The 144,179-nt window shown below is 41.2% G+C and overlaps 1 protein-coding gene across 9 annotated transcripts; it reads left to right on the top strand.

Moving 5' to 3' along the window:
- The first annotated feature begins 31,183 nt into the window (after nucleotides 1-31,183).
- Nucleotides 31,184-62,127, top strand: LOC100347948 (uncharacterized). Of its 9 annotated transcripts, XM_089322505.1 has the most exons (8): nucleotides 31,256-31,474; nucleotides 32,325-32,503; nucleotides 36,757-36,937; nucleotides 52,054-52,096; nucleotides 53,853-53,916; nucleotides 54,397-54,523; nucleotides 54,763-54,855; nucleotides 55,797-62,127. In XM_089322505.1, the coding sequence occupies exons 3-8, from the start codon at nucleotides 36,895-36,897 to the stop codon at nucleotides 58,067-58,069; spliced, it is 2,643 nt and encodes an 880-aa protein (XP_089178631.1). In that variant the 5' UTR covers nucleotides 31,256-31,474; nucleotides 32,325-32,503; nucleotides 36,757-36,894; the 3' UTR covers nucleotides 58,070-62,127. The 9 variants fall into 9 exon arrangements, with proteins under 9 accessions (XP_089178629.1, XP_069921756.1, XP_069921758.1 ...); XM_089322503.1 differs by lacking the exon at nucleotides 36,757-36,937 and having other exon boundaries at nucleotides 31,184-31,474; nucleotides 53,853-53,919; XM_070065655.2 differs by lacking the exon at nucleotides 36,757-36,937 and having other exon boundaries at nucleotides 31,184-31,474.
- Nucleotides 62,128-144,179: the final 82,052 nt, after the last annotated feature.

The raw sequence follows: 144,179 nt of genomic DNA on the forward strand, positions 1-144,179 counted from the left end.
GGTGTCAGCCCCCTGCCTGGGAGCAGAAGCACTGGGAGAATCTGCTCTAGGGCGTGGTCACTTTCTCTTCTTGTGCAGGGGCCAGCAGGAGTGACTCTGCCCAAGGAGCAGTGAGCCATGCATGCAGCTCAACCAGACAAGGGCCATAGCCCTGCCACCCGAGGTCCCCTGCCTCTGTGGGCCCCAGTCTCTCTGATTTTATGAGATGCCATGCACAGGGACTCAGAGGCCATGTGGTGATGTGACAACATGGCTTTGGATGTGTAATAAACCAGGGCTTGAGTCTGTTTATCCAACTACGGTGAGGGAGATCCTCTGAGACTGTTTCCGCAACTGTTCACCAGGGCTGAAAAGTCTACAGGGAGGATGTGGTGGCTGAGCCACTGTGAAGACACAAGGTCCATGGGGTCTACAGCCCAGCCTGCTGGTATCTCCTCTTGTGTGATAAACTCTGCCCAGTTCCAGTGCCCTCTTCTGCTCAGGCCCCCTCTACCCCTCAGGCTGGCTGCCAACCCCTCCTCCACACACTGACAGAGGGCCCATTGCAGGAGGGGGGGGGCTCAGGTATCATGTGCTCTGCCTCCAATCCAAAAGTCACAGTCGTGTGGTCATAGGCAGAAGATTGATGGAATTAAATTCTTTGAACTGACAGCTGCTGATATGAAAATAAATTAAATTTCATGTAAGTGACTTTTTGGTTCTCTTAATGATCTAAGTTTTTCTGCATTGTTAAATTCTTTCCATTAACGTTATCGAGGCAGAGAAAACTCCAGGACAGCAGAAACAAGAATTACAAGAAGGCTGCTCTAATGTGACCCCAGAATTTGGGGAAATGCCCTGCCCCAGCCTTGACTCCTCAGAGCCATGAAGGCTGTGGAGCTACCAGATTCTTGGCTCTGCTATCTTTAGAGCTCAGGACCAGGATGTCAGACTGTCCTGGGTTCAAGTCCAGGCTTGACACCCTTTAACCACATGACCCTGGTCAGTCATTTCTTTCTTTCTTTTTTTTTCTTTTTTCTTTTTTTTTTTTTTTGACAGGCAGAGTGGATAGTGAGAGAGAGACAGAGAGAAAGGTCTTCCTTTTGCCGTTGGTTCACCCTCCAATGGCCACCACGGCTGGTGCGCTGCAGCCGGTGCACCGCGCTAATCTGAAGGCAGGAGCTGGGTGCTTCTCCTGGTCTCCCATGGGGTGCAGGGCCCAAGCACTTGGGCCATCCTCCACTGCTCTCCCAGGCCACAGCAGAGAGGTGGCCTGGAAGAGGGGCAAGTGGGACAGAATCCAGCGCCCCGACTGGGACTAGAACCCGGTGTGCCGGCGCCGCTAGGTGGAGGATTAACCTAGTGAGCCGAGGTGCTGGCCAGTCAGTCATTTCAATATCTGTGCCTCATCTTCCTGATCCACACCAGGGAGGTGACAGCTGTGCCTCTTCCCGAGCGTCGGCTGCCTGCCCTCACATGCTCAGCAGAGCTCAGCTTGTTCTTATGAGCTCCATGACCTTGAATGAATGGAGCATCTTCATGGATTCCAGACAGGGGTTCATGGAAAGACATCCTTGGCCCCAAACTCTTGAGACGCACTCTCCCTGCCTGTCCTCTCCCACCCACCACATCCCCTCCTCCTCTTCCACACACCTGTGCCTCTGGCCAGGTGCTGGGCATGGCTTTTTGCATTCATTGGAGAAGCAGGTGGCTTGCCCTGAGTGTGGAGCAGGTATGGAGTTGATATCTGTTAGCTGCCCAACCTTGAGGCCATTCTCATTTCTGGAAACTCCTCCTCCTGCCCCAAGGCTACACCTGCTCTTCGGCAGCCTGCTCCTGACCACAGTGCTGCAGGCGACAGATGAGCACCTAGCCATGGAGGCCAAGCAGAGTCCTGCCTTGGGATCTTTCTAACAAGGAGAAAGACACACACAGACACACACACACACACACACACCCACACACACAGAGAGAGAGAGAGAGAGAGAGAGAGAGAATGACTTATGTTTACTATTGGAAGGAAGAGTCAGAAGAGAGCCAGTGAGGCTAGCAGGGATCAGGGATGGGAAGATAGCCTGGGGCCCATCAGTTCCCATTCCTACTCCTTCTCAAATCCCCACCTCATCATTGCTCTTCCCGCCATCCAGACAATTCAGTGCCATCTGTGGGTCTCTTTTTGCCCAGTGGCTCTAGACAGGTGGCTGTCATGGTGACCAGACTGCTCCCTCCTTGGTGGAGGAGAGAAGACAAAAGGACAGCAGAGCAGGCCAGGGGTTCTTGCAGGGCAGAGCTGCATATTCAGATCAGTTGGCTCTCCAAAAAGTGAGAAATGATTCTAAAACGTTTCCTGGAAGATGTGGCCAGAATTGAGATAGGAGGGGCAGGCTGACTGAACACATGGAGAAAGGGAGAGGCCTCTGTGCAGGATGCATAGTGGAGGAGGGACAGCAAGGGGAGCCATCATGTGAGGGGCAGAAAAGTGGGGACAGTGGGAGGAGGGACAGGTCCTATCATGATTTCTTAGGCAAAGCCTTGGCTTGCTGTGTGACATCAATCCTGGCCTAGAGCTCCCAGATACAGAGCCACTAGAACCCAACTTCGTGGGGTTCTGTTACCCTGCCTTTTAGTCACCTTGATGGATGACTCAGCTCTGAATCTGATAGCAACTAAGGACTCAGCAGGAGCCCCATGCAGGATCACAGGAGTCCATGCAAGCATCTGCAGACATATTTGCACTTTTTTTAAATGGAGAGAGAGGGAGAGAAAGAGATGGGGGTCTTCCAACTGCTGGTTCACTCCCCAAATGGCAACAATGACCAGGGCTGGTCCAGGAGCTTTTTCCAGGTCTCCCACATGGGTTGCAGGGACACAAGCACTTTGGCCATCCTCTGCTGCTTTCCCAGGCACATTAGCAGGGAGTTGGGTTGGAGGTGGAGTAGCTGGGACTCAAACTGGCACCATATGGGATGCCAGCCCTTCAGGCTGTTGCTTATCCTATGCCATGATGAGTCCCGGACAGGTGCACTCTTTGTCCGACAAGAAGAAAATGTAGAGGAGGGATAATGGGGTAAAGGAGGAAAGAATGGGGGCTGTGGGCTCTGGTCTCAGCTCTGCTAGGTCTCCACAGGCCCCACGGCAGCAGGACACTGCACTGCCCTTCTCCTGACCTCTGCTCTATCAGTAAATAACACAAGTTGGCCCAGGTGAACTTTTTGGTCTGTGACAGCCTCAGCCTTTCCAATTACAGAAAAATGTAAAAAAGCAATGAGGAAGATGACAAGAGCATAGCAATGGCCACCCTAGACTGTCATTGTAGAAGGGGTTAGTTGAGCTATGCTGGTGTTTCTATTCCCATGAGTGAGGGAGACACTGTTCCCTTCTTTTTACAGGTGCTGAAGTTGAGGCCCAGAGAGGGGAAAAGCTGTGCTTACCAGGGATTTCTCCAAATTATGCTGCAATTTCACATGCAAATTGATGGTCTGATCCTACAGACAGTGCCATAGGCAGGCCCCATACTCCCTTCCTCACAGAGCTGGAGACTCAGGAGATAACAAGAAACCTGGAGTCTCAATGTGAGACCTGTAGCATCATGTGGTCCTGTTTGTCAAATACAGGTGGGGGACACCTTGAGAAGAAAAAGAATCTACATAGCACTCTACACACAGGATGGGAGAGGATTCTGTGGCTTGCAGCAGCCTCCTCACCAACCTGGGCAACCCTGTGCTATGCACAGGGCCTTTGGGCAAAATATCTATACAGAGAGGACCTGTGGGCAAGGCCGATAGTGCCTTTGGGAAAGATAAAGATACAACTCTGGGCAAGACAGATGGAAAGCAGGGCCTCGGGACAACACAGACAGGCAGAGAGAGAGCCTGTGGGCATGACATCCACAAAAAGGCTGGGTCTCCTGGCAACACAGACAAGAAAGGGCATCAGATTAAGACAAACAGAAAGGTAGGTACTGTGGGCAAGTTGGACAGACAAACAGAGCCTCTAAGAAAGAGAGAGGCAGGGCTCTGAGCAAAGCAGACAGATGGAAATACAGGACTTCTAGGCAAAACAGACAGCAAGACAGGGCCCCTAGGCAAGATGGACAGGGACTCTTGGCAAGATAGGCAGAATAAAGCCTCTGGGCAAGACGGACTCACAGGCTGACAGGGCATCTGGGGAAGACAGAGAGCCTGTGGGCAAGGCAGAAAGAGAGAGAAACAGGGTCACTGGGCAAGACAAACAGAGGGACAGGGCTCTGGAAAAGACAGAGAGACATACAGGGCACCTTGACAAGACAGACAGACAGGCAGGGCCTCCAGGTAAGACAGAGACACAGACAGGGCCTCAGACAACAGACAGACAGGGTCTCTGGGTAAGACTGAGATAGGACATTGGGCAAAAAGGCAGAACAGGGCCTTTGCACAAGACAAACAGGGCATCTGAGCCAGATGGACATGGAGACAGGAGTTCTGGGCAAGAAAGACAGGACAACTGGGCAACACATACACAGAGAGATGGGGATTCTGGGAAAGACAAAGGCATGGACAAAGACAGGGATTCTGGGCAAGATAGATAGGGCCTCCTGACAATACAGACAGGGCCTCTGGGCAACACAGAAAAACAGGGCGTATGATGAAGACTGACATACAGACCAGTGGCTCTCTGGGCAACTGGACAGACAGGGCCAGTGAAAGACACTCAGGGCCTCTGAGCAAGACAAAGAGAAAGACAAGGTCTCTGGCCTAGATGGAGAGACAGATAGACAGGGTCTGTTGGAGAGGCTCAAAGACAGACAGGTACTCTGCACGAGAGAAACAGAACCTCTGGACAGGAAAGACAGAGTCTCTGTGTTTGACAGTTGCACAGGTGAACAGGGTCCTGGAAAGAGATGCAGATCCTCTGGGCAAGACAGACAGGAAGGACCACTGTACAAGACACGCACACATACAAATCAAGGATTCTATCCCAGAATAACACACAGATACAGGGGCCGTGTGCAAGAACACAAACAGAGACTATGGGCAGGAGAGACGTACAGACAAAACAAGATCTCTGGGCAAGACGAAAACACAGGCAGACAGCGCCTATGGGTAAGGCAAACATACAGACAGGGCCTGTGGACATGAAAGATGGAAAGACAGAGTGACTGGGCATGACAAATGCACAGACAGAACATCTGGGCATGACAAAGTGTCTATAAAGATGGACACACATACACAACAAGGCCTCTGTGCAAGATGGACACATAGACACGGGGTTTCCGGGCAAGACAGAGAGTCATGTCCTGTGGGCAAGGCAGATTGACACACAGGGGCTCTTTACAAAACAGACAGAGCCTATGGACAAGACAGACAGACAGGGCCTCTGATTGAGACAGACAGACGGAAGGCAGAGCCTTTCAACACAAGGGACACAGAAGGGGTCTCTGGGCAAGACAGACAGACAAATAAGCCCTCTATACAAGACAGACACACATAAGAACAAGGCTTCCTTACAGGGGTTTTGAGCAAGACAGACAGACAGACAGACACACTAGGAAGGACAGACAGAACAAGGCCTATGAGCAAGACAAAGCTGCTGGAAGGCAGGACCTCTGGGCATTACCGACAGGGCCTCTGGACAGGACACAGAGCGAGCCAGCCAGCCAGCCAGGGCCTCTGGGGAAGACAGACAGACATGGCTTTGGATTAAGACAGGCAGACCAGTCATCCTCTAGGCCAAATGGACAGGCAGACAGGACCATTGAAAGGCAGACAATCATGGCCTCTGGGCAAGATGGAAAAACAGAGTCTCAGGGCAATACAGAGAGAGACAGACAGACAGGGACTCTGGGCAAGAAAGACAAATAAGTCCTCTACACAAAACAGATATATATATATATATATATATATATATATATATATATATAGGACAAGACCTCTGTGTAAGATGGGCACAGATAGAGGGGCTTTGGGCAACACACACAGACAGGGACTCAAGTCGGTCAGATAGAAGAAGGCCTGTAGGCAGGATGGACACATAGGAAAGCAGAGTGTCTGAGAAAGACAGACAGGGTCTTTGGGCATGACATATATACAGACAATGCCTTTGGACAAGACAGAAACAGGGTCTTTGGCAAGACAGACATTCAGGTCCTCTGGGCAAGGGGGACAGACAGATAGGGACTCTGGGTAAAATAGACAGGCAGACAGACTCTGGCAAGACAGTCAGGTCCTCTGGGCAAGAAGGGCACACACAGCGACAGGGCCTGTGGGTGAGACAGACAAGGCTTTGGACAAAACAGACAAAAAGATCCTGGGCATGACAAATACACAGACAGGGCCTCTGGGCAAGGCAGACAGGGACTCTGAGACATAAAGACAGAGAAAGCACTGGATAAGATGGACAGGCGGACAGGGCCACTGAAAGACAGACAGATGCTCACGGGCCCTGCAAGACATACAGAAAGACAGGGTCTCTGCACAACGTGGAGAGACAGACAAGGCCTCTGGATAAGACAGGCAGAACATCAGGGTCTCTAAGCAAGACAGACAGGGCCTCTGGCAAGACACACAGACTGGGTCTCTGAGAAAGATAGATGTATAGACAAGGCCTCTGGGCAAGATGGACAGAGCTGAGCACCAGGGACACACAGACCAACAGGGACTCTGGGTAAGTAAACAGACAGGGCCTCTGGGCAAGACAGACAGATATATAGGGACTCTGCCCAAGACAGAACCTTTGGACAGGAGAGACAGCAAGACAGGTGTTCTGCGAATGACAGATATATAAAGCCTCTGGGATAGGTGGACAGAGAGGGCTTCTGGGATAGACAGACAGAAAGTCAGGATCTCTGGACAAGACAGACGGCAGACAGGCCCTTGACTAAGACACACAGACAGGGCTTCTGGGAAAGACAGATAGACTGGGCCTCTGGGCAAGAGTAACAGACAGATGGGCCCATGGGCAAGAAAGAAAAGCAGGACCTCTGGGAAAGACAGATGGACAGCTAGAGACTCTACATAAGACAAAACAGACAAAGAGACAAGACAAGACAGACAAAGCCTCTAGAAAGGAGAGACAGACAGGGCCACTGGGATGACAGATACACTGACAGGGCTACTTGGAAAGATAAACAGAGCCAGAGGGCAAGATGGACAGACAAACAGGAACACAGAAAGACTGACCACTAGAGCCTATGGGCAAGACATGCAGACAGGTCGTTCCTCTGTACAAGATGGACACACTGCAAATCAAGGCATCTGTGCCAGATGGACACACAGAAACAGGGGCTTCTGGCCAGACAGACGTACTAGAGCTCTGGGTAAGACACACAGGACAAAGCCTTTGGGCAAGATGAACACAGAAGCAGATGTGGCCTCTGGGCAAGATAGACAGACAGACGGGGTCTTGGGCACAATGGAGTGATAGAAAACATGTCCTCTGGCTAAGACACACAGACAGACAGTGCCTCTGGGAAAGACAGACACACAGACAGACGGAGACTCTGGGCAAGACCAACGAGACTTTGGACAATCAGACAGCCAAAGACTCTAGGCAGGACTTGCAGACAACAAGACAGGTACAGCCTGTGGGCATGACAGACACACAGACCAGGACTCTGGGAAGCACAGACAGGCAGGGAGGGACTATGGACAAGTTGGACAGAAAGAGTCTATGGGCAAGACAGACTGAAAGACAGGGACTCTTCACAAGACAGACAGAACCTCTGGAAAGGAGAGACAGACAGGCAGGGTCTCTGGGAATGACATGCACAGACAGACTGGAACTGTGGGCAAGACAGACAGACACAGCCTCTGTGCAAGATGGGCAGACAGAGCCACAGAAAGACAGTCAAGGGCTCTAGGAAAGACAGACCTACAGAAAGGTACTGTGCACAAGACAGACAGAAAGACAGACAGGTACTCTGGGCCGGACAGATAAACAGACTGGATCTCTGGGAAACACAGACAAGCAGGAAATCAGATTAAAACAGGCAAGTGGTCCTCTGGTTAATGTGGACAGGTGGAGAGGCAGGGTCACTGAAAGACACTCAGGACCTCTAGGCAGGACAGACAGACAGGGCAACTGGGCATTACAGATACACAGACAGACAGGGCCTCCGGGCTAGACTGACAGGGAGGCAGCCAGAGCCTCTGGGAAGTCAGACAGAGCCTTTAAGAAAGATGGACAGAGGGGCTGGCATTGTGGTGTAGCGGGTTAAAGCCCTGGCCTGAAGTACTGGCATTCCATATGGGTGCCGGTTCAAGACCCGGCTGCTCCAGTTCTGTGCTATGGTCTGAGACAGCAGTAGAAGATGTCCCATGTCCTTGGGTCCTGCACCCACGTGTGAGACCTGGAAGAAGCTCCTGGCTACTGGCTTCTTATCTGCACAGTTCCGGCCATTGCAGCCAATTGAGGAGTGAACCATCGGATGGAAGACCTCCCTCTCTCTCCCTCTCTCTCTCTTTCTCTATCTCTGCCTCTCCTCTCTCTGTGTATCTCTGACTTTCAAGGAAAATAAATCTTTAAAAAAAACATGGACAGAAAGGCCGACAAGTACTCTAAGCAAGAAACACAGCTTCTGGCAAGACAAACACAGACAAGGTCTCTGGGCAAGAGAGACACACAGACAGCCATGGCCTCTGGGTTAAACAGACAGATGGATCAAGAGGGCCTCTGTGCAAGACAGAGCCAACATCTCCGTGCAAGTCAGAAGGAGCTCTAGACAAGAGAGTCAAGCAGGGCCTCTGGGCATGACAAATACACAGACAATGTCTCTGAGCTAGACAGACAGACAGACAGACAGCCTTGGGGAAGACAGACAGGGCCTTCAGACAAGATGAACAGAAAGACAGGCAGGTTCTCTGGTAAATACACAGGGATTCTGAATAAGACAAACACACAAATAGGACCCCTGGACAAGACAGACACACAGACAGACTGAGTCTCTGGGCAAGGCAGACAGGGCCTCGGAGGGTGAGAAACCGAGAGTCAGGGCCTCTGGGTGAGACAGACACACAGACTGAGCCTCTGGGGAAAAGGCAGACAGAGGACTCAGGGGAAGAGGGCCTCTGAGCAAGGCAGAAAGACAGGGCCTATGGAATAGACAGACTCTCTGGGAAAGACAGGAAGATAGGCCTATGAGAAAGGTGGACCAACGGAGTGTCTGTGCATGACTGAAAGACGGGTAGACAGGGCCTCTGGGAAGACAGACAGGACCTTTAGAAGAGATGGACTGAAAGACATGTACTATGGGTAAGACACACATGGATTCTGAACAAGACAAATGGGGCCTGAGACAGACACACAGATGGATCCTCTGGACAAGACAGACAGACAGACAAGGTCTCTGGGTCTCTAGGTCTCTGGTCCAGACAGATACAGGTTCTGAGAAAGAGAGACAGGTGGAGTCTCGGGCAAGAGAGACAGGCTGGGCCTTTGAGAAGTACAAGCAGGGCATCCATACAATATGGACACACCAATAAAGGTTCTCTGTGCAAGACAAACAGTGCATCTGGGCAAGATAGACACCAAGGGCAGCTGGACAATACAGGGACACAGACAGGGCTGCTGTCTAAGACAGAAGACAGGGCCTTTGAGACAGACACACAGGGACTCTGTGCAAGATAGGCAGAGCTCTGTACAGGAGAGACAGGCAGACAGGGCCTCTAGGCATGACAGATACACAGACAGGGCTTCTGTGCAAGACAGCATATTTGGGAAAGATAGACAGACAGGGACATGAGGCCTCAGGGCTAGTTGGACAGACAGACAGGAACTCCAGACAAGACAGACAAATAGACAAACAGGGCCTCTGGGCAAGAGATACAGACAGGGATTCTGGGAAGCAGACAGATGGACAGGGCTATGGAAAGGTGGACAGATGTACATGGCCTTTTGCATGAATGACAGACAGGTGGACAGGGCCACTGGGTAAGACAGATGACTAGACATGGCCTGTCTGAGCTAGCTAGACAGAGAGGGTCTCTGGGCAAGAGAGATGGAGCTCTGGACAGGAGAGACAGACCGGACCTCTGAGCAAGACAGAAAGACATACAGGACCTCAGGAAATAAGAGACAGTAAATGTGGACAAGACAAATACACAAAAACGGCCTCTGGGCAAAAGAGACAGACACACAGACTTGTCCTTTGGGAAAGTCAGATGGACAGGCATTTGGAAATTGCAGACAGAGAGACAGCCTCTGTGCATGACTGACAGATGGGTGGACAGGGCCTTTCGGAACAGAGACAGGGCCTTTAGGCAGGACAGACAGAGAGGTTCTCTGGGAAAGACACTCAAGGAACAGTGTTCCAGGCACAAGGGATGGAGACTCATGCAGCTGGCACATACTGTGCACACAAGGAAGACAGACTTTGAGAGCTGGCATGGGCTACAGAGAGAGGATTTAAAACTGAGAGCACTCAAGGGCACCCATGGATCGCAGTTGTATGCGATGTTGGTAACAGAAACACCACCGTGGTTTCAGGCACAGGAATGGAGCAGGAAGACTGGGGTGACTGCAGGGATGTGAAGGTGGAGATTCTGGGAGCCAGAGAGGATCTGCAGGTATAAGATTTGGAAAAGACAGGAGGGAAAACAGGAGATACCAGAAGCATCGGTACTTAGAGGAATTTAGAGCCTTTAGTGAACACATTAGAATAGAAGATTGACAACTATCTCAGATTCCTGCTCAAGAATTAAAAAGGAAATAAAACCTAGAAGACTATAAAATAAAGGCAAGAAAATGAGTAACAGCAGATACCAGTGAAAGGCTTGCAACAACAAACATACTACAGAAACAATTGTAAAGGGGTTTAAAAGTAATAGCAACATTAATAAACCATCAAGGAGAGTGATTAAGGAAATGAAAGGCAAAGCTGATAAAGGAGCATTTTGAATCAAAATTATTTTTAAGAGTTTCTAGTTTAACAAAATGCCAAGAGGATCTTATTTAATAGGAATAAACATTTCACTATAGAGACAAAACCCACTATATTAGAAAACTATTTTAGGGGCCAGCACGATGGCTCACTTGGTTAATCCTCTGCCTGTGGCACTGGCATCCCATATGGGCGCCGGGTTCTAGTCCTGGTTGCTCCTCTTCCAGTCCAGCTCTCTGCTGTGGCCCGGGAGTGCAGTGGAGAATGGGACAAGTGCTTGGGCTCCGGCACCCGCATGGGTGACCAGAAGGAAGCACCTGGCTTCTGGCTTCAGATCAGCGCAGCGCCAGCCGTAGTGGCCATTTGGGAGATGAACTAACAGAAGGAAGACCTTTCTCTCTGTCTCTCTCTCTCACTGTCTGACTCTACCTGTCAAATTAAAAAAATAGAAAACTTTTTTACTGAAACACAAATATAACATTAAAATAGGAAAATTACTATATCAGCTAAAAAAGTTCATCGATTCATGAAAAATCCAACCAACCAATCAATAAATAGAGTTCCATATGCAAACTTTCAGGGGCAGATTTTTGGAACATTCTAAATATTTAAGAAAGAAAAAAACATAAATCTCCTACATTTACAAACAGTGGAAATAAACTTGGGAAATACATTGAAGAACATTTTTTTTTTTTGACAGGCAGAGTGGACAGTGAGAGAGAGAGAGAGAGAGACAGAGAGAAAGGTCTTCCTTTTCCATTGGTTCACCCCCAATGGCCTCTGTGGCTGGCACACTGCGCTGATCCAAAGCCAGGAGCCAGGTGCTTCTCCTGGTCTCCCGTGTGGGTGCAGGGCCCAAGCACTTAGGCCATCCTCCACTGCACTCCCGGACCACAGCAGAGAGCTGGACTGGAAGAGGAGCAAACAGGACAGAATCCAGCACACAACCGGGACTAGAACCCAGGGTGCCGGTGGCACAAGCAGAGGATTAGCCTATTGAGCCACGGCGCTGGGCCATTGAAGAACATTTTAAAAATGTCTTTTGTGAAGCCAGATTATATCAATTTTGCAACTGAACCAGGGCATGAAATTAAAGATCATCTTTTATGTAACCAAAGTTAAAATGTAAGCAAAATATTATTATAGGAATCAAACTATATGGAAACATAATGTATCAATAACAAGTGAGATTAAATAAAATGTAAGAATGGCAACCTTTCCCAAAGAAACCATTTAAATCATTCATGTAGGTGAAAAAAAATCCATGTGATTACTTAGATTAAATGTTTAAAAGTATACAATAAATTCTAGCATCTAGCTGTAAAGAAACAACTAACAGAATAGTAAAATAAAGGAATATCCTTATCTGATCAAGATAGTCTAAAATGAACCTACAACGAAGAGCACAAGCAGTACAGAGCCACAGAAAGCTTTTTCCCTGGGAGTGGGCTCAGCCAACATTGCCTCTTCTCACTGTCTGTATCCAACATGGCACTGGAGGTGTGGTCATGGAAACACACTGGAAGCACAAGGTTCAAGGATCTACTTTTAAACCACAATATACATAAGTCACACTATGTACGCACAGATAGCTCAACATAATCCAGGCCCAGATACAACATTTACAAAATTACTGGGTCCAAGATTCAAATTACTGGATAAATAAAATTCAGAGTTACTATGTATCACCAAAAACCACACCAAATACAGAAAATGTTATGAAGGCAGACTAGGAAGCAAATAGCAGAAAAAACGAGCCAGTAGAGGACTAGTCTATGCAGTACCTGTAAACATACATCAATTAAAGGAGTATTTAAAAGAATACAAACGGTGTAACAGAAAAGTGAGTTGAGGACATGAAGAAAATAATCAGCAGATGGAGTCCAGAGGCAGAGCCGTGGATTGTACTCACCTGCAGCGGGCCACTGGAGCTTGAAACCGCAGCTTGCTCACAGGCACTGGACAGGTGAGGCAGGAGGGCCTCCAGGAGGTGGGCCCACAGGAGGGCGCCTGCCTGCAGCTTCAGGGAGGCGCTGGGCTTCAGACCTGAACTCAAACCTCCATCCCCATGGGCCCCACCGACACAGAGGATTCTGATTGGTTGCGTCTCCTGTTACGTCATGCTGACTCAGCGGCTGTGCCAACTGTGCCCTCAGCAGGCACCCTCCTAGCAACACCAGGAAATCTCGCGGGTTGCAGAAGTGTTCTGCTGACCGGCGGAGACAGGCGGTGAGCGGCTCAGATCTGCTCTCCGCGGTCTGTCTTCGCTTCAGGACCCGGCAAGGAGGGTGTCGGGACACGTTGGGAGCTGGGGGATGGTGAGTGTGGGCTGGGCGTCAGTGGGGACACGTGTGTCCCTGGCGGAATCCGCAGAACAGGACAGCAGTCAGCCCCAGGCCTCCCCGTGGTCAGCTCTAGACTTGCAGACCCGAGCGCCCTGCTGGGACGGCTCCTCCCTGGACCCTCCCCAGTCCAGTGTAGGGCCTGGGCAGCACCCAGGACCCGGGGCATCCCGACCCGTCCCGTCCCCGCAAGCAGCGACTCCAGCGTAGTCCGGGCCCTGCAGCCCGCGTCTCCCCCGTTGTGCGGTGAGTCTGAGAGCAATAAGAGAACCGGCACTGCACGTGCAGGGTTCCTGCCCGGAGAAGCTGTGGTCTGTGCGCCCCCACCATCTCCCTAGCGGTTCCCTGAGTCCCCGCAGTTTTCTGTCTGGGGTCCTTGTAGCATGGCTCTTCCTACGGACTGAGTCCGTTTCCTGTGCCTGATAACACAGTGCCGCAGACTGGGTAAACCGCAAAGAAAGCAGTTTTATTTTAGCTCCAAAGTGGAGAGGCAGTGAGTTCTCGCTGGCTGAGCCCTGAGGCTGTGCAGCACCGCACACGGCCTCAGGAGGAGCATGCAGGAGACCCCAAGCCCTGGAGAGAACACAGGCATGGGTGTCCTCAGCCATTCTTGAGGGAGAGACATAATGACCGTACAGGACCCGCTTTTCATTCTGAAAATGGGGATTACATTTTCACAAGCGATTCAGATGGGATGAAGAAGGTGTCTTCCCTGAGCTGGTGTCCTTTCATCTTTTGTAGAATCTGGCTGCCCTGTGATTCCTCTTAGCCCAGCAATGTAGGAATGCTCCATGCTTGTGAATAAGTGTCTCATTTTCTTGGATTAACCATGAGTTGATAGGATGATAATGTCTGGAAAAGAAAAGATCATTCTTGACATCTGGGTTTTCTATTAGATAGGAATAGAGGCACCCATGGACTGACCGCCCAGGTGTATGGAGGAGCCTCGGTCAGTTCCAATGTCTTCCTGATCTCATTCACCCCGGCTTCCAGGGGGGACCAATTCCTGTTTTTGGTTTTGTTCTTGTGGTGCACTTTGCACTTTACCACTTCTACTGAAGGGAAATGTTGCTTGGCTTTTCTTCTTTTTCGATTTTAAAACATTTGGTGTGAACTATTGATACTGTGCTGGAAAGACTTTTTTTTCCTTGTTTGCACACTTGCTGCTGTCTGAGGCTGGGCTTTGGCCAGTTCACTTGTGCGTCCCACTGCTTAGGAGACTTGGCTTCTTTCAAGCTTACTCTTTGAAGATGTGGACAATGTCATTCTTGTTCATGATAATGCATAGTAATTTTTGTTTACATAATGGAAAAAATTGGCATGTAGGTTGTGGATACATTTAAATTTAGGAGGAAGTGTTGACATATATGAATTAACTGACATTTTATGGAGGTATATTATTATTGTGATTTTCCAATACTTGGAGTGATCTAATTTATTTATGCTTTTCATCTAATATTAAGTAGCATCTCTGTATGATTATATATTGGTAAATATTCATGACCACTAGTTCTGTATTTATACTGTGCTATTTATGCTGATTATCAGTAGTGTGTTGGTACTATTCATTGCAACTCTAAGTTTTTGACTCATGTAATTTGATGTTCCGTACAGGTGCATACATATAGAAAATTTTTATGTCTTTCAGATAACTGCATCCTTTTTCATTATGTAACATAAATAATCATTCTAATTTTCTCTGATCTAAGGCGTGATTAGTATAAAATGAGTGTTGCTGATCTATTTCATTGAACTGGTGTTTCAGTGTCTTTCTACATGCCTTTACATTTGAACTCTTGGCTTCTTTTTTCTTTCATGATACTTAGCTGTATATCTCTAATTAGAAAAAGTGAATATATTTTTCAGTTAAAAATGTTATTTGGAAACTCATAGAATGTGCAAGTCAATTTCCTAATCAAGCTAATTTCTGTGTGTATTACCTCGTATGCTTATTTTTATCACAAGAATATTTACTATTTAATCTCTCAGTGATTTTTGCATAGTAGAGTAGTGTCACTAAATAGTGTCACCAAGTTGTACAAGAGTCACTTTAATTCATTCTTCTTATGTCCTCAACTGTATCTCCTCCATATGCCTTTATGTTTAAACTGTGTTTTTGGAGGCAACAGTATGTTAGGTCTTGCTTTTCATTTTCTGTGTCAGTCTGTCTTTTAATTGCGTATCTTTGTCTTATAGTGCTAATATTACTTTATATGTTTGATTACTGATATCAGTAAATGTGTTGCAAATACCTTCTAGTTTTAGACTTTCATCTTCCTTCTCTTTATAGTAACTTAGGAAGAACATGCAAACTTAATATTATTTTTGTATTTCTCCATTTTTCTCAAATTATGCTTTGTGTGTATTTTCTGGAAGTAAAGATATTTTCCTTTAATAATATGAACGTTTTTCTGTGCAAATATTAATTTTGTAATCTACCTGTAACTGTTTATTTGTATGGACTGTAGAGGGGGATTTTTATGAGGAAAAGTCAAAAGGAATATACAGATGGTAGGTTTTAAAAGGATTAGTAGAACAATGCCAACTGTCTAAGCCAGGAAAGGGTGTCTCAGGAAGGGGAGCAGCAGAAGGGGTGGTACCCCATTTCTAAGTGAAAAATATATATATTTTCCAGATCACAGATGTTTATTTTTGATCTCTTGGACTCACTGATTAGAGAGACCATCTAGGCAGGGTCAGAAATAAGATGTTGCAATGAACAGTGCCAAGTGGATAAAGACAGGAAGATAGGAGTAACGGAACAGGATCCACATTCAGCTCAGGGTCAAGGTAGATTAGGGAGTAGCACAGCGGAGCAAGAGCAGGAGAGGCAGTCAGTTTAGTTCCAGAAGACTCCATACTGCCCATTTGAGGCTGTTGAGGTCAAGATATGATGCTGTCTGTTCACACATGTTTAAAATGCTCCCCAGCATCTGACACATAAAGGCTGAGATGGATGTAAATTTTGCATATACAAAATTCTTTGTACACTTTATATGATTGCTTCATTTCTGTTAGTAATGTTTTATTGCAACTCAAATAATCATTATGTAAGGATAAATGATAAACAAAATAAGGAATGTTGAATCCAGTGATTTTTAGCTAATGACACAAAGTGTTGTGCTTTAGAACATAGATTGTCAGTATGAAGCATGGATAATTGAGACACAATCTGTCCATTTCCTCACACATTGCTTTTAGTTGATTTCACAGTAGAACAGTGGGCTTGCATGGTTTCAAAAGAGATGGTGTGCAATGCCATGCTTAAAATATTTTTTTTTACAGAGTGGACAGTGAGAGAGACAGAGAGAAAGGTCTTCCTTTTCCATTGGTTCACCCCACAATGGCCGCTGTGGCCTGCACGCTGCGGCCGGTGCACCGTGCTGATCCAAAGCCAGGAGCCAGGTGCTTCCCCTGGTCTCCCATGCGGGTTCAGGGCCCAAGCACTTGGGCCATCCTCCACTGCACTCCCAGGCCACAGTAGAGAGCTGGACTGGAAGAAGAGCAACCAGGACAGAATCCGGCACCCCGACAGGGACTAGAAACCGGCGTGTGGGTGCCGCAGGCGGAGGATTAGCCTATTGAGCTGCGGAGCCAGCCTAAAATATTTTCTATCTGCCCTTCCATAGAAAGTTGCCAGCTTGTGATTTAAAACCTAGGGTAAATGGAACAAATTGTATTCTGATTAACTGACATGAAAATAACCACGGTAAATTAACCCTATCTTATATGCCTAGCTCATCATAGGAGGTACTATCAGTCTCATAGTATTGAAAAGGAGGGCATGCCTCAGAAAAATTAATATTCTGAATATCATATAACAAGTTATCTGTTTCTACCCACTAATTTCTGTTCATTTTTTTACTTAGCTCCAGTTTATATTTCTGTAATCTCAAAAATGTGATATGAATTCATTTCTAAAGAGAAAATATCGCATGTAAAGCTTTATTATATCACACGTTTTAGACAAGAAGCATAACATGATGAAAGTCATGTTGCACATCAGAAAGCAGCTGTGGGACCAGACCATCATTGTGGAACAGTGTGCTAAGCCACTGCTTGCTGTGCTGACATCCTATTTCAGAGTGCCAGTTCAAGTCCTGTTGTTCTGTTTCTGATCTATCTGCCTACTAATGTACCTGGAAAGGCAGCAGGGGATGGCCCAAGTGCTTAGGACCCTAACTCTAACGTGGGATGCAGGATAGAGATCTTGACTCCTAATTTTAGCCTGGCTCAGCCCTGGGTGTTGTGATCATTTGGGGAGCAAATCAGTTGATTCTGTCATTCTGCCTTTCAAATAAATAAATCTTTTGAAAAAGCTCAGTGAAAGAGAGGTAACAATTAATGTAAATGAATTGAAAAGAGATGTTTAAAATTTAAATGTGAAGTAGGGCAATATAACTAAGCTAGAAATCAGACATTTTATTCTTTCATAATGAACAATGGTTACAAGCTACTGTTTGCAACATATAAGATTTTATTGAAATCAGTCCATTTTTGGTTACCTCTGCCATCTATGGTGGCCTTTTCCCACCACAGTGTGTCATGCAGAGGTATAATAAGTCTTGTTTTGTTTATTCTGTGATTCTGTGATTTTTATCATTAGATATTGAGCATTAGAAACTACTGAGATAAGAGCTATAGCACTTGCAATTAGTAGTAAGTGGGTTTGGAGAGGAGAACTGCCTCTCTAGCATAATTTAAAGTAGCATCTATAATTTGTGGCATTTTCTTCCAGTTGTAACTAATTATAGGAGAATCTAGTGTGTAGCAAGATGCCAAAATTTCCAAATGTGAAAACTCTAGAAAGACATAGTTCAATAATAAAATTGTTATTATTTTTACATGTTTTACTCAGAATTCCATTGAACAGTTTATTGTGTTTTCATTTGCCAAAAGTAAATGCTTAACACTTTTTAAATGTTTTATTATTATAAAGAGAACAGATTTCATGCATTTCATAGGTACAATTCTAAGAAGTAACCATATTTCCTTCCCTCCCCTTTACCCTACAATTCCCTTTTTTCCTTTGTTTTCTAAAATTTTTATAAGGACATTATTTCAATCCACTATAATCACAGCTTTAATGAAGCACTAACCATGATATTCAACAAGTAAAAAGTAGAAAGACCATAATTCCATTAAAGTATAAACAAGGGGTAAAAACAACAATGAAATCACAAGATGTTCATTTCATTTTTACATTTTTTTTTGTATTCTGTATTAACTACCACATATCAGAGAAAGCATATTTGTCATTTGGGAACTGGCTTATTTCACTAAGCATAGTGGTTTACAGTTGCATCATTTTGTTGCAAAAGACAAGATTTCATCCTTTTATTTTCCATTGCTGAATTGTACCCGATAGTGTATATATACCACATTTTTTTATCCAATCATCAGTTAACAGATATCTGGGTTGATCATAGCTTAGCTATTGTGAATTGAGCTGTAATAAACATAGGGGTACTGATAACACTTTCATATGCTGATTCAATTTCATTTGGGTAAATTACCAGGATTGGGATGGCTGGGTTATATGGCAGCTCTATTTTTAGATCTCTGAAAAATCTTCAGATGGTCTCTTATTATGCTTGTACTAATATTCATTCTCACCAATAATGTATTAATTTCCCTCCACATTCTCACGAACATTTATTATTTTTTTAAATTCTCCAGTAGTTTCAACTGGAGTGAGGTGAAACCTCACTGTTGTTTTTATTTGCATTTCCTTAGAGCAAATGTTCCTGAACATTTTTCTTGTGTCTGTTGGCAATTTTTATTTCATGCTTTGAAAAATGACTTTTCATGTCTTTTGCCCATATCTTTACTTGGTTGTTGTTTTGCTGTTGTTAAGTTTCTTGAGCCCTTTATAGATACTGGATGTTAATACTTATACAGTTGCATAGTTTGAAAATATTTTATCCCATTCTGTCAGTTGCCTCTTCATTTTTCTGAGTGTTTCCTCTGCAATGCAGAAGCTTCTTAGCTTTTTTTTTTAAGATTTACTTATTTATCTGAAAGTCAGAGTTACACAGAGAGAGGAGAGGCACAGAGGGAGAGAGGGAGTTCTTCCATCTGATGGTTTGCTCCCCAATTGGCAATAGACAGAGCTGCGCCAATCTGAAGCCGGGAGCCAGGAGCTTCCTCCTGGTCTTCTATGTGCGTGCAGGGGCCCAAGGACTTGGGCCATCTTCTACTGCTTTCCCAGGCCATACCACAGAGCTGTATTAGAAGTGGAGCTGCCAGGTCTCGAACTGGCGCCCATATGGGATGCCTGCGCTTCAGTCCAGGGTCTTAACGTGCTGCGCCACAGCACCAGCCCTGAAGCTTCTTAGCTTGATGTCATACCATCTGCCAGTTCTGGCTTTCTTTGCCTGTACTTCTGGAATCTTTTCCAAGTCTTGGTTTATGCCAATGTCTTGCAGAGTTTCTCTGTATTTTCCTCTAGTAAGTTGGTGGTATCAAGTACTGGATGTAGATCTTTTATCTATTGTGATTGATTTTTGTGTAAGGTGTAAATAGTGGTCTTGTTTCATATTTCTGCACGTGTATATCCATTTTTTGCCAATACCATTTGTTGAGGAGAAAGTCCTTTCTCCAGGAGTTGATTTTAGCTCATTTGTCAAATATTAAGTGACTATCACTGCATGGATTAATTCCTGGAGTTTCTATTCTGTGCCATTGATGTGCAGGTCTCTTTTTGTGCCAGTAACAAACTGTTCTAACTATAAATACCCTGTAATATGTCTTGACATCTGGAATTATGATGCCTCTAGATTTAGTTTTGTTAAGATTGCTTTAGCTATTTGGTGTCTGTTGTGTTTCCATATGAATTTTAACTTTTTTTCTACATCTGAGAAGAATGTATTGCTTTGAATATTATGGGAATTTTGATAATATTAATTCTTGCAATCAATGAAATTGATTTGATTTTTCCATTTTTGTGTCTTCTTTTATTTCTTTTAAAATATTTTCGATTTGCCATTGAAGAGATGTTTCACATCATTTGTTAAATTTATTTCAAGTTATTTAAAGTTTCTATAGATATTGCGAATGGTCTGATCCTACAAATTTGTTCTCAGCCATGGCCTTGTTTATGTATGCAAGCAAATTTGGTATATAAGGGAACATTTTTCAACACAATCAGGACAATATATGACAGACCCACAGCCATCATCCATCACATTGAAGCAGAGAAATTGAGAGCATTTCCACTAAGATCCAGAAACAGACAAGTATACCCACTTTTACCATTGCTATTCAATATAGTAATGAAAGTTTTAAGTGGAACCATAATTCATGAAAAAGAAATCAAAGGGATACAAATTGGAAAGGAGGAAGTCAAATTATCCCTGTTTGCAGATGACATGATTCTATACATAGGCGGACAAAAAGACTCAAGTAAGAGTCTATTCAAAGTTGTAAGAGAGTTTAGTAAAGTTGCAGGATACCTAAAACTGTAAGCCTGAGTTCTAGCCACTACATTAACATTTTTGTTAACAGGGAAACTATTTCATAGAAATTGACACAAGTAAACTACAGATGAACCATTATAAGCATAGAAATAGTTTCACTTGCGTTTTTATTGCTATAAAATAGACTATCCCCACAGCCATTCATGCACTAAAATATGTAAAACATAATAACAATATTCAGTACATGACATAGGCAAATTGTGCCACCAGCACTTTTACTCAGAATGTGAGAATTAATAGTTGGGAGGACACTATTATTGCCAGGGTCCTTGTTTTAGATATGGACTCCAAGAAGGCCTATTTTCATTTCTGTTTTAATGGACACTCTCCTATACATCGACAAAAACAGGACTTTATATTTTATTTCTTTTATACATTTATCTCTCAGGTATATCAAAGTTGAGTTTTTTTTTTTTTCTGTTGGAGAACTTTAAGAACAAAAGCTCAAAAATAATGTCACACTGCTGTATTTTCCAATGATTTTTTTCTCAGTTATAAGAAATTATCCCAGGCATTGATTTTATGTACAGCTCTTGTTATCTTATCTCTGAAAGTCTTCAGACATCAGAATCCAAATAAAACAAGACAGAAAATTAAATCTACTTTCGTGGAATCTACAACATCGATCACACAACTTTGCATTTTATTCCTATTCCCCTTCTCAATGACTTCTTGGCTTTACATATCTACCCTAAACTGTCTACTCAGTCAGTAGAGTGCACTCTTTTTTAGTTTTAATTGTTGAATAACATCAGGATTCACTGTGCATTTACTCTCCATGTTGAACCTCTGTCCTTAATGTTTTGTACTATGAGAATTAACTGTAAAACTAGTCTTCAAACAATACTTTATACTGTGTGTGTGTGTGTGTGTGTGTGGGTGGGTGGGTGCGAACTGTTGAAATCTTTACTTATTATAGAGTCGGTCTTCTGTATATAAAGTTAATTGAAAACGAATCCTAATGAAGAATGTGATGGGAGAGGGAGTAGGAGGTGGGACGGGAGTAGGAGTTGACAGGCAGATTTTGGGGTGGGGGGGAACCACTATATTTCTAAAGCTGTACCTAAGAAAATTATATTTATTAAATAAAATCTTAGAAAAAGGCTTTAGCTTCAGGAGCATGAATAGGAACCTCTTAAAGAGAAGATAACAAAGCTCCATAATTATGTGAGTTTACTCACTTCACTGAGTAAACTCACTTCTAGCCTTGAAACATTCATACATAAGCAGGTGCTATAAAGCAAGAGGCAGTAAATGTCATAACAAAATTACCAACTGATTATGAGAATTTGGCTTCATGTGCAATAGGTATGTGTGGGATTTTAGTCTCATGACCCACTAAGGTTTACTTAGTGACTGAAGTCTATATCTGTAAGAGAAATACTATGATGTATTAATTTATAGATACTTGATCCCAAAACTGGTAGAACTTACATCAAATTCCTAACCCACCATCCAGACACACTCATCAAGCCAAAGGAACTAGCAGTTTGAAAAAGCAGAGATGACTGAACAGCACATACAAGAGCAAGAAGCAGAAAAACTATGGCATGCACAGCTCCCAAAATGCTATTCCCTTTCACCCATAGTTTGTTTCTTCAGGGCTTCTCCCTATCCAGATCCTATCTTCCAAGGCCTCTGAAGTCCTGAATTCAATGCTCCAATGGCAAGCCACTTCATAAATGGAGAATAGGAAAGAGAAGAAAGGGAAAAGTAAAGTGGTTATGATGTCTGCAATAGGTAAAATATACTGCTTTCCTTTTCTCATGTGTCTACTGATGTGGAACTGATCCTTTTGTATCCCCTGCATTCCCCCTGCTATATATCTGCTGTTAAATTTCTTTTTTATTTAAAATTTTTTCCAACTGAGGGAGAGACAGACAGAGATAGATCTTCCATCCACTGGCTGACTTCCCAAATAACTGCAGTAGCCAGAGCTGGTCTGGTCTGATGCCAGGAGTGAGGAGTCCCTTCTGGGTCTCCCACATGGCTTCAGGGGTCCAGGTGCTTGGGCCATCCTCTGATACTTTCCCAGGCACATCAACAGAGAGCTGGATGGAAAATGGGGCAGCAATTTCATGAACTGGCTCCAATTTGGGATGCTGACACCATATATGGTGACTTCACATGCTGCATCACAGAACTGTCTCGCAATATGTTACTTTTCTAAAGACAGACCTCAGAAAAATCAACCACAAGAAATGAGCCCAATGTCTATATTGAGCCACAGTTGATTGATACATAGTCCACAGTGCCAGCACCTCATATGGGTACCAGTTTGAATCCTGACTACCCCACTTCTGATCCAGCTCCCTTCTAATGTACCTGCAAAGGTAGTGGAGGTTGGCACAAATGTTTGAGCTCCTATCATCCATGGAGGAGACCTGGATGGAGTAACTGGCTTCTGGCTTTGACATGGCCCAATCTCAGCTATTGTGGCCTTTTGGGGAGTGGATGAAGATCTCTCGCTCTCTCGCTCTGTCTCTCTGTCGACCCCTCCCTCCCTCTCTCCTTTTTGTCTCTGTAACTGTCTGTTAAGCAAATAAACACAAATAAAAAGAAAGCATTTAAAAAGGAAATGAGCCCAGTCTTCTTTGAATGGGTCCTATTCCTCTCCCATGTGCCCAGTGCTGAAGTTCTCTTCTTCTTCTCCTGCTTACTGTGGAAGCTGCTCCTACAGCAATAGATTTATGCAGCCCAATGGTGTAGCCCTGCAGGAAAATCATAATCCTAGAGCCAGACACAACCAAGGTATCCATACTACAATAGCTGCCACAGATGCCCACAATTATCCCCTCCAAGAAAATACTTTTGGATCATAGTGCACATGCCTCTCTGCTGATACTCCATGTTGCTAGGAGTATTACTGTATGAGATGAAAGGTCTTTGAGTGCAATTGATCATAAAGAAAAATAATCAAGCCAAGAAGCTTTCCTTTCCAACAACCAAAAATGTTCTTATTTAGGTTATGTAATGCTGCTCAAGAAATTATCCCAACTGTGGCTTTAAGAAATCATTAGTGAGATTTCATGAGGATTCAGTGGTGATAAGCCTGAAAAGTATGTTAAATTCTTCCTGGGTCCTCCACAAGCACCAGCACTTGTTTTACCCACTGTATTATAGCCTCTCCAAAAATGCAGCCAAAGTCCCTTTGACTGGGTAAACAAAGGCTCCTTTGTGTTTCACTATGAAATCCCTAGGAGAGGCAAAAGGGCCAACTTCCCTTTGGGGAACAAAAAGCAAAATAACTCTGCATCATCCACTTCTGAAGGTTGGCTGAGTTGGGAGACATCAGTATTCTCAGATATCTCATTCAAGGTATGATGCAAGGTCCCTTGGGGCCTCAAACTCTTCTCTAGCCCCATCAGCTTAGGCCATATGTAAGGACTTTGGAAAGTCTTAACCTTGGGCGAGTGACATGGCATAGCAGGTAAAGCCATCACCTACAGCTCTGACATCCCTGTGGGCTGTCGTTCAGTTCCCAATATCTCCACTTCTGATCCAGCTCCCTGATGATGTGCCAGGGAAGGCAGTGGAGGATGGCCCAAGTGCCTGAGCCCCTGCATCCAAGTGGGTGACCCAGAAGAAGCTGCTGGCTTTGGATCAGCTCAACTTGGGCCATTGTAGCCACCTGGGGAGTGAACCAGTGGATGGAAGACCTCTCTCTCTCTCTGAAACCGTGACTTTCTTTTTTGTATTTTTTGTCTTTTTTTAACTTTTATTTAATAAATATGAATTTCCAATGTACAACTTTTGGATTATAGTGGCTTTTTACCCCCCATAACCTCCTTCCCACCCGCAACCATGACTTTCAAATAAAATAAATAAATATTTTTTAAGAAAAACCTTCTAGATGTGTAGACAGTATATAGAGTATGTACAGTCAACCAGACTTTGATAAATTCAACCAAAATTAACCATAATCATTAATAAATGCTTCCAGGTTTGAATGCTGGCTTTGCCACTGCTTTACAATAGCATCTTGGGTAATCTCTGTTATTCTTCACCTGGAAAATGATGACAATAATACTATCTAGTGCTTAAGCAAAAATTAAATGGGACAACACATTTAAAACACTAATAGCCATGTCTGGCATATAATGACTCAATAAATACTAGTTTACCATTGTTACTACTACTGTCCTATCAGGCTATATCCAATGGTCCACACTTGAGTTCCCATACTCTGACCTTACAAGCCCCATCAATTTATTATGTAGCCACAGAGACATAGATGTCTCCTGTATCCCTCCTGAGAGTGCCCTAGACCTCACATGGGGTGAACCATATCCAAGGAGACTTTAAAAAGGGCACAGTTCGGGTCCAACACTGTGGCATAGCTGGTAAATCCGCTGCCTGCAGTGCCGGCATCCCATATGGGTGCTGGTTCGAGACCCAGCTGAACCATTTCTGATCCAGCTCTCTGCTGTGGCCTGGGAAAGCAGTGGAAGATGGCCCAAGTTTTTGGGCCCCTGCACCTGCTTGGGAGACCCAGAAGAAGCTCCTGGCTCCTGGCTTCAGATCAGCACAGCTCCGGCCACTGTGGCCAATTTGGGGAGTGAACCAGCAGATGGTAGATCTCTCTCTCTCTCTCTGCTTCTTCTCTCCCTGTGTAACTCTTACTCTTAAATGAATCTTTAAAAAAGTGCACAGGAAAAATGAAACTAAAAGATAAGTTAATTTTGTTCAAATTTTTAAAAATCACTACCTAGTTTTTTTCTGACATACATTTTTAGTGAATTTTTGAAGACTCCTTATGCACCCTAGTCTCTACTATGGACAACATATTGATTGCCAGAGTCCTCTTGCTTGAACACTGTCCTTTCTCACCTGATTTCACTCACATAGAAAAGCTATAGGAGGGCCGGTGCCATGGCTCACTTGGTTAATCCTCCACCTGCGGTGCTGGCATCCCGTATGGGCACCGGGTTCTGGTCCCGGTGGCTCCTCTTCCAGTCCAGCTCTCTGCTGTGGCCCAGGAGGGCAGTGGAGGATGGCCCAAGTGCTTGGGCCCTGGCACCCGCATGGGTGACCAGGAAGAAGCACCTGGCTCCTGGCTTCGGATCAGAGCAGCACCGGCTGTAGCAGCCATTGGGGAGTGAACCAACAGAAGGAAGACCTTTCTCTCTCTCTCTCATTGTCTGTAATTCTTCCTGTCAAATAAATAAATAAAAATCTAAAAAAAAGGAAAAGCTATATGAAATCATGGGGGTAGCCAGTAGGAGGTCAGGTCTTCAAATATCAACAGCTACTAGGTCCCATACCCCTCTTCCTTCTCACAACTAAGTTCAACTAAGGCAAGGGAAAAAAGGTAGCTCTTTGTCTTCTTTTGCTGGAAACCTCAATCCTAAAACATTAAAGTCTCTTTAGAAATTTCAAGTTGGAGAGAGAAAAACTTAGCCAAGGTCTATGAGCTAGATAGCTGATTATTTTTAGCATCTTTGAGCAAGAATTGTTAATGAGCTTTTAATTTGAAGGGCTTAAATCATCATAGTGTTCCAAGCTTCAGTGAAGCACCACCTCTGGTCTTAGGGGATTTGTCATTTTCCAGGAACATGTACTCAGGTGGTGGGCAGCTGGGCACTTCTGAGGTGTGAATGGGATTTTTCCTTTTTTTTTTTTTTGGCTTTGTAAAGAGGACTCTAAGGTGGAGCATGACCAAAGTCCCCTGCCTCAGTTTCCTAATCTTGAAGTACACCCATACAGTGAGAATAGATTCATGAATTTTCATTTAGATGACACCTCAAGATTCTGTTCATTCTACAAGTCATTATCATCTGCCTTCTGATGTGGGTCTGGGGAAGGTTTGGTGACAGGAGAGGTTTATGCTAAGAAGACAATGCTAGAAAGAGCCTTCCTACAAAAGGGGAAACCTCAGTGTTAAAAAGATTCTGGCCTCAAATGTGGGGAGCTTCCACAGTCCCTCCAGTCAAAGCCAGAGATGAGTTTCTCTTTCTTGGTTATGCTTCTCTGCAAAGACATGGGCACTAGGATAGAAGCTCGGAGATCTCAACCTTGTCCTGATTAGTGATGAGTTTGGCAGCCTCCCAGTCAGTCAGAATCCATGTTCGGGCCCCAGCTTCAGTTACCAAGCCTCTGTCTGCCATCTGCCTATTTTCATTTCAGACAATGGCATCATTTCTGGGCTCTGCTACCTCTGGGATCTGACTTTAACCCAGTGGTTCCTGTCTGACATGGGCATGACATCCACAAATGATGTAGGTGATTCTATTGTGCACCTACAGCTTTTGGTACATTGTGTTGTAATTGTCTACATCCTTGTCATTTGTCCCCTGGAACTGAAAGTGCCTTTAAGGCAAGCATTATATTCATATCATTCGTGTTGCATCAGTTATACCCAGGAGATTACCAGGCATAATGCAGACAAGTCATCCCTGTCTCCCTCATTCCCACAGTGCCAGGAGCTCTTGGCCTTCTCTTCCTCCTCCACCCCTCCCTCTACATAGCTACCATCACCATGAGACCCATCAAACTCCATGTTCCTCTACCCCTCTGACCCCATATGCTCTCCAGTTCCAGTGGCTCCAAACAGAATGAAATACCGAGTGCATGAGGTTTAGTTGTACTCATGAAGCCAAGAATTGTGGATGTTGGCCTTGAATACTCTGATTATTGTGCTCACTTCTTGTGGTCCCATGACAACTGAGAGTGTGGCAGGTATTAAGAAGATACCTGCCTGCATATTATATTCACTTAGGGGCCAGAGAGCTATGCAACACTGTTGCTGGACCCTATCCAGTTATTTGTTTTTCCAATATATTACTTTCTTGTCCTCTTAGCGCCCATTCACTCCCACCAGAGTAGACAAGAGAGTGAGTTTATTTAAGAGCCATTATGCTGAGCCAGTGGCAGGACACCTCTTTGGGACTCTATAATGTGTATTCTGGCTGTTCTGGGAAGAATTTTTTTTTTTTACTTCTTTCCTGCTTCATTGGGATTTGTGTACCTAAGGTTGGTAGACACAAGAACTGTGGATTAGCGAGGTATTCCAAATTCAGCTTTGATTTATATAATTTTGTGGGTTTTAGAATTTAACTTTTTTAATTTAGATTGTTCTTACAGACACTGAATATGTATTCTAGTTTCTAAGTAACTACATCATAACGAGGACCACTTTATATGGTAGTAGTTAAAAATATTTGGCTTGATGATTGCCATAGGGCTTATAGATAGCATCTGCCCATGAGATTGTGTCCTGGATTTGGGGGGATTTTATAAGTTGATTGGTGGTAGCCCTTTATTACTGATGAAAATTAATGTACTGAGAACATCTTGTCCTCTAAATAATAAAAACCAAATTAAGATTTATACATGAGTTCCCTTCTGACTTCATCTGCCATGGGAAAGCATTGAAATCCTATTGTTTCTGCCTTTTTGATCTCACCATACCTTGGTTCATGTATTACTAAATTAAATTAAACAAACTTTTTAATTGACTTCCCTGCTTTTTATTTTCCTTACCTTTGTGTCCAAAGCCTTTTGTAGTTCAGCCCACTTTTCCCTGCCTATATCTAGATGCTCCATATTTCTTACTCCCAATTTCTAGGGAAATCAAATAGCTGGTAGTTTTTTTTTAAGATGTATTTATTTATTTGAAAGGCAGTTTCAGAGAGGCAAAGGCAGAGACACACACACACACACACAGAGAGAGAGAGGTCTTCCATCCACTGGTTCATTTCCCAGGTGGCCACAATGGCCAGAGCTGTGCTGATCCAAAGACAGGAACCAGGAGCTTCAACCAGGACTCCCACGTGGGTGCAGGGGCCTAAGCACTTGGGCCATCTTCCACTGCTTTTCCAGGTCATAGCAGAGAGCTGGATCAGAAGTGGAGCAGCTGGGACTGGAACCAGCAACCATGTGGGATGCCAGCACTTCAGGCATCGGGCTTTTATTCACTGTGTCACAGCACAGGCCCCTGCTCGTAATTCTTTTAACATACCACACACAAGAATGATCAATAGATGCTTACTAGATAAATGAATGGAATCTCTTACATAGATAGGGTTAACATTTAACCTGCTTGGCTCTGGATAGTCCCTGTTTATATACTTAAACTTGTGTAGTTATTAATATGCCCCTTTTATTATCAAATTTGTCTCAAAACAACAAATTGTGGCAGTCATCAAATAGATTTCTCCAAAATTGTGTTTATTTTTTATACCCTCATTTATTCATTCAAGTAAGAGACTGATTCTGTCTTGATGCTGAGTTTTAATGTCAAAGCAAACATGATTCTTGCTTTCATGAAGTTTTCAGTCTGGTAAGAAAGAGCAATCTACCCAAAGAGCATTGCCTGACATAGTAAATACTAGCGTGAAATGAATGGATAGATTTAAGCCTTCCTTATCCAGCAACTCTAATCTCATGAATTATAACTGACAGAAGTAATTATAAGCATAGAACTCCTTGTCATCCAGCTATCCATTTGTGTTTCTATTTAAAAACTTAAAAAAATCAAGTACACACAGATACCTAAGTATGCATGATATTTATATGCTATCTTGATGTTAAACATAGGAAAAAATGACCATGGAGTAGTAGCTGCTTTGAATCTTCTTCCATTTTTAGACAAACTATAATCCTATGCGGGGCTCTACAGCATAGGTTATCATTGTAGATATTCTTCTCTCTCACTTTTTGTTTTCCAGATGATAAATTGAAGGTTTTAGAAACTGAGCCCCAAGACGAAAGAAAGATTTCTAAAACCAGCATTTCATTTTGGTTGGCCTTTAATCTAGAGTTTTAACCATATTGTCATGGACAAATTCAATTCTAAACTCTTTCCACCCAAGTTTTCTATTCATAAATTGATAATACTATCTCCAGAACTAATCTAAGGTATAAATGATACGATGTAAGGCATTTACTTTCTTAACCTGGCTCCTACAAGCTACTTGGCGATGTTAGTTCTGTATCCAGTTCCCCTGTTTTCTGTACTTGGTGTATTAGAGGATGGCGTAAAATGATTTTAAAAGAACAGCAAACATCAATAACACACAAATAAAAATTGTATTCTCAAATCTGGATGCTAAACTATGCTGTCTACACCTCTGCTAAAAGTTACATTGAATTCATAGTCATTTATTATTTGAGAAGCTTTCCAGTAACAAAGCAGCCAGTAAGATTTTTCTGAGAAGACAGTTTATGAGAGAATCGTAATTTTGGGCCCAGTTAGCAGCAGTGGTTTTCACTTTCTATGATTTTGGTTCAAGAAAGGAAGAACACCAACAGCTCCTTGAGATTTGGGGGTGGGGAGGAAGAAAAGTAGGGATGCAACCAAAGAAAATGCCCTCTGGTTTCCAGTTTTTTTTTTTCTCTAGATCTATTAACAATTTTATTGCTACTTGCTCCCAATACAACAACAGCATCAGTAGTGTACATGTTGATAAAAAGGAATGTGTAGCTTAGTAGAAAAGAAAGCTCAGAGATCAGAAGTACACTGAATATGCACATCTTTATGGGACGTGTATGTGTGTGACAGCTCAGCATTCCCCTGGGATCCGATGAATGCATGTTCATATAAACTAGAGAGAATTTCATTCTGGAGAATTTTTTTAGGGAAAAAAAGAACTTCTATTCAGGGCTAAGGGATTCTTTTACTGTCTGGAATTTGCCTCATTCGTCCAACCTTCTAAATTCTTGCACAAAGTAGCAGCGAATCTTTCGCGGTATAGAGTCAATAGCTTAGACTGGTAGTTTACAATGGTTAGAATGCAAGAGTCTGGGCATGCTGTGCTTTGAAAAGCTAACTGATCTATGTTTTCCTTTGTATAGTACATCTTTGACAGTTCCAGTAAAGACCTTTCAAAAACATCATGTTGATAGCACTTACCTCTTTCACATTCTCAAAAAATAATTTCTAATTCACTATTTCATTAGATAGCTAAGGTCATATTTTCTTTCTTTGAATGGAACAAATCATCCACTTTGTATTAACTGCTTCAAAAATTCATAACCTCAAATTTGTTCAATTTTAGCTCTTTGAGAAGGCTGTGGTACTTTGCTTCAATTTCTCCTCTATTAACAGAAGAAAACATGCATGCCTATGCCTCTCTAGTTTACCAAAATATATCTTTGATATTGGTGTAAATATTTAGTACATAAAAATACTATTGAGAAAAAAATCAACTTTTAATAAGTAGCTTAGGTTCTGAGTTCTATATACAAATACTTTACACTTACTCCCTGTTGAGAGCATTTCTGGTTTCACCGTGAGCAAGATAATCACTGACATAAATTACTAGCACATGATTGCAGTCAGATGCATTGTGGTTGTGAACATTTGGATATGAACCATGCAGAAAATAAATATCTCAATCCTTGACAAATGCTTTTTTGAACCTGCTTCCAAAACACTACTGTATTTGAGTGTCAATTCTAGTTCAATGATTTTTTTCTCAGCTACCAACATATAAATTATTTCCAACGCAGTCTGCCTCCACCCAAAAACCCAGCTGGTTTTTCTAGGAACGCCCTGGCCTGGACTCCATTTCCCAGAGGCGCCAGGTACTCTGACGTCTTCCGGCCTCCAATTGCCTGTAGCTGCGCATGCGCAAGCGCATGCGCGTGCTGCTCCAAGCGGCTTTAAGTTGGGAACGGAGGAAGTTCGCTTACTCATCAGTGGGTTCTGAGAGGCCGCAGTGCTGCTTCTCCCACCCTCGCCGCCTGTCTTGCCTCGCAAGTGCAACCCAGGCAATTTTCGAACAACCGCTGCTTCTGTGCGTCTGCGTCTGGCGCCCGTGGGTCCCACGTGCCGCGGACTTTCCCTGTCCCCCGCTCTCCGCTTTGCTCCACGGCAGGTACGGAAACGGGAAGGGGCGCGGATGCGTGAGGGAGAGGGGTGGGTGCGAGGGCGGCTGGCGGCTCCCAGCCGTGGGTCCTTGCCTGTCGGTGACCCTGGCGGCGTCCTCGGGCGCAGTCAGGGCTGGGCCCTGGGGTGTCGTGTTTTCCACGGCCGGTCCCGCGTGCTACCTCGCTCAAACGCTCCTCACTGTGCTGTAGTTAGTGGTTACAAGAGCGAGGTCACCATGTGTGGGCACTGCGTAAGCTGCAGGCGGGAGCACAGTGAACCGGTGAGACCGCCTTCTCTATATTTAAATGACCCGCGGGATGCTGTCTGGCCGGGCCTCCTGCAGCATTCCGCGGCGGTTCCGTCCGCGTGGGGCTCGGTGGCGTTCAGCCGGGAGCCCGAGGCGGCAGAGGGGCGGGGAAGGAGGATCAAACTAGGATCTGCCCCCTGCCCGCATCCTGACCCTCGCCGGCCCCGCGGACACCTGGCGTCTGCGTCCCTGTGTGCTCGGCGTTTCCCCAGCGGGAGCAGCGTGCGTGGTGTACAGTGGGTTTGGGGATGGCTCCCTCCTCCGTGATTACTTAGCAGAGTTTTGCAATCCGGAGTATGAGGCCCCGGAAACGTGGCGGATTTATTTTGCTGTTTTTCGATGTCTGCCCACCCACCCTCACCCCTAAGCCCCTGGGACGGTCGGCAGATCTAAGCGTGCAGCGGCCTGGACTCCATTTCCCAGAGGCGCCAGGTGCTGACGTCTTCCGTGCGCCGAATGTCTGCGCGAGCGCATTGGGGGAGGAATGTGCGCATGCGCTTGCTTGGTTCTGTTGCTTGGCGTTGGGAACTGAAGTTCGCGTTCTCCTCAGAGTGGGCTCTGAGAGGCAGGGCTGCTGCTTCTCCCACGCTCGCCGCCTGTCTCGCTCCGCAAGTGCGACCCAGACGGTTTTCAAACAACCGCTGCTCTGTGCGTCTGCGTCTGGCGCCCGTGGGTCCCACGTGCCGCGGACTTTCCCTGTCCCCTGGTCTCCGCTTTGCTCCAAGGCAGGTACGGAAACGGGGAGGGGCGCGGATGCGTGAGGGAGAGGGGTGGGTGCGAGGGCGGCTGGCGGCTCCTAGCCGTGGGTCCTTGCCTGTCGGTGACCCTGGCGGCGTCCTCGGGCGCGGTCAGGACTGGGACCTGGGTGTTGTGTCTCGCACCGCCGCTCCCCGGCAGCCCAGTGCTACCTCGCTCAAACGCTCCTCACTGTGCACCGGAGGGGGGAACTGCAGAAGCAGAGCCGATCGCAGCCCAGCGAAGGAAGGCCGTGAGACTTCGGTTCTCTATATTTAAATAACCCCGCTTCCCACTTTGCAAGGATGGCAGAATGCCATCGGGCTGAGCTTCCTGTTTGTATCCTGAGGGGGTTCTGGTGGGGAGGGGCTCGGTGACCAGCAGTGGGTGTGGTGATAGAGGATCAGACTAAGGTCTGCCCCAGGGTCCCCCATCCTGCTCCTCGTCAACCTGGTGGGGTCCGCAGGGACACATCAGGCAGCTGGGGCCCTGCGTGTTTGGCCTTTTTCTCAGCGGGAGCAGCGTGAAGGGTGCTCAGTAGCTTTGTGGATTGATCCCTCTTTTTTTAACCTGGAGCTTGAAGCCATGGAAACGTAGCTGATGATATATTTTGGTGCTTTTCGATTTCTGTCCTCAGCCCGTCTTTATTCTGTTAGTAAGAATGTCAACTGTTATTACCTGCTTTTGATCCCTTTGTTAGAGTGGTGTTGTCACCAGATTACTAATTTATGAAGCTCATTTAGCATAATGAGGTTATCTAGGAAGTAAAATAGAAACTGAATCTTGGAAAGAGGTTATTAGGGTGACAGCATTTCTACTCTGAACCCCAGTGTGTTGTTTTTGACCTTGTCTACCACAATGCTTGTGAATGAACAGTTAATTGTTTCTGATGGGAAGAGCTGCTTCAGACGCATGAAACGACTGTAAGACCACTTTCTGAGCAACCACGTTTTGTGCCCATTAATATGACTTGGAAACAGCCAAGAACAGGATTCCTAGACTCTTGAGGGTTACTGGCTGCTCTTGGCACATCATTCCCTGCACTGCTCTAAGTTTCTGGCAAGTTGTTTACAATTTGTAAGAGAGAAATGTTTCCTGTGAGAGACATAATCTGGTAATGTAGCAGTGATGTCTTTAAGGAAAGGTGCCATGTGAGGAAGCAGTTTGATGGTGTCCATCTTCCCATTAATGACAGTCATTGATGTTAACCACATGTTGGGAAAAGGCATCCTCTCAGAATTGGATTAAGCCAGGAGGTTTCATCTATAATTTATCAGTTTTCTCAGTGTGAGGGAAAAGCCAAAATACTACATTATATAGATTTTTTTTTTTTAATATTTATTTACTTGAAAGGCAGAGTTACAGAGAGGGAGGGAGAGACAGAGAGGTCAGTCTTCCACCCATTGGTTCACTCCTTAAATGGTCACAAGGCTTGGGCTGGGCCAGGCTGAAACCAGGAGTTAGAAGCTTCTTCCTAATTTTCCACTTGGGTACAGGGATTCAAACACATTCCCAGGTACATTAGCAGGGAGCTGGATTGGAAGTGGAGCAGATGGGTCTTGAACCAGTACCCGTGTGGGATGCCAGCACTGAAAGTGGCTGCTTTAACCCACGATGCCAATCCTAGGTGTTTTTTTTTTTTTTAAAGGGGAGGTTAATTTTTTCTGATATCACTCTCAATATAAATATTATAATTTGTAGTAGATGATGATTTTGGTTATATTTTGAGTTTCATTAAATTTCATTTTAGTGTATGTTTTTGAAGTTATTGGGTCCTAGTATTTATCTTATGTTATCCTTACTTTATTTATATTTTTTTATTTTTATTTATTTATTTGAGAGAGAGAGTTATAGACAGTGAGAGAGAGAGAGACAGAGAGAAAGGTCTTCCTTCCGTTAGTTCACTCCCCAAATGGCTGCAGTGGCCAGAGCTGTGCCTGTTTGCAGTCAGGAGCCAGGTGTTTCTTCCCAGTCTCTCATGTGGGTGCAGAGGCCCAAGTACCTGGGCTATTTTCTATTGTTTTTCCAGACCACAGGAGAGAGCTGGATTGGAAGAGGAGCAGCTGGGACTAGAACCAGCGCCCATATGGGATGCTGGCCGCAGGCAGAGGATTAACCTACTGTACCACTTCGCTGGCCCCTATCCTTGCTTTAATAAATAAACTTTCTCCCATCTCTTATTTAAACTACATTTTAGAAATGATTTATTTTGTGTATTTGAACGACATAGTGTCACAGAGTTAAAGATAGAGACAGAGGTGTCTTTCAGCTCCCAAATGGCTGCAGTGGTCAGGGCAGGGTCAGACTGAAGCCAGAAGCTTGAAACTCCATTAGGGATTCCCGTGTGGGTGGGAGGAACTCAAGTGTTGGACCAACTTGCTGCCTTTCACAGGTGTATTAGTAGGGAACTGGATTGGAGTGGAGCAGCTGGGACTTAAACTGATATTCATACGGGATCTGGCATTGTAGGTGGTAGCTTAACCCAGTGTACCACAATGCTAGCCTATCAGTAGACTGTTTTAAATTGAATCAATGACTATGAGAATGCAGATTCTAAATTCACAAGGGAAATGGAAAGAAGGTTCTAATTCCAGTTGGTTCCATGGGTCTTTTTTTTTTAAGCTTTTATTTAATGAATGCAGATTTCATAGGTAAAACTTTAGCAATATAGTGGTTATTCCCCCTATACCCACCCTCCCACCCCCTCTCCTGTCCCACCTCCTCTCCTGTCCCACCTCCTACTCCCTCTCCCATCCTGTTCTTCATTAAGATTCATTTTTAATTAACTTTATATACAGAAGACCAACACTATACTAAATAAAGATTTCAACAGTTTGCACCCACCCACACACAATATATAAAATACTGTTTGAGAATATGGTCTACAGTTAATTGTCATAGTATAATGCATTAAGGATGGAGGTCCTACATAGGGAGTAAGTGTACAGTGACTCCTGTTGTTAATTTAACAATTAACACTCTTATTTATGACATCAGTGGTCACCCAAGGCTCTTGCCATGAGCTGCCAAGGCCTTTTGTGACCACAAACTCCGTCAATATTTAGAGAAGGCCGTAAGCAAAGTGGAAGTTCTCTCCTCTCCTCAGAGAAAAGTACCTCTTTCTTAGTTGGCCCTTTCTTTCCACTAGGGTCTCACAGAGATTCTTCATGTAGAACATTTTTTGCCACCGTGTCTTAGCTTTCCATGCCTGAAATTCTCTCATGGGCTTTTCAGCCAGATCTGAATTCATTAAGGGCTGATTCTGAGGTCAGCGTGTTACTTAAAGCGATTGTCATTTTATGAGTCTGCTGTTCCATGGGTCTTTATTGGACATCAGCTCTGACTGGGCCAATAAGCAAAGCAAAAGAAGTCAGAACTTTAGTTGATGTTTTGCTCTAAATCAGGATGGGGAGCATCCAGCCTATGGGTCATATAAGGTCCATGAAATCATTAGTTCTGGCCCTACCAAGGCAACTGCAGGTGGAACTGGATAATCAATCCACAAAAGGCTAATTTGTAAGTAGGTTATTTTTTACAGTCCATGGATGATGTTGTAAATATCCCAATGGGCTTGACAGAAAAACTTTCCCACTCCTATAAAATGATAGTGGCAAATCCAGTGCAGTTTACTAATCTGTTTATGAATGAATGAATAGGGACTGGTACTGTGCCCTAGTAGGTTAAGCCTCTGCTTGTGGCTCTGGCATCCTGTATGGGCACTGGTTCCTGTCCCTGCTGCTCCTTTTGTGATCCAGCTCTCTACTAATAGTCTGGGAAGGCAGTGGAAGATGGCCCATGTGCTTGGGCCCCTGCATCCATGTGGAGGGGCCCAGGTCCAGCTCTTACAACCATTTGGGGAGTGAAACAGTGGATGGAAGACCTCTGTCTCTGTCTCTCCCTCTCTCTGTAACTTTGCCTCTCAAATAAATAAAATAAATCTTTAAAAAAAGAATAGATGAATAACTACAATTACCAGTCCCTGTAAAGACAGGCACTTCCAGGCAACACATGCCAGACATCAATTATATTTCTAAATACCGTCAGAGATGCCAGCCATGTTGTTGAAATGGCTTTCATCCTTCTCAGAACAGAATCCTGTGTGATCAGAGAGTCATGTGCATCAAAAATAATGCTGCTGCTGTTGGCTCACAGAGAACCATTTCTGGAAATGCATGTTTATGGCCAGTGTGCTTGAGATATCCATGTGTACAATTGGTACTAACTCATGTACAAATGTTCTTTTCTAGATGTTCATGATGTGGGGATTCTTCAGTGTCTGGTGCTTGTTGGGGGAGATGAAGAGAGGATGCATATTTGAGGGAATTGCATAGCTCAAAACTGGTCTCTGAGTATCAAGTCTGCCATGAGTAGTGCTGCTTTAAATTATGGAACCTTCACCTACTCTATTGGGTGACTTGGTTTTACTAGGTCAGTAATGGAAAATCTCATTCTCTCCCATTCTCTATATATCTACCCTGCAAATAAATAAATAAATAGATCTTCCATCTGAGCTGGCTTCAATGGGTATAATATATTTCTCAGGGGATAATGTACTTGAAGGTTTTTGTAACTCTTTTTCTTTGCTTGACTCAGGTGAATTTTGCTTGGAATGTGTATAGACCAAAGCCAGCTATGTGTAGGCCACAGGAAGCTGTCTGATTTCTCTGAGTGACCATGGTGTGCTGCTGCTGCCCACTGTTCCTAAGGCCTGTGGTATCTCTTGCCTGAGCATCTGTAAGCCAGAAGGGTGGAGTCTCCACTACTTGGAGATTGCATTTTTTTCTCTCCTTTCTTCCCCTCTTTTTCTCTTGGCTGTTTCTGCTGGTCTACAAAGGAGACGTTTGCCCAGGAATAGTCACTGCCTTCATCTAAGATGCTATGTGGCCTCCTAACCTGGGAAGACTGCTTCTTGTGTGACAGTGGCCATTGAAGGGGACTCTGATGGACTCACACTGGGCATCTTCAAGGTGGACAACTTGTTTAACTTCCAACCCTCTGACAGTGCAGTGAATGCCACTGTATTAGCAAGTGTAGCTTTCTAGGGAATTTGATGGAGGAGAAGGGCTGAGGAAACTCATCATCCCTCATTTCATTGCTTTTCTGATTATGTTTCTCTGCTCTTGGTATTATTCCCCAGCTTTTCCATTGGTTCACATCCAGCAGATTGCATGATTCTATTTACACAGTTCTCAGCCCTTTTCCACTTTGAGCTATTTTTCAGAGAAGGACAAAGATGTTATCAGTCAGCATAAAGTATTTTAAGTGATTATGTTTTCATTTTGACTTCAGCACTGGAAAACTGACTTCTCTTGGGACCTGACAGTTTTTTTTTTTTTTAATGACTTTTTAATAGATTTATTTATTTATTTGAAGGCAGAGTTAGAGAGAGGCAGAGAGAGAGAGCAAGAGATTGAGATCTTCCACCCACTAGTTCACTCCCTAGGTGGCCACAATGGCTGGAGCTGCGCCGATCCAAAGTCAGGAGCCAAGTGCTTCTTCCGGGTCTCCCACGTGGGTGTAGAGGCCCAAGTTCTTGGACCATCTTCTACTTTCCTAGGGCCATAGCAGAGAGCTGGATCAGAAGGGGAGCAGCCGGGACTCCAACCAGTGCCCATTGTTGGCAGCGACTTTATCCACTCTCCATAGCTCCAGTCCCCCGACCTAACAGATTTGATGAGTGCTTATCCTGGGGCTCACTTTGAGTGCTAGACACATTGTTCTGTGTGACTGTTTGATATGTTAGGTTTCTGTTTGTGGAAAAGTTTTTCTTATATTTTCCAAGTGCCTGGTTGGGTTACACCTGCCCATAGTGAGAACTAAACCTTTATTTGGCACTTGGAGACTTGGATTGCTGAGTCCTACAGTCTCCTGCATGAATTTAACCAGAAAATGTATCAGGAAGCATTTAGGCTGTGGGTAGACAGGGCAGTGTTCCTGGATCCTCATGAAAATTGATAAACTGATGCTTTTTCAACTTTTACTTCATTTTATTTTCTTCAGCAAGTTGTATCTGAACTTTGTTTCTACCTCTTCTAAAATTTTTGTGCTTCCACCCTCTTTACAACCACACATTAGTACCCTTTGTTCCTTCTCTATAATGCTGAGGAGAGTATGATGAAGACATTTCAGCTCTCTCCTCTGTCAGTACATGTTCCTCAGATTGTTTCCTTGAGTTAGGCACTGGGTTAACTTGACTGCACTAAAAGGGATCTGCCTATACTCAGTGTAACTTTTCAATAAAAGTCATCATAAAATTTACCTGCCTTGTAAACCTCTCATCTTCTGTTTTGAAATATGTTTCACCCCCCTCCTTTTTTTTGGTAAAAATTAAAAATTTTATTTTTTTTATTTATTTATTTTTTTTTTAATTTCACAGGTAGAATTATGGACAGTGAGAGGGAGAGACAGAGAGAAAAGTCTTCCTTCCCTTGGTTCACCCCCCAAATTGTTGCTACGGCCAGAGCTACACCAATCCGAAGCCAGGAGCCAGGTGCTCAGGTGCTTCTTCCTGGTCTCCTATGTGGGTGCAGGAACCCAAGCACTTGGGCCATCCTCCACTGCCTTCCCGGCCACAGCGGAGAGCTGGGGTGGAAGAGAAGCAACCAGGACTAGAACCTAGGGCCCATATGGGATTCCAGCACCGCAGGCAGAGGATTAGCCAAGTGAGCCACGGCGCCGGCTTAAATATAGATTTACAGAGAAAGAGGGAGAGACAGACGGATGAGGATCTTGCATCTGTTGGTTCACTCCTCACATGGCCACAACAAACAGGACTGGGTAAATTGAAAGCCTGGAGCCTGAAACTCCATCTGAATCTCCCATGTTAAGAGTCGGGGCCCAAATACTTGAACTATCTTCTGCTTCTTCCCCAAGTGCATTAACAGGGAGATGGATCAGAGATGGTGCAGCTTTGATTTAAACTCTCACTCATGGGGCCAGCCTTTTGGCATAATCCACTGCCTGCAGTTCTGGCATCCAAAATGGGTGATGGTTCATGTCTCAGTTGCTCCACTTATGATCCAGTTCCCTGCTAATGGTCTGGGAAAAGAGCAGAGGCTGGCTTAAGTGTTTGGGTCCCTGCCATTTATGTGGGAGACCTGGATGAAGCTCCTGGCTCCTGACTTCCACCTGACTCAGCCCTGGATGCCGTCAACCGGCAGATGGAAGATCTTTGTCTCTCTCTCCCTCTTTCTCTGTCTCCCTTAGAATATATTTATTTATTTGAAAGGCAGAGTTACAGAAAGAGAGAGAAAGATCATCCATCTGCTGGTTCACTCCCCAGATGGTTGCAATAGCCAAGGCTGGGCTAGGCCCTGGCCAGGCCCATACCAGCAGCCACGAGCTTCATCATGTCTCCCACATGGATGGCAGTGGCCCAAGCAAGTACTTGGACTTTATTCTATTCCCAGGCCATTAGCAGGGAGCTGGATCAGAAGTGGAGCAGCTGGGACATGAACTGGTGCCTATATGGGATGCCAGCATTGCAGGTGGTGGCTTTACCTGCTACACCACAATGTCATCCCCTCTCTGTCTCTCTTTCTGTGCAACTACAATTTTCAAATAAATAAATCTTAAACTGACACTCATGGGATGCCACACACATTTGAGGTGGTGGTAGATTAACTCACTGTGTCACAATACCAACCCCACCATTCCCCTTCTGTTACTTGTGTGTCAAGATGCCTGTTGAACAGGTGTCAGCATTGTGTTACACTGTTCTACTTTAGTCTGGTTGTCATTTGTTGAGTGGGAAATAAGTGATCAAGGCTAGCTGTTATGTGATTATTGGTTCTTAAAGCTGCTATGTGATAGGGTGGAACTGGCTCATCCATTTTGTTTCTTAAAAATATAAATAGAAAATGAAATCCTCAAAGATAATATACCACAAAGTAGTTACTGGAGACCAATATTCCTTTTTTTCCCCCCACCTAACAGATTCAGCTGGTTTCTATGTTTCTATCTTTTTAGCCCAAACATGTATCAGACTTCTAGAGCAGGAGGAATATTTTTAGTCAATTCAGAACTTTTATTCAATTCAGAACTCATAGATGTTGTCCATTCCCTTCAGAGCACAAAAAACTCTGTTTTTGTCTGGTTTTCATTGTGTGGTGGTTCCATCCCCCACGGACATTGATTCTTTACACAGGAGTACATCTGAGTGGAGAAAAATTCATGCAGTCTATTTTTTGAAGTGAAATGGAATTTTGATCAAGACATTCTTGAGATTGTGATCAGCAGGGTGGGGAAATTTTGTTCATTGTGTTCCTACCTTGTGGAGTGCTCTGTGTTCTCCTTCCAGTGTACAGGCAGAAAGCCTATGGCTGTGTCTGACTGAGAGTGTTTGTGCAGCACTGCAGTATCTGAAGTTCCCTTTGTGACCATCTCTAACTGGACTGGGTTTGTGCCTCTTGCTCCTTTTCTTTTCCTTCAATACTGAAGCGGCCTTAAACAGAGTTATACTGGTTAGCATTGGTTCTTTTGGTTTTGAGTGCTTGGAAAGCAAGAGAAATGGTTTTTCTGCAGGAAGGGATTGAGGAGGCGCTAGACAAAGTCAGCAGTAGCTTTCTTGGCTTCATCATATGTCAGCTTGAGTCAGAATATTTATGGTCAGCTTTGGTTTTTTTAATTTTTTGAAACTTTTTTAAGTACAAAGGCAGAATGACAGGGAATGTTTTGTTTCTTTTTAATTTTAATTTTCTTTTTTTCTAGGATAGAGATCTTCTATATGCTGGTTCATTCCCCATATAGCCGTAACAGCCTGGGCTGGCCTAGACTGAGGCCAGGAGCCAGGAGCCAGATCTCTGCTGTGGCTGCAGGGGCCCAGGGACTTGGGACATTCTCTGCTGTTTTCCCATGCCGTTATTAGGGAGCTAGATGGGAAGTTGAGCCACCAGGACATAAACTGATACCTATATGGGATGATGGTGCTGCAGGCCATTTTTTTAACTAACTGTGCCATAGTGTGGACCCCTTTTTAAAAACACTTCTTTTAAAAAAAAAAGTTTATTAATTTATTTGAAAGGCAGAGTTAGAAAAATGGAACGATACCCACATTCCCACCACACACAGAGACAGAGAGAGAGAGGTTCACTTCCTCAGTGGTCCAAACAGCCAGGACTGGGCTAGGTCAAAGCAGGAGCCAGGAGATGCATCCAAGTCTCCCATGCAGAGGCAGGGCCACAAGCACTTGGGCTATCCTGTCATACTTTGCCAGGCACATTACCAGGGAGCTGGATTAGAAGTAGGGTGACTAGGATATAAACCATAGCCCATATGGGATGCCAGTGTCACAGGCAATGGCTTTACCTAATATTCCACAATGCTGGTCCCACATATGCTGGCAACATATTTAAGGGATATTAGAAAGCCTCCTTATTGCCATTAGCTGCCATTCAGGCCTGCCCTACAGAAGCATTTTGAAATAAGTAGCATTTCTCACATAATTGAATGGCAGCCTACAAGACTGCTGTAAACAGAGGAAGTTCCAGGGGCATGTGGGGCAGAGATGCTGAAAGGGGGTGAGGGTGAGAGTTGAAGTTGGAGGGGAAGGCCAGAGAGGTTGAGAAGTATTAAAAAGCACAAATAGGACACAGGTCATTTTTAATTTAGAATTTCTTTTTTTTTTTTTTTAAAGTTTATTTATTTGAAGTAGGAGTTACACAGAGAGAGAAGGAGAGGCAGAGGCAGAGAGAGAAGGAGAGGCAGAGGCAGAGAGAGGTCTTCCATCCACTGCTTCACTCCTCAATTGGCTGCAACGGCCGGAGCTGCGCCATTCCAAAGCCAGAAGCTTCTTCCAGGTCTCCCATGCGGGTACAGGGGTCCAAGGACTTGGTCCATTTTCCACTGCTTTGCCAGGCCACAGCAGAGAGCTGGATCGGAAGTGGAGCAGCCAGGACTTGAACCAGCTCCCATATGGGATGCCAGCACTGCAGGCAGTAACTTTACCATAACACTGTGCCACAGTGCTGGCCCTTAGAATTAATTTCTTTAAAATAGTTTCTGATGTAACTGACACACTTTTTAGAGTTTTTATCTAGATATTTTTATAAGCAGTAGAGAACTGATGTAATTAAATCCAGAAAGACACTCCTAAATAAACAGCTCACCATAGAGTTTTGATAGAAGATGAATATGGCTGTGTGCGTCCCTTGCTAAGAGCATAAGTTTTATGACTGAATTCGAGGTCATTAAAATCAGTTTATTTTATTTATTTGACAGGCAGAGTTAGACAGTGAGAGAGACAGAGAGAATGGTCTTCCCTCCATTGGTTCACCCCCCAAATGGCTGCTATGGCCGGCGTGCTGCACTGATCTGAAGCCAGGAACCAGGTGCTTCCTCCTGGTCTCCCATGTGGGTGCAGGTCCCAAGGACTTGGGCCATTCTCCATTGTTCTCCTGGGCCACAGCAGAGAGCTGGACTGGAAGAGGAGCAACTGGGATAGAACCGGTGCCCCAACTGGGACTAGAACCTGGACTGCCGGCGCCACAGGCAGAGGATTAACCTAGTGAGCTGCGGCGCTGGCTAAAATCAGTTTATAATGGAAACACTGACCACTTCTGTTGCAGCCACTCCTGGCTGTCACTCTACATCCCTATGCACATAGTCCACATGTGAGCAGGGTGAAAAGGGGTGCAGACCTGGAATAATGCACATGTGCCCTTTGCTTAAACCGGGGGACTGATGGACTGGAGTTCTTTGTTTCAGGTTGCATTTTTCTGTAGAAGATAACTCCAGTTTGCTTGCTTGTCCATCCCAAGGCAGCTGTTGGACTCTGTGGAAAAAAAGAACTTCTTCAGGGGTAAATTATTTCCCCTGGAAAAATAATACAAATAACAACAGTAAAATGATAAAAATCATGAGCTATTGATTCAGAGACACTAAGTCTATCCAGCATGGAATGTAGAAAAAAAGATTCTATTGTTTTTAAATGGAAAATGACAGAAGTGGTTTGTAAGAAGAGTTTCATGTACAATGCAGAATTTCCTAGGAAGGGGTCTGAAGTAGTTCTCTTTAATTGTCCCTCCCCAATGCTCATTGCTCAGGGAAATAATGCTAATATTTATAGACCAATTATGAATAGTCCTTGTTTGTCTTACGTATGAATTGTCTACAGATATGTTCCCCAAGCCCTTTAAAATAAAATAAGGAAACTTTACAACAGAAGAGAAGGTTGGCATTGTCTGCTGTCTTGGGCTAGAATCTGTGCATTTATTACCCTCTTAGCACCCTGGTTTCTGTTGTGTGCATCTCTTGATGGTTCTTTTTAGGCCACTCTTATATCCAGATTTCTGAATAAGTGACACAATCTTCTTCCTTCTTCCTCTTCTTTTTTTTTTTTTTTTTTTAAATACTTATTTATTTGTTTGTAAGGCAGAGTTGCAGAGAGGTAGAAAGAGAAAGTCCTCCATCTGCCGATTCACTCCCTAAGTGGTTGGAATAGTTGGAGCTGGGCTGATCTGAAGCCAGGAGCCAGAAGCCTCCAGATCTCCCACACAGGTGTAGGGGCCCAAGGATTGGGGCTGTCTTCTGCTTTCTCAGGCCATAGCAAAGAGCTGGATCAGAATTGGAGTAGCCAGGACTCAAACTGGTACCCATAAGGGAATCTTGCACTGTGGGTTGCAGCTTTGCCCACTTTGCCACAGCATTGGCCTCTTGACACAATCTTTGGCCAGCCTGCCAGTCTGCTCACTTCAGCCTAAATTGGAGTTGGCTAGTTTGTGTACCCATCTCAGAGCCAAGGAAGCTCAGAACTGCCCACGACTGGCTCTTCCTTCTTGCTCACTCTGGAGATGGACTCTGCTCACAGGTCCCAAATGGCTTTGCTTGGCCCTCTTTCCTTGTTTTTCCTAGTGACCAGGCTGATTCTAAGGTAGGCAGGAAACCTGTTGGCTCACAGCAGCCTCTGTATTAATGTTTCACTCTCATCTGTGATATATTTAAAGTTTTCTCTCAGATCCCAAAAGCTTTAGTAAGGGGTGTTATTTTGTACTGAGATTTGTCTTTAATAAAGGCAAGTATCACTGAGGATTCTGTGTCCTCAGGATCAGCTGAACTCACTCAGGCCTGGATGGGGTTTCATGATCCTGGCTGCAGGCTGGCACATTCCCAGCTGTTGAGGGCAATTGGAGATGTACCAGCAAATGGAGGAAATAAATGATCTCTGTCTCTCTTTCTCCCCCTGCCTTTCAAATGAAATGAAAAACTAATAGATAAAAATTGGGAAAAAATTGTGCTTTGCCTTGTGTCCATGGACCAAAAAATTACTGTTGCTGTATGCAGAACTCATTTATACACTTTGCTAATACTCATAAAAACTTAAGAGCTGGTTGATCATTGCTGTCTGGGCTGCCTACTTTAGTTCCCATTCTGGGATCCATCCCTTTCCATCATCTGCATTTCACTGTAGTGCTCATAAATCACCAAACTGCCTCACAACTTTAGATCCTTTATTCATTCTTTATTCGTAGGTTGGCCATAAACTCACTTTCTTAACAGTATGCTGGTTTCTAAAATTCTTCGTAGGCAGAGATAATGGGGTCATTGATTTTCTCTGAGCCTTCCCCCAAGTCATTTATTTTATTTTTATTTTTAAAGATTTATTTATTTGAAAAGTAGAGTTACAGGGAGACAGAGGCAGAGGCAAAGGGAGGTCTTCCATCCTCTGGTTCACTTCTCAGATGGCCACAATGGCCGGAGCTGAGCTGATCCAAAGCCAGGAGCTCGGTCTCTTCTTGCAGGTGCAGGGGCCCAAGGACTTGGGCCATCTTCTTCTGCTTTTCCAGGCCATTGCAGAGAGCTGAGTCAGAAGTGGATCAGCCAGAACTCGAACTGGCATCCATATGGGACACCAGTACTTCAGGCTAGGGCTTTAACCCTATGTGCCACAGCACTGGCTCCAGTGGTTTGCTTTATGAAGCTGATTTTGGGTGGTGGGTAGAAGTTTGCTGGATCAGAAGTTGGGGTATAGCAGTTGCTGTTAGAGAAATAGGGCTGTTGCTGCCCTTTCCACTGTGCCCCACACTGCAACCTATGCCTGACTTTGGATTCTGTTCTTAGAGTGCTGGATTAAGGCAGTAGTGATGCAGTAAAAGAAAAAAAAATGTTTTAAACATTTGTATTTATTAATAAAAAGAACAATTTCCATGTATTTAATCCACATCTAGGTCTCCCATATAGGTGATGGGGCTCCAAGCATTTGGGCCATCTTCCTCTGTCTTCCCAGGTGCATTACCAGGAAGCTGGATTACTAGGCAGCTGAAACAGAAGAGCAGCCAGGACTAATTTTAGCCTTTCTGTTATGGGATGCTGGTATTCCAGATAGCAGCTTAACCTACAGGATCACAGTACTGCCCACATGTATTATTTTTATAATTAAAAGATCTAGATTCTGATTTTAAAATGATAATTTGAAATGAAAAAAATATATAGACTTTAGTTAATGATATGTCAGTATCAGGGACACTGTTGTAGCACAGTTGGTTAAGCCACCACCTACAATGCAAGCAATTCCACCTGAGTGTTGGTTGAAGTCCCAGCTGTTCCACTTCCAATTGAGCTCCCTGTTAATGTACCTGGGACAGTAGCAGAATATGGTCCAAGTGCTTGGGTCCCTGCCACCCATGTGGGAACCCAGATGGAGTTCTGGGCTCTTGGGTTTGGCTTGTGATAAAACTAGAACATAAGCTTCATTCATTTTAGGTTCTTATTACCCATGCCCCTTCTTTCAAGAGACCAGTTCATTCTCACATCCTGTATTGTTTCCCACCCCACCCTCTGCATTCTTCTCCAGGTTTGACAGCCCACAAAAAACTTGAAAAACCTGTATGGAGAAGCTCACCTCCACCTACTAACTAAGATATAAAAAGGCCCAGCCTGCTGGGGTCTGGGCCCTCTGCCAAGTGTTTGGTCTGTGTGCACACTGGCAGTTGGTTAACCTCTGCAAGTTTATTTTCTTTGAATAAAGAAAGCAGAAATATTTAGAAATAGTTTTATCTCTAACTTTGAAATATTAAGCATATCCTTTTAATAGTTTTTTAATTGGTGATTCCCTGTGAATTTTCTAGCCAGCTTCAATAAGCTCTCTTCCCTATTTCTGACTCTTAAAATTATTTCAAATTATGAGATGATTCCATATCCTAACTTATTTAAGCTTTTCATTTCCCATTTTTGTGACAGAGCAAAGAGACATCAATTTTGTATCCTGTTGAGGTAATCTTTATATTCTCTGTCTCCCTAAGTTCTGATTGTTTAAAAATAGCTGTTTTTTTTTTTTTTATTAAAAGAGTTGTGATTTGTTTGAATATACACTCATCCTAAAGCATTTGATCACCTTGAAACAATGATCAAGTCTGGTCTATATTATATTGTTAAGAACTCCTATTTCTACTAGCTATTCTAAGTCTTCTTGGGTCTTTGGCAGGTATTCAAAAATCAAATGTCCGAATTCTTTGGAATTGGGCAGCGGGAGCAATGTAAGGATAAGTGGCAGGCCAATTAATCGCTGCTTTATGTGGTGATCTGCCGTCAAGGAGACCCAACAAGGCCAGTCCACCCCCAGTTGGGACCTGTTTTCAATATGAGGAGTCAGGGCACTGGGCAAACAGCTGTTGTAACAGAAACTGGCTCCTGAAGAGCCCTGTCAGCTCTGCCAAGAGCAAGGACACTAGAAACAGAACTGCCCTGGAGGTTGAAGGACTCTTGGGTCAGAGCTGCAAACCCTACTGCCCTCCCTAAACTGAAAAAGCCCTTTACTCTGCCCAACTTCCTAAATAACCACTGCCATTGAGGGGATGGCCTAGGGTCAATAACATTGCAGGCAGAGCTGTAAGTTTCCTTTTAGATTTGTCACCTATTCAGGACTAACCTATTCAGGTCAGCTCTTCTCCCAGGCCAGGTAGCTAATGGAAGTCAACAGGGTGTCTTCTAAGGGGGTTCATACCTCCCTTATGATGTCTCTTCCAATATCACACGTGAAGAGATAATAGGTCTGGGCCTTGCATATACCTGGCCAGTCCTTAACACCCACATGATTATTATGAAGCCCCTCTTGTCAGTTTCTGTTTGCCTCTCAATGGGAAAACTCCCTCCTTGTTTGGACAGCACCTTTCTTAGATTTTCTAATGACTCTTCTCTTAGTTTTGGACCCTGTATATCTAATCTGCTTGTTAGATTCATTTCCTCCAGATTTGAAGCAGTGAAATTCTAGATGGCCATGCACATGAAACCTTGAAAGGAGACAATTTCCGCCTTCTGCTGGAAGCCTGTCTTGAGCACAGGTCCCTACTTCACCCCTCTTCAGCTTGAAGAAGTCAGAGCAGTCCTTGCCTTAACTCCTGAAAGCAACCTGGGTTTCCATAAGCAGAGGGAGGAAATGAGGGAGCCCAGGACTAAAAGCAGGCCAGACTAACCACATCGTATAGCTCCTTGCCAGCACAAACACACTAAATAAAACAGAAGTGTTCAGGCATACACTGTCTTCACGCTATGTGCAGGACTCTTGCTTTCCTATATCCCCATTGTCCTGCCTCATTTTGACCATCTTTTCCATGGGCAATGTTTATAATTTCTCCTTTCAGCCTCATAATCATAGTGCTCCTATTCCTACCATGTATAATTGACATTTCAAAGATCGTTACAGGCGCTTATGACTTCTATATTTCAAGCCATCATGCTGGAACAACACAAGAGTGCTCTTCTTCAATCAATCCAATCCAGAGCATAGATACCCCACCCCATGTCAATGCTCTGTATCAGCAGGAGTAGCCAAAAATAGACCAGTGCCGCATCTCCTTATCTATACTCAGAGTCAGGATTGATGGAACAAGGACATAAGCCTAAGTCATTTTAGGTTCTTGTTACTCACTCCTTCCTTCCTTCCTTCCTTCCTTCCTTCCTTCCTTCCTTCCTTCCCTCCTTCCCTCCTTCCCTCCTTCCCTCCTTCCCTCCTTCCCTCCTTCCCTCCTTCCCTCCTTCCCTCCCTCCCTCCCTCCCTCCCTCCCGCAGAGTTAGAGAGAGAGAGACAGAAAGAATGGTCTTCCTTCCATTGGTTCACCCCCTAAATGGCCACTACATGCTGATCCGAAGCCAGGAGCCAGGTGCTTCCTGGTCTCCTATGTGGGTGCAGGAACCCAAGCACTTGGGCCATCCTCCACTGCCCTCCTGGGCCACAGCAGAGAGCTGGACTGGACGAGGAGCAACTGGGACTAGAACCCGGTGCCCATATGGGATGCTGGCGCCGCAGGCGGAGGATTAACCAAGTGAGCCATGGTGCTGGCCCCATGAATTTTTCTTATTTATTTAAGAGACTTAGAGACAGAGGATTCCTGTTCACTGATTTACTACCCAAATGTCATTCAATTCTGGTTTTTCATGTGCTATTCCAACCACTGCCACCATCTTCATAGAACTCCTGGCCCTGGAATTGTCCTCATATTGCACAGGAACTGTGTAGTTGGTTTCTGTGTCTTTGAATGTTAGCGTGGAGGTAAAAGGAACCTTGAAGAGCAGGACAGGTGCCTTTCTCTCAGTGGCATAGCTGACAGTCATAGATATGAGGTGTTAGGATCTGTCATTCAGTGCACCCCATAGATCTTGGCTGGTCCAGAAAGGGACACCAGTGGTAAACCTCAGTTCTAGAGCTGGAGAAAAGGTCAATAAGATTGAATTTTCAAGGATTTTTTTGTCAGAAGATGGTGTGTCTGACAAAAGAACAGTGTGTCTCCTTGTGTACAGAGGGTGGTTCCAAAAGTTCTGTAGACAGTCTGCTTCATCAAAGATGGCTATAGGATGGAGATGGGTGTTCAGGCCATTTGAGATGAAATGTGTATGGAGTGAATGTAGATTGCACCTCTGTCACTGTTTACCCATCTGTAAGGTGAGTGTATTAGCAGTACTCGTGAAATGCCCCAGCATTTCCTGAGAAATCACTGTGAGGTGTGTGCAGTTGCATTTGTGGGGTTTGATGGTGTATTTTCTCCAAGTGAAGTTTCTGGTTTTCTGCACTGGGTAGCCGGCCCAGCACTACTCATTTGAGGTTATAGAGGTTTATGTAAGATCTAGTTTCCAGGAATATGGAAGTTTGGGTACTGGGTGACAGCCCCATTTCCTTTGGAAGTGAGTAGTTTTTATGATACTTGGAGAAGGGAGCTGTAAAAATAGGAATCATTTCTGACAGAATGCCACTTGATGCTCTTTGAGACAATGCCTTAAGGCTTTAGAACAGAGATAAAAGAGTCACTGAAATGTGAAGATCCTAGCTTTGCATGGTCCAAGGAGTTATTGATCATACTGACCAGAGTGAACAAGATTTAATTGATATTACCTTACCTCATCCATAAATTATCAAAGATTGGATGTTAGTGGAAGCTCTGGACCAGCTTTCAAAAGAAAGTTGTGAATGGATTAGAAAGACAGGCAAGGGCCTGCAAATGTTACTTATTTAAGTGGTCTCAAGTGTGTGGTCTGGGGTAGAGGGATAACCTCTCATGTCTGAGAATCACAGTCTACATTGCTTCCTACCACATGCCTATTACTTCATTCCAGTATCATGATATCCAGAAATGGAGGTCTGTGATACCTAGTCTGCCATATATTTGGTATCTAGGCTATGCTGCTTCCCCCTGTATCCTAATAGTTCTTCCTGGTAGTTCAAGGAGGGTTTGCCAGGGTCTCTGCATGTAAAAAAGATGAAACAAATTTGTATTTCAGAAGATAAATGGTTTGAGTAGTGTAATGTGATTTGCAGATGACATCACCCTAACGTTTGGCTAGTGTTTTTTCGGTTGTGTCACACTTAATTAAAAAAAAAAAAAAAAATTATTTTTCAGGTCAATTTCAGAAGCTGTCACCAGCTTCAAATAAGTATTGCTGTAGAAGATTGCCTTGAGCATGTCTTTACTTTTGATCCTAATGCTATGTATGGTTTATGTGATTTCAAAATCATATCATAAAAATTTCCTACTTACTGTCAGTAATTTCTTCTTGAAAATATTGAACATTATATAGTATATATGCAGCTACAGAAAATTATTGTAAGCTTTTTCCTGTTTTTTGAATAGTAAAATTACATTAAATCAGACTTCATTTATTAATAAGTTTCTTAAAATTTGAACAGAGTATGACCACGTATAAGCAGAAATGTGCAGCATAATCTTACTATCTCCAGAGAGTTTATTTGCATTTTTCCAAAACCTTTTTTTTCTTTTTAGTGTCAGCAGCTTTGCTATGATCAAGTTTTGAGGCATAGATCAAATTAATAGGAGCTTTTTTTCCTTAATTATTTGAAAGTGTTATATATAAGAGAGAGATAGACACAGATCTTTCAACTGCTAATTCACTCCCCAGAATGCTGCAATGGGCAGGTCTGGAACAGGCTGAAGCCAGGATCCAGGAGATTCATCTAGGTCTTCTATATTAGTAGCATTTACTCAAGTGCTTGGGCCATCTTCCACTGCTTTTCTTAGGCCACTAGTAGGGAGCTGAATCAAAAGCAGAGCAGCTGGAATACAAACCAGTGTCCATATAGGGTGCTTGCATAGCAGGTGGCAACTTTACTTGCTACATGATAGTGCCAGTCCTATGTTGATGGAAACTTGAACATGAGATTGTGAATTGTATTAATTGTATTTTGCATGCAATTGAACTTTCTCCCCTGCTCACCAACATGTATCAGTATTTGTTGTAGGTCAATTACCCATTTGATTTGTAATTCTGATTCAGTATTTTGGGATTGGCTCATCTGGGCAGTTCCTATGATGAGCCTGGGGTCAGAAATAAGGGATTAGTCATCTGAGGAACTGATTGGTGCCTTAGATATGACTTCACTTAAATGTCTGGTGCTTTGTGATGAATCCTATCTCTGCAACAGGCAGGCCCCAGGGTTTTCCAGAAGATAACTGTGTCAAATAAGGGAAATCTGAGAAGGCAAATACTTCACAAACTGTTTCTGTCACATTTACTGATATATCATGGGGTTAAGCAAGTGAAAAAGTGAAATCCAGAGTCTTCAGAAGGTATGGATACAGGGAATGGTATTATTTGGAATCATTACTGGTAAAGTGTACTGCATTAAATATACATGATATATGTTTGTTCCAATGCAATTTTGGCCAGAAATACGAAGCTGTAAGTTGCATGCTTTCTATAGAATTTCAGGTCTAAAAAAACAAGTGTTCTAGTGTACATACAAATATGGAATCCTGTGTGGTACTTCTGCATTAATAGAAAAATAGTAAACCCACAATAACTTTCTTCAGTGTACATTTTAGTGACAATGTAATATTTATCTCTTTGATAACTTCATTTATTTGAACAATAACCCTTACAGTTTAATTTTTTTTTTACTTTTACATTATTATTTTATAAAATTTGTAGAAAATGCTTTCATTAAACCAATAACTTCTGTTTAATCTATGATGCTTTTCCTATATATTTCTGTGTCTAAAGGTTTATTCCTTCACAGTGAAGCTGATGTTTTCTCAATGTATTCATTATTCTTTATTCATTCTACCATATATTTATATTTATATATTTTTTTTGCTTCACAGTTCAACATAGAAGGAAACTAGAGAAGTTCACCTTTTCTTCCAGGTATGATTCTTCACATAGTTCTAAGAGCAAAGAAAATCTATCACCTGTACGTGGGTTCGCTTTTTACTTTTGTTATTTTGTTATTTATTTTAAAGTTAGTGTTATACAGAGAGAGAAGGAGAGTCTTCTATCTGCTGGTTCACTCCCTAATTAGCTGCAGTGGCCAGAACTGCGCCAATCTGAAGCCAGGAACCAAGAACTTTCTTCTAGGTCTCCCACATGGGTGCAGGGACCCACAGACTTGGGCTATCTCCTACTGCTTTCCCAGAGCATAGCAGAGAGTTGAATCAGAATTGGAGCAGCCAGGTCTTAAACTGGCGCCCATATCGGATGCTAGCACTGCAGATAGTGGCTTTACCCACTACAGCATAGCACTGGCTCCCATGTTTTTTTTTTTTTTTTTTAATTTTTTATTTATTTGAAAGACACAATTACAAAGACAGGTAGAGCTAGTTCACTCCCCAAATGGTCGCAATGATCAGAGGAGAGCTGATCTGAAGCCAGGTGTCAGGAGCTTCTTCTGGTTCTCCCATGTGGATACAGCGGCCCAAGAACTTGGACCATCCTCCACTGCTTTCCCACACACATTAACATGGAGGTGGATTGGAAGTAAAGGCACTGGGACTTGAACTGGCACTCCTATGGGATGCTGGTGCTGCAAGCCAGGGCTTTATCCCTTTGTGCCACAGCCCTGGCCCCCATCAGTGGTTTTCTTAGTTATTCCTCAGCTTATTATCAGTTTTCATTTTTTGAGGTTTGTAATAGTTTTCTAATTAAAATGGAAAAATAAAATTTACTCTCAAGGAATGTGTACAAACAACATGAATGAGGAATTTGGCATGATTATGAAACATTGCAGTCATCTAAGATAAGACAGTTTGGACTCTGGTCTTTCTGTTGCCGTGGCAAAATATATATTTGTTACATGTTTTACATTGGAATTTAGAGTACAATATGCTAAATTTTTGGGTCATGATGTCTGAAACAGTCTTTATTGTCATGCATAATATAGTGGGCAGTGTTTTAGTGCTACTCTGGAAATAAAAATAATTAGCATTCTGCAAGGGTTAGAGTTACCTAGTGCTAAAACAGAAATCAGTTAAGTTTGTTTTTGAATTGTTAGAGAATATAGTCTAGTTTTGAGAAGCTGAACTAGATTCAGGGATAGAATAAAAAATGGGCAGAAGAATCTACTGCAGGTTCTTTTATTTTCTAAGGTTGATTTATTTATTTGAAAGGCAGTTGAGCTGGCTTGGAAGTGGAGAACCCAGAACTCAAATCGTCTGTTCATATGGGATGCCAGCATTGCAGGTGGAGGCTTAACCTGCTGCATCAACATGCTGGAGCCTCCTGCAGTTTCCTAAACACGATTATATGCATTTCTCTCAGTTAGTCACAAATGCAGATTGTGTTGCAGACTTTCCCAAGTTCTGTTTTTGGGTAAATAATTCCATTGTTTTCATTTTAATTTGATATAATGTTATTTCAGTTCTTTGAGTGTTTATCAATAGAATAATCATAAACAAAGCCAAAAGCTATTTTCTGTTCTTTGTCTTACTTGAATCTTCTCTGTTGTTTAAAAATATTTATGAGCTTGATAGAGAAATTAGTTGATGGATCACAAGAGAGATAGCTCCCACAGACCTATTCACACAATAAATAACCGTACCAAACAGAGGTGGAGCAAGACTGAAGTCAGGAGTCAGGAATGGTGTCTAGGCCTTTCTCATTCATGCCTTCATCATTGATTCCCCAGGTCTGCATTAGCTGGGAGCTGGAAACTGGAGCTGGCCCTGGAAATCAAACTTATGCAATCTGAGGTAGAAGTAGGGTATCTTAGTTGGCATAATAAGCATAAACTAAATGCCTCCCCTCTCTTTTAAGATATTTCTTCTTGGCCATATTTGAAGTGACTGTGCATGGTGTCTTCCTGGAAATTGTTCCTGTTTGTTCCCATTATAGCTTCACTGATTGTTTCTTGTCTTTTTCCTGAATACTTCTACATTCTTTGCCCTTTTAAGAGTTAATATTGTCCCCTTTCAGCCTGCTTTGAAATTCCCTTTGACAAATTCTGGCCCTTTGAGATCTAAAACTCCTGTTTCCCTCCAGCTTGGGCTTTCTTCACAGCCTTTAGGTCATAGGTTTGACTCCATGTTGAATGCTTCTGTGTGGCTGTCCAAATGCTCAACAAGTATAAAATGAAACCACATCCTTCCTTCATACCCATATAAAAGATACACAGCTGTCAGTGTTTGATATGTGACAGAGTTGATATGTTTACCAGAAGTGTTCTATTACAGGTGATGATAGCATTTGAAGACCTGGCTGTGTACTTTACCTGGGAAGAATGGCAGAACATGAACAAAGCTCAGAAAATCCTGTACAGGGATGTGATGCTGGAGATCTACAGCAGCCTGTTCTCCTTGGGTGAGTGACACCCATCACAAGCCCAAGGGTCACATTTTCATGCTATTTAACAAATAAGTGAACACTTTATAAAAGTTTAATGATGGGCAGGCATAGCTTTGAGTCCATGAATAATCCGAATACCTACCATCTGGGAAAGGATTCAAATGGGAATATTTGTTGCATAGCTCCTAGGCCAAGCTGTACTCCTTTAATTAAAGTAGTTAATTGACAGAGTCTTCCATTGTTTCCATTAATAGGACACTGTATTACCAAACCTGACTTGATCTTCAAGTTGGAGCAAGGAGCAGAGCCATGGATGGTGGAAGAATGCCTAAATCAGAGCCTTCCAGGTCAGTCTGCACATAATGGGCAGGGAGGCCAAGGCAGAAAGAGGAAAGAGTGTAGTAGATGTTGTCTGGTGCTCTTTCCATAAATTTTTCCCAAGTCTTACTAGGTTAGGTATATCCCCCAAGTTCTAAATTGTCCTTCTTTATAGCTTCATACCTTTTCCTTCATTGATTTATTAATTCCTTCAGTACTTGTTAATTGGGTAACTTATAGAAACTCGTTTCAGACTGAATTCCCACTCATGGTTTTGGCCAGGTACAGAACCTGGTATTTTAATCATCTCAACACTGAACCAATAAATGCGAACTCTCTCTATATTGTCTCTTTCTATTTTTCTTTCTCTGTGCCTCTCAAATAAGAAAATGATAGGTTGTTGGGAACAGTTGAGGAATAAGCCTGTGGCTGGCAACCCTCTGTTCCATTCTTTTTTTGTGTCATATTTTCTGTCTCTCAAGTAAGTAAATATATAAGTAAATGCTAAAAGATGCTCAGAAAAGCAAATTACCTTTGAGATGTAGTGACTTTGAACAGCTCTTCTCTGGACTGTTGAGGAATAACTTTGGTTCTTTCTTCTTTCTTTTTTTGCTTTACTTTTTTTTTCCTTTTTTTTTTTAATCTCTCTTTTTCTTCCTCATACAAAGTGTTGAACTTTACCTAGAATAGAGTTAACCTGCTCTGTGTAAAGTTAATATAGATCTTAGTAAAAAAACAAGATTGCAAACAGGAGAGGGTATATGAAGACGTTCAGGAGTGTGGGTAGTAGGCAGGGTACTCTGGGAAGAATTACTGTGTTCTTAAAGTTGTGTTTATGAAATGCATGCAAATAAATTTGAAAAAAATCTTATGCCACTTAGATAACAAGTAACTTCATTCCTTTTCATCACTACTCCAGGAGAAACACTTTCATGTGATTCATTGATTTTTTTTTTTTTTTTCATTTCAGTTGCCATGAAAAGTGATGATGTAATTAGGACCAACCAGGAATTTCAAGACGAAAATTTGAATCATGATGTTACGACAAATAACAGGTCATCAACTCCCAAGATAGTTGAGATAAGCAGTTCAAATCATATTTCGAAACTGATTATCAAACATGAAAATTATTCAGCAATGAAACCTGAGGAATGCAATGTATGTCACAATGTGTATCCCCACAGTGGGCCTGATGAGCTACAAGCTGGAGAGAAACTTGATGCTGTTATGGTACCTGGGAACTCCCTCAAATGCTGTGAGCCTCTTAATGAGTATCACAATATGCAGACTGTGACCCAGTCATTTGAACATAGTGGATATGGGAAAGACTTCAAAAGGGAGAAGATATTCTTTAGATTTGAGATGGTCCATATGGGAGAGTCCTATGATGGGTCAACTTTCACTGTTGGAAACACAACTCAAATTGAAAAAACTTTCCATAATGATACTAACCTCAGTATGCATCAACAAATCACTACAGGAGAGAAATTCTATGAAGATATTGGGTATGTGGAACCTCTTGTTTACCAATCAGATCTTGCAATAAATCAGATACCAGATACAGGGAAAAAATCCTACTCATGTATACTTTGTGGGAAATCATTCAGTTATAAGTCTTGCCATAGCATCCATCACAGTATTCACATACAGGAAAACCACCATGTATGTAATGAATGTAGAGAAATCACATACCAGAAGTCAAATCTAATTAGACAGCATACAAGGGAGAAATCTCATGAATTCAATGAGTGTGGAACAGCCATTTTCCAGAAATCATACCTCATAAAACATCAGAGAATTCACACAGGGGAGAAGCCTTATGAGTGTAACGACTGTGGAAAAACTTTTGACTATAAATCACAACTCATAATACACCAGAGAATTCACACAGGGGAGAAACCTCATGAATGCAATGACTGTGGAAAAGCCTTTGGCCAGAAGTCAGACCTCATCAAACATCAGAGAATTCATACAGGAGAGAAACCTCATGAATGTAGTGACTGTGGAAAAGCCTTTGGCAAGAAGTCAAATCTAGTAATGCATCAGAGAATTCACACAGGAGAAAAACCTTATGAATGCAGTTGTTGTGGAAAAGCCTTTCTGTGCAAGTCACACCTGATCAAACATCAGAGAACTCACACAGGTGAGAAACCTTATCAATGTAGTGACTGTGGAAAAGCCTTTGGTAGTAAGTCAAATCTCTTAATGCATCATAGAATTCACACAGGGGAGAAGCCTTATGAATGTAATGACTGTGGAAAAGCCTTTGGCCAGAAATCAGACCTCATCAAACATCAGAGAATTCACATAGGGGAGAAACCTTATGAATGTAATAATTGTGGGAAAGCCTTTGCGCATAATTCAGACCTTATGAAACATCAGAGAATTCATGCAGGGGTGAAACCTTTTGAATGTAGTGACTGTGGTAAAGCCTTTGGCCAGAAGTCAGACCTTATCAAACATCAGAGAATTCACAGTGGGGAGAAACCTCATGAATGTAATTACTGTGGAAAAGCCTTTGGCTATAAGTCAAATCTTATAATGCATGAGAGAATTCACACAGGAGAGAAACCTTATGGATGCAATGGCTGTGGAAAAGCCTTTATGCGCAAGTCACACCTCATCAAACATCAGAGAATTCACACAGGGGAGAAACCTTATGAATGTAATGACTGTGGAAAAGCCTTTGGTGATAAGTCAAATCTCTTAATGCATCAAAGAATTCACACAGGGGAGAAGCCTTATGAATGTAATGACTGTGGAAAAGGCTTTGGCCAAAAGTCACAACTCCTAATGCATCATAGAATTCACACAGGGGAGAAACCTCATGAATGTAATGACTGTGGAAAAGCCTTTGGCTATAAGTCAAACCTTGTAATGCATCAGAGAATTCACACAGGAGAGAAACCTCATGAATGCAATGACTGTGGAAAAGCCTTTGGCTATAAGTCAAATCTCGTAATGCATCAGAGAATTCACACAGGAGAGAAACCTTATGAATGCAATGGCTGTGGAAAAGCCTTTCTGTGCAAGTCACACCTCATCAAACATCACAGAATTCACACAGGTGAGAAACCTCATGTATGTAGTGACTGTGGAAAAGCCTTTGGCTATAAGTCAAATCTTGTAATGCATCAGAAAATCCACACAGGAGACAAACCTCATGAATGCAATGACTGTGGAAAAGCCTTTGCCAATAAATCACGACTCATAATGCATCAGAGAATTCACACAAGGGAGTAACCTTAGGAATGTAATGGCTATGGAAAAGCCTTTGGCAATAAATCACGACTCATAATGCATCAGAAAATTCACACAGTGCAGTAACTTTATGAATGTAATGACTGGAAAAGACTCTTGCTGCAAATCACAACTTAAAACCATACTAGAGCATCTTTTAAGACTGGATGAGTGGTGACAAATTCTTTCAGTTCCTTTTTTTATGGAAGATCTTTATTTCACATTCATTCAAAATAGGTTGGCAGGGTATAGTATCCTCAGTTGACAGATATTTTTTTTCTTTTAAAACTTGGACTATATCTCTTCATTCTCACCTAGCCCATAGAGATTCTGATGAGAAGTCACCTGTGAATCTAGTTGGAAATCCTCCAAAAGTTGTTTGGCATTTGTGTCGTGCATGTTTTAGAATATTCTTTATGCATTACTGTTGAAAGTTTGACTGCAGTATCGTGGTAAAGATCTTTATGGTCAGTGCTATTATGTGTTCTGTGTGCTTCCTATATTTGGACATCCCATTATTTCTAGAAATTGGGAAAGTTTTTATAATTATTTCACCAAATATGCCTTCTAAACCATTCTCTTTCCACCCCTGGAACTGCATTTTGGGTCATGTTATTGTATCCCATAAATTTCCAACACTGTCTTTTATTATTTTCTAAAATTTTATTTTTCATATAATATATTTATACACACAAAGAGACACACACCCCCCACAAACACACACTCCTGTAGGTTTTAGGAACATAGTGATATTTCCTGCCCTCTCCTTGATACAAGTTCCAGACCTTCCGCCTCCTTGCTCTCCTGTCACCTCTCAATTTTTACAGAGATCCTTTTTCAGCTTACTTTATACACATAAGGCAAACCCTACACTAACTAAAGAGTTTAACAAATAGTATGAAGGAAAAAGAAAACATTGTTCCTCAGCGGAAGAGATAAGGGCTTAAACAATCATCAAATCTCAAAGTGTTCATTTCAACCCAATGTATTCTAGGTACTCTATTAGTTATCACAGATAAGGGAAAACATATCTGCCTTTTTGTGGATGGTTTATTTAAGTGCAGTGTTTCCCAGTTTCATCTATTTTGTTGCAAAAAACATGATTTATTTATTTACAGCTGAGTAGTGCTACATAATATGTAAATACCAGAATTTTTTAATCCAATCATTGATTAATGAGCATTTGGGTTGATTCAGATATTAACTTTTGAATTGAGTGGCAATGATTAGTTATCAGTAATACAGATAACTGTTTTAGATGCTGTTTTCTTTTGATTCGAGTAAATTCCCAGGAATGTGATGACTGGATTATGTGCTAAGTTTATATTCATATTTCTGAGATATTGCTATTCTGTCTTCCATAGTGGCTGGGCCACTTCGCATGCTCACCAACAATGGATTAGGGTACCTTTTTTTTTTCCATCTCCTCACCAGTATTTGTTATTTGTTTATTTCTGTATGTGAGCCATTGTAAATGGGTTGAGGTGAAATTTCATTGTAGTTTTGATCTGTGTTTCCCTAATAACTAGTAATCTTGAGCATTATTTCAAGTGTCTGTTGGCCAATTGTATTTCTTTGCTCGAAAAACCTGTTCAGGCCCTTTCCCATTTTGTTACTGGAGTGTTTGTTGTTGTTGTTGTTGTAGTTGAGTTTCTTGAGCTCTTTCTAGATTCTGTATACTAACCCTTTATCACTTGAGTCGTTTGTTAATATTCTCTCCCATTCTCTTGGTTGCCTCTTTGCTGAGTGCTTCTTTTGCAGTACAGAAGCTTCTCTGCTTATAATCCCAATTGTCAGTTTTGGCTTTGATTGCCTGTGCTTCTAGGATTTTTTTTTTTTTCAAGAATTCTTCACCTATGCTAATATCTTGTAAGGTTTTCCCAATGATCTCTGATGATTTGATAGTACTAGGTTGTAGATTTAGGTCTTTGATTGATTTTGATTGGATTTTTGTGTAAGGTAAAGGTCTTTCTACATACTTCTGCATGTGGAGATCGTTATCCAAGCACCATTTGATGAAGAGACTGTCATTGCTCCATGGATTGATTTAGTTTCTTTGTCAAAGATAAATTGGTTGTAGATATGGATTGCTTTCTGAAGTTTCTGTTCTTTTTCATTGGTCTACAAGTCTGTTTTTGTGCCAGTACAAGATTGTTTTGTGCATAACTGCCCTATATTATGCCTTGAGATCCAGTATTGTGATGCCCCCGGCTTTTTTTGTTGTTGTTATATGAGATTGCCTTAGGTATTTTGGTTCTCTTTTGTTTTCACTTGATTCTCAGCATGCTTTTTCTAGATTTTTCATAGCACTGATAAATATCACTTGGTCCAGGTGAATGATCTTTCTGATGTGTTTTGGATTCAGTTAGTATTTTATTGAGGATATCTGCATCTGTGTTCATCAGACAAATTGGTCTATAGTTTTCTTTTTCTGTTTTATCTTTTTCTGGTTCAGGAACTAAGGTGATGCTGGCTTCATAGAAGGAGTTTCCCTCTAAGGAAAAGGGGGAGAAACAAAGACTGGGTACAAAGTCACAGCAAGACCAAATTTATTCAGAGTTAACTCACAGAGGTTGACCTGCTGCCAGCATGCACTCCAAACACGTGGCTGAGGGTCCAGACGCAAGGGGCTGGGCTTTTTTATATCTTAGGTGGGCCAGGGGTGGAGGCGGGGAGGGTAGAAGCTGGAGGCTAATTTCTTCATATAGGTTCTTCTAGTTTGCCTCCCAGGCCACTAAACCTGTGGATGAATGCAGGGGGGTGAGGTGGAGAATAATAGTATGTGAAACTGAATTGGGATTCAGTGACAAGGGATAAATTTTGATTTTATCTATCTGAGGCTTATTTCTTTTTCCACAACCCTTCCTTTCAGTTACTTTGATTAGCTTGACAAGAATTGGAATTAGTTCTTTAAATATCTGATAGAACTCTCTAGTGAAGCCATCCAGTCCTGGGCTTTTCTTTATTAAGAGTATCTTTATTACTGATAAAGTTTCAGTCTTGGTTATTGGTCTGTTTAGGTTTTCTGTGTCTTTATGACTCAAATTTGGTAGATTGTGTGCAGGAATCTCTCCCTTTCTTGTAGGTTTCTCAGAGCCTGTGGTATGCCTTAATGGGGACGCCTTCTACATGTGTGCCTTGCAATCTGTCAGTCCATCCAGTCAGGCTCAAAGTAAGTGGGGACTGCAGATATTTCTCTCCACTAGAATCTCTGGATCATACAAGGGCCACTTGCCAAATGTAGCTCTCTCCCTGCATCTTCTGCCAGTACTACCACGAAGATGGCATCCTGTCTCAGCAAGTTGCTATGCATGTAAACAGAGGTTTTGGCATCTGCCACCCAACCTCAAAATGGCATCCACCCTTTCTCAGCCAAGCAGCGGGTACTGTTGTGGGGAGGTTGGGGTGAAGTAAACATTTATTTTACTTACACTGGTAACTACTAGTACCTTCTAGGCCCCAGAGCTCCAGTCTGGACTTGCACCATACTCTCCCTCCAGCAATGTCACCACGGGTTGCTGTAGTCCAGTCTCACCTTTGTCTCCAAGCTAGCACACTCTCCAACTCTCAGCTGCTGTAGTTTTTTTCTTGTGCCCTTGTTTATAGTGCATGGCTACATCTTCTGCAAAGGTCCATGGTGTTCCTCTTTCTTTTGTAGTTTCCAGTATGGTTTTCTTTCATGCTCCACTGGGAGTGTGTTTCCTCCTTTTTTTTTTTTTCTTTGCTATTTTATCCCTAGCCTAGTACAGTTTGTCATTCCTTGATCTATCATCTTGGAATCTCCTATACCTTATTTTCCACAATCAAAGATTTGTATGTAAAGATTTCTATTTTGTTTTCATTAGAGCAGATGACTTGCCCATGATGTAACTAAACTTAAAGTGAATCTGATATCACAACACAGTTTATCTTCTTTGCAGGAAAAGTAAAGAATTTCTCTTAACACTTCAACTTGCCAAACAAGACAATGCTGTTTGCTTTTGGTTCTCAGTGGTTTATTTATGTCTCCCTGGTTTATAGCATCATAAACTTGCATTTTAAGAAAATATTTTTGTTCAGAAGTTTGTATTTGTACCATCTTTTTATTTTTCCTTTGAATCATTACATTTAAAAGTCTTCAAAAGCAAAAGTTGGCCCCTGGAATCAAATGCTAAAGTGTGCACACTGATACGTGGATAATTTAACAAAGTTCACTCATTTAACTGGGCTGATCATTGCCAAACAGTGTTTAATGGCCATCATGGAACAATAATTTCATTTTAAATTATCTGCAAACCAAAATAACTTAACACAGAAACATTCACTTCCTCATATGTATATGGGATAAAACTATGAATAGTATATTTATAACCTTATAAACATATATCTTACCCAGACGTATTTTACTTTTTAACATTTAAAATTGTATCTGAGAGGCAGAGAAATTTACTTATCCAAATGTCTGTCGTGCTTCAGGGCCAGGCTAGGCCCTGAAGCCAGGAGTAAGGAATTCAATCCTGGTTTCCCACATGGTTGGCAGGAATCCAATTACTTAGCCAACACTGCTGACACCAAGAGCTGTGTTATCAGACTATGGTGCCAAGAGCTATAATTAGGATAAAACCCAAATACCGTGATGTGGGGGATGGGTGTTTTTACCTACATCATCATGACCAGGTCAAATGTCCAGCTCAGATGTATTTCAAATGAACACATCAGGATTGTTATTTATTTATCAACATTTAAGATCTTAGTATTAATATTTTCTTAAACGTTTATTTATTTGAAATACAAAGTTGGAGAGAGAAAAATCTTCCTTTAACAAGTTTGCTCCCTAAATGGCCACAATGGCTCAGCCAGACTGAAACCAGGAGCCAGGAGTTTCTTCCAGGTATCCCTTGTGGGTGGCAGGGACACAAACACTTGAGACATCCTTTGCAGCTTTCCCAGGCCATTAGCAGGTAGCTGGATCAAAAGTGGAGCTTTTGAATGATGGCAAAGCAGGCTGTGACTTTATCTGCTTTGACACAATGCCAGCTCAAACTGTTTTCTTGATTTTTTAAAGATTTATTTGTTTAAATGTCAAAGTTACAGAGGGAAGAGGGAGAGACAGAGTGGTCCTCCATCCACTGAATTCCTCCCCAGATAGTCACAATTGGCAGTGCTGGCCGAGGCTGAAGCCAGGAGCCAAGAGCCCCATCCAGGTCTCCCATGAAAATGGAGGGGTCCAAGCATTTGGGTCATGTGCTTCTTTTTCAGGCACATTAGCAGGGAGCTGCATTGGGAGTGAACAAACTATGTGAACCAGCTTGTATATGAGATGCTGACATTGTAAAGTAGTGGCTTAACCTATTACACCACAACACTGGCCCCTTAAGTTTTAATCTTCAGTATTATAAGATAGAATAAAAGTTGATGACTCAGTAAATCTAAGCTGAAAGCATTGCAGAATAATCTGAATTGTAATATTTTCTCAAACATGAAAATATTACTGAGTAGAATCAAAATAATTAACTCATTTACATTTTGTGCCATGCCTTTTTTGTATAAAATTTAGGCATAAGTGAATTTTTCTTCATATGTGCTGTCAACATAATGCTGAAATTTCAATCACTTTTTTTTAAGATTTTATTTATTTGATAAAGTTACAGAGGTAGAGACAGAGAGAGGTCTTCCACCTGCTGGTTCACTCCCCAGATGGCTACAACACCCACAGCTGCACAGATCTAAAGCCAGGAGCTTCTTCTAGGTCTCCCACATGGGTACAGGGGCCCAAGGACTTGGGCCATCTTCTACTGCTATCCCAAGCCATAGTGGAGAGCTGGATCAGAAGTGGAGCAGCTTGGACTCAAACTGGTGCCCACATGGGATGCTGGCGCTTCAGATCAGGGTTTTAACCCACTGCGCCACAGTGCCAGCCCTTCAATCACTTATTTTTTGATTGTCAATTAATTAAATGCCCCACTAAAGGAAGAGGATAGACTATCCACTAAAATAGGTCCCTGGTCTTCATATTTTCAATGCATTTAAATTAGCTTGCTCTCAAACTATTCTAGAGGGCAATGGCTTGGAACAGTGCTCATCTGCAGAATTACACAGGTTTTACCAGAAAGTGTAGTTTGATGTTGGGATCTTTTTAATGGAACATTGAATTTGGAAAATAAATATCTTTCATTCAGATAATGCCTTGTCCAGGACTTTGCCATTTCATGACTTAGTACCCTTGGAAACCAATTACTTAGCTTTTTAGGCTTCAGTTTCATTTTCTTTGAAGTTAAGATAATAGAAGATATCCTATTTTTTCCTGAAAAAATAAAATGTTGGAAATATTGTATAGAATAAATGTTAGCTGTTATTTTTATCCTCTATTTTTAGTTTTCATAACTAATGGTGTCTAAGTGTCATTACTGCAAGATGTTAAACTGTATGAATTTAGGTACAACTGAAAAAATTTTTGAGCCTTGAAAAGGATTTTAAATAAAGTATAAGTTCAACTTCATATTTAAAACAATATTTTTCTACATGTAATAGCAAACCCCTTTCACTTTCTGTTTAATTAGATTATTTAGCCATCTTCTACCTGATTTCCTCAATACTGTAGTTTATTTACTCATTTGCTGCTTGTGATGGTACCTTCGTATTTCGAAGAAAGTAAATGGTGTTCTTGTTCAGAAATGACCACTGATTTTGGGTCAGCATCATTGCATAAAACCACTGCCTGCAGTGTTGGCATCCCATATGGGTGCTGGTTGGAGTCCCAAATGCTGTATTTCTGATCCAGTTCCCTGCTACTGGTCTGAGAAAAACAGCAGAAAATGGCTACGTGTTTGGACCCCTACAGTCATATGGAAGACCTGGAAGGATCTAATGGCTCCTGCCTTCAGCCTGGCCCAGCCCCTGCTGTTGCAGCCATTTGGGGAGTGACCCAGTAGATGGAAGACTCTCTATGACTCTCTCTATAACTCTGCCTTTAAAAATAAATTTTTTAAAAAATGAGAATTTTCTGCTCAGGTACATTTTACAAAGAACAAAGAGTACCTTTTAACTGGGTCAAGAGCTTTTGATTCTTCACCTATGTTCCTTCCCTATACTAAACTCACAAACCAGAGTCTGAATGTTTTGAAATCATTTCAAGGTATATTACAACAAATTAAGGTGCTAATCCTATAAATCACCCTGCAGAAAATAACGTGAAGCAGAGTTATTCAAATCATCCACAAAAGTAAAAATAGAATCATAAATATCAACAAAAAGGTAGAAAAGTGTGTTCTAAAAATTGTCTATGGTAAAATAAAAAAAAAAAGTAATAAAATGTAAGACTTAAATTCAACCACTTAAATATAGAAGGTATGATAACACACTTAAATGTCAATTTTAACAGAACAAATATAAAAGCAAGGCACAAATATATGCCACTCAGAATAAATACATGTTAAATATAAATACATGAGTATGTTAAAAGTAAAGATGCATATGTCATCACAAGTCAAAAAGGGTCCTATATTAGCATGGGACAATGTCAGTTTCAAAACAAAGAATATAATTCCTCTTAGTTTATCATTTATAATGAGAATTAAGAAGGAGGTCATAATTTTTTTAAAAGTTTTTTATTTATTTGAAAGAGAGCTCTTCCATCCACTGGCTTACTCCCCAAGTGGCCACTATAGCCAGAGCTTAATGGATCTGAAGCCAGGACCCAGGAGTTTCTTCCAGGTCTCCCATGTGGTGCAGGGCCCCAACAACTTGGGCCATCTTCCACTGCTTTTCCAGGCCATAGCAGAGAGCTGAATCCGAAATGGAGTAGGCAGGGCTTAACACCAGCACCCATATGGGATGCCTACATTGCAGACCAGGTCTTTAACCTGCTGCACCACAGCACTGGCCGCCATAGCATTCTTTTTTAAAAGATTTTTGAATTCTATTTTAAAGGCTATGTGACTGGAGGGAAAGACAGATATTCTATTTACTGGTTCACTCCCTAAATGGCCTTGATGGGACAGTCTCAGCTGAAGCTAGGTCCCCAGAACTCCATCTGGGTCTCCTTCAGGGCTGGCAGTGCCCACTTGGGCCATCTGCTTCCTTCCCATGTCCATTAGCAGGGAGCTGGGTCAGAAATAACAGCCATGACTAAAACTGGTCCTCAAATATGGAATGCTGGTGTCTTCGGTGGTGCCATAACCCACTGTGCCCTGACACTTACCCAGTGTCAGTTCTCCTAATAATGAAACTTCAGAATAATATGAAGAAAATAGTGATAGAACTGCAAAGGAACAGCTATTAAATCAATGTTAAATAGATTTCAGTGCCATCTTGAAGGCACATATAAGGATGTAATTTATTATATAAAGGTAGGGATATCTACTCCCTTTTATTCAGTGTTATGCTAGGCATTTGAATCTGTCAAGAACAGGTAATTTGAACTCATTTGCTCAGGAAACCTTCATAAATTTCATCAGCTTTTCTTTGTGAACTTTGGTCTTAATATGTTCAATCCTATCCCATGCATTGTGTTCCTGGGAATGACATAACTCCACCTTCATTTTCCAAGAACCTTGATCCAAGTTTCTTGCTGGCTACTAGTATGGGAAATAGAACATCAAGAAACACCTATCCAGATATTTTGAAAGGAAAAATGTTATTTTTTTCTTTAGAGTACTCAAAGTAGCAAACCTCATCTTGTTCTTACTATAACTGCAATGTCTGACAAAAATAGTTACCCTTTCTCGGCTTAAGGACAGAGCTCTCACACTAATAGAAGTAGAAGGGAATTACATCTCAATTTTGAGTTGGTAAGTTAACCAAATGCTAGGTCACAAGACACAATAAGATGTGTTCTGTTTATGTGATAATTTTATAAAATTAGTATTTGTCAGTAAGTAATCATAGAAAATTATGGTGTGTAAATTTTTTTGCTCTTTAAGATTTTTGATGTAATTACTAAATATATCCACCTATTTTTACAATACTGATATTTGGAATTTAATGTCTGTAAATGGCTGAAGAGGGCTCAAAGAATGGAATTCTCACTAATTTAATTACTTTGAAGTGTGTAGCTAGCTTTTATTTTGTTGTGGAAATTTTACAAATGATTATACTCAGGCATATTATCATCCTTTTAACTTTAGTTTTGTTTCATTTTGTGTATATTTGAAAATCATTTACCAATTTTTCTGAAGACTCTAAGATAAACTGCATTTTTTTAAGAATAAAAGATGAAAAAATATATATTCTAAAGAAATGTAGATAACACCTTGAAAAAGATGGGTTATATTACTGGCAAAGTTCCCTTATGTTATAAGGCTGTAATGTCTGCTTTATTGAATTAGGACATTAGTGAATGCTTTTCCCAGATGTACAGATGGTATCCTATTTATTTATAGATAATTTGGGGGAATGGATGTAGATAGGTGGAATATTATTAGAATATTCACTTATGTTAATAGTATTTCCATTCTTTCATATATAGTTCTTTTATATAGTGCCTGATATATACTGTGATAAGTAAATGTAAATTGCTTAAACTATACAGTGAAAAATGTCACTACATTTTCCCATTTAAGTTTTCTTTCTGTATATCAGATATAGACTTCTGGATCAAATCTTGGAATTTTGAAAAAAACCTATCTTAATAAATAAATTCTTGCAAGATAAAAAATATAGGAACTAAATTTGTCGCCATTGTACTTAGAAATAGTTTTAAGAACAGTTGATATTTAAGATTATATAAGTCTACAATACATTTAAAAGCACACACTTGATGTGAGTGGTGCATCATTTATGTTGCTTAGGAGGCCTGCAGCTTGGGTACAATACCTATTTCCACTTCCTATTCCAGCCTCTAACTAATGAACACTCAGAATAGCAGTGGTGATGGCTCAAGTAGTTGGTTTTTGTTACCCTTGTGGGAGATTCAGATTCAGTTCTGACTTCTAGTTTCAGCCTGTCCCAGTCTCAACTTTTGTGGCATTTGGAGCATGAAAAAGTGACTGGAAGCTCTTTCTCTCTGTTGTTTCTGCTTCCATCTTTCTCTTTATTTTCAAAAACAGTAATTTCTTTTGGGACCAGCACTGTGGTGCAGTGGATTAAAGCCCTGGCCTGCAGAGCCAGTATCCCATATGGGTGCTGTTTCAAGCCCCAGCTGCTCTGTTTCCAATGCAGCTCTCTACTAATGTACCTGGGAAAGCAGCAGAGTCTGACCCAAATTCTTGGGCTCCTGCACCCACGAGGGAGACCTGGAAGAAGCTCCTGGCTCTTGGCTTCAGATCAACCCATCTCTATACATTGCGGCCATCTGGGGAGTGAACCAGTGGATGGAAGACCTCTCTCTCTGTCTCTACCTCTTTCTGTAACTCAAATAAATAAAATCAATTTTTAAAAAAGTTATTCTAAAAAAAAGGTATTTATTTTTTCACAACCACTAATTATATTTTCATTTTAAATAAAAAATTAAGTGCTGCATGATTTTATGAGATTAACCATTGTGTTGGGCCACATATTTATTGTAAAAATCTATTACAAAAGTCAACTATAGTTGCTTTTTTATATATTATCAGTTACATCTCACATTTTTGTGAGATAAGCAGAAAAATAATCTTGTTGCCTTTTTTTACTCAGACTATGGATTATACCAAATATGTGTGAATGAATTGAGAAGTGTAACTCCCATTATTGAGGAAAATTCAGTATAATACAGCCATTCTTTTCAATAATTGTCATTAGTTTTGTCACTTATCAGCAGAAAGCTACCTAGTTTTGTTTCTTTTAAAACCACTTGTCAGAGGACGGGGTCCGGGTGTAGTAGGTGAAGCTGCTGCCTGCAGTGCCAGCATCCCATATGAGTGTCAGTTCTAGTCCCAACTACTCCACCCTTGCAAGGTAGATGCCTTTATCTCTGATTGGTAGAGGGAGTTATTTAAAGGCAAAAAGTATGTACATGGCCACAGTCATGCACAGAAACAGTAGCCAAGGCTCTGGTGCCCACACATTCCCTATACTATTATCAAAGATTCTGCCATTGGAGGTCAGAATCCCTCTCAGGGAAGACAGTGATCTCCCCAAGAATCTAGGGGGAGATTGGTTTTTGAAGAATAGTAAAGGGGTTCACAGGAGTGATCGAATCCCATTGGTGATTCTGAATAAATTTCCTACCAAAAAATGTTGAATGAGAATGATCCTAAAGACAGAATATGAAAATACTCTACTTAGAATTGGTAGGATAAATGACTAGGAGGAGTGATAGTTATATATTCATGAAAGATCAACACAATTCCATTAATACAAGGAAAGACAGGTGAGAACTCAGCTTTATGAGTGAATAAAGTAACATGTTTGTTCAGATGTAATATTTGATTGTATTTTTTGCCCTGTGTCTCATCTCTTGAAGAAATTTGTCAGAGGCACCAGGAACCCTTTAAGGATCATCACAGCTGGTCTTCATTGCCTCAGAAAATCCCTAATTAAGAAGTGATGCACTAAATCTTGCTTCCCTGTCCTCTGAATATGTTGCCTTGTTACTTCATTATACTACTTCTTGGATGAAACTAACCAAAATCAAACAGCAAGTGTAACTGGTGTGATTTCTCCGGCATAGAATGAACATTAGGTAGCCTGTTCAGGTTCTCTGGAGGGTGAACATATAAACAGCAAACCACTTGGCTGGCACTGCAGCTCACTTGGCTAATCCTCCACCTGCGGCACCAGCATTCCAGGTTCTAGTCCCGGTTGGGGTGTCAGATTTCTGTCCCAGTTGCTCCTCTTACAGTCCAGCTCTCTGCTGTGGCCTGGGAATGCAGTGGAGGATGGCCCAAGTGCTTGGGCCCTGCACCCGCATGGGAGACCAGGAGGAAGCACCTGGCTCCTGGCTTCGGATCGGCGCAGTGCCGGCTGTAGCGGCCATTTGAGGGGTGAACCAACGGAAAAGGAAGACCTTTCTCTCTGTCTCTCTGTCTCTCTCTCTCTCTTACTCTGCCTGTCAAAATAGCAATAGCAAGGTGGCTGCTGACCATATCTTGATGATGAGGTTTGAAATTTAAAGTGTAGCATAGAATGCTTATATAGGATTTTGGAATGTGTGTGTGAAAGAGAATAGTGCCGGCTATACAAGCTCTCAGTAGAGATTAAAATAATGCAATCTCTCTTCTGTGCCTCTGAGCTTCAACCCCTTTCAAGATCAAATTGTTTCAAGCATGTGGGTATATTCAGGGTATTCTGGTGTCCTCAAAGATAGGCAGCACCTCTCACTGGACACCCAGGGTGCTTTATAGTCACATATAGAGTTTGCATTTGAGATCAACATCAGCAAGTTTACTCACGGTTAAAATACAGATGAGTTTAGAGACTTAAGAGTTGAACCAAAAGAAGCGGAGGTGGGTATTTCTCCAGTATTTACAGTCATGCTGATATAGACTGCTATTCAAACACAGCACTAACATTAAGACTGATGATCAGAGGGCTGGAGCTGTGGCATAGCAGGTAAAGCCACTGCCTGCAGTCCCAGCATTCCATATGGGCACCAGTTTGAGTTCCAGCTGCACCACTTCCAACCCAGCTGTCTGCAGATGCACCCAGGAAACTAGTGGAGGATGGCCCAAGTGCTTGGGCCCCTTCACCCACATGGGAGACCCAGAATAACCTCCTGGCATCTAGCTCCAGATTGGCCCAGCTCTGGCTATTGTTGTCATTTGGGGAATGAACCAGCAGGTAGATCTCTATCTCTCCCTCTGTCTAACTCTGCCTCTCAAATTAAAAAAATACTGATAATCAGGAGTATGGACTGTGATGCCTTTAGAGATGTTGCTTAATGATCCAAATGAAGTTTTGGAGCATGGGTGAGAGGGAGGGTGATGTGGGAAGTATCACTATGTTCCTAAATCAGTATATATGAAATATAAGAAACTTGTATAACTTAAATTAACTAAGAAACAAAGTTTGATAATTAAAAAAGCAAAAGGACCCTAGTTGGGAGTAATATAGACAATGTCTATAAACCATAATTGAATGGAAAAAATGACTATTTTGCCAATACACAGTAGATTTTAAGGTAATCACAGATCATTACAATTATAGAAGTATAACATTGTTAACCATTGATTTGACAAAGTAATAAAACAGTGTTTTACAAAACTATATTTGTGGATTGGATTAAAATGATGGAGTAGGGTGGGAGCTTACTGCTCTAGCCGAGGAGAAGATAGTTTGAAAAAAAAAAGGAGAGAATGGCAGAGGAAATGCCATGCAAAATATAGGGACACAGCAGACCTATGTAGAAGGTGTGAGTATGCACAAATCAGGACCCCAGCAGCTGAGAGCCTCTGAACCAGCTTTGGAGAGAGGTAAGACCAGACTGCAGCAGCCCAAGTCAGTGGTGATAAAGCTGCAGGAAAAGCTGAGAGAGAATCTGTCTTGGAGCCTTGTAGGAGATAGTGTACCTGTCAAAGTAAAGGAGGAAAAAAGGGGGCTGCACATTTCTCTCTCCCCAATCATGCTGCAACAGCATCCTGTAACAAGCAGATACAGAACAAGTGCCATTTTGGACATATGTAACAGCTCATTGTAGTACCCAACAACCAGTGGAGTGTAGACTTCTGAGTCTGGTGGGGAGAACTGATGGGGGGCTGGGTGCTCATGACTGTGGGAGGCTTGTGTACCAGGACTAACTGTGAAAACACTGAGGATGTGTGGGAAGGCTCAAGAGTGTGGCTGGGATCTTGGGCAGTCACTGTTGGAGCCTCCAGATACTTAGGGCTCTTTGGTTCCCTGGTAAGGGACATTGCTGAGGAATCTACTTATACCAAAAAAAAAAAACAAACAAACAAACAAACAAAAAGAGATGGTTTGCATGGTCCTTGTGGAAGTGCAGCTGCATATTATACCCACTGGGGCTTGTGTCCAGACCTGATCTCCTTTGAGAAGAGGAGCTGAGTCTATACAAACAGAAGAAAAACCTCCCCTCCGATTAAATAAAAAAAGGAGATTTACCAGGCCCATCATGGGTGTCACCTTAACACTCTCTTCACCCTGGAGCACTAAACAGAGCTCCCCAATCACACCCATCACATACCTCTAGGTATTCCCTGAAAGAAGACACTCCACTAATCCACACAGACATAGTCCAAAGACAAAAGCCACCAAAGCAGAAGAAGAAGGAGAAGAATAAGAAAGAAGAGAAGGAGAAGGAGTAGAAACCAACAAGTATTTCCACACATCCCAAATATTGTTGGGAATCTACAGGATACTATCAAATGACCCAACATACAGGTTTTTAGGAGTTCCTGAAGTTGTGGAAGGAGAGAAAGGATTATTAGTGAAATAATAACAGGAAACTTCCCTAATTTGGAGAAGGAAAGGGAAATCCAAGTACAGGAAGCATATAGAACGTCTAATAGACATGACCAGAAATTATTTTCATCATGACACTTTGTAATCAAGCCCTCCACAGCAAAACATAAAGAAAAGATTTTAAAATGTGCATGAGAGAAGTGCCTTTCAGAAGAACCCCAATGAGACTAACTGCAGACTTCTCATCAGAAACCCAACAGGCTAAGAGAGAATGGTGAAATATATTCCAAGTTTATGAGAAAGAAAAACAGTCAACTCAGAATACTGTACCCTGCAAAGCTCTCATTTATGAATGAAGGTGAAATAAAGACCTTCCATAACAAACAGAAATTGAAAGAATTTGTCACCACCCATCCAGCCTTGAAAAAGATGCTAAAGGATGTTCTGCACACAGAAACATGGTTATCACTACGAAAGAAGGTAAAAATATAAAATTACCCAGTAATAGTGCAAAGGAAATCCAAAGTAAAAAGTAGGAATATTTATGGGAAAATGGCAGGGCAATTTCATTACTTATCAATAGTCCCTTTAAATGTAAATGGCCTCAAATCTCCAGTCAAAAGACAAAGACTGGCTGAATGGATTAAAAGACAAAACCATCTGTTTGCTGCCTACATGAAACATGTCTCACCAACAAAGATGCATGCAGACTGAAAGTGAAAGTATGGAAAAAATATTCCATGCTAACAGAAACGAAAAAAGAGCTGGCATAGCCATCCTAATATCAGACAAACTAGACTTTTTTATTTTTTAAAAGAATTTTTAAAATTTATTTTATTTGAGAGATAGTCACAGATAGTGAGAGGGAGAGACAGAGAGGTCTTCCTTCCATTGGTTCACTCTCCAAATGGCTGCAATGGCTGGAGCTGTGCCAATACAAAGCCAGGAGCCAGGTGGTTCCTCCTGGTCTCCCTGTGGGTGCAGGAGCCCAAGAACTTGGGCCATCCTCCACTACTCTCCCAGGCCATAGCAGAGAACTGGATGGGAAGTGGAACAGCCGGGACTAGAACCGGTGCCCATATGGGATGCTGGTGCCGCAGGCAGAGGATTAACCTAGTGCGCTGAGGAGCTGGCCCCCAAAATAGAATTTAATACAAAAACAGGTAAAAGAGACAAAGAAGGACGCTATGTCATGATTAAAGGATCAATTCAGTGGAAATTTGTAATTATTATAAATGTATATGCACATAATTACAGGGCACCTGGCTATTTAAAAGAAATGTTATGGGATCTAAAAAGAGACATAGTTTCAAATACAATAGTAATGGGGGACTTAAATACCCCATTTTTAGAAATGGACAGATCAACCAGATAGAAAATCAGCAGGGAAACCTCAGAGTTAATGGACCTAACAGCTATCTACAGAACTTTCCATTCTACAGTTGCAGAGTACACATTCTTCTCAGCAGTGCATGGAACTTTCTCTAGGATTGACCATATGGTAGGCCATAAAGCAAGTCTCAGTATATTCAAAACAATAGAAATCATACCATGTATCTTCTCAGATCTCAATGCAATTTCCAGGAGTGGGATAGCTGGATCACATGATAGATCTATATTCAGGTTTCTGAGTTATCTCCATATTGTCTTCCACAGTGGCTGCACCAGTTTACATTCCCACCAACAGTGGATTAGGGTACCTTTTCCCACATTCTTGCCAGCATTGGTTGTTTGTTGATTTCTGTATGAGAGCTGTTCAAACTGGAGTGAAGTGAAACCTTGCTGTGGTTTTGATTTGCAGTTCCCTTATGGCTAGTGATCACGAGCATTTTTTTCAAGTGTCTCTTGTCTATTGGCCATTTGAACTTCCTCTCTTGAAAAAGTGCCTGACCAAGTCCTCTGCCCATTTCTTAACTGGACTGTTTTGTTGTTCTTGAATTTCTGGTGCTCTTTAAATATTCTGTATTGTTTGCAAATATTTTGTCCCATTCTGTGGTGGCCTTTTCACTTTGCTGAGTGTTTCTTTTTCAGTGTTGAAGCTTCTCAGCTTGATGCAATCCCATCTTACAACTTTGGCTTTGATTGCCTTCCTTCTGGGGTCTTTTCCATGAAGTCTTTGTCTATGCCAATGTCTTACAGGGTTTCCCCAATGTTCTCTAGTTGGGCCCCAGATTTGGGTCTTTGATCCATTTTAAGTGGATTTTTGTGGAAGGCATAAAGTATGGGTCTAGTTTCATACTTCTGCATGCAGAGATCCAGTTTTCCCAACACAGTTTGTTGAAGAGACTGTCTTTGCTGATGGAATTGAGTTTAGCAAGCTACCTAGAAACACTACCCAAGCATTTTCACTGCAGTTTATGCTGCTGGTGTAACTGGCCCAGATGTAAAGGGGAGGACCATCAATCTTGTCACTCTATTTTGCACAAGGCCATGGTCACCTAAACCTTATCTGACTTAAGGAAAAACTTGTTGATTTATTCAGGATGGTTGTAGAGCTTTTCCCTCTTCATATAAGACTTAAGTGACAATGTTGCCTGCCTGAAGATATGCAACTAATTTAGGTGAACTGTCTGAACTTGAATATGGATTAGTAGTATTAGAACTCTGAGCATGGAGGCTAATTATTTCTGCTGTGAATATGATGCATCAACTCAGGTGTATGCATTTATGTATTCAGAAAATAATTATAAGGACTTTCAAAAGTTTGAGAAAATTATTTAGCCTACAAATTGTCTCATCATTGAGTTTTAAAGTTCTTGGTAACTTTTGCACACAATTTCTTAATTTTTAAAGATTCATTCATTCATTCACTTGAAAAACATAGTGAAACACACACACATACAGAGAGAGAGAGAGAGATCTTCCACCTGCAGGATCACCCCTCCAAATTGTTGCAACAACCACGGTTGGGACAGCCCAAAGCTAGGAGTCAGGAACTCCCTCCTAGTTTCTCACTTGCATAGTAGGGTCCCAAGTACTTGGGACATTATCTATTACTTCCTTTTGCACATTATCAGAGAGCTGGATTGGAAACACAGAAAACAGAGCTGAAACTGTCAATTCTATAAGGAATTCCAGCATTGCAAGTGATGGCCTAACCTGCTGTATCACAATTCCACCCCCATGCAATTCCTTTAAATATGTATTTTTACAAAAGTAAAAGTGGTTATAGTTGTATATTATGAATATATTTATTTACATATTTTTAAAAATTAAAATTTATTTGAAAGGCAGAATGACAGAGAGAAGGAGAGTCAAGGAGAGACACCTTCCATCTTTATTTACTCCCCAAGTGGACACAATGTCCAGAGATGGGCCAGACACAAGCTAGGAACTAGGAATTTCATTTGGGTTTCACACATGGGTGGCAAAGGCCCAGTATTTGGACAATCTTCTGCTAGTTTCCCAGCTGCATTATGAGGGAGCTGGATCAGAAGTAGAACAGCTGGGACTCACACTGGTGATCTTATGGGATTCCAGCATTACAGGAAATAGCTTAACATCCTGTGCCACAGTGCTAGCCCCTACTGGTATATGTTTAACATATGAAATGTACACTTAAATTAGGTAACAGAGTAACTTTTATGTTACATGTATTTTATCACCATATGAATGGAGAAATTAAATAATTAGCTTTCAATCCAAAAATACCTTTTTCAAGATCTTATAAATATTATTTATGTTAATCATAGAAGTGAATGATTTATACTTAATCACCTATCTAAACATTGTATAATATAAAAGTATACACACTTATGCAATATAGTTTCTTCAGAGTTGACAACAATATTCTTTTTCCAGAGATGTTTTCCCAGTAGTCATAAATAACTATTGAAGCAGCTATTTTTCCTAAGTATTTGTTGAAAAAAAACATGATAATAGATCTCTTTAGTACTCTGTTAAACAAAATACTTGATAAGTTTGTACTATATTTAATAGTTATATTTTAATATAATAAATGGTGAATACCTTTAAAATAATCACTGTATGCAGATCCGTGTTCATTACAAGAATGCTATTGTGAGAAATCTTGTCTAAGAAGAAATTATCTTGGGAAATTTGGGGCAAATCCCCATGGTTGCCCTTTATCTGTCTCACAAACTAGCACTGCTTTTGTGAGAGAAAACGTGAGAGAAGACTCAAGGGTTTCTTTCTCACATCACTATATTTGGGTGTCCAGAATTAGGTGTTTCCTTCTCACATATACAAATTGGAGATTATATCACAAATGTGTTCTAATTAGGCAGTGAATACAAGTTGGGAATAGTCACGATGGAAGAAAAGCTGCAAGTGAACACCTTATTCTTAAGACTTAGTATTTCTTAGCAGGGAACTGGATCGGAAATGGAGCAGCAGTGACATGAACTAGCACACATGTGGGATACCTGCATCCCAGGTGGTGGCTTAACCCTCTGTGCTAAACACTGGCCCCTTAAAGATTTAATTTAAAAGTATTTAGGAAGTATAAAGTTTATTGGCATGTTGAAAGAATTTTAAAAATTATGCCTTTGGTGCAGAGTTACGTTGCTGCTTGGGACACCTACAACCCAGATCTGAGTGACTGGTTTGAGTCACAGCCATTAAACTTAGAATCCAGCTTCCTGTTAGTATCTTGGGAGCAACAAATGATGGCTTATGTAGTTGGATTACTGCCAACCATGTGAGGGACCTGGATTAGGTTCTAGGTTCTAGGTTCCTGGTGTTGGCCTGGCTCATCCCTGGCTGTGGCAGACATTTTGGGAACAAACTAGTAGATGGGGGATCTCTTTCTCTCTCTCTCTCTCTCTCTGCCTCTGCCTTTCTGTAACTCTGCCTTTAAAATAAATAAATAAATCTTAAAAAAGAAGATAGATGACATGATTATCATTTTTTAAGGTTGAATTGTATTCCATTGTGAATATATACCACACAATTTGGTTAATTCACCTTTTGATGGACATTTTTGGTGCTTCTAAATAATGGCTATTTTAATAATGTGGACATGAACACAGAAAGGAAGACATTTCTTCAAACTACTGATTTAATTCTTTGAATATATACCCAGGAGTAAAACTGTTGGATCAAATTATAATTCTGTTTTTCTTTTTAAGCCTTTGCCACATTTACTTTTACATATAGCCCCTTATAATGTCAACAAACACATTTCTTTTCTCTTCTAAAATATTAAATTCATTCACTCCAGTAGATTGGCTATTACCAAAAAAGGGAGATAACAAGTGATGGTGAGAATGCTGGTAAAAGGGAACCCTGGCACATAGTTGGTTGGAATATAAGTTAGTGCAGCCACCGTGGAAAATAGTATGGTGGCTTCATAAAAATGAAGCATAAAACCTCCATATTGTCTGGGAATCCTACATCTGGGTTTTAGTCCAAAGGAATTGAAGTCAGGATTTGTGACCTCAGCAAATGGTGAGTCTTTCCTGATGAAGTTATTCTAAGACATATCCCAGGAAAACAGGGGAGTAAGCAAAGAAGGAGTTATGAGACACATGAATTACTTCTCGGCCTTTTGGCTAAGATCAAGTGAGACACATGAAATAGAGACTCAACAAGAGAGGCAATGTAGAATCCAGGAGCATCAAAATATAAACATTACTAAAACTAGAGTCCTGTTTGGATTACGGTGAGTGAAGCCTCCCCCAAGGTTGCATCTATAAAAATGATAAAAATCATTTTTAGCCAATTCAAAGGAAAAGTTAAGTGGAGGCGAATGTCAGCACAAAGGCACCCCCCGCCCCCATCTAGTGTTTAGAATGGCAAAAGTTAGGGCCTGCACTGTGGCTCACTTGGTTAATCCTCCACCTGCGGCACCAGAATCCCATATGGGTGCTGGGTTCTAGTTCTGATTGCTCCTTTTCCAGTCCAGCTCTCTGCTGTGGCCCGGGAAGGCAGTGGAGGATGGCCCAAGTGCTTGGGCCCTGCATCCGCATGGGAGACCAAGAGGAAGCACCTGGCTCCTGGCTTCAGATTGGCGCAGCACTGGCCACAGCGGCCATTTGGGGAGTGAACCAACAGAAGGAAGACCTTTTTCTCTGTCTCTCTCACTGTTTATAATTCAACCTGTCAAATAAAAAAAAGAAAAAAAAAAGAATGGCAACAGTTGACTCATGAGTATCTTCCAGATTTTGCCATTAACAACTAAATTTTATCAGCTCCCTTTAATAAGACATCATCTGCAGCTGCTCCCTACAAACAAGAAACATCACAATTTTTTGTGAAGCTGTATCATGTAGATAAAAATGGATAGATTGATTGATAGATTTATAGATATATAAAATACAGGAATTAAATGTATATATTATTTGAAAGGCAGAGTCACAGAGAGAGAAGAGACCAAGAAAGTTATCTGCTGATTCACTCCCCAAATGGCTACAATGGCCAGGGCTGTGCCAGAATGAAGCCAGGGATCAGGAGCCTCATCTGAGTCTCCCACGTGGATGTGGGAGCCAAGCACTTGGGCCATATTCTGCTGTTCTCTCAGGCCATTAGCCAAGAGCTGGGAAGTGGGGCAGCTGGGACTCAAACCGGTGCCTATATAGGATGACATATATTAAATTAATATTCAGTCTATCGAAATACAACAGAAGTCAAAGGACTCAGTCATATGAAAAATGCAGAAACACATTTGATAAATTTAGCATTCATAAAAATGGGCTGGAAGGGGACTGCCTCAACATCGTTCAGAGCACACATAAATATCCTGCTTCCAACCTCATACTCCGTGTTGTAGAGACATGTTCTCTTAACATCAGAAACAAGACAATGAGGTCCTTGCTGTTTCTACCCAATATTGTACTGAGGGATCTATGCTGTGGCATCAGGTAAAGGAAGATGTGGGACAGTGGTTGCAGGGCTGCTATGGAATTTGGGGCTAAGGTGAATCTCTGTGTGCAAGGACTGGCCCTGCTCTCACCCACAGCGTGCAGGGGACCCAGGGAAGATCTGCCGCAGTGTTGGTCTGGGGTCTACAGATTCCAGAGTTGACCACAGGGGTGACCGTGTCTCCCTACAGCTAGTTCCAGCAGGTCCACCATCTCCACCACTCCCCACCCTCTCAGCTTCATACACTACCATTTCTCAGTTTCAAATTTGTCTGGCTTCCTCTTTAAAGAGTGGCAGAGGCTGACCCAAACTGGGCCTCTCAGCAGCAGAAACTGTGACGTGTTTCACCTGCATACCTGACTGGGCAGTATGCAGAGCCTGTGGGCCAGCAGGATGTCACATTGCTGTAGCCAATCAGTATCTTCCGTAGGATGATGGGAGGTGGGGGGATTTAGGATTGTGCGGTGTGAGAGTTGTGAAGGGGGAAGCTTAAGCAGCCTCCTCCATCTTCCCCTCTTTCCTGGAAGCAATTAAAGCTTCAACCCTACGTTTCTACAGGAATCTTGTGAGCTGGAACTTGCAGTAACCCGCTTCAGGTGGGTTACCTTTCACTGGTTGTTGACTCTTAGACTTTTGTTTTTCTTCATATTCTCAGGTCATTTTTCTGTTTAATCCTTTATTTTTATATATTTTGAATATATAAATACCTATTATATATATGTATATATATATATGTTTTGAAGAGTGCTTAAAGATATTACTAGATAATTTTGATTCAATTATCTTTTTTTTAAAGGTCTTCCTTCTATTGGTTCACCCCCCTAATGGATGCTACGGACAGTGCGCTGCGCTGATCCGAAGCCAGGAGCCAAGTGCTTCCTCCTGGTCTCCCATCGGAGTGCAGGGCCCAAGCACTTGGGCCATCCTCCATTGCACTCCCGGGCCACAGCAGAGAGCTGGACTGGAAGAGGAGCAACCAGAACAGAACTGGCGCCCCAACTGGGACTAGAACCCGGGGTGCCAGCGCCACAGGCGGAGGATTAGCCTAGTGAGCTGTGGCGCCGGCCGATTCAATTATCTTTTGTGTGTGTTTCCCAGTCTTCATTTTTGTTTAATATTTTCTCTTCATTTCTTGCTGGCATTTAGTAATCCTGTTGATTTTATGTATTGATCTTCTACCCAGCAGTCCTGTTACATTCACTTATCAGTTACATTTGGGGATTAGGTTCAATTATTTCTGTGTGTAATAGTGTCATCCACATATATTGACAGTTGTTTCTAAAAAGTTGTTACTGATATCTTATATTTCTTTTTTATTATTTTATTTCCTTGATACAAGCCCACCATAATGTCAAAGAGAGACAGTCAGCTTTCTTTGGGTGAACTTCTAAGGAAAGAGTCCTCAGTGATACTGTATTAAGTAATTTGTTGTACATTCTTTTAAGACAATCTTGCTCTGATTAAACAAATCAATTTTAAGTATCCTGTTAATATTGGATTTGATTTCTTTATGTATTGATGTTGAATTTTATTGGATGCTTTCTAACATTTATTCTAACTGATCATTTAACTCCTTTTATTCTTCACCTACCTGGATGATTATGTGAGAATGTTAAGTACTTTGCACTTTTTAGTGTATTTCCTTGTTATTGATTAGATTTTAATATGTGGTTTAATTTATATTATACTTTGACTAGAATATTTGTATCTCTTTATGAAAGAAGTGTTCTTTAATTTCATTTTTAACTTATGTCCTGCTCCAAGTTGGGTCATCTGTGGCTTCCCAAAAGAAATTTTAAAATACTCAATTTATTTTCACTTGTGGAGAGTATGGGAAATGTGATTTTTTTCTTCCTTAAAACATTAGAATATACCATACATTTGGACCTGAAATTTTGTTGTGAAGTTTTTTCCAAGTTTTTCAAAAATTTATTCAACTTTAGTTTTTACAAGAGTTTTTTTTGTTTAATTTTATGTCATATTCATGCTTTAGGAAGCTGGTTTTCAAAATGTAGTGGATATTGGTCTCTATAGTCAAATTTTCCCTCTTAAGAATGTCATAAAATGCTCTTAGTATCTTGGCAAGTTCTGTGAGGTCTTTTTTTTTCTTTCAAACTTTTATTTAATGAATATAAATTTCCAAAGTACAGCTTATGGATTACAATGGCTTCCTCCCCATAACGTCCCTCCCACGCGCAACCATCCCCTTTCCTACTCCCTCTCCCCTTCCATTCACATCAAGATTCATTTTCAATTCTCTTTATATACAGAAGATCAGTTTAGCATACATTAAGTAAAGATTTCAACAGTTTGCTCCCACACAGAAACATAAAGTGAAAAATACTGTTTGAGTACTAGTTATAGCATTAAATCTCAATATACAGCACACTAAGGACAGAGATCCTACATGAGGAGTAAGTGCACAGTGACTCCTGTTGTTGACTTAACAAATTAACACTCTTGTTTATGGCATCAGTAATCACCCTAGGCTCTTGTCATGAGCTGCCAAGGCTATGGAAGCCCCCTGAGTTCACTGACTCTGATCATATTTAGACAAGGCCATGGTCAAAGTGGAAGTTCTCTCCTCCCTTCAGAGAGAGGTACCTCCTTCTTTGATGACCCATTCTTTCCACTGGGATCTCACTCGCAGAAATCTTTCATTTAGGTTTTTTTTTCCCCAGAGTGTCTTGGCTTTCCATGCCTGAAATAGTCTCATGGGCTTTTCAGCCAGATCGGAATGCTTTTAGGGCTGATTCTGAGGCCAGAGTGCTGTTTAGGACATCTGCCATTCTATGGGTCTGCTGTGTATCTCGCTTCCCATGTTGGATCATTCTCTCCCTTTTTGATTCTATCAGCTAGTATTTGCAGACACTATTTTTGTTTATGTGATCTCTTTGGTTCTTAGTCCTATCATTATGATCAGTTGTGAACAGAAATTGATCACTGGGACTAGTGAGATGGCATTGGTACATGCCACCTTGATGGGATTGAATTGGAATCCCCTGGTATGTTTCTAACTCTACCGTTTGAGGTAAGTCAGCTTGAGCATGTCCCAAATTGCACATCTCTTCCCTCTCTTATTCCCACTCTTACATTTAACAGCGATCACTTTTCAGTTAAGTTTCAGCACTTAAGAAGAATTGTGTATTGATTACAGTATTCAACCAAAAGTATTAAGTAGAACAAACAAAAAAAATACTAAGAGGGATAACATATCAAGTTGCTCATCAACAGTCAGGGTGAGGGCTGATCAAGTCACCATTTCTCATAGTGTTCATTTCACTTTAACAGTTTTTCTTTTTGGTGCTCAGTTAGTTGTCACCTATGAAGGAGAACAAGTGGTATTTGTCCCTTTGGGACTGGCTTATTTCACTCAGCATAATGTTTTCCAAATTCCTAACAGGGATCACTTTTCAGTTAAAATTTAAACACCTAAGAATAATTGTGTGTTAATTACAGAGTTCAACCAATGGTACTGAAACAAAAAAAAATATTAAAATGGAGATTCCTCAGAAACTTGAAGATAACCCTACCATTCAACCCAGCCTTCCCACTCCTTGGAATTTACCCAAAGGAAATTAAATTGGCAAACAAACAAGCTGTCTGCACATTAATGTTTATTGCAGCTCAATTCACAATAGCTAAGACCTGGAACCAACCCAAATGCCCATCAACAGTAGACTGGATAAAGAAATTATGGGACATGTACTCTATAGAATACTATACAGCAGTCAAAAACAACGAAACCGGGTCATTTGCAAAAAGATGGAGGAATTTGGAAAACATCATGCTGAGTGAATTGAGCCAGTCCCAAAGGGACAAATATCATATGTTCTCCCTGATCAGTTAGTAGTACTAACTGAGCACCAAGGGGGAAACTTGTTGAAATGAAATGGACACTGTGAGAAACAGTGACTTGATCAGCTCTTGTCCTGACGGTTGATGTACAATGTAATACTTTATCCATTTTAGTATTTTTTTTTGTTCTGTGAGGTCTTTAAATGTGATTCTGTTTTAATTTTCTATAATTGGTTATTGGCTTTTAATTAACCTATTTATCTTTGTGTATTCGTTTCTGTGGTAATTTTCCTATTATACAATCAGCATTTCACTGATTCCTGCTATTACCTTTTTTCCTGGTTTTATTTTATTCTACCAGTTTTTTTCTTTTTAATTACTTAGAAGGAAGCTGAAAGGACTGATTTTCAGTATTCTGAATATTCACTTCAGGATGTAAATTTTCTCTAAGCTCTGATAATCTTCATCTCCTTTATGCCCTGGTATATTTATAAACCTTATATATATAGGCTGTCTGTCCCAGTGGATCCACCCCCATGTGCCTGCAGCCTTTCCAGGCTTTGTGTTTCCATTGCTGTGCCTGTCCTGTAGGCTCTCTATAGTGTTACCATCCCAAATAACTGCGACCTGTGTTTGCCCTTGCATGCTGTCATTTGTTAAATATCTGTCACCTCAGTAATCTCCCCATGCTCCAGTCATGAGTTTCCAAGGCTATGGAAGCCCCTTGAGTTCTCCGACTCTTATCTTGTTTAGACAAGGTCATAGTCAAAGTGGAGGTTCTCTCCTCCCTTCAGAGAAAGGTACCTCCTTCTTTGAAGACCTGTTCTTTCCACTGAGATCTCATTCGCAGAGATCTTTCATTTAGTTTTTTTTTTTTTTTTTTTTGCCAGAGTGTCTTGGCTTTCCATGCCTGAAATACCCTCATGAGGCCATAAACAAGAGTGTCAATTTGTAAAGTCAACAACAGGAGTCACTGTGCACTTACTCCTCATGTAGGATCTCTGTCCTTAGCGTGCTGTACATTGAGACTTAATGCTATAATGAGTACTCAAATAGTATATTTCACTCTGTGTTTCTATGGGGGTGCAAACTGTTGAAAGCTTTACTTAATGTATACTAAACTGATCTTCTGTAAAAAAAAGAAAAAAAAAGAAAAAAGAAATTATCAATTCCCAACTTGACTCTCACTGGGATTAAACATGACAATAGGTCTGATCTGATTTCATCATCATTTAAAAAATCATCTATTATTTTTCACTTTATGTTTCTGTGTGGGAGCAAACTGTTGAAATCTTTACTTAATGCATGCTAAATTGATCTTCTGTAGATAAAGAGAATCGAAAATGAATCTTGATGTGAATGGAAGGGGAGAGGGAGTGGGAGAGGGGAGGGTTGCGGGTGGGAGAGACGTTATGGGGGGGAAGTGATTGTAATCCATAAGCTGTACTTTGGAAATTTATATTCATTAAATAAAAGTTAAAAAAAATCTCTGTCACCAATGAGAGCTCTCAAAAGTACCTATTCCTGGTGTTGGCAACTCAATCCCTCCTGTCTCCAGCACATCTGAGTATCTCCCCCATGGCTGCACCTCATGTCAATATTCATGTTCTTTAGCCTCTCTACATGTAGACGTGATCTTCCCTTATGTGTCTGCATTACTAGTCCAGAGTGACTCCATCCCCTCTGCTAGCAGCCAATGGCTTCCTTTGGACAAGTGTCTGACCTTTGCTGAAGTGTCCTCCCTCAGGTGCCTGCATGCCATCTACCAGCAGCCATTGTATTCCTTGTTCCTATAGCCCCTTTGACTGAAACCCATGATTTTCTCTTCTATCTCTAGGAATGCCTGCACTTTAAATGTCTCATTGATCTTCACTCCCTCTTCTGCTAATGTGAAAATTTGCTTACCTGGCTAACTACTGAAAGATAACTTAGTTCCATACAAGTTTTACTTGTATGACGCTACTGTATATATTTCCATGTTATATTTTACATGGGCCTATGATTCACACTAGCTGGGAAAATATAAAGAGACAAGTGCGCTGCATGATGTGGTGATACTGTCATTGGCTTCCTGGTAACATGTGAAGATGTCTGGGCAAGTGCCTGTCCCACTTATGCATCCCCATCAGTAATGAATGAGATGTCCTGCTATTCTGAATTATTGCATTTGTATTGCCATGTTTTTTATTGTTTAATGATAATGACCAAAATATATGATTCTATCTTTTTGCTGTTTAAATGTGCTTTTCTTTAGTGCTCAGTGTGTTAATTTTTTTCATAATTTCTCAATATTTATGATGTTCTATATGCTTATTTCTTATCAGTATATATTTTAAGTTTCTGTGCATATGGTTGTCAAATTCTTTAATTACGTAATTTTTTCTTATTATTGAGTTTTACAAGTTCTTGGTAAATTTTGCATGCAATTCCTTCAATTTTTAAAAATTCATTAATTCATTTGGAAGGCACAGTGACAGAGGAGAGAAGGAGAGACAGAGAGAAAGAGAGAAAAATATTGAGAGAGAAAGCACTTTCATCCAGTGGTTCATTCCTCCAAATGGCTGCAACAACCAGGGCTGGAACAAACCAAATCTAGGAGCCAGGAACACCATCTTAGTTTCTCACATGGGTGGAAGAGGCTTAAGTAATTGGGCCATTATCTGCTAGTTTTCCATGTGCATTATCAGGGAACTAGATTGTAAGAAAACTCAGGACTCAAACTGGCAACCTGGTAAGGAATGCTAGCATTGCAAGTGATGGCCTAACTGGTGCACAATGCCAGCCTCATGCAATTTCTTAAATATGTATTTTTTTACAAAGTGCAAATTAGTTATAATTGTACTCTATGTGTTTATTTATTTACAGATTTAAAAAAAAATTAAGATTTTAAAAATTTTTTGAAAAGTACAGTGACAGAGAGAGTCAGAGAAAAAGATCTTTCATCCTTTGATTTACTCCCCAAATAGCCACAATGGCCAGGAATGGGTCAGACCACAACCAGGACTCAATAACTTCATCTAAATTTCCCACATGAGTGACAGGGGCCCAAGTATTTGGGCCATTTTTCATTGCTTTCCCAGGTGTATTAGCAGCGAGCTAGACTAGAAGCAGAGCAACTGGGACTCAATCTGATGCTCACAGGGTTGATAGCAGTGCAAAGGATAGCTTAACCTCTTATGCCAAATGCTAGTTCCTATGAATACATATATATATATATAAATGAGAATAGGGTGTATTAAATATATTATATTTATATTAAATATATATGTAATACATATTTGGTTATTTACGTTATAATATATATTTATATTAAAAGGGGAATAGGCTAACTTTTATAGTACATGTATTTTACCACAATATAATGGAAAAAATAAATAATTTTCATTGATTCCAAAAAAGTATATGTTCATCAAAATTTTATAAATGTTATTTATATTAATCTTAAAAATGAATTATTTGTATCTCATTTTCTATATAAATATTCTATTATAATTGGTAAGTATTTGAAGTTATTCAATACAATTTATGAGTAAAGAGCAAAATTCTTTTCTTTCTTTTTTTTTTGACAGGCAGAGTGGACAGTGAGAGAGAGAGAGAGAGAGAGACAGAGAGAAAGGTCTTCCTTTTCCGTTGATTCACCCCCAATGGCCGCTGCGGCTGGCTCACTGCACTGATCTGAAGCCAGGAGCCAGGTGCTTCTCTTGGTCTCCATGTGGGTGCAGGGCCCAAGCACTTGGGCCATCTTCCACTGCACTCTCAGGCCACAGCAGAGAGCTGGACAGGAAGAAGAGACCAGGACAGAATCAATCCAGCACCCCGACCGGAACTAGAACCCGGGATGCCAGCGCCGCAGGTGGAGGATTAGCCTATTGAGCTGCAGCGCTGGCCAGCAAAATTCTTTCATACAGATATTTTCCCAATAATCATGTCATTATTGAAGCAGCTGTTTTTCCTAAGTATGCATTTGTTGAAAAAACATGATAAATCTCTTTAGTTCTTACATTAAACAAAATGAATAAAGAAAAGTTTATATTATTTAATAGTTATGTAGTAACTGATAAATAATTTTAAAATGCTTACTGAGATGCAGATCCTCTTTATTACAAAAATGTTGCTGTGAGAGTCCTTGTCCACGAGGAAATCTCTGCATCTCTGTACAATTTGAAGAAAATTCTCTTGGATGCCCCTCATCTGTCTCACCCACAAATAAACACTGCTCATTGAAAGACAGGGTGAGGAATGTCTAAAGGTATTCTGCCCGTATCACTACCCTTCGGTTTCCAGAATTAGGTGTTTTTTTCACATATGATGTCTCATTACAGAGTACAAATTGGGCATTATGTCACAAATGTGCTCTCCTACTTAGGCAGTGAACACAAGTTGTGTGTAGTCATGGTGGAAGGAAAGCTACAAGAGCACACTTTATTTTTAAGACATTTATTTCTTTGAAAGATAGATAGATGAATAGATGAATAAATGGATAGATACATAGATACATAGATAGAAATCATCCGACCACTAGGTTACTTCCCCAGTGGCTACAACAGCCAGGGCTGGGTGCCGCTGAAAGCCAGGAGCCTGGAGTCTAATTAGTGTAGGGGTCCAAGCAATTGAGCCATCCTCTGCCTCCTCAGGTGCATTAGCAAGGCGCTGGATCAGAAGTTGACTAGTTGACTAGTGCCCATATGGAATGACAGCATCATTGGTTGCAGTTTTATCCACTGTTGCCACAATCCCAGCCCCTTAAAAAACTTTTCTGTTCATCTGACTTTTACATGAAAAATTTTAAATAATCTTGAATTCTTGATTTTCGCAAGTATTTTAAGCGGAATTGTTTTCATGATTACTTTGCAAGCAGTTGGTTTTTGATGTATAAAAATGCTACTAACTTTTTTTGTAATTGTGTATCCTATAACTGAATTTGTCTATCATTTTTAATAGTTTTTGGTGAGGTATTCTTGTTCTTTAAATGTATAATTATACTAGGTCCATAAAGGTGACACACTTTCTTAACATATGTGACTAGAGGCAGGATAAACACTCTGCTTCAGTTCTAGTTAGTAGGGCAATACATTTTTAAAATTTTGAACAGTACATCAAATGAATCACTAGTACAGATGGTGATTTTAGGTAATAATTAAGCTTCATTCTCACATGTATTAAAATGTAATTAGCAAAGAGAATCTATGATTTCATAGTCATTGTTTTGAAATATTTGCTAAAAATGAATTCCTGTAAGTAAATAATTAATTTATACGTAGCCTAGCCCTTAGTAAAGTTGTGTGTCAGGATAGGGACTAATTTCTTATTTCTCCTATGTTATGGATTGCCCTCTATCTCATTTATAGCACTGTTACAATTTAATCAATATTAGTACCAATCTGTGCTGCACAAAGTGTTAGTACCAGGAAAAAATGAACAAAATTTATCTCATGACTATTTCACTGAAATTGTTATGCAAAAAGTATTTTTGCTAACCAGCATTTTGATATACTACAAACAGAAATGAGGCCATTGTTGTAGTCAGTCCTGTAAATAAGCTTAGGTGTCATCTTAAACTAATTCATAGATATTCCCAGTAAGGAGAGTGAACAGGCATCGTGGCAAAGAGGTTATGGCAACACTGGCTTTGAACCCCATTCTTCTTATGATTCAGCTTCCTGCTATTGGATACCCTGGGAGATGGCAGGTGATATTTTGAGTGCTTGTGTCCCTGCCACACATTTGGGACATTTGAATAAATTTATTGCCTCCTGGCTTTAGCCTTGTCCAATCCTGACTTTTGTGAGCATTTAGAGAGTCAACTAGCAAATGTAAAATTAATCTCTCTCTCTCTTTCTCTCTCTGTCTTCCCAACCCTGTTCTTCTCCCTATTTCTCTGTTTCAACTAAATTTTTAAAAACCATATTTTGAGAAAATCAATTGCTAGTATGAGTACAATACTTTAAATAGGCTTTCCAACACTGTGGAACCAGAGTTTAAATATTTTCCTTATAAAGAAATAAGTGAAATGAAAATTGTGAATACTCATCAGGCTGAAAATAAGAGTCTTTCACCAATTCAAAATTTGGCGGGGACAAGGAACCTATCACAGAAAATGGTTTCATGGTCTTTTTAAAAGTATATTATTCAGCTGCCCCACTAGAATTATTTCTTTGTCCTGAAAGTGAAGGAAATATAAATTATTTTTACAACTGAAATTGCTGAGCATAGCATGTTAAGTAGAGACACCAAGAAAGTTTCTCATAAAATAACATTGTGATGATACTCTGTATTCTAATATCAACTGCAGGTTCCTTAGCTCATCTTCAGTTTTCAGACCCTCAAGAAAAGATAAAATGGGCCGCTGAGATGCAAGTCATTAGGGAAAGATCTTTATAGATCTGCAACATAATCTCTCAAATGTAAGACTATGTGAACACTATGGCTTTGAAATCATGTTTGGAATTAAATGTCCTTGAGTCATAAGCAGGTTGAATACTGGGTTTTGTTTTTGTTTTTGATTTTTATAAATTAGCTTTTGTGAAGCTGTGAAGTCATTTGTTGTGGCACTGTTTTTGCTCTTCCAAACAGTAAATGCTCTGGAAGTGTTCAACATGGGTAGGAAAATACTTTAGTCTGTCATTTGTGGTTGCTTCAAATATGCCTCTGGTATCTTCTCATGCAAACACAAAATAAAGCTGTTAGTCCTCACCACCATAGCTACAACACAAAACCAAGATGATTTTTCTTTATACTTCTGAGTTCCTATGCTGCAGAATAAGTAGTGTCACCAAGCCCATAATCAGCCTCTTTCTGTGTGATGTCTGTCAAATTACTTCCTCTTACTGTGATACTGTTTATTTTTTATTTATTTATTTTTTTTGGACAGGCAGAGTGGACAGTGAAAGAGAGAGACAGAGAGAAAGGTCTTCCTTTGCCATTGGTTCACCCTCCAATGGCCGCCGCGGCTGGCGCGCTGCAGCCGGCGCACCGCGCTGATCCGATGGCAGGAGCCAGGAGCCAGGTGCTTTTCCTGGTCTCCCATGGGGTGCAGGGCCCAAGCACCTGGGCCATCCTCCACTGCACTCCCTGGCCACAGCAGAGGGCTGGCCTGGAAGAGGGGCAACGGGGACAGAATCCGGCGCCCCGACCGGGACTAGAACCCGGTGTGCCGGCGCCGCAAGGCGGAGGATTAGCCTAGTGAGCCGCGGCGCCGGCCGATACTGTTTATTTTTCTATAAAGTAAATGGCCAGCATTATTTGCCAAGATCCTTTGACCTCTGGCAATGATAATATCCTGATTAAGATTATAGAACTTGATACTGTTGGCATTTTAAAAATGTAAGAAATTCCTCACTTGCTGAATAGATTGTATCAAATGCTGAATGAAATGAAAACAAGGACGCAATCATACAACGAAAAGGACACATTGGTGTTTAAGTCAGTGACTCTGTATTTGGGAGAGTTAAGTGCACCTTGGGTAGTTATACAAATGTAAGAAATGCATTCCCTGCAACCATGGAATTCTGTGTTTTTTTTTTTTTTTATCAGTCAAAAGCTGATAGTTGAACTGTACACTTCTATAATAAAGTATATTTGAGAGGCTGAATCCAATGTTTAACAATATACTAAAACTTTCTATTAGGAAAGAAATGTTTGGTTTGACATAAAATTCAGAGCATTTTATTCAAACTAATCCATTGTGTTCAATTATCTTTTATATGGCTATGGTATTGGAACCACTAATGTTATCTCCCTTTGGAAATTACTCCTAAAAAAACTGGGTTAGGTGCTGGTGCTGTGGTGCAGTGGGTTAAAGCTCTGCCTGCAGCACCAGCATCCCATATGGGCACCGGTTTGAATCCCAGCTGCTCCACTTCCGAACCAGCTCTCTGCTATGGCCTGGGAAAGCAGTAGAAGATGGCCTAGGTCCTTGGGCCCCTGCACACACGTGGGAGACCTGGAAGGAGTTCCTGGCTCCTGGCTTCCGGTCAGCCCAGCTCTGGTCGTTGTGGCTATTTAGGGAGTGAACCAGCAGATGGAAGATCTCTCTCTCTCTCTGTAACTCTCTCTTTCAAATAAATAAAATAAATCTTTAAAAAACATTGGGTTAGATTTCCATGGTGCTTATCTATGGTGAAAAATGCATTTCATTATCAAAAAGCAAAATCATAAGCCCAACAGAAATAGAGGAAAGCCTAAGATGTATACACTTGCAGAAATTTATCTCTACCAGAACTAATTTGTAGTCCATAGAATTTTGTATTATAGTTTTAGGTAGAGGAACTTTTTTGGGGGGATAGTTGTTTCTAATAAATAATTAATATCAATATCCCCCCTTTGTCATGGAAATGAGGACCAGCCCCTAGAGAACAAGTAATCAGTCCTCTAGGGAAGAAGATCTAATGTGTCCTGGGATGACAGAATCATTCTACCAGGATGAGGGAAGTGTCAGTGGCACCCCTTCCACAACCAATCAGTGTGGGTAAGGTATATGCAGTTTAATGGCTTGGATAGTAACTTGATGAATAAACCGTGGTCTGGAAACCCTAGAACAGGATTGTTTGTGTTTTCTGAGTAGCCAAAGCTGGGGGAAGATACTGAGATTCTGGAAAATAGGACTGAGAATAGGAAACTGAAAAAATACAACTTTCCTGTCAAGAGTCATACAAAAAGGTAAAGTAGTCAGGGTATATGCAATCTTGTGCTTTTCTTTTGAGAAGAGGTTTTACTGAATGAGTCTTGAAATTTTCACATAAAAATTGGAATGATAGTGAATAAATGAAAAAGTGAAATCAGTGATAAATAATGATCCAGCTCCTATGTGCAAGGTAGTGGGGCAAGTGAGGAGGGAAAATTAAAGCTGTCTAAGAAGCAGCCCTGAGCTGAGGAGCAATCCAGCCATGGCTGTCAGACCCCTGCATACTACAGAGCACTAGGTACTGGAGTCCATGTGTAGAGGAACAGCATTTCTGGATGACAGCAGCAGGGAAGGTAATGTTCAACCTTGTATTGATTCTAAGCATCTCCTGAGTGTCTCTATGGAAACACTCTCTGCACTGTTCCATCTTCCTAATTTTTTTTTTTTTTTTGCATTTTGAGAAATGAAAGTTTGAGAGGATAAGATTCTTCTTCACTGGTGCTTAATGATTGTCTATGAAATTGGTGTGTTGTGGAAGTCTTCCTTTATTTTGGTCCAGTAGGTGGAAACAATATAGGTAAGGCAAGCTAAGATATTGACAGTGAAGGCAAGGTGTAATAAAATGAAGGCAGCAGTAAATATATACCAATGAATAATTGTAGCAGGTGGATTAGTCCACGTGAAGGGGAGCACACACTGCCACCTTGTGACTGGAAGTCAAGTATGTTAGTTTGCAGAACTGGAATCATAAATTCTTCTTATTTATTTATTTTAAAATATTTATTTATTTACTTGAAAGTCAGTTACACAGAGAGAGACGGAGAGGCAGAGGCAGAGGCAGAGAGAGAGAGAGAGAGAGAGAGAGAGAGAGAGAGAGAAAGAGAGAAAGAGAGAGAGAAAGAGAGAAAGAGAGAGGTCTTTCATCTCCTGGTCCACTCCCTAATTGGGCTCAGTGGCTGGAGCTGCACTGATCCAAAGCCAGGAGCCAGGAGCTTCTTTCGGGTCTCCCATGTGGGTGCAGGGGCCCAAGCACTTGGGCCATATTCTACTGCTTTCCCAGGCCATAACATAGAGCTGTATCGGAAGTGGAGCAGCTGGGACTCGAACCGGCGCCCATATGGGATGCTGGCACTGCAGGTGGTGGCTTTACTGTACACCACAGCGCCGGCCCCTATTTTTAATTTTTATTTGTAATTGTATTAGTTCTGTTTATTTCTTAAGTATAATGAATATATTGATGCTCAATCAGAATATATGAAAAGTATATATTTTATACAGGGTTATTTGAAGTATAGATACTTTTATAAAGTAGAAAAATCATTGAATAAAAGCAACTTGAATGTAAACGTGTAAAAAAGATTTTTAATATCTTCTTTTAAACTTGTTTTTGGTGCTTTGATTTGTTAGCAGTCAATATGAAAAGAAATGCTATCCTAAAGAATAAAGTCTGGAGGAACCAGGGTAGCTAAGCCTGATCATTCAGAATGCCTTTATACCAAAACGGTTCAATTTAAGTATCAGAACTTAATATTGTGGTTTAATGGAAATTATTGTCCTCTAATTTTTAATTTAGATATTCTATCTACTTCATTGAGTTTATTTTATATTTTCCTGGCTTCTTATCATAGGTGGATAATTCATTTTCTTGTTTCTTGTTCTTTAATGAATGCATTTTGAATGATAAACTATTGGTGCTGGCGCTGTGGTGTAGCGGGTAAAGCTGCTGTCTGCAGTGCCAGCATCCCATATGGGCACTGGTTTGAATCCCAGCTGTTCCACTTCGGATCCAGCTCTCTGCTATGGCCAGGGAAAGCAGTGGAAGATGGCCCTAGTCCTTGGGCCCCTGCACCCACATGGGAGACCCGTAAGAGGCTCCTGGGTCCTGGCTTTGGATTGGTGAAGCTCTGGCCATTGCAGCCAATTGGGGAGTGAACCAGCAGATAGGGAACCTCCCTCTCCCTCTCCCTCTCCCTCTCCCTCTCCCTCTCCCTCTCCCTCTCCCTCTCCCCTCCCCCCTCCCCCCTCCCCCTCCTCCTCCCCCTCCCCCTCCCCCTCCCTCTGCTCCTCCCCCTCCCTCTCTAACTCTGACTTTCAAATAAATAAATAAAATTTAAAAAAAGGAATGATACACTATTCCCTGAAAACTACTTTGGTTACTGTCCAAGGTACAGTGTTATAAAACCATTTCTCATGAAATGAGTGAATAGAGTGAGAATAATGTTATGGCTTCAGAACAAGTGTTATAAAAATGTGAGACTTTACAGCAGATGTGAACCTCAGCATGGTCACCAACCAGATGAGACCTGAGCTTATTACTCTGTACCTGTCAAAAGAAGCTCTCTCACCTGAGCAACGGTAATATTATTATCTATCTCACTAGCTTATAGGATAATATATCAAAGTGTCTTGGAAAGAAACTGGAATGTATTTTTTAAGATTTATTTATTTATTTATTTATTTGAAAGGCAGAGTTACAGAGAGGCAGAGGCAGAGAGAGGGAGAAAGAGAGAGAGAGAGAGAGAGAGGTCTTCCATCTACTGGTTCACTCCACAAATGGCTGCTCCCTCTGGTCTCCTGTCGCTCCCCGTCTTCGTGGAGGAACGACACAGGACCCTGCGCTGTTCTTTCGTCTGCTCGGCCCTCCCCGGGTTTGCTGCTGGTTCTTCCCGGGTTGGCTACTATCCCTTCCACCTCCGTGGAAGGGCAGTTCCCCCTGGCCACATTCCCCACTTCCGCAGGGGAGCGGCACACCGCCGGCCGGCTCTCTCGGGGGCTGCACAGGTGTTCCCCTTAGATGTTCCCCTTAGATGTTCCTGGTGCATGCCGTCTCTCTCCTCCTTTATAGTCCTCCTCCGCCAATCCTAACTCGGCTGCCCACACGCCGAGTACGCTGCTCTCCTCCAATCAGGAGCAAGTCCTACAGTTTATTGGCTGAACTGGAGGCAGCTGTGTAGAAGCTGTTTTCTTCTCTCCCAGCGCCATATTGTGGGAGAGCAGATGCATAGAATAAGTCTTAATTCCAGTAACTCAGTCTAGTCCGGGTTGCTCCCCACAGATCCCCCTTTCTTTTTATTTTTTGGCGTTGATACGCGCCTGTCTTCGGTGTCCCGCGGCACACACTCTGCTCTACTTGCTAGAGTTGCCACAGGTTCTTACAAGTCCTATCAAGCAAACCGAATCCAAGCCTTCTCATTGCCATATTGTGGGGAGGCTTATTGGTGCTGATTCGTGCCTATCTTCGGTGACCTGCAGCTCATACTCTGGTCGAGCCGCCTGTTGGTGCTTACCGCCTTACTAATCAGGCAGACCGAATCCAAGCCTTCTCATTGTGGTATTGTGGGGAGGCCTTATTGATGTTAATTCGTGCCTGTCTTCAGTGACCTGCGGCGCATAAGCTGCTAGCCGCCCGCAGGTTCTCACCGCCTTCCTAATCAGGCAGACCGAATCCAAGCTCTCTCATTGCCATGTTGTGGGGAGGCCTTTCTATTTCTCTATTTCTCTATCTCCAGGCATTCCTATTTCTCCCATTTTACTTCTATCTTCCAGCATTCCTATTTCTCTCATTTTACTTCTAAACTTCTGTTTCTCTTATCCCTGCGGCTTCCCGGTGCCCGCCCCGAGGCTGCTTCTCGGCACCTCGCCGCCCCGCGGCAGCTTCACGGCTCTGCGCGGCTTCCCGGCGCCTCGCCCCGCCGGCGGGCTCCCAGCTCTGCGCGGCTCGGCTTCTTGCACACACTCCGCGGTCTCCACGCCCCTTCGCATCCGCACCACGGCCTAGCACCAGCCCCGCGTTCCCTATCTATTCACGCCCCGTGCTCTCTCTGCACGCAGCGGCTTCCGCGAGTCACACAGCCCCAGCTCACATTTCCGCCACTACCGGTATTCAGTCCAAGTTCCCTGGACTAACCTGGCGAATTTCAACCTGGCGGCCCACGTCTCTGCCTCTGGTTCCAGATTTTTGCCTTTTGCTCCCCGGGGTGACTTGAAGAATTCCAAGGTGGCTTATGTCTCCGCCTTGGCCTGCACTCGCGGCTTCATCCTCCCTAACATTTTTCTCTACCCAGTATGTTTCCTTAAGTTTTCTTCCAACAATATTCCTCTCATTTCTCCTGGCTTCTCCCCACAGTCCGTATCCGAGTCCAAGCCTCCTCCAGGTTTCACTTTCGCTTTCAATCTCCTAGCTTCCTTCCATAGTCCGCATCCGAGTCTATGAAAGCTTTCACTTTCGCTTTCAATCCTAACTTCTTTCCCACAGTCCATATCCGAGTCTATGCCTAGGCTTTCAATAGTTTCTTCCAGCACCTTTTTCGTCCGGCTTTTCCCTAGGCTGTTTGCTAGTCTCTCTCTCCGATATTTTCCACTTCTTCCCGTTTCTTTCCTCTTAGGTTTCCTATCCGTCCTAGGTTTCCTATCCGAGTCGCGGCACCATTATGTCGCTCCCCGTCTTTGTGGAGGAACGACACAGGACCCTGCGCTGTTCTTTCGTCTGCTCGGCCCTCCCCGGGTTTGCTGCTGGTTCTTCCCGGGTTGGCTACTATCCCTTCCACCTCCGTGGAAGGGCAGTTCCCCCTGGCCACATTCCCCACTTCCGCAGGGGAGCGGCACTCCGCCGGCCGGCTCTCTCGGGGGCTGCACAGGTGTTCCCCTTAGATGTTCCCCTTAGATGTTCCTGGTGCATGCCGTCTCTCTCCTCCTTTATAGTCCTCCTCCGCCAATCCTAACTCGGCTGCCCACACGCCGAGTACGCTGCTCTTCTCCAATCAGGAGCAAGTCCTACAGTTTATTGGCTGAACTGAGGCAGCTGTGTAGAAGCTGTTTTCTTCTCTCCCAGCACCATATTGTGGGAGAGCAGATGCATAGAATAAGTCTTAATTCCAGTAACTCAGTCTAGTCCGGGTTGCTCCCCACAGTCTCCCACGTGGGTGCAGGGGCCCAAGCACTTGGGCCATCCTCCACTGCTTTCCCAGGCCATAACAGAGAGCTGGATCAGAAGTGGAGCAGCCAGGACTTGAACCGGTGCCCATATGGGATGCCGGCTCTGCAGGCAGAGGCTTTACCTGCTATGCCACAGCATGGGCCCCTGGAATGCTTTAATATTAAGCACTAACTGCTGAAAAATCTCAACGGAAAGTAATCTAATTTAAGTAAATGTCTCCCTACAGGATCCTTTGTCTACAATTAGCGGACATTTGGATAACTTTTTCTTTAAAACTTTAAAACTGTGTTTGGGGCCGGCGCCTTGGCACACTAGGTTAAGCCTCCACCTGCAGCACTGGCATCCCATGTGAGTGCCGGTTCTAGTCCTGGTTGCTCCTCTTCCAGTCCAGATCTCTGTTGTGGCCTGGTAAAGCAGGCCCAAGTTCTTGGGCCCCTGCACCTGCATAGGAGACCTGGAAGAAGCTCCTGGCTCCTGACTTGAGATCAGCACATCTTCGGCCGTTGTGGCCATTTGGGGAATGAACCATTGGATGGAAGACCTTTCTCTCTGTCTCTCTCTCTCATTGTCTGTAACTCTACCTGTCAAATAAATAAAATAAAATCTTAAAAAAAACCTGTGTGTTTATGCATGAACTGCTTATCAGTATATGTGTATGTATGGCCATTTGAGATATGAACCAGTGGATGGGAGAACTCTTTTTTTCTTTTCCCCTCCCCTGCAACTCTCTCATTCAAATAAATAAATTTAAAAAAAAAACTTTTGTGGTTTAACTTTTCTTATTGATTCCACCAAGACCCAGTTAAATGTAGAACTATTTCTGCTTATGAGTGCCATTTTTACAGTTTTTTTAAAATTTATTTTATTTACTTGAAAGACAATATGAGAGAGAGAGAAAGAGAGAGAGAGAAAGATCTTCCATACACTGGTTCACTCTGAAAATGGCTGCAAAGGCTGCAACAGCTGAGGCTGAGCTAGACCAAAGCCAGGGGCCAGGAGTTTATCCAGGTCCCCCACATAGGTGCAGGGATCCAAGGACTTGAGCCATCTTCTGCTTTCCCAGGAGCATCATCAGGAAGCTGTGTCAGAAGCAGAGTAATTGAGACTACAACCATCATCCATGTGGGATGCTAATATCACAGGCAGCAGCCCTACCTGTCCCTCCACAATGCTGGCCCCTATAAATGTAATTTACCTGCCCTAGAGAAACATTCACTTCTGCTCCCCCCAAAATATCATGATTTACCTTTTTGGTTCTCCAAGGATGACCTAGCACTGAATATTTTCACTTGCTGAGAACTTATGTCTTAACATTATTATCAAATATATTCTACATACAAATACATGCAAGACCAGAAAGTACCTAAGCACTACATAAGAAACTGGGATACAAAAGAGAAAAGATGCAATTTCTGAATGAACGGAATAAGCCACATACTTCTCAGATTATCGAAAAGCATCTATCAACACTAATATTAGCCTAAAGTTGTTCATATGGACAAATCTTTGTTTTATACAACAAGAATTATTTAAGGAAGCTTTCAAGAAAGACTTCAACTTCATTTGGTAATCAAGTAAATGAAAACTAAAAAAGTGAGATATCCATTATAACTTATCAAAATAACTATTTTTCCTTGCAAAAATGCCACTTTTAGAGAATTCTATTGAAAATGTGAAATTACGAAATTGTTCAAAATCATTATAAGCATAAAAACTTTGAAATTGTACTTTCACACAGTAATTCATCTATGAATTTAGACTATAGAAGAACATAATACACAAAATTTTGTAGAAAAAATTATTATAACATCACTTAGAATATTGAAAAGTGAAGCAGTATTTTGCTTTTTGTTTTAGATGACTGCATCCCACATTGGAGTGCCTACGTTTGACTCCCAGTTCTGGCTCCTGACTCCAGACTCCTACCAATGCAGACCTCATAAGAATGCCTAACACATGGGAGACCTGCATTGCATTCCTGGATTTTAGGTTTTGTCCTGACCCAGTCCGGGATATTGCAGGTATTTGGAGCACGAGTGACATGCCATCCTCTCCACCTGTCTGATTTTCTCTTCCTCAAATAAAAAATAGAAAAAATGAAAAGGAACAAATTATTTTAAGATTAAATATTCATTGGTAGTTTAGTCAAATAAATTAGTTAACATTTTAGAGGAATAATATACAAAATTTAAAATTGTTGACCAAGATTTATATAATTTTTATTTATTTAAAAGGCAAAAAATGTGGAGAGAGAGAAAGAGAGAGAGAGAGAGAGAGGTAAGTCTTCTGTTCGTTCACTTTCCAAATACCTGCAACAACCAACTCTAGGCCAGGCTGAAGCCAGGTGCTAAGAATATAATCTAGTTTTTCTACATTCATGGCAGAGACCAAAGTGTTGATCGGAAGTCTGCTGCTACATTAACAAGAAGCTAAGATTTGAAACTGAATTAGGGAATGAATCCAGGCAGATTATGGCCTGCTAGATTGCTGCTATCCCATGGGAGATTTGAGTGGAGTTCTGGGATCCTGACTTCAGACTGGCCCAATAATTGCTGTGGCAAATAATTGGGAAGTGAACCAGTGGACAGATGATCTCTCTTTCTCTCCATCTTTCAAGAAGATGAAATAAATTAATAAACATTAAAAAAACTCTAACCTACAGATAATAACAAAAATTGGGTAAGAGTTCAGAAATGATAGTGAAAACTCTCACTTCATGCTTTAATGTCATAGAGGAAAAGATAAAATTAACTTCATCTAAATTAAAGACTTAATTCATAAGAAACAATAATGTTGGAAGACCTGGAAGGATTTTTTTTAATATATAATAGACAAATGAGGAAATGATATAGATTCAATTTCACAAGAAAGATAAATTTCAATGACAAGAAATCGAAAGGATTTTAAACTTTAATGACAACTTAGCACAATGAAAATAAAACAAAAAAGATACTACTTTTTCCCTCTAAATCTGGCCTACTGTGTGCTACAAAACAATATACAATGCATAACTAAATACAGTAACTACAATATTAAATATATTTGGAATTTTACACAAAATTTCAATAAATTGAGCAATAGAAAAATAATTCTGACTTTAGAGATAGATCTGGTGCATATCCAAACATTCATTTTATGATAAAGGTAGCAGTTTTTTTTTTTCACTAAACTTCTGAAATTAACTATTAATGATGTTATTTTGCAAAAATTAGTCCTATATTTTGGAAAAATATCTTGAAGATTATTTATTTACATATTTAAAAGCGAGAGAGAAAGAGAGAGGGAGAGAGGGAGAGAGAGTGAGAAAGAGAGAATCTCAATCTTCTGATCTTCCTCTTCATTGGCTCAATGCCCACAAAGCTAAGACCGGGCCATGCCAGAGCCAGAAGCCATAAACTTCACCCATGTCTCCTGTGTGTCAGGTACCCAAGTATTTGGACCATTATCTGCAGCCTCCCAAGTACATTAGCAAGAGGCTGAATTGGAAAAAGGGAGCTAGGACTTGAATGAATGTACACAGCATGCAGTATCACAGGGTACAGGGATAAACAATATCACCAGGGGAGTTCTGATGAGATGACCACAGAGCAGGATAGGCATGTAAAACTTCCGTATACTCATGTAGCATCATAGGGTGAGGGAAATGGATAATATAGAGCATTATGCATCCAGAGAACTAGCAGTGGTTATTTCTTGTTTAAAGAAAAAAGTGAAATTGAGTGGAGGAAGATGAATCTGGAAAGATAGGTATCATCCTGATTATAAGTGATGTTAGATATCAGATGGAATAGTTTTTACTGATTATTTAGAGAAAGTGAATCAGTGAAGATTTCTTATTTTAAATCTGTGGTGTGAAAATGGTAAGTATTGGGAGGAGATATAATTGGAGGCAGGAAAATCAGAGAAGATGAAAATCGATAAAGTGGCCTAATAGGTATGGAGCAGATATTACATAATCAGTCAAATATTCAAGAAATATTTCTGAAGACCTATTTGTTGCCAGGTACAGTGGCAGGCCCTGTTCATAAAAACTGTGAACAAGATAGAGCCTTGGCTCCCAGCAAGGGGCAATGTATTCAGGTGACTGGGAAATTAGCAGCCAACGGAATTTACTAGAGGTAATACACCAGTGCTTTAAAGTATATGCCTACTTTGACTTATGAGACTCTACATCTAGGGGTTACAAACAATGTATTCAGAAAAAAAACAAACAATGTATTCAGGGAATTGAATTAATAATTGAAGGTGAGCATTGATACTCCAAAAAGTGCAGACACTGTAGGTGAGAAGCAAAGTGTTGGTCCTGCCCCCAAAAAATCCTGAAGTTTGGATAACTATGATGATGATGATGATGATAATTAAGTTTTAAGCAGGAATTTGGTCTAGAGGACATTAATTCACAAATACTTGTAAAGTGGTAAGTTTAGAGGGGGCACAAAATTCAAAAACAAGTATTGGCTATTATTCTTCTTACTATTGTTACAGTTGAGTGGACTATATACTGTAATGCTAGAGAAAGAGACAGGCAAATAGCTAAAATTCATTTTGAAAAATACAAATTCATTTGATGGGCATTTGGTACTAAATCATCTAGCAAAACTCAATGCACTGGAAATCAACTTTCTGAATCACTGTTTGAAAAATTTGCCAGGTGGCTTTCATGTTTCTGATATGGATAAGGGAAAAGCTATATTTTGAAGAAATCAACACAAGAACTAACCATATTTTCAAATCTTAATCTAAACTACATTTAACATCACAAAGCAATTGAGAAATGGATAATTTGTTGGATCTCTAAAGTGAACAAAATGTTCCAACTTTCTAGGAACTATAAAAACACAAAAATACTTCATGGAAATGAATCCACTCAACAAAACACTAAAATCCCAGCTCATCTGCTCATACAATGCTTTTATGCTTTGTAAGCAGATTATCATGTTAATGAAATCACCAAGTAGGTATCTTGCTATTGGTCAAAATATTTTCTTCCAAGGTCACTGAGAAGTCTTCCATGTGGTGCTTCATGCTGCCATATAGGCCAGAAGGATGGAATATATCTCAGCCCTTAAAAGGGGACAAACGTGTTTGGAGCTCAGGGTTTGCAGGTCCTGAAAGAATTTCAAAGGCAAAGCTGAGTGAGAGGGGCTGTCTCTGGGGCAAGGCAGGTTAAGCCTCCACCTGCAGTGGCTGTTTAAGGCTTGGCTAGCTCTCTGCTGATGGCCTGGGAAAGCAGGGGATGACAGCCCAAATATTTGATGCCCTGACCCTACATGGGAGACCTAGAGGAAGCTCCTGGATCCTGGCTTCAAATTGGCTCAGCTCCAGCCATTGCAACCATCTGAGGAGTGAACCAGTGGATGAAAGACCCCACCCCCCAGTTTATATCTCTGCCATTCAAATAAATAAATTAATCTTTAAAATATGAATGGGACTAGTATCTATGTCATAAAATTATGTCAGGCACTCAACTGCCTTCAGACTTTTCATGACAGGCAATAATTGGGAGGTATATATTTCTAGTGTTACCCTGAATATTGGCTTCAGAGACTATTTTTCTGTTCACAGATACATTGCAGGGCTCAATACCCAATCCTCACATGTGCAAGCAAATTGTGGGTCCCCTTGAAATCAGCTGAATTGATGTGAAATAGCAGACAACCATGTCTTTCACTTTTCAATTCTGAAGTGCAAAAATTACTATATTCTCCCCACATTTGGGAAAGCACAAAGTACTAGAGGCAGGAAGAAAATTTAAATGTCTGCAGTTCTATGTAAGTAAGTAAATGGAGGTTTGACATATATCACAGGACTGTTTCAAGAATGAGATGGATTACCAAAATGATCTAATAATTATATTATGCATTTTATTATTAAAATGTATATTTGTCTTCATGTACTTCAAAGGCAAAGTGTGAGATAGGGAAAGAAAGAAAGAATATTCATAACCCTGTATATGTGAATACATGAAACTGGTATAACTTAAATAAAATTTAAAAAAAAGAAAGAGAACTACAGACCAATTTCCCTGATGAACATAGATGCAAAAATCCTCAACAAAATACTTGGCCAATTGAATCCAACAACATATCAGAAAGATCATTTACACAGATCAAGTAGGACTTATCCCTGGTATGCAGGGATGGTTAAACATTCACAAAGCAATCAGTATAATACATCATATTAACAAATTGAAGAACAAACATCAAATAATTATCTCAGTAGATGCAGAGAAAGTATTTGATAACATACAACACACTTTCATGATGAATACTCTAAGCAAATTGGATATAGAAAGAACATTCCTCAACACAATCAAGGCAATTCATGACAAACTTACAGCCAGCATCTTATTGAATGAGGAAAAGTTGGAAACGTTCCCACTGAGATCCAGAACCAGACAATGATGCCCACTCTCACCATTGCTATTCAATATAGTCCTGGAAGATTTAGCCAGAGCCATTAGACAAGAAAAAGAAATCAAAGGGATACCAGTTGGGGAAGGAGGAAGTCAAACTATCCCTATTTGCAGATGACTTGAATCTACATATAGGGGATCCAAAAGACTCCACTAAGAGACCACTGGAACTCATAGAAGAGTCTGGTAAAGTGGCAAGATATAAATTCAACCTACAAAAATCAATAGCCTTTGTATACACAGATATTTTCATGGCTCAGAAAGAACTTCTAAGATCAATCACATTGACAATAGCTACAAAAATCAAAAACCTTGGATTAAATTTAACAAGGATGTAAAATATATCTGTGATGAGAATTATAAAACATTAAGGAAAGAAATAGAAGAAGATACAAAAAATGGAAAAATCTTCCATGTTCATGGATTGGAAGAATCAATATCATCATAATGTCCATACTTCTGAAAGCAATTTACAGATTCAGGGTGATATCAATGAAAATACCAAGGACATTCTTCTTGATATAGAAAAAAATGAATCTTAAATTTGTATGGAAATACAGGAGACCCCAAATAGCTAAAACAACCTTATACAATAAAAACAAAGCTGGAGGCACCACAATACCAGATTTCAAGACATACCACAGGGCAGTTATAATCAAAACAGCCTGGTACTGTCACAAAAATAGATGGCTAGACCAATGAAAAGGAAGAAAACCTCCAGAAATCAGCCTATGCATCTACAGCCAACTTATTTTGACAAAGTGGGTGAAATCAATCCCTAGAGCAAGGACAATCTTTTCAACAAATGTTTCTGGGAAAACTGGATCTCAGCCTGAAGAAGGATGAAGCAAGACCCCTACTTTTCACCTTACACAAAGATCCATTGAAAATAGTTCAAAGACCTAAATGTATGATCTGATACAATCGAATTAGTAGAGAACATTGGGAAAATCCTGGAAGACATTGACTTAGGCAAAGACTTCTTGCAAAAGACCCCAGAAGCACAATCAAAGCCAAAATTGACAAATGGGATTGCATCTAATTGAGAAGTTTCTGTACTGCAAAATAAATACTCAGCAAAGTGAAGAGGTAGCTGACAGAATGGGAGAATATATTTGCAAACTATGCAACTGATAAAGAATTAATATACAAAATATATAAAGAGCTCAAGAAACACTACAACAATGAAACAAACTTTCCAGTTAAGAAATGGGCAAAGGACTTGAACTGGCATTTTTCAAAAGAGGAAATCCAAATTGCCTATAGACACATGAAAAATGCCCAGGATCTCAGACCATCAGGGAAATGTAAATCAAAACCACAGTGAGATATGAGCACCGTTTCAAGTCCTGGCTGCTCCACTTCTGATCCAGCTTTCTGCTATGGCCTGGGAAAGCAGTAGATTATCCAAGTCCTTGGGCCTCTGCACCCATGTGGGATACCCAGAAGAAGCTCCTGGCTCTTGGCTTCAGATCAGCTCATCTCCGGCTGTTGTGACCATTTGGAGACTGAACCAGCAGATGGAATACCTCTCCCTCTCCTCCTCCCTCCCTCTCTCCCTCTCTCCCTCTGTTTCTACCTCTCTGTAACTCTGTCTTTCAAATAAATAAATAAATCTTAAAAAAAAATCACAGTGAGGTTTCACCTCACTCCAGTTAGAGTGGCTTTCATACAGAAATCAATAAACAACAAATGCTGGTGAGGATGCAAGGAAAAAGGTACCCTAATCCATTGTTGGGAATGTAAACTAGTATAGCCACTATGGAAGACAGTATCTACCATATGATCCAGCCATCCTATTCCTGGGAATTTACCCAAAGGAAATAAAATCGACATATAAAAGAGTGATCTGTACCCCCATGTTCATTGCAGCTCAATTCACAATAGCTAAGATATGGATGTCCATCAAATGAAGACTTGTAAGTAAATTATGGGATATGTACACCATGTAATATGACACAGTGGTTAAAAAAGTGAAATCCTGTCATTTGCAACAAAATGGATGCAACTGGAAACCACTATACTCAGTTAAATAAGCCAATACCAAAAAGACAAATAATATATGTTCTCTCTCATCTCTGGTAACTTATAGAATACCTAGAAGGTAATCTATACAAATGAAATTGACGCTCTAAGTTGTGATATCTTTAACAGCAATTTTCTTAACTGCTGAGGAACATTTTTTTCATACTATTTGTTGAACTCTATGCTTAGTGTTTGGTTAATCTTATGTGTATAGAGTTAATTGAAAATAGATCTTAGTAAAAATAAGGTTGGAAATAGGAGAGGGGAGGAAGAAGGTTTGAAGTGTGGGTTGGAGGGAGGGTATGAGGGGGAAGAATCACTATGCCCCTAAATTTGTATTTATGAAATGCATGAAGTTTGTATATCTTAAATAAAATATTTCTAGGTAAACAAATTAATAAAAACCAAGAAAAGAAAAATCTTTACCTTTAAAAAATAAAAAAGGTGTTTTGAACTTAAGAGAAATATAATATATATATACAAAAGCTAAAAAAAATCCCTAAAATATCTTTTTATTCAAACTTTGTGTTCAGATTTCTTAAGAAGTTCATGGAACATTTAACTAAATCATTCAATTTCCAGTTCTGCAATGTATTTCAGGTTTTGTAAAACACTGTTTTGGGACCAGCATCATGGTATAGTGGCTAACATAGTGCCTGGCAAACTAGCATCCCATATGTGCATCGGTTCAGATCTCTGCCCTTCTACTTCTGATCCAGCCCCCTCTGCTATTGTGGTTGGGAAAGCAGCAGCAAATTACCCAAGTCCCTGGAACCCTGCATCCATTTGGGAGGACGGGAAAAAATCTGGATACTGACTTCCATCTAGTCCAAACCTAGCCCCAGGCCTTGTGCCCACTTGGAGGTGAAAAAGAAGCTGATGGGAGCTCTCTCTTTATCTTTTTTTCTCTCTCTCACTGTGCTTTTCAAATAAATAAAATAAATATTTGAAATACTATTTTTACAAATTGAAATTATACCATTTAAGGGGTCAAAGTAGCCTCACTAAAATTTATACTCTCCGTTACCATTCAAAGGAGTCCACTGTTATATTGAAGCTTTGGTAAACATTGAATTTTTATCATTAATTAGATTGTTCACTTTTCTTCTAACCAGGTCAGAAAGTAATAGTTTTAAATTACTGTGTATCAAAAATTATATATAAATCTTTTTCCATATCTAGAAGATATGCCCTTGATAGCAGGATTTTCTATTATTTTACCCCATAATGTTTAATTACTACTGCATTCATTATAGTGGTACCAAATTAAATAATAATTCTAAAAAAATTCAGTTTAATGCATAGGATAGCATAAAACACATATTCATGGGGCCAGTGCCATGGCACAGTAGGTTAATCTTCCACCTGCGGCACTGGCATCCCATATAGGTGCCAGTTCTAGTCCCGGCTACTCCTCTTCCAATCCAGCTCTCTGCTAATGGCCAGGGACAGCAGTGGAAGATGGCCCAAGTGCTTGGGCCCCTGCACCCACATGAGAGACCAGCAAGAAGCACCTGGCTCCTGGCTTCGGATCAGTGCAGCTCTGGCCGTTGTGGCCATTTGGGGAGTGAACCAATGGAAGGAAGACCTTTTCTCTCTGTCTCTCTCACTGTCTGTAACTCTACCTGTCAAATAAATAAATAATATCTTAAAAACACATATTCATTTAGAAACATGATATCTAGAGCTTCAGAAAACAAACTTGTAAGATGTTAGAACATTTCAACACCTATTTTAATAATTAGGGTAGCACCAAAATATAGAGAAGTGACTAAACCCTTTTGGAAAATTTAGCTAAATGCAAGTAAGTAACTTTTTTTTTTTTTTGACAGGCAGAGTGGACAGTGAGAGAGAGAGACAGAGAGAAAGGTCTTCCTTTGCCGTTGGTTCACCCTCCAATGGCCGCCGCGGCCGGCGCGTTGCGGCCGGCGCACCGCGCTGATCCGATGGCAGGAGCCAGGAGCCAGGTGCTTTTCCTGGTCTCCCATGGGGTGCAGGGCCCAAGCACCTGGGCCATCCTCCACTGCACTCCCTGGCCACAGCAGAGGGCTGGCCTGGAAGAGGGGCAACCGGGACAGAATCCGGCGCCCCGACCGGGACTAGAACCCGGTGTGCCGGCGCCGCAAGGCGGAGGATTAGCCCAGTGAGCCGCGGCACCGGCCACAAGTAAGTAACTTTTTAATAAAGATTATTTATTTATTTATTTGACAGGTAGAATTAGACAGTGAGAGAGAGAGAGAGACAGAAAGGTCTTCCTTCTGTTGGTTCACTCCCCAAATGGCCGTATGGCCGGAGCTACAGCGATCGGAAGCCAGGAGCCAGGTGCTTCTTCCTGGTTTCTCATGTGGATGCAGGGGCCCAGGGACTTGGACCATCCTCCACTGCTATCCCAGGCCATAGCAGAGAGCTGGACTGGAAGAGGAGCAGGCAGGTCTAGAACCGGGACCCATATGGGATGCCAGCACCACAGGCAGAAGATTAACCTAATGCGCCATGGTGCTGGCCCCACAAATAAGTAACTTTTTAAGTTTTATTATGAAAGTCTCTTGAAGACTTTTGAATCTATTCAGCACTCCCAAGAGTCTATGTTTATTATATTTTCCATGGTTTACAACACATGAAATTTTGTTTCCCCTCTTTGGTTGTCCCTATATACAAAAAAAAAAAAAAGTATTTTAAAAAACAGATAAAAGGAAGAGCACATTGATTTCTCCTCCTAAGTTTTCAATGGATGACAGAATTGGCCAGAGTATCTAATATCACGAACACACAATTTTGTTGTAACTGTTAAATTAGCCAGGATACTGGCTAAGACCAACAGGGTGTGGAACTGAAGGATACTGAAATTATAGAGTGTAGGGAACTTCACTCCAGAAAAGGCCTTGAGTCCATGCAAGTTCCATGCTTGAATTGTTCTGCCCCCAACAGTGAGCCAAGGCCCATCAGCTTCAAAAAGCAAGGCAATCACTCAGAATGGAGAGCCCACAGAGAGGCGCAGATCATTCCTGGGCCGGACTTCCCTGCGCATGCGCAGCCACTGGGCTCCCGTTTACCGGTGTTGCTTGGCAACAGTCATTGTGAGCCAAGATGGCGGAGACGGGGAGCTTTTCTGTTGGGACATTAAGTCACAATGAGGCTTGCTGCCCAGCTCCTGGGCTAGCGTGGGGTTTCCCAGTATGAGAAAAGGCACCGGAACATCTCTGGCACGAAGGTTTCACCTCCACAGTTAACCAGGGCCAGTGACTTGAACTCCTTGGGGTGTGAGAATGGCAAACGGGATCACATCACAGTCTAGGCACCGCGTCCCAGACCAGGCTCTCGGGCAGCTGCACAAAGCTGCTAAGGAGGGTTGAGCGGTCCGAGGGCAGCGGCTCCCAAGGCTCAGGAAACGTGGCGGTAATTATGCAGACCAGAACAGGTGGCCGGAACTGCGAGCTGGGAGTGAGCGGCAGGGGGGCCCGGGAGACGCGGAGAGACCTCGCCTCGCTGCCAGGTCCCAGGAGATGAGCAGAGACCTCGCCTCGCTGGAGGCCCGGGAGATGAGCAGAGACCTCACCTCGCTGGGGGCCTGGGAGATGAGCAGAGACCTCGCCTCGCTGGGGCCCCCGGTGGATGAGCAGAGACTTCGCCTCACTGCCGGGTCCCAGGAGATGAGCAGAGACCTCGCCTCGCTGGCGGCCCGGGGAGTTGAGGAGACAGAGACCTCGCCTCTCTGGCCTTCCCAGAAGCAGGGGCCGGGTCCTCCTGGAACCAGGATGCTGGGCTCCCAGCCCGGGCCGCCTCCTCTGCATCTGAGATAGACAGCTAGCGTAAGGGCCACCTTTCCGAGCAGCGCAAACAAAACAACGAAACCTCAGCCGGTTTCCAGATATTTGTAATCCTCCTTATAAAATGCTTTACTGAAAACTGAAAGGTGATTTGAATTATAAAATTATCTCTGTGCAGTAATTTGCTTTTGATGGATACATCTTAATGTATATGTTTTATATATTCTGGAAAATGAAACCAGTGAGAAATAATTACCATAATATATCAACTTGTGGCCCCATCAATCTTTTCGTAAAATCCAGTCTCTTTCAAAGCAGGGCAGATAATTTAAGGAGGGGGCCTGAGAACGGTATTTCTGCCAGCCCAATGGAGAGTAAGATTGGTCTAGATTTTCAGTTCTTGCCTGGCCTGCCCTGGCTATTTCTAACATTTAGGGAATTAACCATCAAAGGAGACATATCTCCCTATGTGTTTCAAACAGAATCAGTATTATAGAGACCTTTAAAGTATTTTGGCTTTGAAAATGCTTTTTAAATTTAACCATTTTCTGTCTCATCCAGTGACATATATTGCATTTTGTTACCAGTGGGATTTGCACAATTCTAATATCATGACTTCATTCAGACTTTGCTATATGCTAAATCTCTTTTACATGAAAGGCACTTACCAGCTGCTGACATGAGCAAGATGAGAGTTCTCATCATTTGCAGTTTGTAGAAACTGTCGCTCCCCCATTCGCGGAGGAACCACACAGGACCCTGTGCTGTTCTTTTGTCTGCTCGGCCCTTCCCGGGTTTGCTGCTGGTTCTTCCCGGGTTGGCTGCCGATCCTTCCACCTCCGTGGAAGGGCGGCTCCCCCTGCCACTTTCCCCACTTCCGTGGGGGAGCGGCACACCACCGGCGGGCTCTCTCGGGGGCTGCTCAGATGTTATCCAGATGTTCCCCTTAGATGTTCCTGGTGCATGTTGTCTCTCTCCTCCTTTATAGTCCTCTTCCACCAATCCCAACTCTGCTACCCACACCCCGAGTACAGCTGCTCTCCTCCATTCAGGAGCAGGATCAGCTCCTGCAGGTTATTGGTCGAACTGGAGGCAACTGTGTAGAAGTTGTTTACTCCTCTCCCAGCGCCATATTGTGGGAGAGCAGATGCATAGAATAAGTCTTAATTCCAGTAACTTAGTCTAGTCCGAGTTGCTCCCCACAAGAAACACCGTTACTGAAGCAAGCACAGGAAAGTGGAGTATAAGAAAACAAGTCAAAGAATACTGTGTGAGTTAAGTAGCACTGGTTTGACTAGAGGATACTTGTAAAAACAACACCAATGTTTTCACACACATTCCAATTTGTAACTTTGAAATTTTATTGTATTAATCCTCTGACAATTTTTAAAAGCAACATTATAATGAGTAATACTTTTAAAAATTATTCTGTTGAAGTTAAAGTTGTATAAATATCAAAACATTATGTCTTACAGGCATTTATGAGCAGTAGTGCAAAAGCTGGTTCTATTTCAAATTTTACTAACATTTTTACAGTTTAGTTTTTTCCATGTTAAGGAAATGTAAAATACAACTTGAGTAAGTATGAATCACTATGCTCAAGTAAGCATTTATTTTCTTTATATAAATATATATATATATTATATATATAGCATGTACATATAATGTATAATGTAATGGAATACATATATGTACAGTGTAATGCACATGTACATTATATATATGTGTGTGTGTGTATTATGGATTGGAAACAGAGCAGCAGGACTCAGAGCTTTCACTGCAATGTGAGTTGGTTTGTGTCTAAAGTGGAGGCCTAACTTACTCTAACTTACTGCGCTAAAATGTTAATCTCATATTATTTATTTGTAATGTAGGACTGCACTAAGCATTTCTTGCAGGGCTCATCTCATGTGAATGAATTTCCTCAATTTTTCCTTGTCACAGAGAAACTTTGTTTCTCTGTCATTGCTAGAGGATTGATTTGCTTGGTATAGCACTCTTAGGTGACTTTTTTTTTTTTGATCTATGAAATATACTACCCAATTCTCCACTGGACTACAAGGTTTCTGGTGACAAATCTGCTAGTATGCATTTCTCTCACTGTTTTAGGATTCTTTACATGCCCTCAGATTTAGACTTTTTCTACAATATGCTTTAGAGGATGTTCTTTGTGGTTGAATCTGGATGGATCCCATTGAGCTTCTTGCATGTGTATGTATACAGGAATTTAGGATGAGAAATTTTTAAATAAGTTTAAATGAGGGGTAATAATTCTGTTGGATGGGATTATAAAATTAAGATCAGAAAGATATTGAATCATGTCATAAGAAAATCTAGCTTAAATACATTTTAACTTGCATGTGCATATTACATCACTAAAAAACTCTACATTTTGAGCAGTTTTAGATGTAAAGCTTCATTAAAACAATTGCCTGTATCATTTCTTTCATTTTCTCAAAGTGTCACTAGTTGAACATCTAGATCATTATTTGTATAACTGGATTTTTATATCCCTTGGACACTTAGAGTACTTATAAAAATTTAAGTGTCATAGGTAGCCAACATGAAAGTACTGTGGAAAACACATGTCTTCCAAAGTCACATACGTTTTGAACCTTTATCAGCCCTACTGATTGCTACCCACATGACCAAACAAATTACATGGTTTCGCTGCACCTGTTTGCATAACTGTAAAATAAATTATTAAATTCAAGCATATTTCTTTAAGGAAATCAATATAATGTAATGTACATCTTAAAATGTTTTTAAACTTTCTTTTCCTCCTCTCTCTATCCCAAATTATATTTAAGTGCAGACTCAGCAGATGAAATATATAGGTATTTAAATAAAAACATAGTTACTGATAATATGGGAGGTTAAGTAATTCTGAGAGTACAAATATTAAACATTAAAAAGGGTAAAAATAAAATGAGTACTTTATGAGAATTCAGACAGAGGAATTACACATGATTTCTTTTATGTTTTCTATTTTCCATGTGTCCTGTAATATTGTTTTGTTAGTGTTATAATCAAACAAAATATGCTACTCTTACAAATAAAACATCTGCTTTATAGATAGGCATGTAGCAAAAATTTCATATAAAATTTAAACCCTAAATACTCTTTCCATTAATCTTTCATTGAAACATTTACTTAAAAATTTTATATGTATTTTGAATATCTATGCATTTCTAAGATGATATTTAATCATGAACTAGTAATTTATGCACGTAGATGGATATTACTAACCTATAAACTTGGGCTTTATAGTAAGCAATAAGTTTGAGGAGGGAGTCCAAGATGGTAGAATAGGGAACACATACTGCACTAGGGTAGGGATAAATGGTTTTTTTTTAAAGTCCAGGAAGTGCACTCTCAGGGGGAGAATTAGAAAACTGCACTGGAAATTCTATGAAAGGAAGAGGAACATCAATGGCACTGTGTCTAAGGTGTGGATGCACAGCACGGACATAACACACAGCCACAGTGGCTGAGAGCTGGAGCAGGTGGCAGCTTGGAGACAGAGGAGAGACCAGACTGCAGCAATCTGTGGTGAAATAGATGAAAGGAGAAGGTGGTGTGAGTCTTGCCTGGAGCCCTAGGAGCTAGTGGTTATCCACAGACCCAGTGCTGAGACTGTGGGGACTCTGTGTCTGCACAAGAGGGTACAAGGTGTAGCTGGATCTGTGGGCAATCACTAGGTGCGGCTTCATACATGCTTAGAGCTCTGGGTTGCCTGGATGGGTCACTGCAGCAGAAACCATGCTCAGAGTGAGGACCGTGTAGATCATTTGTGTTGTTCATACAGCGGCACAGATGAGTGTAGAACCCACTGGGGGCTAAAACCTGGACATTGCTCATCTTGGAGGAGAGCCAGTGAGGGGGTGATCAAACAAATGGAGATGGCCATTTCCCCCTTCTGTTAACAAGAGAATATCTACCTTGGATACCCTCTCCCATGGTGGTGCACTGGCCAGAACTCCCTAGCCACTCTCAGCTCATACCACTTGGTATTCACTGAACGTGAAGACCCCCACTAAGCCACAGAAGCATAGTTCAAAGACAAAAGCAATCAGAGGGAAAAAAAAAGTAACTCCGTAAATACCTAAAAATAAATGCAGAAATTCAAGAAATAAGAATAAGGATCACATAATGACCTGCCCACAAAGAAGCACAGTAGCATTTTAGTATTACAATGTAAAGAAGAGATTGATGTAATGGGGGAAATAGAATTCAAAAGATGAATCATAGGATTTTTCTAAAGCAATCAGAAACCCAATTCATCAACTAAAGAAAACCATACATGACATGAAATAATATTTTTCCATGAAACTGAGATTTTAAGGAAAAGTCAAAAAGAAATATTAGAAATGGAGAATTAAATAGACCAAATAAAAATGTGGTAGAAAGCCTTAACAAGAGACTTGGTGAGGCAGAACAAAGAATATCCAATCTACAACGCAAATATTTGGAAATCTTTCAGTCAGACCAAAAAAAAAAAAAAGCGAAGAAATAATTAGGAAACATAAAAACACTGTTAGAGGGTTATGGGATACTATCAAATGACTCAATGTATGTGTCTTAGAAGTTCCTGAAGGTGTAGAAAGAGAGAATGGACTAGAAGTCCTATATACTAAAACAATTACAGAAAGCTTCCCCAATTTAGAGAAAGAAAGGACCATCCAAGTACAAGAAGCACATAGAACTCCTAATAGACATGACTACAAAAAATATTCACCATGATGCGTTGTAAAACATAAGACAGTAAAACATAAAGAAAGGATTCTAAAGTGTGCATGAGAGAAAAGATAGATTACTTTCAAATTCTCTAATGAGGCTCAAACCTGATTACTCATCAGAAACTCTACAGGCTAGGAGAGAATGGTGAGACATAGTCCTACACTTAAGAGAAAAAAGCTGTCTACACAGAATATTTTACCTTGCAAATCTCTCATTTATGAATAATGGTGAAATAAAGACCTTACATAACAAACAAATTGATTGAATTTATCACCACTTATCCAGCCTTACAAAAGATGTTGTAGGATGTGCTACACACAGAAACACAGAAAGGTAGCAATCATTATAAAATAGTGTGAAGGCAGATACTTTCTCAATAAAAGAACAAATGAAATCCAAACTAAGCAATAGAACTACTTATGGAAAAATTGCAATAGTACCCTTGAATGTAAATGGCCTCAAATCTCCAGCTAAAAGATACAGACTGGCCAAATGGATTAAAAAAACAAGACCCATCTATTTGTTTCCTACAAGAAGCACATCTCACCAACAAAGATACATGCAGACTGAAAGTGAAAGGATGGAAAAGATAGCCTATGCTAATGGAAAGCAAAAAAGGGCTGGTGTAGCCATCTTAATATCAGACAAAATAGACTTTAACAGAAAAACTGTTAAGAGAGACAAAGAAGGGGGCACTGTTTAATGATTAGATGATTAGGGGTCAATTCAACAGGAAGATGAGACTAAAATAAAAGTAGATGCACCAAAAACCATTGTGTCCAGCTATTTACAAGAAATATTAATAGATCTAAATGAGACACTGGCTCCAATACAAAAGTAGTAGGGAATTTCAACACCCCACTCTCACCAATGAACAGAAAATCAATAAACAACAAAGCTAGTCAACGCTATGGACCAAATGGACCTAACTGTTATCTACCGAACTTTTCACTCCACAGTTGCAGAATACACATTGTTCTCATCAATGCATGCAACTTTCTCTAGGATAGGCCATATGCTTGGCCATAAAGCAAGTCTCAGAAAATTAAAAAAAAAATCAAAATCATACCATGTGTCTTCTCTGATCACAATGGTATGAAGTTGGAAATCAACAACTCAAGAATCTTTAGATCATACGCAAACACATGGAGACTGAACAACATGCTCCTGAATGAATAGTGGATCATAGAAGAAATAAAAACATTTCTGGAAATGAATGAAGACTACAAAGTATTATATACAAACTTGGATACAGCAAAAGCAACTTTAAGTGGCAAGTTTAGAGTAGTTGGTGCATACATGAAAAATTTGAAAAGTACCAAATAAATGATCCACCAGTGCGTTGCAAGGACCTAGAAAAACAACTGCAAAGCAAAGCCCAACTAGTAGGAGCTAATAAATAATTAAAATTAGAGAAAAATAAAATTGAAACAAAAATCAAAGTAACAAAAATCAGTCAAAGTAAGAGCAGTTTTTGAAAAAAAAATTAATACATCGTTGGCCCAACTAACCAAAAAAAGAGGGAGAAGAGCCAAATCAACAGAATCAGAGATGAAAAAGGAAATATAACAACAGATATCACATAAATATAAAGAATCATCAAGAATTGCTACAGAGGCCGGCGCTGTGGTATAACAGGTAAAGCTGCCACCTGCAGTGCTGGCATCTCATATGGGCACTGGTTTGAGTCCCAGCTGCTCCACTTCTGATCCAGCTCTCTGCTGTAGCCTGGGAGAGCAGTAGAAGATGGCCCAAAACCTTGGACTCCTGCATCCACGTGGGAGACCCAGAAGAAACTCCTGGCTTCAGACTGGCCCAGCTCTGGCCATTTGTAGCCATTTGGAGGGTGAACTAGCAGTTGGTAGTACTCTCTCTCTCTCTTTCTCTCTCTCTCTCTGTCTCAGCCTCTGCCTCTCTATAACTTTGCCTTTCAAATAAAAAACTAAATAAATCTTTAAAAAAAGAATTACTACAAAGACTCATATGCCAAATAATTGGGAAACCTAAAAGAAATAGATTGTTGGACACATACATTGTGTACGTGACACAAAATTGTGTCATGAAGACATAGAAAACCTTAACAGACCAATAAACAAGATGGAGATTGAATCATTGATGAAGACTTTCCAACAAAGAAAAGCCCAGGTCCAGATGGATTCACTGCTGGATTCTACCAGACATTTAAAGAAGAAATAATTCCAATATTTCTCAAGCTATTCAAAACAATTGAAATGGAGAGAATGCTCCCAAATTCCTTCTATGAAGCCAGCATCACCTTAATTCCTAAATCAGAAAAAGATACAACAGAGAAAAAGAGTTATAGAGCAATATCCCTAATGAACATAGATGAAAACTACTCAACAAGGTAGAAGATAAAGGAATCCAAGAATACATCAGAAAGATCATTAAACTGGACCAAGTGGGATGAATCCCAATATTCAGGGATGGTTCAACATTCACAAATAAATGACTGTGATACAACATATTAACAAACTGAAGAAAAAACATACAATTATCTCAGTAGATACAGAGAAAGTGTGTCATAAAATACAACAACTTTCATGATGAAAATCTTTGCAAATTGGGTATAGAAGGAACATTCCTCAATACAATCAAGGCAATTTATGATAAACCCACGGTCAGCATCCTATTGATTGATAACAAACTGGAATCATTCCCCCCCAAGACTCAGAACCAGGAAAGGATGCCCACTATCACCTTTGCTATTTAATATAGTCCTGGAAGTTTTAGAGCCATTAAGCAAGAAAAATTAATCAAAGGGAAACAAATATGAAAGGAGACATTCAAATTATCTTTATTTGCAGATGACACAATTCTATATATGTAGGGGATCCAAAAGACTCCATTGAAAGATTATTAGAACTCACAGAAAACGTTTTTTAAAGTGGCAGAATATAAAATAAACACATGAAAATCAGTAGAATTTCTATTCACAGACAATTCTAAGGCTGATAAAGAACTTTTACGATAAGGCCCATTCACAGTATCTACAAAAATTAAATATCTTGGAAAAATCTAGCCAAAGATATCAAAGATCTCTATGATGAAAATTATAAAACATTAAAGAAAGAAATATAAGAAGATATAAAAAATGGAAAAATCATCCATCTTCATGGACTGGAAGAGTCAATGGCATCAAAATGTCCATACTACCAAAAACGATTTACAGATTTGATGTGATCCCAATAAAAACAAAAATGATATTTTTCTCACATCTAGAAAAAGTGATGCTAATATTCATGTGGAAACACAAGAGTCCCCAAATACCTAAAGCAATATTATACAACAAAAACAAAGCCAGGGGTCCAAGGTGGTGGAATAGGAATAGGACAGTCCAGATTATGCAAGGCAAAATTAAAAATTTAAAAAAAGGTAGAAACTACATGTCTGAGACAAAGCTGTGGAGAATTTGCAGTGAGAAACCCACCAAGAACAATAGAAATGGTCCAGGTGCATGCTGAAAGAGCAAATAAATAAGGGAAAGAAAAGGAAAGAAAAAAACCAGCAGTGGAGATTTGGACCTGGAGAGGAGAGGGCTGGCCCCGGTGACCAGGTGAGAGAGGAATCCGAGGACCCACAGAGCTGTGGATAGCAGTGGGAGGGAATGCTAAGCGAAGTGCTTTTAAAGTCCATGCAGGGAAAAAAATAAATGAAGAAATTCAAAAACAACAAAATAAAAATCCAGTTAAGAAATGGCCAAAGGACTTAAACTGGCATTTTTCAAAAGAGGAAATTCAAATGGACAACAGACACCTGAAAATATGCTCAGGATCACTAGCGTTCAGGAAAATGCAAATCAAATCCACAATGAGGTTTCACCTTCTCCAGTTAGAATGGCTCTCACAAAGAAATATACAAACAACAAATGTTGGTGAGGATGTGGGAAGAAAGGTATCCTAATCCACTGTTGATGGGAATTTAAACTGGTGAAGCCATCGTGGAAGATAGTATGGAGATACCTCAGAAATCTGAAAATAAACCTATTGTATGATCTGGCCATCCCGTTCCTGGGAATTTACCGAAACCAAAAGCAATCAGCATATGAAAGAGTGATCTGTACCATTAAGTTCATTGCAGCTCAGTTCACAATAGCTAAGGTATGCAATCAACCCAGATGTCCATCAGCCATTGACTGGATAAAGAAATTATGGTATATACACACTGTAGAGTACTACTCAGCTGTAAAAACAATGAAATCCTGTCTGTCGCACTAAAATGGATGCACCTGGAAACCATTATATTTAGTGAAAAATGCTAGTCCCCAAAAGAGTGACACCATATATTTTCCCTACTCTGAGGTAACTAATAGAATACCTAAAATATAAGGTTTTGAATGAAATGGACATTTTTTGAGATTTGATGATTGTTTACAGCCCTTGTCCCTTCTGTTGAGGAACAGTGTTTTTTTCTTCATAATATTTGTTAAACTCATTTATTAGTGCAGATTTAAATTCATGATCAGTAAGTAAACTGAAAGTAGATAGTTGTAAAATTTAAGAGTAAGAATGGGAGAAGAAGGAAGAAGGCAAGTTGGAGAGTGAACAGGAAGGAGGGTAGGTTGGGAAGTATCACTATGTTCCTAAATGTGTAAATATGAAATGCAGAAAATTGCATAACTTACATAAAATAAAGAAGAAATAACATCCGTGGAAAACAAAACAAAAAAGGAGATTCACATTGTGACCTTGCATTCTTTCAAAAACTTGCATTTGATTTTACTAATTGTAGTTCTTATATATGGAAAAAGAAATGCAGAGAGGGTAAGTCACGTGTTATACCTCATGCATGTAGTATAATTTCAGTTGTTACAAACCCCAAATCTCTAATTTTCAGAGGTCATGTGTTTTCCATGGTACTTTCATGTTGGCTTCACATGTAATTTTGAAATTTTTATAAGAACTCTAACTGTAACAATTATTTCTCATTACACAAATAGAGTGTTAGATGCTGAATAACTTAAAACAAAATAAAAGGGGGGAAGAGTGATTCAGGCATTGGTTATGATGAAACATTTATCCAACAATGCTTAAAGGGTAGACTTTTCTAAGGGTATAATGTGCACAGGGGAAATATTTATCATCCAGATTCTGTTGCAAAAAGGTTCACACTCTTTAATATTAAAAATATATAATTTTTAATCCCAGGTAAAAGTGTTAACGTATATTACTCTCTCAGTAGGAGCTAATTTGGAATCTTCTCTAATTTCTTGTGTGTGTGTGTGTGTGTGTGTGGCTCAATAATATCCAACCATATTCAATCAAAAATGACATCCTCTAATGTACGTTATAGTCAAACTGTCAAGATTTGAAGACAAGGAGAAAATTCTAAACAAAGTGAGATAGAGCCTAAAGAAATCTCATTAGAAAAACAGAACATGGATAATAACCAATAGGCCTGAAGAGTACTTCATAATATTTAATGTATTTTTAAAGATTTATTTTATTTTATTTGAAAGATAGATTTACACAAAGAGAGAAAGAGAGGGGGAGAGAGAGAGAGAGAGAGAGAGAGAGAGAGTTCTTCCATCTTCTGGTTCATTCCCCAGATGGCCACAATGGCCAGAGCTATGCCAATCTGAACCCAGGAACCAGGAGCTTCTTCTGGGTTTCCCATGTGGGTGCAGGGGCCCAAGGACTTGGACTGTCTTCTACTGCTTTCCCAGGCCAGAGCAGAGAGCTGGATCAGAAGTGGAGCAGCTGGGACTCGAACTGGTGCCCATATGGGATGCCAGCACTGCAGGCAGCAGCCTTACCTGCTACACTGCAGTGCTGGCCCCTATATTTAATGTATTGAAAGAACAAAAACAGAAACCTTTCATATGAGCATATTATAACTAGTGAATCTTGACCATCTTGAAAAAAAGGAGAAATATAATTTTCCTATACATACAAAAGCTGAGGCAATTCAACACCATCATGTGATCCTTACAAGAAATTTTTTGAATATTTATTGGGAAGGCAGATTTACAGAGAAGGACACACACACACACACACACAGAGAGAGAGAGAGAGAGAGAGAGATCTTCCATCTGTTGGTCCACTCTTCAAATGGCCACAATGGATGGGGATGGGCCAAGCCAAAGCCAGGAAGCCAGGATCCAGAATCTTCTTCCAGGTCTCCTATGTGGATGCAGGGGCTAAAAGATTTGAGCCATCCTCTGCTGTTTTCCCAGGTGCATCAGCAGAGAGCTGGATCAGAAGTGGAGCAGCCAGGACTCGAATCAGTCCCAACACAGGATGCTAGCACTGAAAGTTGTGACTTTAATCTGCTGTGCCACAGTGCTGGCCCCCAAGAAATTCTTTAAAGGGTCCTGTATTAGAAATAAAATGCAATGGGCCAGCATTGTGGCATGGTGAGTTAGGCTGCAGTTTATGACACCAGCAGCCCAAATGGAATGACTGTTCCAATATTGCTTATTCCTCTTTAAATTATATATATATATATATATATATATAAAATGGATGTTAAATGTGTATGTATTGTATATATATACATACATATATAAAGTGCACGCTTATTTGAAAAAGAGCCTTAGTTCCTTAAATGGTATTTTATATTTAGTTAACATGTGAAAATCTAAATTGAAAAAAATCCATAAAAACTTTTTTAATGCTCTAGCTTTCACATTTCTGCTCATATAGCATCTGTAGACTACAGAATATGTTTGACATTTAATGCAATTTTGTATTCCAAAAAATAACATAAAAATGACTACTTATACTAATGTTTTCAAAAAATTTCAGGTCATTTATATTGTAACATTTCAAAATTACAACTGGAAAGTTACAACTTAAAGCACTGAAATTAAGATTTTACAAGTATTCTCTAGACAATCTAATGCTTTGCAACTCACTCACTGTTCCTAGACTGATTTTGTTCCATGTTACACTTTCATGTCCTGGCTTCAGTAATTGTGCTGCTATACACTGCAGATTCCATGACAGCAATTGTCTAGTTCATGTCAGCAGTTGGTGTGTGGCATGTAAGAGTGTTGAATTAAGTAACAATACACAAGTAACCAATGTCAACATCCTAACATTGTACAAATCCATCTGGAAACATAATACAGCGTTTGTCACTGGATTTTACGGGACAAGTGATAGGTTAGTTGAAAGAATATACGCTCAAAATCAAATCAGTTTGACCACTGAAAAATTATACACATTTTAAAAACCTTGTTTGACTGATTTGAAAGTGACAGAGAGAGAGTTCCCATTTACTGATTTATTCCTTGAATATCTTTTGGCCAGGAAAGCTGAGTTGGCAGAGGAGGCATTTGTGAATTCACCTGCCTGAAAGAAGTTGAATCTCTGATCTGGAAGAAGCAATATATGCAGGTCAGGTTGAGGTTTAGAAACTGAGAAGTAGTGGCTGGCCTGAGAGTGTCTTTGATATGAAGCTGTCAGTCAATGGGTGGATCTAGCTGTGTGAGATTTTGAAGTGATCTCACTGGTGTTGGTGAGGATAATGCAACCTCTTTCCCCTCAAGGTCTGTCAGCTGGGTGATAAAAAGTTAATTCAAAATGTAAACTTCTTACTGTGCTGTGAGTAAAACAATGACATCTGTGCTTAGCTGGCTAAGTGTGGGAGATTGAGTGTTTTCTCTGGCACAAGGTGGTTCGTTATTTTCACTGAATATTAAGGAGTGATTTCTTTACTGAGTAAGGTCTCTTTTAACATAAGCACTGGGATACTGTGTGTCACTGTATCACAGGGTGGGGCTTGGAGACAGCAGTCATCAGGCTGGTGTCTACTGAATGTGTCTAAATATCCAGCATGAAAATGCAAGGATTTGTGATGATTTGGGCTGATATAGACTTTTCTTGTATCTTGTAGGAGTTGGTGAGGAAGACAGTGAATAACAAGAGCTGTCATTTGCTGTGGCCCTCCCCATCTCAGACTGGCCTTCTTCTGTGCATTTTCACACAGATGTGTTCCCTCATCTCCCTTCCAGTGGTCACACACTGCATCCCTCTAATGGTCTCAGATATAAAGCAGGAAGGCTCGAGGGCTGACACTGGAGAAAGTGGGGGATAAGAGAGTGGGAGATGGAGAGCACTTTTGGGTTCTGAAGAGGAAGCATGAATCAGCAACTGGTTGAGCTGGGGAGAGAAGGCAAGCGGGAAGCAGCTTCTTCACCTTTCAGATTTCAACAGGGAGGAAAGTAGGAGGCATCTCAGCAGCATCAGCATTTCTGCGTTCCCCCAGCTGCTCAGGCCAGGTGCATGGAGGCACAGAGTGAGCCTTTGGGGAGTAGCGCTCACCTTAGTGAGTGAAGCAGAGCTGGTACATGTCAGAATTGCATCATGCTGCGGACAGATGTCTTACAGGGAGGCTGGGGGGGAATGCAGCAGGTAGCTGTGTTAGAGAATTTGATTCCTGGTCAAGAGAGGTGGACCTGTAGGTTCTTGGAACATGGCCTGGTATACAAGCAGTACTCAATCAACATTGACTCTTGTAGTGTTCTTTACCTCCAGAGCTCAAAACTAGGGATGGAGGGTGATTTCCAGCTCCCTGAGATTGCATATAGAATTTTTTATATATACAAGGGTAATTAAAATAGTTAGTGGAAAATGGAACTTAAAACTAATTGTATTTTGCTACAAGAAGTTTGGAAGTTCATGCATCTTTCTTTTGTAATAGGCTTTTTTCGTGAACTTTTTGAAAGTTCCTTGATTTGAAAGGCAGAGTTGCACAGAGAGAGTAGAAATAGAGGTAGAAAGAGAAAGAGAAAGAGAAAGAGAAAGAGAAAGAGAAAGTGAAAGAGAGAGAGAAAGAGAGAAAGGAAGGAAGGAAGGAAGGAAGGAAGGAAGGAAGGAAGGAAGGAAGAAAGAAAGAAAGAAAGAAAGAAAGAAAGAAAGAAAGAAAGAAAGAAAGAAAGAAAGAAAGAAAGAAAGAAAGAAAGAAAGAAAGAAAGAAAGAGAGAGAAATTTCCCTTTGGCTGGTTCATGTTCCAAATGGCCACAATGTCCATGGCTGGGCCAGGCTGAATCCAAGAGTCTAGAACTCTGTGGGAGTCTCCCAAGGACTGGCAAAAAAAAGCCAAGATCATTAATGTCTTCTGCTGCTTCCCTAGATGTATTAACAGGGAGCTGTATCAGAAGTCGAGCAGCCATTGGTGCCCATGTGGGATTAACCCACTCTTCCACATGCAGGCCCTTGCATGAACATTTGGAGGCTCCTTACAGGTGAATATTTCTTCAGGAGGGAGGTATGGCTCCATGCACTGCCCACCATAGAGGGTATAAGACTAGGAGCTCTTGGGTGCTGCTGTTCCATCTGGCTTTGCTTAGACTGGTGGCTTCACCTCTGTGGGCTGTTTACTCATCTGTACATGAAGGGAACTTGGTCAACAGCTACCCTTCCACCATTTTCAGTCAATTGTGCAGGTGGGTAGATGGGCCGTTGGGCTGTGGATCAGTTCTGCTCTGCTCCATGTGAGCAGCTAAGCAGAGAGCAGAGAACAGGCAGTTCCAGGTGGGGATGTGCTGGGCCACTGGCATTTGAATGTCACATCCTGAGCTCCTCTCTGAGCTTAAAAGTGGTCTGAAGGGGAGAGTTGGAGGCCTCCTCGCTTTTACAGGTGCTCCCTGACACCCATTTTACATTTCTAGAACTCATTCTGGTCCTAAACTTTTAGGTTTCTCAATAAAGGAAGGCTGGAATATCCTCAGAAGCAGTTTAATGACAATACAATGGAGTGTAATGACATTTTCCAGAGTTGTGTTGGTGGCGAAAATATTGAAACAGGCAGCCCAGTAGGCCAAGTGCCTGCAAATGTTCCACCATGGGTGAATCATTATTGCAGGCCAGGCCCAATTGTGTTTTTTCCTCCTGCAATATGCTCAGGCCTCATGTTTTAGTGTCTTCTCTTAAAATGGAATATGCATTGACCAGTCCATTTTGCTCCATGTTGTTGAAATGATGGCAGTGTGGTTGCTTTGAGCCAGAGGGCACACCAAGAGGGATGGCTGTGCCATCCCTCCCTCCCTGGAGCTTGGGGGAGGGATCTGTTCTATTTTTTACTGACACTAGATCCTCAGATTCCCTCTTCTGCAGCCCAACACATCCATCCTTGGCTTCTCAGGCTCACTCTCCAGAGAGAGGGGGAAAGAGAGAGAGAGAAAGAGAGATATCTTCTATCTGTTGATTCACTCCCCAAAAGGTTACAATGGCCAGGGCTGGGCCAGGCCAAATAGGAGGCAGCAGTTTCTTAGGGGTCACCTCTGTGGGTGTGAGGGCCTAAGGACTTGGGCCATTCTCTGCGTCTTTCCCAGATCATCAGCTGAGATCTGGATCAGAAGTGGACTCAAACTCTGCCAGGACTCAAGCCAGCACCCATATGAGATACCTGCACTGCAGGTAGAGGCTAAACCCTCTATGCCACAGTATCAGCCCCTCATTGATTCTTTTTTTTTAATTTTTAAAAAAATTTTTGACAGGCAGAGTGGACAGTGAGAGAGAGAGAGACAGAGAGAGAAAGGTCTTCCTTTGCCATTGGTTCACCCTCCAATGGCTGCTGCGGCCGGCACGCTGCGGCCGGCACGCTGCGGCCGGCGCACTGCGCTGATCAGATGGCAGGAGCCAGGTACTTATCCTGGTCTCCCATGGGGTGCAGGGCCCAAGGACTTGGGCCATCCTCCACTGCACTCCCTGGCCACAGCAGAGAGCTGGCCTGGAAGAGGGGCAACCGGGACAGAATCTGGCGCCCCAACCAGAACTCGAACCCGGTATGCCGGTGCCACAAGGTGGAGGATTAGCCTAGTGAGCTGCGGCGCCGCCCCTCATTGATTCTTTTTACACAAAAGATTTATTTGTTTACTTGAAAGACAGAGTTACAGAGAAAGAGAGGTGGAGAGACAGAGCCAGAGCTCATCCACCTGCTGGTTCACTCTACAAATGGTCGCATCAGCCAGGGCTGGGTCAGGCCAAAGCCAGGAGCCTGAAACTTCATCTGGACCTCAAATTTGGCCCATTATCTGCTGCTTTTGCAGGCACATTGGAAGGGGGCTGGTTCAGAAGTGAAGTAGTGAGGACTTTAACTGGTACCCATTTGGGATGTCAACATTGCAGGTGGCAGTTTAACCTGATTTGTCACAATGCCAGCGCCTTCAATGATTTCTGATAATTCAGTGTGACATTGCTGGTTTTACCTATTAGTATGAAAATTATTTGCAGGGATGGTTACTAAAATTCCTTCTATCCCATATGATCCTTTGACATGATTTTGCTGCTCCTTCCAGTAAGAGGTAGAGTCTATTTTTCAACCCCTTCAATCTGGGCTGGCTTTCAATTTGCTCTGCCAAACAAAATGTGGTGAAAATGACAACATATGAATCTCTAGAATAAAGGTCTCAAGAAATCTTACTGGAAGACGAGAAACCCTATAGAAGAGAGCTGAGACACTCTAGCCAACAACCACCAGACGTGAGGCCATATTGGATTACCCAAACCCCAAAGTTCTAAATGACTGCAGCCATATGAGGAATATAGGGCAGACTGAAAGGACTGAATAGCAGGCCTTTGCCCCATTGCCAAACTAAGAGCAGATGAATGGTAGCTGTTGAAGACCACTACAATATATGGAGGCAACAGATTCCTGAGACAACCTGCTTACCATTTCCAAGAGTTCTTCTTTAGCGTCATCAAGGGGATTATTGGTACTAAAAGCTCCAAACATCCCATAATATCAATTTTAAATAACATTTTCTGTTATCAACTACTATCTCTAACTCATGCCTTCTAGTAACTTGGTTCAAACAATTGTACAGTCCAACTGGGATCTTTTATAAGGTTCACCTCATAACTTCTGTGGGTCATAGGATTCTCAGCTTCATGGGCTGCTTCTTCACAAAAGTATATTAAAATTTAGGGGGGGTGTTGTATCACAGCAGGTTTATCTGCCCCTAAGACACCTGAACCCTATATTGCCACGGGGGTTTTAGTTCAGGTTACTCTGCTTCCAATTCAGCTTTCTATTAACATGTCTGAGAGGTAAAAGACAATGGTCTGGGCACTAGTGCCTCTGCTACACCCATGGGAGATGTAGCTGAATTTACTGTCTCTTGGATTCTCCTGGCTGTTGCAGGCATGGTGGGAGTGAACTGGTGGTTCAAATATTTGAGCCATTATCTGCTGTCTCCTAGGGTAAACATTGCCAGAAAGCTGGATCAGAAGTGGGGCTGTAATCTGAACCCAGGGACTCCAATATGGGTTAAGAGTATCTGAAGCAGTGTCCTAACTGCTGCATCAAACCGCCAACCTATGGAGAGGACGTTATGATTGAGGGAATAGCTTAAACCAAGTTCCTCGGGTCAGCCATAGCAGGGCTCTCAGGGGACCTGCGAGGCAGCACTGGTGGAAAGAATGGTGGGACCACACCCTGAAGGCCTACCACAGAATGCTGAGGTTTTAAATGTATTATGTAAGGGTGATGGGGTGGGGAGAATGTCCCAAAGTTCTCTGCATCATTGTGTGGGTCATTATCAGGTCTCTGAGATCTCCAAGAGGCAACCTGAAGGGCAGGAGAGAGACTGAAGATAGTGCTAAGTGAGGGCCATGTTCCATGAAATAGTTTCTGGCCTAGAGAGGAGACAGGAAGCTGGTGTAGATTCTGTGGCCAACAGAGCCACAGCACGGAGGAAGAGTAGAGGGGCATAGGGTGGGGGTGGGGGCTGAGTGTGTAGTATGTGGTGTACCCACCAGAACAAGTTGTCAGCGGGTTTAGAATTTTGACTTCAGTGTTACTGCATCAGATGTCACAACTGAAAGCCTTCCTTGTCCTGGAAAGAAGGCATCTTTTGGGGCTGGCACTGTGGCACAGTAGGCTAAGCCTCCACCTGTGGCATCTGCCATGAGCACCGGATCATATTCTAACTGCTCCTCTTCTGATCCAGCTCTCTGCTTATCGTCTGGGAAAGCAGTGGGAAATGGCCCAATGGTATGGACCCCTGCACGTGCATGGGAGACCTGAAAGAAACTCCTGGCTCCTGGCTTTGGATCAGTCCAGCTCCAGCAATTGTGGCCATTTGGGGAGTGAACCAATGAATGGAAGATCTTTGTCTCTCCCTCTCTCTGTCTCTAACTCTGCTTCTCAAATAAAGTCTTTTATGTCATTGTGATGAAGCCAGGAGCCAAGAGCTTCTTTTGTGTCTTCTGTGTCTCCCACATGGGTACAGGGGCCCAAGCACTTGGGCCATCCTTTGCTGCTTTCCCAGGCATATTAGCATGGAGCTGGATCTGAGTGGAGCAGCCGGGACTTGAACTGGCACTGCACCCACATGAGATGCCAGTGCTTCAGCCCAGGGCTTTAACTTGCTGAACCACAGCACCAATCCTTCTAAATACATTTTTAAAAATTGAAATTATGCACAGAATGTTCTCTGAGCAAAACAGAATTAGATTAGAAATCTAAACAAAATAACTAGAAGAATTATAAATATTTGTAAATTAGGAAATATTCTTCAATATTAAATTGGTGGAAGATTAAATCATAGAGATAGAATATATTTTTAAAGGAATAAAAATAAAAACACAATGGCTACTGTTATAACACAGTGGGTTAAGCTGGTGTTTGTAATGTCTGCATCCTATATCAGCTGCCAGTTCAAGTCCCAGCTGCATTGCTTCTGATTCAGATTTCTGCTGGTGTGCCTGGGAAGGCAGCAAAAGATGGGCCAAGTAATTGGGTTCTTGCCACCCATGTGGTAGACTGTGATGGAGTTCCTCATTCCTGGCTTCAGCTTAGCTAAGACTTGGCTACTGTGGCCAGAACTCACAGATCAAAGACAATTTCTCTCTACTCTCTCTCTCTCTCTCTCTCTCTCTCTGTCTCCTCAGTTACTATATACTTTTAAAATGGAAAATTAAATCTCATTTATTTCTTGGGTATCTGCATTACTTACAGGTAATGATTTGGGGACCTAAAATGGTCAATAACTTGCAAGTGATTATTATGCCTCACCAGAAAATGTTTTAGGAGTGTGTTTGACATAGCAGTTATAAAATTATTGGGGACATTCACATCACTTACCAGAGTATATGGGTTCACAATCAAGCTCTGCTCCCAGTTCCAGCAACCTGCCAGTGCTTACCAATGGGAGGCAGGAGGTGATGATTATGTGGGTCCCTGTCATTCACATGGGATATACAAGTTGCTAGCTCCTTACTTATGCCTGGCCCAGCCCATGCTATTGTAGGCATTTGGGGAATGAACCAGTGGATGGGAGATATTACTTGTTTGTACTCTCTCTCTCTCTCTCTCTCTCTCTCTCTCTCTCTGCTTGTCCCATATCTTTCAATTAAAAATTTAAAAATTAAAACAAAATTGTTTTACACATTTCTAAACTAGTTCCAGATGTGGCTAGCTAGAACAAAACGTAATTATTTCTGAGTAGGAAAAATTCATGATTAACATCTACTAAAGAAAACTTGATTCAGCAGAATAGAATGATTAAGACAAAAATCAACCACAGTCATACATGAAACAAACAATATTGGAAGCTGACAGCTCAAGAGATGCTTCTGGGGCAATAGTAACTGTACTGAGAATACTTGGTTAAGAGAAATAAGGCCAACTTCAATGTTTCATTTCACAATTATGGAGAAATAGCCAACAATAGATGCAGATACCCACATTTACTAAGGTGTTCCAAGGCAGAATTATCTAATAATTACTACTTGTTGGACTTTATATAAAAATTATTTGACCAAAACGTAGAAAATATGATACTATTATATATGATACAGTTGTAAGAATTTAAAGAGAAGTGTAGGTTTTATTCCATTGCACAGTTTGCTAGTGTATCTCCTGCGTAGTGAGATGCTTAGTAAGGAGGAGTGAGGGGCAGGTGATTCAGAAAAGCAAGAAGCAGGGTGATGTTTAGTCAGAATGGTGAGCTTGACTTGCCCCTCACACTGTTGGGAAGTATGGCATGTTTCAGCTCTGAGATGTTAACTGAGGAAGCAGAAATGTAAAAAAGCTAAAATTTGCAGTTGCTGTCTACAAAATACTCCATATCCAGTTTAATCAGGAGTTTCTTATTCTTTTATTCACTTGCCCCTTAAGAAGGAATTTGAAAGTCCTAAATATAGAAATCTTAACTTTACAGTTCCCTCAAATATGAAGATTATCTGAAGCCAGTTACTTTTCTGGCCACCAGATGGGCCTCATCTGCCCAATATTTGTTAATAGAAAAAACCTGGTTCAGTTTAGGATGAAAGAAATTATAGACTTCCTTTACAGTGTTAATATGGTCCAAGGAATGATATATGTTGCTAAAGAAATTTTCTGAAGACTTGCCAGTTTTTAAATAACAAAAAACACTGATTTGTTAAGGGAAATGAATCATTTAATGAATGGTTTAATTATTGAGCAGCCTTTTTATTTTTATATGGCTTGCCTAAACAGGACAGAACTACAACTTCATGCAGGCAAGAATGGGTCATTGTTGGCGCAAGACACCTGCTCCTCAGAAAACAACTGGGGAATGAAAGAAACACTGAGAAGAGGAGCTATCCAGAAAATCCTTGGGAAATTACTGTGACTACTCCCCATGCTGACTGCTCCGAGGATGTTTATTCTGCACAGTGGAAGAAGGGCCAGAATGATTAGGTTGTACTTGGTTTATGTCTTCTCCCAAAAGCCCCTTAATTTTTCTCCACCCATTTGAATGTGATAGTCACCAGCTTCCTATAGTCTCAGCAGGAGCCCAGAAGGTTATATTCTTCAGCATGTTAAATCAACCGATGACTAGATAAAGAGTCTGTATTCTCAAAAATGTGGGGTTGTCTATTCACCGAGGAGCCATATCAGGATAATCTTATAATTACTATTAGAATGCACAAAATAAACTAAAAAATGTTCCCCAAATCCACACTTGATTAAAACACTGTTCTGCTGTGCCCCATTCTATCAAGGAAAATTCTGAACTGACTGCTATAGTTACAAGAAAAATTGTGTTCTCCCAATAATTAAACCATTCATTAAACAATTCTTTTCCCTTAACAAATCAGTGAGTGTTTTTTGCTATTTAAAAACTGGCTAGTCTTCAGGAAATTTCTTAGCAACATATATCACTCCTTGGACTGTATTAACATAGTAAATGAAATCTATAGTCTCTTTCCCCCTAAAGGGCCTTCATCTGGAGTCAGGGGATCTGTAACTCCCCCATTCTCACAGTCTGTGTCCTCAACCACTGAAGTGGGTTGTTGGAGTCTGAAGTCCGAGGCTGGCCCCTGACCAGCAGGAGCCAGTACAGACACTCCCCACAAGGCAAACGGGAAGGGTAAATTCGACAGGTGATGAACACACCACAAGCACCTGTGAGTTCTGTCGAAGCAGGAACCGCTTTATTGAGGAAGTGTGCAGGCTTATAAAGCTTACGAAGGACATGTGCAGTAGGGGAGCCAATCAGAGAAAAGGTCACACAGGCACAGGTGGACCACACACAGGGGCATCTTTAACAAAGTATAGGGATCACGGGCTGTCCACGTGTCCAGAACTAAAGTGGACTTATCCCTGCCGGTGGTCTGATCTTATGTAGCTTAACCACAGCAGCCGCAGACACACCCCTCAAACATCCACCAGGCCCCATATTATAATGGAGAATTTAGGCAATACACAGTGGGTCACCTGCTATTGTCTATTTTTGCCTATAAAGGTTTTGTTTAACATACCACTAACTCTTATCATAAACCTTTCCCAGTTATCTGAAGCCTGGTCAATTATTTGTTTGCTAGAAAATGAAGTTTAACAAAATAAAATTTGAACAGACTTGAATTCAGAAATCATTATACTATTAGTTGCCTACAAAAACTTAATTTATACAAATATTATATTTCATGGAAATGCTGAATTTAAATATCAATTATAAATGAAATATATATTATGAAATGTTATTTGAAATTGACAAAACATATTAAAATAGTTTATAAAATATCCTGTCTTCTTGTTTGGAAAACATACATATACTTACAGTGGTTAAGTTGTATCTAAAGTTCCTGAATGATAGGAATAAATGTCTTATGCAGTTTTAGTAATGAAAAAGTTAATTCATGCAAAAATGCCTGGAACAAGACTTGGTACATAGCAAACAGAGGAGAGTGTTGGTTGTTACACACTGATAGAATAATGGTGTTAAAGGTGGCTTTTGTTTTCTTCTTTATACTTCTTATGCAAATTACCACAAAATGCTTAAAGAAATGATAGTCATTTATAGAGAAAATTTCATAATCTCACAAATGAAAAGTCAATTTACACTCCCATTAAACTACAGGCAATGTAAAGAACATGCCATCTAGAGGGAGAGATGGTTACACTGGTCAAGTATGGTTCTCCATATGTGTAACCATGAAAGTTGCCAAGACAACTTAATAAAACTTTGAGTAAGCTGATGACTTCACACTGAGAAAACAAGTAAGGTGGCCTCAGGTTTATAGAGATTGATTTTACTCACCTTAGGATATTAATGAAAAACACAAGTGATAGCAATATATTCAAAAACAATTAAAGGGATATACCCATTAAAACATAAATTTTATTGTTTCATTGCAAGTAGAAATGAGTAATTTCATAGAATCATTAGTAAGGTAACATAGATACATACAAATTTGGTACAATTTAGTTCACAACAATTGGACTAAAGTGGAAAAATTCAAAGAAAAAACAATATAAATCAACAATGATGTCAGTTACCAGAAAATATTAAAAGAAGATTACTGGTATCTAAAGCATGAATTTTGAAAGATTCAAAATGCAAAGGTGAAATGACAGTGCCATAAAATTATTTTTATTATTTATTTTATTTATTTGAAAGGTAGAGTTACAGAGAAAGAGGGAGAAGGAAAACGGAGGGAGAGGGAGAGAGAAAATGAGATCTTCCATCCAGTAACTCACTCCCTAACTCACAAGGGTTAGGGCTGAGTCAGGCTGCTTCACCTGGAGCCAGGAGCTTCGTCTGGGTCTCCTACATGAGTGGCAGGGGACCAAGCACTTGGACCATCTTCAGCTGTTTTCCCAGGCACATGAGCATGAAATTTAATCAGAATTGGAGCATCCAGGACTTGAACCAGTGCCCACATGGGAGGTTAGCATTGCAGGTTCCAGCTTAACCTGCTTTGTCATGAAGCAGACACCTTAAAAATTCTTAAAAATGAAAAAAAATGACATGGAAATAGAGAATAGGTACAGTGGATTAAAGTGGTTTTGAGAAACTATATATTATGAATGCCAGGACAGCCACAGTTCACAATGCTAGATGTTACACCAGGATTTTACTGACAGACACACGTGATAAGAATAAATTCAGAGACAAAAGAAAAAAATAAATAGGATGCATATTTTGTGAAATGAAATAAGAGATATATGTAACACAAATTGAGGAATTTACTTAGAACAATAGTAGAGGTGCAAGCAAGTATAAGGAAATTTGGTGAATAACAATTCATTAAAATTAGTTTGAAAAACAGAAAAAATAGAAAGTTAAACAAAGCAAAAATCATGTACTCATCAAAATAATCTTTAGGAGAAAAGTCCGGCATTATAAAAAATGCTAAGGAACATTTCAAAATCAATAGACCCTCATGGAAATACATAAAACGTAAAAGTATGTAATCTTGGAAAGCTGAAAGAGTACACAGTCTCCATATGTTTGTGAGAAATTGCCTACAAGGAAAATGACAGGACAATGTAAGGAATTTTGAGAGTGTACATGACCTCACTATACAAGACATCCAGGATGGTGTAAGGCTCACAGTGCTAGGATTGCCTTACACTTAGATAGATATATACCAAAGTGATAACAATATATTCAATTATAAAATATAGAGTATAAAACAGAGGCACATATTAAACACAAACTTTTTTTTCTGATCATTATGAAAACAACTGAGGAATTAGATAGTAGCAATAATTGAATGAAAATATAAGAGTAAATTTCATGGAAAATAGTCCATAAAATTTACATTTAAATTGGAAAAGGAAACTCTAGGGTAGGTGTTTAGCCCAGCTGCTAAGATGACACTTACGACACCCACATCCATACTGGAATTCCTGTGTTTAGTCCAGGCTCCACTCTCAACTCCGGGTTCCTGATAAAGGACTAGGAAGCAGCAAATGATGACTCAATTAGTTGAGTCCCCAACATCCAAATGAGAGTTCTAGTTTGACTTCTTGGCTCCTAATTTTGGCCTGGCCTAGTCCCAATTGTGTGGATATTTGGTCAGTGGAAAAGTAAGTCAATGAAAGATTATTCTCTGTGCATTTCTCTCTCTCTCTCTCTCTTTGACATCTCTCTATTTATCTCTCTCTGTCTCTGACTTGCAAGTAATTTTAAAACGAAAATGTCACAAAATTGCACAACAAATTTAAAAAGTAAAAGTAAACTGACATAAATCATGACAACTTGAAAATTACAAGAAATCCCAGGGAAAAGATATGCACATTTGGATCTTGGAAAGTTTCAAAAATCAACAATTAATTTAGATTTATAACATTCAAAAATGCTAAACCATATCTACTTAATTGGAAAAAATAGTTCTGTGAACTGTATATGAATATTTCCTGGCACACCTACAAAATTTTGGGAAATTTTTAACTTTTAAATAATAACTAAAAGTAATATGACCGAAGTTTCTCAGTCGTTCGTTTAGCTTACACTAGGATATTAACGACAAACACAGTTTACACTGATTTCAAAACAGGCAAAAATATGGAATACCTGATACAATTCAAACTACGTTTTTACTCTGAGAACTCAGTTATTTGTTAGAAACAATGAAAAAGTAAAAGAAGTTATTTAGCATTATAATTTTGAAATGGGAAATGAAAGAACATATCAACAAAAATAAAACAAAGACTATACCAATTGCAAGGGTAATGTTAAGGGAAAAATAATTGTAGCAAGAGCTGAACTTTTCAAATTCAAATTCAAATCGATGTACAGAAAAAATTAAAAAGAAGATATAAAATTAATGTGCAGTCTTGGAGATCTCCAGGATGGCAGATACTTTATAACCTAGAAAGGGCAAATAAATCAACTGTCCAAAAGTGATATGGAGAACCTGCATAGCAAAGTTATGTGGATGCCAGGCAGCAGTTTGGCACTGATGACATCACAATGCATAAGAAAAGCAAGGTGGGGCCGCTCCCTGTAAGTCGTCTTTTGCAACACACACCAGTTCATTGAAGAGGAGCCCGACTGACGACTGACATGAGAAGCAGTTCATCCCCTTCCATCCGCCTCCACTGCACCATCGGGAGCCCGTCCTGGAGAAGTTTGATTCGGGCTTGGTTTTAGATGTCGTTGTGGGCAAACCAAGCCCCAAGAACGGCTTCTCGTAAAGGCTGAGGTGCCCGTTCTTGGGAGAGCCAGCCCGGGAGCCTGGATGGAGACTTGAAGGCCTGGTTGGCCACCGATGGCGGCTCTGCCCTGCAGTCCGTGCTGTGCCCGGTGAAAGGCGGCAGCCCCTCGAACATGCCGCGGGACTCTGGCATCTGGGACTTGTCCGTGCCTCTTCGGAGCTGTCTCTACCTCTGATGGGAGGGCTCTTGGCTGACCGGACGAGATCATGTCCTCCTCATTGGGCCTGGTGAGGAGGAGCCACCTGCTCTTCCTTCCAAGTTCCTCGCATCTGGGATGCACAAAGCAGAACTTGGCTGCCATATCTACACTGATGAATTTCACATGGCGGCCCCTTTGTATGGAGATGGAAGAGTCTAAGCCCTGCCACTTTAGCTGGTTCCTCAGTTCATCCCTGGTTGCATGGCCTGCTGGAGCTAAGGTCTCATCCAAGGATATTTGGAGGGAAGTTCTGGCCAATACTCCCCTTTGTTCCAGCCCTCTACCAAATAGCTTGCCAAAGCCTCCAATTTTCTAAATCCCTATGGAACTTTGCAAAGCATGTCTGTGTGGTCTGACAGCAGCTTGCCACACTAGGTCAGGCCTTGGACTGGAGCCTGTTCCAGGATGGAGAGAGAAAACATGTAAAGAGAAACAGGAGAATATCTGTACTGATCAGTCAGACTCTACTGAACTCTGCACTCTGCCTGTGTGCTACTTTGATTGAAATGCTTTGTGGAAGGAGCACATTGTGTTGGTCCAAAAATCAGATGATGTTTTGGTTTGGATTTAAGGTTTGGATACTTACTTTGAAATATTAGTGTTTCTGACAGTCTCAAATTCTACCATGCCAAATAATAAAACTACAATGTGATTGCCAAACTCAGAGCAAGTTAAGTCCAGCTTCCTAGTTTTTCTTCATTAGTGCAAAATGGGGAGGTAGGGAGGGAAATAGTTGTCTTGTAGATTAAGGCAAAACATCTGTTTTAAGTAGAGCTGCCATTTTATTTTATTTTATTTTATTTTATTTTATTTTATTTTGGTCTCAGAAGTTGTCCCAGAGTGGAAATGATAACATGGAATTCAGAAAAATGTTCTGCCAAATCTCCCAGGCTTTAAATTATTGGAGAAACAGGAATTAAACAATAGAGATGATCTCAGTGAAAGGCTTTGATCCTGAGAATAAAAGGTTTGTGTGGTTAAGTTAGAAGGTGTCCTGTAGAAAGGATACTGGGGTGAGTACAGGCTTCCAGGCCAAAGAGCCTGCACATAGCTGAAGGGGAAGCTAGCAGCTTGTCCTCGCGTATGGGGTAGCACCTGCCACTGCCAGCCGTGTTCAGGTGGGGACACAGCCAGGTAACTGTATTTAGAGCCAAAAATGAGATCAGGCTATGAAGTCCGAGACTGTTTCTGGTTGACAGTAAATTAATATCCCCAGATAGTTTGAATAAATATGTAGTAAATTCTGGGTAGTTAAATATGTATCTATTTGTCATTCTTGCAACTTCACAGCCACAAGGCAGTTTATTTTTTTTTATTTAATGAATATAAATTTCCAAAGTACAGCTTATGGATTACAATGGCTTCCCCCCCATAACTTCCCTCCCACCCGCAACCATCACCTTTCCCACTCCCTCTCCCCTTCCATTCACATCAAGATTCATTTTCGTTTCTCTTTATATACAGAAGATCTGTTTAGCATACATTAAGTAAAGATTTCAACAGTTTGTTCACACACAGAAACATAAAGTGAAAAATACTGTTTGAGTACTAGTTATAGCATTAAATCTCAATGTACAGCACACTAAGGACAGAGATCCTACATGAGGAGTAAGTGCACAGTAACTCCTGTTGTTGACTTAACAAATTGACACTCTTGTTTATGGCCTCAGTAATCAACCTAGGCTCTTGTCATGAGCTGCCAAGGCTATGGAAGCCCCCTGAGTTCACTGACTCTGATCATATTTAGACAAGGCCATGGTCAAAGTGGAAGTTCTCTCCTCCCTTCAGAGAAAGGTACCTCCTTCTTTGATGACCCATTCTTTCCACTGGGATCTCACTCGCAGAGATCTTTCATTTAGGTTTTTTTTTTTTTTTCCCCAGAGTGTCTTGGCTTTCCATGCCTGAAATACTCTCATGGGCTTTTCAGCCAGATCCGCATGCCTTAAGGGCTGATTCTGAGGCCAGAGTGTTGTTTAGGACATCTGCCATTCTATGGGTCTTCTGTGTATCTCACTTCCCATGTTGGACCATTCTCTCCCTTTTTGATTCTATCAGCTAGTATTTGCAGACACTAGTCTTGTTTTTGTGATCTCTTTGGTTCTTAGTCCTATCATTATGATCAATTGTGAACAGAAATTAATCACTGGGACTAGTGAGATGGCATTGGTACATGCCAGCTTAATGGGATTGAATTGGAATCCCCTGGTATGTTTCTAACTCTACCGTTTGAGGTAAGTCAGCTTGAGCATGTCCCAAATTGCACATCTCTTCCCTCTCTTATTCCCACTCTTTTTTTTTTTGTATGTTTCTTTTTTTTTTTTTAGTTTTTTTTTTATCTTTTATTTAATGAATATAAATTTCCAAAGTACGTCTCATGGGTTACAATGGCTTTCCCCCCCATACCGTCCCTCCCACCCACCACCCTCCCCTTTCCCACTCCCTCTCCCCTTCCATTCACATCAAGATTCATTTTCGATTATCTTAGTATACAGAAGATCAGCTTAGTATACCTTAAGTAAGGATTTCAACAGTTTGTTCCCACACAGAAACATAAAGTGAAAAATAATAGATGTTTTTTTTAAATGATGATGAAATCAGATCAGACCTATTGTCGTGTTTAATCCCAGTGAGAGTCAAGTTGGGAATTGATAGTTTCTTTTTTTTTTTTAACAGAAGATCAGTTTAGTGTACATTAAGTAAAGATTTCAATCGTTTGCACCCCCATAGAAACACAAAGTGAAATATACTGTTTGAGTACTCGTTATAGCATTAAGCCTCAGTGTACAGCACATTAAGGACAGAGATCCTACATGAGGAGTAAGTGCACAGTGACTCCTGTTGTTGACTTTACAAATTGACACTCCTGTTTATGGCATCAGTAATCTCCCTATGCACCAGTCATGAGTTTCCAAGGCTATGGAAGCCCCTTGAGTTCTCCGATTCTTATCTTGTTTAGACAAGGTCATAGTCAAAGTGGAGGTTCTCTCCTCCCTTCAGAGAAAGGCACCTCCCTCTTTGCAGACCTGTTCTTTCCACTGGGATCTCACTCACAGAGATCTTTTTGCCAGAGTGTCTTGGCTTTCCATGCCTGAAATACTCTCATGGGCTTTTCAGCCAGATCCGAGTGCCTTTAGGGCTGATTCTGAGGCCAGAGTGCTATTTAGGACATCCGCCATTCTATGAGTCTGCTGAGTATCTCACTTCCCATGTTGGATCACTCTCCCCTTTATTTATTCTATCGGTTAGTGTTAGCAGATACTAGACTTGTTTATGTGCTCCCTTTGACTCTTAGTCCTTTCATTATGATCAATTGTGAACTGAAATTGATCACTTGGAATAGTGAGATGGCATTGGCACATGCCACCTTGATGGGATTGAATTGGAATCCCCTAGTATGTTTCCAACTCTACCAATTGGGGCAAGTCAGCCCGAGCATGCCCCAAATTATACATCTCTTCCCTCTCTTATTCCCACTTTTATGTTTAACAGGGATCACATTTCAGTTAATTTTCAACACTTAAGAATAACTGTGTGATAATTACAGAATTAAACCAGTCATATTAAGTAGAACAGACAAAAAAAAATACTATGAGGGATAATGTATTAAGTTGTCCATTAGCAGTCAGGGCTATGCTGATCAAGTCACCGTTTCTCATAGTGTCCATTTCACTTCAGGAGGTTTCCTTTTTGGTGTTCAGTCAGTTGTCACCGATCAGGGAGAACATATGGTATTTGTCCCTTTGGGACTGGCTTATTTCACTCAGCATGATGTGTTCCAGATTCCTCCATTTTGTTGCAAATGACTGGATTTCGTTGTTTCTTACTGCGGTATAGTATTCTAGAGAATACATATCCCATAATTTCTTTATCCAGTCTACCGGTGATGGGCATTTAGGTTGGTTCCAGGTCTTGGCTATTATGAATTGTGCTGCAATAAACATTAGGGTGCAGACTGCTTTTTTGTTTATCAATTTAAACTCCTTTGGGTAAATTCCAAGGAGTGGGATGGCTGGGTCGAACGGTAGGGTTATATTCAGGTTTCTGAGGAATCTCCAGACTGATTTCCATAGTGGCTTGACCAGTTTGCATTCCCACCAACAGTGGGTTAGTGTCCCTTTTTCCCCACATCCTCTCCAGCATCTGTTGTTGGTAGATTTCTGTATGTGAGGCATTCTAACCGGGGTGAGGTGAAACCTCATTGTGCTTTTGATTTGCATTTCTCTGATTGCTAATGACCTTGAACATTTTTTCATGTGCCTGTTGGCCATTTGGATTTCCTCTTTTGAAAAATGTCTATTGAAGTCCTTGGCCCATCTCTTAAGTGGGTTGTTGGTTTTGTTTTTGTGGAGTTTCTTGATCTCTTTGTAGATTCTGGTTATTAACCCTTTATCTGTTGCATAGTTTGCAAATATTTTTTCCCATTCTGTCGGTTGTCTCTTCACTCTCCTGACTGTTTCTTTTGCAGTACAGAAACTTCTCAATTTGATGCAATCCCAATAGTTGATTTTGGCTTTGACTGCCTGTGCCTCCCGGGGCTTTTTCAGAAATTCTTTGCCTGTGCCAATATCTTGAAGGGTTTCTCCAATGTTCTCTAATAACTTAATTGTGTCAGGACGTAGATTTAGGTCTTTAATCCACGTTGAGTGGATTTTTGTGTAAGGTGTAAGGTAGGGGTCTTGCTTCATGCTTCTGCATGTGGAAATCCAGTTTTCCCAGCACCATTTATTGAATAGACTGTCCTTGCTCCAGGAATTAGTTTTAGATCCTTGATCAAATATAAGTTGGCTGTAGATGTTTGGATTGATTTCTGGTGTTTCAATTCTGTTCCATTGGTCTATCCATCTGTTTCTGTACCAGTACCATGCTGTTTTGATTACAACTGCCCTGTAGTATGTCCTGAAATCTGGTATTGTGATGCCTCCGGCTTTGTTTTTGTTGTGCAAGATTGCTTTAGCTATTCGAGATCTCTTGTGCCTCCATATGAATTTCAGCATCATTTTTTCTAGATCTGCGAAGAATGTCTTTGGTATCTTGATTGGGATTGCATTGAATCTATAAATTGCTTTTGGGAGAATGGACATTTTGATGATGTTGATTCTTCCAATCCATGAGCATGGAAGATTTTTCCATTTTTTGGTATCCTCTTCTATTTCTTTCTTTAAGGTTTTGTAATTTTCATCGTAGAGATCTTTAACGTCCTTGGTTAAGTTTATTCCAAGGTATTTGATTGTTTTTGTAGCTATTGTGAATGGGATTGATCTTAGCAGTTCTTTCTCAGTCATGGCATTGCTTGTGTATACAAAGGCTGTTGATTTTTGTGCATTGATTTTATATCCTGCCACTTTGCCAAACTCCTCTATGAGTTCCAATAGTCTTTTAGTAGAGTTCTTTGGATCCTCTAAGTACAGAATCATATCGTCTGCAAAGAGGGATAGTTTGACTTCTTTCTTCTTGTTTTGTATTCCTTTGATTTCTTTTTCTTGTCTGATGGCTCTGGCTAAAACTTCCAGAACTATGTTAAATGGCAGTGGTGAGAGTGGGCATCCCTGCCTGGTGCCAGATTTCAGTGGAAATGCTTCCAACTTTTCCCCATTCAATAGGATGCTGGCTGTGGGTTTTTTATAAATTGCTTTGATTATATTGAGGAATGTTCCTTCTATACCCAATTTGCTTAGAGTTTTCATCATGAAAGGGTGTTGAATTTTATCAAATGCTTTCTCTGCATCAATTGAGATAATCATATGGTTTTTCTTCTGCAGTCTGTTAATGTGGTGAATCACATTGATTGATTTGCGAATGTTGAACCATCCCTGCATACCAGGGATGAATCCCACTTGGTCTGGGTGGATGATTTTCCTGATGTGGTGTTGTATTCTATTGGCCAGAATTTTATTGAGGATTTTTGCATCTATGTTCATCAGGGATATTGGTCTATAATTTTCTTTCAGTGCTGCATCTTTCTCTGGCTTAGGGATTAAGGTGATGCTGGCTTCATAGAAAGAATTTGGGAGGATTCCCTCTTCTTCGATTGTTCTGAATAGTTTGAGAAGAAATGGGATTAGTTCTTCTTTAAATGTCTGGTAGAATTCATCAGTGAATCCATCTGGTCCTGGGCTTTTCTTTGTTGGGAGGGCCTTTATTACGGTTTCAATTTCTGTTTCAGTTATGGGTCTATTTAGGTTTTCGATGTCTTCATGGTTCAATTTTGGTAGATTGCATGTGTCCAGGAATCTATCCATTTCTGATAGGTTTTCCTGTTTGCTGGCATACAGGTCCTTGTAGTAATTTCTGATGATTCTTTTTATTTCTGTGGTGTCTGTTGTTACGTTTCCTTTTTCATCTCTGATTTTATTGATTTGGGTCTTTTCTCTTCTTTTTTTAGTTAGTTGGGCCAATGGGGTGTCAATTTTGTTTATTTTTTCAAAAAACCAGCTTCTCGCTTGGCTGATTTTTTGTAATGTTTTTTTGGATTCAATCCTGTTAATTTCTTCTCTGGTTTTAATTATTTCTCTTCTCCTACTAGATTTGGGTTTGGTTTGCTGCAGTTTTTCTAGGTCCTTGAGGTGCGCTGAAAGCTCATTTATTTGGTACCTTTCCAATTTCTTGATATAGGCACCTATTGCTATAAATTTGCCTCTCAATACTGCTTTTGCTGTATCCCATAAGTTTTGATATGTTGTGTTGTTGTCTTCATTTACTTCCAGAAAGTTTTTGATTTCTCTTTTGATTTCTTGAATGACCCAGTGTTCATTCAGGAGCATGTTGTTCAGTCTCCATGTGTTTGCATACTTTCTGGGGTTTCCTGAGTTGCTAATTTCCAGCTTCATCCCGCTGTGGTCTGAGAAGCTGCATGGTATGATTCTAATTCTTTTAAATTTGCTGAGACTTGCTTTATGGCCTAGTATGTGATCAATCCTAGAGAAGGTTCCATGCGCTGCTGAGAAGAATGTGAAGTCTGTAGATGTAGGGTTGAAAGTTCTGTAGATATCTGTTAGATCCATTTGGGCAATAGTGTCAATTAAATCTGCTGTTTCCTTGTTGATCTTCTGTCCGGATGATCTGTCTATTTCTGAGAGTGGAGTATTGAAGTCCCCCAGTACTATTGTATTGGAATCTAAATCTCCCTTTAAGTCCCTTAACATATCTTTTAAATAGACCGGTGCCCTGTAATTAGGTGCATATACATTTATAATAGTTACATCTTCCTGTTGAATTGAACCCTTAATCATTATATAGTGTCCCTCTTTGTCTCTCTTAACAGTTTTTGTATTAAAGTTTATTTTGTCTGATATTAATATGGCTACACCTGCTTTTTTTTGGTTTCTGTTGGCATGGAATATCTTTTTCCAACCTTTCACTTTCAGTCTGCATGCCTCTTTGTTAGAGAGATGTGTTTCTTGTAGGCAACAAATAGTTGGGTTGTGTTCTGTGAGCCAGTCAGCCAAACGGTGTCTTTTAACTGAAGAATTCAGACCATTAATGTTCAATGTGACAATTGATACGTAGTGACTTTGCCCTGCCATTTTCCCGGAAATATTTTCTAGTATATGCTTTGAGCTTCCCATGCTCTTTTACTGGTAGGTGTTCTTCCTTTCCCTTCTTTCATATTGATGGCCGTGTTTCTGTGTTTCTGAGTGTAGCACATCTTTAAGTATCTTTTGCAGGGCCGGACGAGTGGCCACAAAGTCTTTCAATTTCTGTTTGCTATGAAAGGTCTTTATTTCACCTTCATTCACAAATGAGAGCTTGGCAGGATATAATATTCTGGGCTGGCAATTTTTCTCTCTTAGCACCTGTGCTATGTCTCGCCATTCCCTCCTAGCTTGTAGGGTTTCTGATGAGAAGTCAGCTGTGAGTCTGATTGGAGATCCTCTGAGAGTAATCTGACGTTTCTCTCTTGCACATTTTAGGATCTTTTCTTTATGTTTCACTGTGGTAAGTTTAATTACCACGTGTCGTGGTGAGGATCTCTTTTGGTCACGTTTATTGGGGGTTCTATGAGCTTCCTGTACTAGGATATCTCTGTCCTTCTCCAAACCTGGAAAGTTCTCTGCTAGTATCTCACTAAAAAGGCCTTCCAATCCTTTCTCTCTCTCCATGCCTTCAGGAACTCCTAGAACTCGAATGTTGTTTTTTTTAATAGTATCCTGTAGATTCCCAACAATATTTTTCAGGTTTCTAATTTCCTCTTCTTTTCTTTGGTTTGACTGTATGTTTTCCTGTGCTCTATCTTCTAAGTCCAATATTCTCTCTTCTGCTTCACCCATTCTGTTTTTAAGGCTTTCTAATGTGTTTGTCATTTGATCTATTGAGCTCTTCATTTCATTTTGATTTCTCTTGACTATTACACTTTCCTGTTCTACTAGTTTCTGAGTTTCATTTTGACTCTTCCTTAAAATTTCATTTTCACGAGAAAGATTTTCAATCTTGTCCATTAAGGATTTCTGTAGTTCAAGGATTTGCTTTTGAAAACTTCTAAATGTTCTTATCATAAATTTTTTGAAATCCGTATCTTGCATTTCTTCTATCTCATCATCTTCATACTCTTGGCTTGGGGTGTTTTGCTTATTTGGAGGCATCATAGTGTCATCGTTGATCTTGCTCCCTCTATTTCTGTGTTTGTTACTCGGCATAGTTAATTCTTCTTGCGTCACTGTGCGCTTTTTTTTTTCTTCTTTTTTTTTTTTATACTGTGTCCGTGTTAAGTGGACTGCCTGCTGTTGGAGGAGCCTTGGAGGCTTGAGATGGGTGCGGCCTGAGAGTTCTGCCTGGTTCTTCCTGGTTAAGGGTGTGCAAAGGTGACACCCTCAGGTTATGCGTGGTAAATCTCTCTCTTTTTATTTATTTATTTATTTTATTTATTCAGGGGGTAAGTAACACTGCAGGGCAGGGCTGTGCAGAATTGATGGTATTTAGCTTCCAGTCTTTGGCTCCTCTGGACTCCCACTGGGTTGCCTAGGCTACTGAATTGTAGTGACTCAGTTCCTTAGCTCTCCCCCATTGATATGTAAATACAAAGAGGAGGCCTGCTCTTTGTCTCTTGGGAATTCTTCAAGTCTTGCGGCCTTGTAACCTTTGCAAGGTTAGGGGGAAGAGAAACCCCGAAGCTTTTTTTTTTCCTTCTTTCCGGTAGTGAGTTTGCTGCACTTTCCGGCCCCCCTCTAGATTCTGACCCCCGTTTCCCCACCAATGTCTCGGGTTATTGAGCTCACCTCCCCTTCCAGCGCCGATGTGTGGACTCGGAGCCCTGAGCGTCCCAAGTCTCCCCGCTGTTTTCTGTGTGGCATGCACTCTCCTTGGAGCACTGTCGCGCAGACCCTGGGGCTTCTGCGGCTGGGTCCTGCGACTTGGCTTCCGCACGGTGGGCGACCTTGTTCTCCCAGTAGGTCCTCCGATTCACGCCTGCTCCATTCAGAAGGGTTTCCCCTGCAATTTTTGTTTGGTTCTATTTTCTGTGGCTACCGTAACTCCCCTTTTATTAAACTAAATTTTCCTGGACTATCGGTGCGCGCCCTCACTATTCCGACATCTTGGCTCCGCCCCCTTATTCCCACTCTTACTTACAATTAACAGCGATCACTTTTCAGTTAAGTTTCAGCACTTAAGAAGAATTGTGTATTGATTACAGTATTCAACCAAAAGTATAAGTACAACAAACAAAAAAATACTAAGAGGGATAACATATCAAGTTGCTCATCAACAGTCAGGGTAAGGGCTGATCAAGTCACTGTTTCTCCTAGTGTTCATTTCACTTTAACAGGTTTCCTTTGTGGTGCTCAGTTAGTTGTCACCTATCAATGAGAACAAGTGGTATTTGTCCCTTTGGGATTGGCTTATTACACTCAGCATAATGTTTTCCAAATTCCTAACAGGGATCACTTCTCAGTTAAAATTTAAACACCTAAGAATAATTGTGTGTTAATTACAGAGTTCAACCAATGGTACTAGAACAAAAAAATACTAAAAGTGGATAAAGTATTACATTGTATATCAACCGTCAGGACAAGAGCTGATCAAGTCACTGTTTCTCATAGTGTCCCTTTCATTTCAACAAGTTTCCCCTTTGCTGCTCAGTTAGTAGTCGCCGATCAGGGAGAACATATGATATTTGTCCGTTTGGGACTGGCTCAATTCACTCAGCATGATGTT

The sequence above is a fragment of the Oryctolagus cuniculus genome, chromosome 20 (genome assembly GCF_051225735.1).
Source record: "Oryctolagus cuniculus isolate XC-2025 breed Fujian yellow rabbit chromosome 20, ASM5122573v1, whole genome shotgun sequence".
In the NCBI taxonomy this organism is placed as follows: Eukaryota; Metazoa; Chordata; class Mammalia; order Lagomorpha; family Leporidae; genus Oryctolagus; species Oryctolagus cuniculus.

Excerpts from the sequence above, each read along its gene's own strand:
- LOC100347948 (XM_089322503.1), top strand. The coding sequence starts at position 31,224 with ATGCGCAAGCGCATGCGCGTGCTGCTCCAAGCGGCTTTAAGTTGGGAA. Across the intron at positions 53,920-54,396 it reads AACTTATGCAATCTGAGGTA|GTGATGATAGCATTTGAAGA; the intron begins GAAGTAGGGTAT and ends GTTCTATTACAG. Across the intron at positions 54,856-55,796 it reads CCTAAATCAGAGCCTTCCAG|TTGCCATGAAAAGTGATGAT; the intron begins GTCAGTCTGCAC and ends TTTTCATTTCAG.